The sequence below is a fragment of the Squalius cephalus genome (genome assembly GCF_949319135.1).
Source record: "Squalius cephalus genome assembly, chromosome: 2".
Classification (NCBI taxonomy): Eukaryota; Metazoa; Chordata; class Actinopteri; order Cypriniformes; family Leuciscidae; genus Squalius; species Squalius cephalus.
Window position 1 is genome coordinate 23198274 of NC_137123.1, and position 144179 is coordinate 23342452.

The 144179-nt window shown below is 38.4% G+C and overlaps 6 protein-coding genes and 1 long non-coding RNA gene across 7 annotated transcripts; 4 read left to right on the top strand and 3 right to left on the bottom strand.

Moving 5' to 3' along the window:
* Nucleotides 1–7864: 7864 nt before the first annotated feature.
* Nucleotides 7865–18908, bottom strand: adisspa (adipose secreted signaling protein a). The gene is made up of 6 exons (XM_079864894.1): nt 18832–18908; nt 14001–14112; nt 13533–13666; nt 12270–12420; nt 9493–9618; nt 7865–8239 (listed from the first exon to the last, which is right to left on the bottom strand). Exons 2-6 carry the CDS (start codon nt 14059–14061, stop codon nt 8169–8171), a joined length of 543 nt encoding a protein of 180 aa, XP_079721020.1. The 5' UTR covers nt 14062–14112; nt 18832–18908; the 3' UTR covers nt 7865–8168.
* A 2193-nt stretch (nt 18909–21101) lies between these two features.
* Nucleotides 21102–28269, bottom strand: btr01 (bloodthirsty-related gene family, member 1). The gene is made up of 8 exons (XM_079859684.1): nt 28198–28269; nt 26816–27443; nt 26622–26717; nt 25306–25539; nt 24980–25127; nt 24671–24715; nt 21859–21885; nt 21102–21738 (listed from the first exon to the last, which is right to left on the bottom strand). The coding sequence occupies exons 2-8, from the start codon at nt 27434–27436 to the stop codon at nt 21173–21175; spliced, it is 1737 nt and encodes a 578-aa protein (XP_079715810.1). The 5' UTR covers nt 27437–27443; nt 28198–28269; the 3' UTR covers nt 21102–21172.
* Nucleotides 28270–33302: 5033 nt separating this feature from the next.
* Nucleotides 33303–36980, top strand: LOC307154654. Its single transcript, XR_013820410.1, has 4 exons — nt 33303–33380; nt 33482–33599; nt 34712–34778; nt 36898–36980. It is a non-coding gene; the product is annotated as an uncharacterized lncRNA (long non-coding RNA).
* A 3582-nt stretch (nt 36981–40562) lies between these two features.
* Nucleotides 40563–45075, top strand: rps6 (ribosomal protein S6). The gene is made up of 6 exons (XM_079853155.1): nt 40563–40641; nt 41130–41261; nt 42980–43190; nt 43674–43820; nt 44568–44725; nt 44938–45075. The coding sequence occupies exons 1-6, from the start codon at nt 40636–40638 to the stop codon at nt 45031–45033; spliced, it is 750 nt and encodes a 249-aa protein (XP_079709281.1). The 5' UTR covers nt 40563–40635; the 3' UTR covers nt 45034–45075.
* Nucleotides 45076–46738: 1663 nt separating this feature from the next.
* Nucleotides 46739–58882, top strand: smu1b (SMU1 DNA replication regulator and spliceosomal factor b). The gene is made up of 13 exons (XM_079856138.1): nt 46739–46919; nt 47405–47615; nt 48237–48389; nt 49237–49347; nt 49448–49525; nt 50558–50686; nt 51351–51470; nt 53652–53768; nt 54422–54549; nt 56054–56180; nt 56285–56452; nt 56885–57037; nt 57751–58882. Exons 1-13 carry the CDS (start codon nt 46894–46896, stop codon nt 57847–57849), a joined length of 1620 nt encoding a protein of 539 aa, XP_079712264.1. The 5' UTR covers nt 46739–46893; the 3' UTR covers nt 57850–58882.
* An 88-nt stretch (nt 58883–58970) lies between these two features.
* Nucleotides 58971–68578, bottom strand: dnaja1 (DnaJ heat shock protein family (Hsp40) member A1). Its single transcript, XM_079864693.1, has 9 exons — nt 68449–68578; nt 67914–68068; nt 65376–65556; nt 64117–64221; nt 63482–63709; nt 62522–62636; nt 62105–62220; nt 61477–61577; nt 58971–60213 (listed from the first exon to the last, which is right to left on the bottom strand). The coding sequence occupies exons 2-9, from the start codon at nt 68043–68045 to the stop codon at nt 59989–59991; spliced, it is 1203 nt and encodes a 400-aa protein (XP_079720819.1). The 5' UTR covers nt 68046–68068; nt 68449–68578; the 3' UTR covers nt 58971–59988.
* Nucleotides 68579–71156: 2578 nt separating this feature from the next.
* dtx4b (deltex 4, E3 ubiquitin ligase b) lies at nt 71157–97731 on the top strand. Its single transcript, XM_079864691.1, has 9 exons — nt 71157–71535; nt 71763–71977; nt 81454–82498; nt 90361–90422; nt 90524–90685; nt 90948–91009; nt 94117–94437; nt 94576–94665; nt 95981–97731. Coding segments are annotated over exons 1-9 (2187 nt in total). The 5' UTR covers nt 71157–71533; the 3' UTR covers nt 96209–97731.
* The last annotated feature ends 46448 nt before the right edge of the window (nt 97732–144179 follow it).

Here is a 144179-nt window from a genome sequence, read left to right on the forward strand (position 1 = left end):
CACACGAGGTGACCTTCTAATCCCATTCAGGAAAAGCACATTTGGTCAATTATCATTTCCTGTTACAGCAATACAAAACTGGAATTCATTGCCCTCTATAATCAAAGATATACATACGTATTTCACCTTTACTAAACACCTTAAAAACTGGCTGTCCGACAATTATAACTGCACACATTAATCTGACAGATGTGATGTGTATTTGATGTGACATGGTCATGCTGCTGCCACTATATCTCTCCTGCCTGCCTCAGTGTTAGGTCCTGCATGTGTTTCAATGTGGCCTCTGTGTGATTATTTTGTATGTCGATTTGTATTGTTTTAATGCATGAATTGTTTTTATGCCTTTGCAATTTGTGCTTGTTTGTTTGTGCTTGCCTCAATTGTGTGCCACACGTTTGTATGTCTTACTCCCTCTTGCTTAGCCCTGCTGTAAATATAATTGTAATGTATTTTATTTGATGTATGCCTACTAACAACTGGCCGGGGACTACAGCTGGAAATTAGCCATAGAGGCTAAAGCTGCTATTTTTATCAAAAGGGACTGTTCACATCATACTAAACTAAACTAAACTATGCTTTATGATTAATTTAAAAAAAATCCTTCACAGTTAATTGGTAGAATTTTTTCAGATATTTTAATTTCAGTCAATATTTTGTTTCTTGGTGCAGAACACTTAAGACTTAGACTCACACTGGGCAGCAACACATCTCATCTGATGTATTTAACATAAATAATAGATCACGCTGCATGTCACGAAAACAGATCTGACATTTAGAGAAAAACAACACTTTACAACAGGATACATTTGTTTATACATGTATTAAACTAAATTAGATTATGAATATGATATAGTTATTTGCACTGTAAAAAAACCCAAATTGAAATAAGCGTAAATGGTTTGTGGGGTTGGTTCAGCAAAAATTCACAAAAAAAGTTTAATTCATGCAGTCAACCTAATCCAAGATTTTTTTATATACACTTAAAAATGAGTTTTTGCGCACAATGCTTTGCAAGTTCATCTGGAAAAAAACAAAACAATCTGCCAACTTATTAATTTGAGTTAAGTCATTCTCATTTATAAACTGCCCTCCCATGTAATAAAATCACATATACATCTTGGAACTGATCTGAGATCAGAGAAATGTGTAAAATCATGAGTAAGCTGTGATATAGATCAGCATGTGCTGTATGTCTTCTTTTACCATGACCAACCCATCAGTTCTTGTTAATAACTCAACTTGAAATATGCTTTCTAAATGTTATTATTTCCTTCAGAAAAAAATTCCAGTGTTCTCTTTGCCAACCATTGACCGTAGCTGCAAAATATGCAAAACCTGTTTTTGAAGACTCTAAAAAGACTAACTGAAGGAGTATGGAAAGAATGTTGTTTTTGTCTGTTTTACAGTCTACATAGTAATTTAAAAATAATAAAATATCAACACAACCCATAATAATATCAGATCAGATAGAGCAGTTGTGAATTTTGCCCTGATGTGCAAATAGCTATAATAATTTGCTTATATTAGCTATATAGAATAAATGCATTTGTGTTTTGAATGAGAGCATGGTTAAATCGCAAGGATATTTAATGTTTGTGGAAACCTTCAACCAAAGTAACAGAAGTGATGATGTTTAGACAGAATCCATTGTGAAAGCAAGCAAGTGCATTTTATAAGGTATTTTTGTTATGTGGAAAGAACATTCTTGTTAAGAGAGTATATCATTCATAGTTCCATTTAAAATAAAGACTATAGCCATGTGAAAACAGTCTGTTGAACTTCTGCTGTTTTCTAATGTGCAGGTCTGCAATTTCAGTCAGGACCACTTCGCTTTTTTTTTTTTTTTTTGCCTTTGGCTATATTAATTTTATGGCCCTTGACTTGTTTCCTGCGATATTACATAGTCAATGTCATCTTAAATAAAACAAGGCGAACAAATATATGGTGAAAACAGAAGTTGTGTGGGAAGTGGCATAAGTGCCATGAAAATTACTTTTTTTAATGCATAGGGGCAGCAAAAATGTACTAAACAGTTATGACTACTGCAGAATACAATACTTGGAAGTTGATTCTGACTTACAGAATCAGAAATACACAAAATCATTTTTCATCTAAACATAACTTTAATGTTGCATTTATCTGGCTCTGTTCGATGTATATACAGCCATGCTCAGAATTTTAGGTACCCTTGGTAAATATGATCAAAGAAGGCAGTGAAAATAAATCTGCATTGTTTATCCTTTTGATCTTTCATTACAAATTTTCACAAAAATGAACTAACTAATCTCTGCAATTCTCCATCTGTGATACTTGAAGAGTCTTTGGCCTCATGCATTAGGAAGTCAATAGACACATGTCCTCTTCCAGGCTGATTTCTTAACCTCTTTTGTTGGAACTTCTCAATTTTTGCCCTGATGGTGGAAATGCTTTACCTATTTTCTTGACAGCCACTTTCTATTTTGTGAAGGTCAACAATCTTTTGCTGCACATCAGAACTACATTCTTTGGTGTTACTCATTCTGATGAATGATTAAAGGAATTTGGCCTTTGTGTTTCCTCATATTTATACTCATGTGAAACAAGAAGTCTATGTATAGGTAGAGCAAGACATAGGTATAGAAATTTCTATACATAGGTATAGAAATTCTCATAAGAATTTCTGGGTTGCCAATAATTGTGGCCAACATGCATTGGAGAAAAACATTTATTTCATAATGTGAGTTTCCCCCAATTGTTTTATTTCAATGAAAGGTTAGAATTTTGGGAATTTTTTAAATAAAGATCAATCAAATGGATAAACAATGCAGATTTATTTTCACAGACGCCTTTGCTCATATTTAACAAGGATGCCAATATTAGTGGAGGACACTGTATGGTACTAGTGTTCACGTGTGTCACCTTTATTTTGTGCTTTATACAATACAGATTGATTCAAAGCAGCTTCACAATAATAAACAGGAAAATAAAAGACTAAATGGCAGAAATTTCATCAAATAATATGAGACCAATTCAAATTCTGCTGTAAAGCAGCTTTAAAAGACAATATAGTCATTATTCAGAACTAATTAGTCCAAACTGATTATTAAACACAAATGCCAATATTATAGTCCCTTTTTGAAGTCTTTATATATTACAAAGAAAGTAATAATATAATAATAATACAAAGTTCAAAAGAACATTTATCTGAAATAGAAAGCGTTTGTAAAATTATAAATGTCTTTACTCTCACTATTGATGAATTTAATGCATCCTTGCTAAATAAAAGTATTAATTTCTTTAATTTCTTAAAAAAAAAAAAAAAAAAAAAATATATATATATATATAAATTACTGATCCCAAACTTTTGAACAATAGTGTATAATATTACAAAAGCTTTCTATTTCAGATCAATGCTGTTCTTTTGAACTTTCTATTCATCAAAGAATCCTGAAAACATATACATAACTGTTTTCAACATTGATAATAATAATAATAGTAATAATAAATGTTTCTTGAGCATCAAATCATCATATTAGAATGATTTCTGAAGGATCATGTGACACTGAAGACTAGAGTAATGATGCTGAAAATTCAGCTTTGATCACAGGAATAAATTACATTTTAAAATATATTCAAATAGAAAACAATTATTTTAAATTGTAAAAATATTTCACAATTTCGCTGTATTTTGGATTTAATAAATGCAGCCTTGGTGAGCAGAAGAGACAACTTTTAAAAACATTTAAAAATGTTTTTTTCTGGCTTGTGTTCAACAATAGCACTAAAATAGCTTTAGCCCCACCAGTGCAGATTGTGTTTTTTTCTGCATTTGTGAGCGCTTTGCTGTATTTTACGGCTGCAAATACGGCTAATGTACCTGTATAACAACAGATTATCATGCCTGAAGCCTGAATGTCTATGGCATGGGCTTCCTTTATTCTTGAGAGAACTGTCCAAGATTCAATAAATAAACCAAGATATGAGGTTAACGCCGACATGACATTTCAATGTCATTCCATGACATTCAACGCTGGAGTCAATATCTCAAACCTAAAAGCATTAATTGTGTGACTAGGATGTTCATGGATTTTTATGTAATGTTTTTTTTTTTGTCAGATTCACACCCTCTGTATGACATTGTGCAACTGAACCACTCTTCACTTGTCTTGCTCAAGTCTTAGACAAATCAGAATACTTGCCAAAAGATAAAAAATGACATTGACAGATAAAGTTTAACTGAAAACTGGTCTGATTGGTTTGTCTGTAGAGTCTATAGATATCAAAATGTAAACATAAGGTAATATAGTTTAGCTGAATGCAATTTATTAGGAAACATTATGGAAATATTTTCTTGTACTGTTACTAATGTTGTTGTTTTTCCTGACAAATGCATTAAATGAATATATAGACATGTGCACTTTTAAAATGCCAAAACTTTTTCATTTTAATTCCTTTTCATTTTCTTTGTGTGCGTGTACCTTCTTAACCACATTTTGGAGTACGAGGAGGGTCATTATGAAGTTGATGGTGCTGAAATGTGAGTTTTATTTTTTTATCTGATGATCTGTTTTGTAGCTGATACGGACACTGGTTGGCAAAGAGAACACTGGAATTTGTTTCTGAAGAAAATAATATTTAGAAAGCATATTTCAAGTCAAGTTATTTAACAAGAACTGATGGGTTGGTCATGGTAAATGAGGATCCTTCAAATCTGATGATTTGGTTGAAAATGGTGCTGTGACAGTTACCAATACGTGTATGATGATTCAGTGGATGTTTGATCATTTTAAGTTTGTTTCTATAGATTTGACTTTAGTGGCTTTAAACCACTAATGCTTTTCATTTGGTCTGACTACACCTGTTAAAACAACAGCTTGGTGTTTCCTTACCAGCCATGTTTATCTAACATGTTCAGCTATGTAATATTCATGCGTCAGACATACCAGTGAGCATGCAGTGTGAGCATGAACAGCATCAGCACAGCCAATGAGAATGATCCTCTTTGTTGAATTTCACATACATTGTCACTAATTGAACTTGTTAAACTGAAGGCCACGCACTCTTTCCAGTCAAGAAGTTCTCAAAATTCCCCTTAAAAAAATTTAAAAAAAGAACCTGAACAGGTTTAAGGAACTCTTAAGTAGAAAGACAGGCTGATCAGAAAAGACTTGTTGCAAACAATAGTTTATATAGTATTATAGCCTATTACGGTGACAATAAACATCTTCAAGGAAATATTATGCATAATAAGGAAGTATACAGTACTTTACATACACTTGACATTTTGTTTGGAAGAATGATAGTACAAACACACAAAGGTTTGAATAGCATTAGCTATTCCATTTAAGCCTGAGAAAAGGTCCAACATTTGTTTGCTGATGCCACTTGTTTTGATATTTTTTATTGAATGCAATGACATTTTTATATGCACAGTATGCTTTTTGGTCACTGTATTCCCGATATATTGAAGTAGTGAATACATTTAAAGTTGATCATATTAAACATCTAAAGTAGAGATTTAGTAAGGATGTAATACTTATGTGCATTCAAATTCATAAGTCAGACTAAGATTCAAGCAGATATGTTTTGTAAAAAAATCCTTTGTGAGTTTTCTAACATGCTGCCCTGGAGCTCTCTGACGTGAACCACCATATTTACAGAATGGGAATGTTGTAGTGACGCAGGACTTTAAAAATATGTACTTTTATATATGATTTTTTCTATTTACAGTGCTCAAATACCTCTACTGGCAAATAGTGCAAGAGGAAGCTGAGAATACATGACTGTTAAACTAGACTTAACCTTAGTCACCAAGATAGCTCCTAACAACTGTACATTTACAATTTGAAGACCTCAAACTAAATTCAGCTGCTTAATAAAGAGACTAAAGAGAAATAATTTTTTAAAGAATACTCCAATAAAAAATGTTGGAAAAAGTCTGTAGCTCAAAAAATTTGGCTGGACTTTCTGAGAGATTAATAAAATACCTGCATGAAAAATCGCAAACTGTCACAAACTTAAAGCTGTTTGGAAAAAAGGAGGCATATTTAGTACTGAAATAATACTCAAAAGCCAGAGTAGTGAAACTAATAATTTATGATGTTGAGAGATTTTCATCATTAATAGGTCTTTGTATTTGTATGTCCTCCATTCAGTTGCTGTTCTAAGCCTTTTTTTCTTTTTTTTTTCTCTTGCATTAGTGTCTCTTCTAGTGCGCACTTCCTTATACCTGTAGTCAAAAACATTCTGAACGTGATTCTAGGCAAGTGTAAAGTTTAGGAATTTTCTTTTATTTGGTTTGGCAAGATATATAAGTCGTGAATGGCGTTTATTGGTCAATTAAAACCATTTTCAGTGATTTCCACATATGTATATACAGAACACGCACCATAATACGAACACCTTCTATTAGTATTCCTTAAACTGTTTTTTTTCCTGCTGTGTGAACACAGGGAGCAACACCATCTAGTGTTTCTAGAAGGTGCTACTTCCCTGACCCAAGCCAAGGTTATGTGAGATAATATTTTTGCTTGTTATTGCCCTCAACAAAAAAATATAGCAATCACTATCAAAAGGTTTTGGAAGCTTATTGGTCAAATTCAAATACCAGATCTCTCAAATACAAAAGATGAGTAGAATGAGCAATATTATATCTCGATTTGCTGTTTGAAAGTTTTGCCTTGCTTCACATTTGCATTTGTCAACTTCATAGTCAAATTTGCAGCTTCACCAAAGACAATGTCACTAATACTCATAAATACATGATGACTTTTGTGTGTCTTGGTCCCAAGAGCATCTGTGTCTGTATGAGTTGCAAATCATTTTGCAGTAAGAGATTTCTATAGAATTTAAAGAGGATCTATATGCTTTTTTTACATTGTCAACTTTCTTTAGTGTGTAATGTTGCAGTTTGGGCATTAAAAAAGCACAAAGTCACTCCAAAGGGAGTTATTCTCTATATCAGTAAGCACTGTTTCTGAACTTCCTCAAATGCCTCGATTGTAGTCTTGAGTTTTCTTCTGGGAACGTACACGTCACAATATCCCTCATTTAAAGAATTCTCACCCAAGACATATGCAATAAAAAAGGGGGTGAGGCCTGGTTGAGTTGGGTTAGTAGTTGTTGACATTTCCGAAACACTCTCGAAGCGGCTGACTAATCAAACACACTGATCGAGCCGACCAATCAGAGCATATTGCGCTTTTCGGAAGGATGGGATGCATAGAGACAGGAACTAAACAGAGCGATAATGACAATCTGCAACAATGTAAAATATGTGAAAAATAATGCATTTTTCGAACATTCAAGCATGAAAACCTATTTTAGCAGACTCCAAAAACAAAATCAAGACTTTATAAAAAGGCATAATATATCCTCTTTAAAATTACCTTCCTTGCAGGGAGTCCAGTGTCTTAGCATATTTCCTATATATATAACAAGAAGATCAAAACAATAACTTTTTCTAGAATAAAAATAAATAAATAAATATATATATATATATATATATATATATATATATATATATATATATATATATATATATATATATATATATATATATATATATATATATATAATCATGTATATATAGTGCATATGCACATGATTATACATAGATTATTTTCTTCAGACAACCCTATGATGTGGTTCAGTTAGCACTTGGCAAAATAAATAGAGTAAGTTGAGTGCTCTTGAAACACACTTTAAATTCAATACATTATCAAGCTGAACCAAACAAAAAAAGATTGTTTCAGTTTGTGGCTAATGTAAAATTCTGGAGTGAATGTTAGTGAATATCTATACAAACAGCAGAGAAAAGCTGAACTAAGTTGAACTTCTGACTTATTTTATCATTGGCCAGATGCATTGGTATTGCTTTTTTAATTGATTTAGCTTTTTAATTCAATTCTGTTGTAATAATAACCCATGACCTTTACAATTCTGTTAGTTAAACAATTAAACTAAAGTTAAATATGTGATTCCATTAGCTGACGTGACAAGTAGCCTCTAGAACAGAGGCTCTATTTTTGCATTAGTGCACAAACAAATCAGTTGAAACTGATCCTACAGGATAGGGGTGAGATGGTTTGTTCACATTCTGAGGCACATTCACATGTGCATTCATTTCGGTTTATTCTTATCATTTGCACAAAGCAAACTGGTTTAGTCACATATTCTTCGTGTCATTATTTTGTGTGTTTTTCTTCACCAACACACCGCACTCCATCAAGTAACATTGGTGTTCCGTGGTGGCGCTCTGTGAAAGACAATAGGTGGTTTATTATTTTAGTGGAGGGACATTTTTCCATTTACAAATGAATTCTCACAATGTTTCTTAATAATCAAATTGAGCCATTTGGGCTTTTTTAATAAAAATCTAATTCAGAATCCATTCTACAAAATATTACCAAAAATAGTAATATTACCAATTCTGGTATTGTTTCCCAAGCAGACTAGAAAGTTTAGAGTTTTGGCTTACATTTGTGGCAAGTGATGTGAATAATATTTTGGTAACACTTTATAATAAGGTTACATTTGTTAGCATAAGCTAACGATAATAGTTTAAATAAAATAACAATGAATAATACTTTTATTAAAATACATGTATTAATCTTATTTATGAATATATTGCTCATTGTTAGGTCATGTTAATTAAACTTCTTTTTCGGATATTACCTTTTATGTAGTGTAATTTAGCTGTTTGTGAATGTAAAAAGTCTACAGAGTTTCAAAGATCACAAAGGATTCATCAGTAATTCCAGTCTTGCTTCCTGCAACCTATAAAGGTTTGTAACAAATTTGCATAATGCCTGCCAATGGTCTTCATTGGCTGCCCACGAACACTGTAGTTGAAGCCGAGGCCTGGTAGAGTTTGGTTTGTATTGTCGACATGCCGGGAAATCCACTTTGCATGCACTTCCAAAGGATGAGGATGCCATCTTTACTGTTCGTCTCACTGTGTGTGTATCAAGCGCTGAGGAAGCTTCCAGAGCTGAAATTCAGATATGGCAATGGATGTTTCGTTTTTCCGACATGCACTGTAAGCAGTAGACCAATCACAACAGACTGGGCCATCTGACCAATCAGCGCAGAGTAGACTCTTAGAAAGGAGGGGTTTAGAGAGACCAGATTCTTGATCCAACCATTTCAGACACTGTGAGAATAGGGTGATGCTGCAATGTATATTATCAGAAAATTAAAGTGTGTTCTTTTTATTAATCTTGGATGCATGTAAACCAATTGTAGAAACTTTAAAATAGCATAATAGGGAAACTTTAATGCATTAACTAATGGTTACAAATGAAACCTTATTGTAAAGTGTTACCAGCAGTATTGTCATTTCATATCATTTTTTTTTTTAATTTTTATTATAATTTCTCTTCCCCCAGCTTATTATTCAGAGACAGCTACTGGTCCAAAAACTACACACTTGACTCCACCTCATGAAGGCTCTGTTATGAACGACTAGAGATCTGTCAGCAGTTGGTGTGTGTAGAGAGTGTATCTCACCCATAACTCTGGCCTGTAATCTAACTCGAATGCTGCTGTCCCTTCTGCTCCTGTTGACCAGGGTGAGTTCCTCCTGCACCACTCCCTCCTGCTGAGCGCTGTACTCGCAAACCACCCGCACTCCCCCTTAAAAGAGCAGAGAAAGACGAAGCAGAGAAGCCAATGGGTGGAATGGATACAGATAGAGAGGGGTACAAAGACATCACAAAATAACAGGGACAATAAAAAAGACAGGTGAAAGTAAAAGTATCAGTGACCAGCATAAGATTGAGGATCGAAATCAATTAAGAGAAATAATCATCTAACTGAGTGCAAAGTGCTTGCATCTTCTTTTAGAATGTAAATTGTATTCTCGGATATGGCAAACTTTCCAAGATTTCCCTAGAGATTCAACTGTGGGAAAAATGAAACCACTATAAACGCACTAAGTGTGTTTCAGCTAATGGAGAGAATGATGACGGATTGAAATAGGAGTGTGGCTATTGATCGTAACATGACGTCTAGCATTTGGCTTGATGTTTTATTACCTGTCAGGGATACAAACAATCTTTTACCCACATTAACTGCTCTGATAGTGCTACTTACACTACTGGTCAAAAGTTTGAAATAATTAAGTATATATATATATATATATATATATATATATATATAGTACTGTGCAAAAGGCTTAGGCACATTAGCATTTTCACCCAAAAAATAGTTTTAAGTCAGTTATTTATATCCTTTGCTGTACTGTGTCAATATCAGCTTACATTTCCAAACAGTTCTTTTGCCATTAATTGTAATAATCCAGTGAAATTTTTGAATGCACAAGGAGTCTGAAAATACATGAAGTAATTGAAAAAACAGAGACAGGCTAAATCTGTAGCAACGTCTCCAAGATGCTTGAAGAAACCTACCTGCAAAGCTACAGTACTGTGAAAAGTTTTCGGCATTGTGTAAAAATGCTGTAAAGTGAGGATGCTTTCAAAAATAATGTCATAAATAGATTTGAATTATCAATTAACTCCTATTAAATAAATCAAATCAATATTTGGTGTGACCCTTTGCTTTTAAAACAGCTTTTTGTCCAGGTACACTTGCGCATAGTTTTTAAGGTAGCTTTGCTGGCAGGTTTCTTCAAGTCTTGGAGACGTTGCCACAGTTCTTCTGGATTTAGTCTGTCTCAGTTTCTTCTGTATCTTCATGTAATCCCAGACAGACTCGATGATGGTGAGATCATACCGGCTGTCGTCAGGCTCATACAGCAAACACTACAGCAAAATATACAAATAACTGGCTTAAAACCATTTGTGTGTTAGTGTCTTGTGTGTGAAATACTAACGTGCCTAAGACTTTTGCACAGTAGGCCTACTATATATTTATACACCTACATGTATGGCACATAGAAGGCCTTGGGACTGAGAAAACATACTGGGGTGCAGGGTTTACCTCTTAAGAAAAGTATGGACCATTTTTTATATTTTGCTCAAAGTAATAAACTACTAAAAACAAACAATGTATACATCTAATAATCAAAACTCTCCTCATAAGCACAAAACGTTAACAAGTTTTTTGTCATCCCTTGCCAAATTACAACATTGTTTATTATGAAATGCTCTTAATAAATTAAATTAATATGTTGATTAATAATGATAAATGTAAGGAAAAAAACTGCACAGCACCAGATAGTAATTGACGGCAATCGCAAGAAAATGGATAAGTAGGCTACATAATCAAATTCACAAATATTACACTATTTAAACATTATTAAAAATACATAGGCTACCGAGTTCCTAAAACAATCTTTGTCAAGGAATACACTTGTTTGTTCACAGTTTGAACGTTCTTGTTTCCATTTGTTTAATTTCTTGTTTCCATTTGTTTAATTTCAAGATCTGAGGTGAATTATCAATTGTTGCTTTTACAGCTACAAAGGTGGGAGGCTGGGAGCACTAAATGATATTCAAAGTCACACTGCATGCTTTTAACATGAAATAAAGCACATAAACAGTACCTGAGATTATCATTGCCACACTTTGTGTTTGTTGTTCCAGCCGCGACATCAGAAAAATAGAAACTGTTTCTAAAATAGAATTGTCGTGTGTCCCTGTCACGGCTGGTAAAAACTCTGATTAACATGGAAAAGATAGCCTACCTTTTATTGCGCGTCGCGGTGTCGTGTCGCGTGTAGTTAGGACACAGTGTTAATGTGGCGCTTTACATCTTTAGCGAGAGAGAGAAGAAACACGCACAAAGCGGAAAGGGCTTGAATGAAGCGCGTTTGGCTCTAGACACAAATATTATAGGATGTAATTTTTGTAATAAGTGCCGAACGATCCTAAGCGCTTGTGGTGTGAATCGCTCCATTGTTTTGACGCGCTGCTCATTTTAATCTGTAGAAATGGTAAAATGGTGCAATTATGGTCCGCCGTTTGAAAATCGCTGCCATAAATAATAATTTAATTTTGATTTCATTGTGAATGGTTAAGAATCTGGACTGTTTGAACAAAGGTTGCTTGTTCAATCCCAAGCAAGACTGAGGCAGTTTCAAAATCACAAGTATTGTTCGTTAATATCGTGCCCCTGAGCAAGGCACTTAGCCCAGGTTGCTCCAGTGGGACTCTGTCTGTAATAAGGCTACTGTAAGTAGCTTCAGTAGAAAAGCCTCTGTTTAACTGCTCTCCTCTTAATAAGGTTAATGTGAATATATGAACAGACAAGAGTGGTAAGCAGCCTTTGATAAGTGATATAGAGTATAGTAAAAGCTGGTTTAAAACCACCACAAAAACACATACCCTCAGGGCGTGGAGTGATGTGTGTTGCACGTAGCCGTGGTTTTGCCGTAGCACGAAGCGCGGGGGAAAGGGTGACATCTTTGCCCAGTGTTGGGACTTGGGGCAAAGAAAAGACGATTTCATATTTGTGATGGCTCCTTAAAAATCCCACCTGAATAAAGAGTTGAGCAGTCAGCGATCTCAGCATGCAACACATCTTATACTGGCAATGCTATTTTTTTAGATTATAAAATGTTACAGAAATATACAGGTGCTGGTCATAAAATTAGAATATCATCAAAAAGTTTATTTATTTCAAGAATTCAACTTAACAGGTGAAACTAATATATTATATAGACTCATTACATGCAAAGTGAGATATTTCAAGCCTTTATTTGTTATAATTTTGATGATTATGGCTTACAGCTTATGAAACCCAAATAATCAAAATCCCAGAAAATTAGAATATTACATGAAATCACACAGTAATTACACAGTAATCCCATGGTCATTGAACCAGGTTTTGGTTATTTTGGCAGTGTGGGCAGGTGCAAATCCTGCTGGAGAATGAAGTCAGCATCTCCATAAAGCTTGTCTGCTGAAGGAAGCATGAAGTGCTCTGAAAATGTCCTGGTAGACGGTTGCGTTGAGTGGACAGCACAGTGGACCAACACCAGCCGATGACATGGCTCCCCAAACTAACACAGACTGTGGAAACTTCACACTGGACTTCAAGCATCTTGGATTGTGTGCCTCTCCATTCTTCCTCCAGACTCTGGGACCTTGGTTTCCAAATGAGATGCAAAATTTGCTCTCATCAGAAAAGATGACTTTGGTCCACTGTGCTTTATTAAATCCAGAGTCAACGCAGCCGTACCAGGACATTTCCAGAGCACTTCATGCTGACTTCATTTTCCAGCAGGATTTGCACCTGCCCACACTGCCAAAAGAACCAAAACCTGGTTCAATGACCATGGTATTACTCTGTAATTACTGTGTGATTTCATGTAATATTCTAATTTTCTGGGATTTTAATTTTGTGGGTTTCATAAGCTGTAAGCCATAATCATCAAAATTATAACAAATAAAGGCTTGAAATATCTCACTTTGCATGTAATGAGTCTATATAATATATTAGTTTCACCTGTTAAGTTGAATTCTTGAAATAAATTAACTTTTTGATGATATTCTAATTATATGACCAGCACCTGTATATCTTTTTTCTTTGCTTGTTTATTTTTTTTAAAGGTTTTTATAACTCAAAACTGGATAAAATGCTTTCACCTTAACGAGATATGCACCATCAGGCTCTGGTAGAGCAACAATGAGTTTATCCTGAAGCTTTTCATCACAGCTATTGTTAATGGAAGCGTCTTCGTCATCATCAGGGAAATGTACTCCACCTTTTGAAGTGGAGCCTGGTCAAGAGAAAGCAAGGGTTGAGTTAAGATCACAGAGATGGATACTGGACCAGAAGATACATGCTGAGATGATTAATACAGGCTGCACCCGGTATGGGGGAGCTGTTAGAACAAACACACTCTGAACGTGTTAGAGACGATGAGAAAGTAGAATCTATAAATATATTAAGCACATTTAGGTGAAGTCCTAATGTCCATGCATGTCTATTATTTAGACACACACACACACACACACACACACACACACACACACACACACACACACACACACACACACACACACACACACACACACACACACACACACACACACACACACACACACACTGACTTTTCCTTCCTGTTGCCATGTCGACATAAGGCCAGGGAAATCCAGAGATGATTATTGGCATCAATGTGATTTCATCTCCAAATAACAGACACTGACTCACAGAGAACGAACCCTGCAGAGGAACAGAAGATGCATGTGAATCTATGATCAGATTGTCCAACAGTATAATGTCTTATACTGGCCTGTATGTATGTATGTATGGTATGTGTGTGTGTGTGTGTGTGTGTGTGTGTGTATTTGTGTATATATTTACACCATGGTCTGTCTAAATACTCAATTCAGATTGGCTGGAAGGTGTGCAAAAAAAAACTGTTTAATGCACATATGGCAGTCAAGTCAGTTGAATCACCTTTCTATATTAATGTGCTGCTGTCATTAACTGCATTTCCATTACCTGAAACTGCGACTTGAAAATACGTCCAATGAAAACACATCAATTTAGCAAAAACTGCCAAATAGTGCAAAAAAAATAAAATAAATAACGCTCGCATGAGGTGGTTTTCAGGCAATTTTGCAAAAATGCAATGGTAACAGTATTTTCGCATTTATAGTTCATCTAGGTCACCGTACGTCGATCATTCTTTAAAGATGACGTTTGGATAGAAGACGAGAGTTCTTTATTAAACTCATAAAACCCTAGTGAAAAAAAGTATATTTTATTGTATTTGAAATATATTCCCTTTTTCAATAGTACATTGCAAATATACTAACAAAAATGGTACTATCTTTAAATATATCAAAGGTATATTAGCATCATGCTTTTACCTATTTTCACATTACAACTTTTAACACACTTTAAAATAATTCTAAAAATATATTTTAGAAAAATATACTTGAAGTGAAAATTCTGTTTATTTTTTAAAAGTGTATTTATTTGCACTTTATTAAAAATATATTTTAGGTATACATGTGCTTCCGGAGACCCGAATTCGAGTCCTGGCTCGTGGACCTTTCCTGATGCTGTCTCTCCTCTCTCACTTCCTATCTAGCTGTCCTATCCTAATTACAGGTGAAAATGCCAAAAATAATTCTTTAAAAAATAAAACAATATATATATATATATAAATACACTTTACAACAATGTATATTGATTGTATGTTTCGAAGACACTCGTAATGAATTTGTAATGTACTTGTAACACAAATAAAGTACACTTTAATTTCACTATCAAGCATGCAACTAGTCCCTACACAGGCGTATACTTGAAGTTGTTCCAATTTAGTACACAAAAGTAAATCCACTTAAAGTTATGCTTTACTACAATTTAATTACAACTAAAATATACTTAGTACAAAATTAGTTGTTTCAAAATAGCACACTTCAAGTTAACTAATCATTAACACACTTACCCCCGGTTTCACAGACAAGGTTTAAGCCTAGTCTCAGACTAAAATGCATGTTTGAGTAGTTTCAACCGAAAGCAACTCGCACTGATATATATTAAAATATGTCAATGCCATTGCTTTGTCTCAAGATGCACACCAGTAATGTTTTTTTTCAAAGGCAAGTTTATAAAAGCTACTTAAATGCCCTAATTGAACTAAGGCCTAATCCTGGCTTAATATAAACCCTGTCTGTGAAACCGGGCCTTAACATACTAATATTTAGTCTGGCTGCAAGCATACTTAGCATATTTTCTTTTTCACCAGGGCACAGTAGACAAACGATACTGGATTACAACAAAGAAATGCCACAATTTATCAAGTCCTTGTGCATTAAACGATTTGAATGCACTTCGTGTCGGGCGGTTCTTTGGCTCCATCTTGTTTTTTAAAATCATTCAATGCAGCAAGCCATGGATTATCCCTTACATATATGTGCGTGTATACAGTGTGTGTGTGTGTGTGTGTGTGTGTGTGTGTGTGTGTGTGTGTGTATGTGTGTATACAGTGCTCAGCAGATTAGATTATTTACAAATGGTAGTCATTACTGATTCGAACATTTTTTGTTAGTAACTTAATCCATTACATTACACATTTAAGGTAATATAATCTGACTGTCACAATCCCCTGCCTTTTGTTTTGTATGGACTTTTATGTAGAATAATTATTCACTGTTCTCATCATCTCTGTACTCCCTTCTTGTGTTTGGTTTCTGCTACTCCTTGTTTTCGTGTTAGTTTCTATAGTTACCATCATTAGTTACACCTGTCTTTAATTATCACTGATTTCTCTGTGTATTTAAGCGTGTGCTTTTCAGTTGTGTTTTGCTAGTCGTTGTTGGATCATATTTGTGTTATGGGTTGGATGTTCCTGGATGTTCCTGGTTTCTCGTGTAGACTATTTTCATCAATTTCTGGTTTGGATTATCTGTGTTTTATCCTTTTGTTATTAAAGTCGTGCATGTATTTGGATTCTCTCTCCTCCTCGTGTCTCCACAACCCATTACACTGACTATTTTTAGATTACTTTTGACCTAACTCGTTTATTGTATTTTAATTATATTCCATTCTTTATCAACAACATGAAGTATTACATATTACATTATATATTTGTGAGTTTAATGAAAAGCTATTAATTAAATCATATTTTCTTTTAAATAATTAAAAAAAATTCCAAACAATCAAAATAAAACCCTTACTAAAAAGATTTTAAAAAATGTTTTATTTGTTTACCTGCATGTCATGTGACCATTAATGAAATCAGAGAACCATGAACTTTACTTATTATTATTATTATTATTATTATTATTGTTGACTTGAATTGATTTTAATGATAAAAAGCAGCAGTAGGGAGAATCAAAGGATAATGAATCATTTAATGACATTGTGAGAATGAGAATAACATGTAATCAATAAAAAAGTAACTGTGGTCTGATTACGAGTATTTTAAAACTTAATATAATCTAATTACAAATACTTAATTTTTGGAATCTGATTATGTAATCCAGATTACATGTAATCAGTTACTAGTATATAATTAATTCATATTGATTTTATATTATTTATATATTTTATTCTGGTGGAATGATCTCCCCACCTTCATCCGGAATGCAGAATCCCTGACAACATTAAAAAGACAACTGAAAACTCATCTCTTCCGTGAGGACTTAACCTAAAAAAATAAATAAAAAAATCTTTCCTTTTCCTTTAATCCTCCCTTGTTATTCTCATGTTTGGCACAATTTTGACATTCTAGGAAACAAAGTGGTTATATAATATAATAATAATTGGCAGGCCTGATAACAGGCCTCATGAAAGATTACTCGGATGATTCGCCTTATTAACCTCGGTTTACTGAGAACTAATGATGATGATAAAGCATCACAGTTGTGGGGGACCTCCATCCTGTGGTTTTCAACCCAGTGGGACTTTGCTGAAAAGTCAATGAAATGCAAATCAAGATAGCTCGTGGGATGCACAATTAATAATTTAGAAGTTGGGAAAATCACCAACATGCATTTTATAATGTAATAACATAATTTATGTTGCATCTTATGGAGGGAGAATTTTTAAAATACACATAGGCTATTTCAAATGCTGCTGTATTTGCCCCCAAGTCAGTTTTAGACTTGACATCAATCGGCATTGGTGCATGTTTTTCTTTACTTCTGATGTTTCATGTGAAAGCTGTTTTCTTTTAATTATTTTCAACTATGTCAACTAAAATCTCATATTCTTATCCATATAATAGACATGACTAGACACATTCCCAACAAACTGCAGCATGAAAAAGGTAGACTAAAACGTAGCCTATATTATTATAGCCTAGCATTATTATTACTACACACTTTTATTATTATTTAAGTAGGCTAACAACTGCATGATATAGCTGGTCACATGATCTCAGCATGGCAACGCCCATAAATAAAATAAAAGATATTTCACAAAACTGCTGTTCGTAAGTGTAAAACTTTTAATAGTGTGTGCTCCCTAACTAAATGTTTTGGCAAATTTATAGAATCAATCCTAATTGCCATTTTAAAAGCTGTCGTAATCACATCGTTGCACACTGTAATCTTTGTGCCATAAATAATGTACTTGGGTGTAGAACTCTGTGTACAAACCTGCAGAGAGGTAAAGCTGTCCCTGATTGTTTCCCTGTAGATCATGCACGCAGATGGGATTCAAAACCCATCCTGATTATAGTGACCCAACAGCAATTTATCATGAAAATCTTTGGCTTAATCGGGGGATATTACACCAGTTCAGTCAAGGTTATTTCAGAGAATGACACTCACATTCAAACTAAAAGAGGCTTATGATACCGCTCTCATCCCGACTGACTTATTCCCAGCCATTCTTCCAAACCACCCCTGCAAAATCACGTCAAATATGACGGTAAGAAAAAAGCTGCTTATGCAACAATAATCATTTTGAAATCGGTGAGATGGGCGATGCAAATTATTGAGATGTCGATTTTTAATATGGGGCGTCCCCGAGGAACCTGGCTTTAGAGGATAAACTAAACCTTCGAAGGCAGCGCCCAACGACAAGCCATTTCTCGTTCATAATTTATTAAAGTGCAGCATGTTATGTTCTGTGTAAAAATGGGAAAACACTGAGCCAGTGCCAGTGTCCCGTATGGCACCACTGACAGTAAAAACAACAACTCGACATTAAAATAATAACTGGTTTAGCGAAAATGCGTGTTTTGTCTATTAATCATATCTTATGTTAGCCTATAGACTTGAACAGAATTATAAATAAACCTGGGGAAACGTCTTCTCAAGATATTACAAGGCAGTTTATTACAGAAGTAGGTCCCACTTAAAAAAACAACTGAAATTCTGCAATGGGGCTTTAAACTGTGTTCGCGTGCACATAGATTATATACACATGGTTGAATATCTAAACAATACTGACCGGAAATACACTGGAAATCAAACTTACCTATCTTGAATGTACAGTAGGAGCAGGTTTGTGGCGTTGCGTGACGCGCTGTGCCATCAGTCCCCTCGAACAAGTGCAGCAGGTCTGACGCTGCGCGCGCTCACAGGAAAGGAGCTGCAGCCATTGGTTACTGATGGTTACTCAATGTCTATCTCTCGTTTTTTCTTCCTCTCTCATTTCGAAATTTGCTGTCAAGAATAGCGGAGCAAACATGGATTGAAGTCCAAGCCTAGAGCCCCTGACTATCAGTCCTGACACCCTGCACTCCAAATGCACAATTTTACAATTATTAAAAAAAAGTGTTTGGATGCCTGACAATAATAGAATGAGACACAATCAATGGTCACCCATAATCAAAGATGCAATAGGCCTATATGAAAAAAAATATGCTGTTGCTGCTTTAATGTTCACACAAAATTGTCGTAAGACATTCGTTCATCTTCGGAACACAAATGAAGATCTTAAGGAAATCTGATGCCCTGTTTATAGCTGGTGTATTAAGATGCGTTTTAGTCGATCGGATCACAAGGCAGACACATTCCTGTTTACATATGGTGTTTTTTTTTGTCCACTTTCAACCACTTCTGTCCTGATTTCGTTTGAGAGCAGGGTCTATGGGCGGGTAAATGTATGGGCTTTAACAGATCTTTCGATCTAATGGACGAAATGAGCTTGCGCAATTTACACATGAATACAACTGTAGATTGCGGAAAAGAGGAGCAACTTTTGTTTCTGCTCTGACAGCCGCAAGGCCATGGCGAACGAGGTAAGTGTGTGTTAGAAATCTAGAATGGTGAGAGAACATTGTGCTTGGTACATTTTTTTTAATCTTCAAACCAAACTTGGGTCTTCAGCCATCAAAGTTTAAATCCCATCTGGCTAGCGCGCTTCCCATGATGTTTATGCATTAGGTCAGTAGGCGGAGAGACAGCGATCTTTTGTGGCTGTTCAAACACACTCGACCACATGAGGCTACGGAAACAAGCCGGTCTAATGTGATTTCGAATACCTCTGGAAGTGGTCGAAAGTGGACAAGCTCAAAACCAAAACATATCTTAATAGACTAGGTGTAAACACTAAACAGGGCCTGAGAGTTTTCTGTCTCTCCATTATACAACTAACACAACTAGTTGTACACAACTACACAACTAACACTTTCAAGCCCCAGATTGGTAGTAAAGACATCATAAAATTAATCCATGTGACTTCAGTCACAATTTAATGAAGTGACGCAAGTGCTTTGTTTGCAAAAAAAACAAACAATTTGCAAAATATTAATCCCCAACTGGCATTCACCAGAGCACCACGACACATGCGTGTTGTGTTGACTGGAGAGCAGACATTGTTGCGTGAACGTGTTTTGTAGATTAATATTTTGTAAATAAAATGGTAAATGATGTTGTTTTTTTGCGCAAACAAAGCACTCGTGTCACTTTTTTTTCAAGGTTTACCCACTGGGTTGATATGGATTACTTTAATGATGTCTTTACTACCTTTCTGGGGCTTATAAATGGTAGTTGCGTAGCATAGCTGTCAATGGAGGGACAGAAAGCTCTCAGATTTCATTAAAAATATCTTGATTTGTGTTTCAAAGATGAACGAACGGGTTTGGAACAACATGTGGGTCAGTAAGTAATGACAAAATTTTGGGGTGAACTAACCCCATCAAGATATCAAGATACAGGCTAAGCCAACAGAGAAGTTGCTTTTAAATAAAACATGACGTTGTTTTTTTTACAAAAAAGAATAGTGAATCGTTGATGAAAGGCAGAATGATTGTTTATTATTATTATTATTATTATTATTAGAAATTATTGTGTAACATAAAGCCCCTGCCTTGCATACAGTACTGTACATAAAGGCAACCCAAAAATACAAGAGAGATGCAGCAGTCACCTATACTGTATACAGATTCACATTTATTTTTGTTTTATTATAACGTACAAAACACATATTTGAACATTATACATTTTTATGCTTGGTTAAATACAAACTAAAAGAGAGGTTATTTTGCAATCATAACTCCATATAACATCACCAACCAATGTTATATTAAGTGTCAAATAAAATTTCAATTTTAAACCTTGGCAATCGTACTAGGTACATAAGATGAACTGTTTAATGGTTTGTAAAAAAATAATAATAATATAATATATATATATATATATATATATATATATATATATATATATATATATATAAAGCAATTAAGCCATATGATCACATGGATTGAAAATTAAAACCATAATATTTTTTATAATTAGGATTGGAATTATATAACTAAAGTAAATAAGTAAATAACCTGTGAGATATATTTCTTTGTTTCTATCCCACTATTCTTTCATTTTTCAGTCAGCCAGCTTGGGTCAGCTGGATAGGCAGGCCATATGATAAGGGGTGCCTCATTTTTGCCAGATTTGTTGGTGCATGGGCTGAAGAAAGGATATAAAGTCTCTGTAAAGGAGTCTGTGAGGGCAAATATCAGTGACTTTGTCTCTGCATTATAAAAGGACAATTGACCTTTCTCATAGTCCACAAACACGCCGACACTCTGCGGTTGTGGGTTTATGTTTATAGGCGTTGGTGGTTCTGTGCGAAAGACATATTCATTCTTGTCACGTAGACTTAGGAACCAAAATCCATTAGCTGGGTTTGCGGCTATTTTTCCTTTCCTGTTAATAGAGCGGCTGGCAATGCCCAAATCCCAGTCCGTCTTCTCACCCACCAAGACCTCCCAGTATTGGCAGCCAGAGCTGATACCTTGACGGCCAAGTACACACACCACACGGTCAAACCGTTCGAGTGTGTCTGGCACCATCTGGTAGCGGTCACTGCAGCGCACCTGTTTACCATCCTCAGAGATGATCAGACGTGGATGGGCTGTGTCTCGATCTAAGGTCACGTCCACTGAGCAGAGAAACAGAAGAGTTGAAAACACAGTGATTGCAGGAATACAAATGAAAGTGGGGACATAAATATTTAGAGTATCTTATGGTGTGCAGACAGAGAATAAAAATGATCTCATACTTGCATATTCCGGCATTCTCCACACTTCTAGTTAGAGAAAAGCAGAAGAAAAATATTAATTTTAAAATAAAACAATTCAGAATTAAGAGGCTTTGTACAAGACTTACTACAGAGCCACCCTAATACACAACTAAAGTTTGGAATAATAAGAATTTTGAAAAGTTTTGAAAGAAGTCTTTTATATTCACCAAGGCTTCATTTATTTGATGTTATTTATTACAATTTAAAATAACTGTTTCTATTTGAATATATTTTAAAATGTAATTAATTCCTGAGATGCAAAGCTGAATTTTCAGCATCATTACTCCAGTCTTCAGTGTCACATGATCCTTCAGAAATCATTCTAATATGATGATTTGCTGCTTAAGAAAAATGTATTATTATTATCAATGTGCTGCTTAAAGTCTAACTGAAATCAAAATTGACCCTATTTACTTTGTTAGCGCATATTACTAGTTGTGTGGTGAAAAATTAATCCGTGCAAGTTAATACACAGAAAAAAACAGTTTGCCGTCGTAATCTTTAATCAAAGTCTGAAAAGTTACTTCCGGTCTGGAATGGCGTTCCTTCTCTGATGATGTAGGTTTGACGGCTTGGGTTGGGAAACGCTTAACCACTCCCCTCAAACCGCTAGTCTGCTATGAGTGAGAGATGGAGAGGAGGAGCACTAGAGTAAAATCCTGCCCTCTGTTCAATATTCCTTTTCACTGGGAAATACGTCACAACAATGGAGAAAAGTCGTTTGCAACTTCCGGTTCACGCGGACTTGAATATTTTCAAAAGAAACTACCATTAAAAAAAGTATTTTAAATATATATGTAGTTCTTTTGAACGTTCAATTTTATCAAAGAATCCTGGAAAAAATGTCACGCTTTCCACAAAAATATTAAGCAGCAATAACTATCTTCAACATTGATTATACTAACAAGTAAGTAAGATTTCCTCTGATTCTGTCAAAAGCAAAAGCAGTGTTTTATGTGAAGGTATGATAAGTTAAAGGATTAGTTCACACCAGAATTAAAAATTCCTGATAATTTACTCACCCCCATGTCATCCAAGATGTTCATGTCTTTCTTTCTTCAGTCCAAAAGAAATTAAGGTTTTTGAGGAAAACATTGCAGGATTTTTCTCCATATAGTGGACTTCAACGGGGACCAATGGGCTGAAGGTCCAATTTACAGCTTAAAAGGGCTCTACACGAACCCAGCCAAGGAATAAGGGTCTTATCTAGCGAAACGATTGGTCATTTTCTAAAATAAATAAATAATGATATGCTTTTTAACCACAAATGCTCGTCTTGCACTAACTGTGATTCGCCACACATTACGTAATCACATTGGAAAGGTCACGCGACTCACGCGTGACGTAGGTGGAAGTACCGACCCAGTGGTTACAAACAGTGGGCCAATGTTTCAGAAAACATTGAAGCTTCCCCGGGCGCCGCCATTGATTAGCAGACCCTCACCTGCTGTTAGCGTTCCATTGACTCCCATTCATTTTGCCGTCACTTTGACAGCGAATAACTTTACATCTGAGGCGTTTAAAGACTCCATTTGTCCATTATTTATTTCTAAAGAAACACGAAAATGTATAAAAGGCTCCATTACCTTGTATCTTACGTTATGGCCCCGTAGAAGCAGTTTTTGTAAAAAATAGGCTAACGATTGCGTCATAACCACGCGACTCTCTGTCGCACAGTAGATAAATTACAGTATGGACAGGAGGAGAAGCTCGCGGGCAATCGGGGGGACGTGGAGGCAAAATTACAAAATAATTAATCAGAATACTTAGCAAAAGTTTCTCCTGCTCCTAGCTCATGGACACCTCCTACTCACATTCTCCGTCTCTGCAAGTTTCGCAAGGGAATGATTCAGATTTCTCTTGGCACAGCTACTAGAAGACAGACGGGTTGCTCACGTCGTCAAGCTTAGTTTGAGTCTGCGCAGTATACGCTCAGCCATCAGGAAGTGAGTGCTTCTAATTGACTTCACTTTTCTCAGTTGAATCCAATGGGGTCGCTGTGTCCATTTCTTATACTGTCTATGTTTACAAAGCGAACATGCGAAGGCCAAGTCAAATGCAAGTACACACTTTTAAACACTGGGTCGGTACTTCCTCCTACGTCACACGTAACCTTTCCAACTTGATTACGTAATGCGTGAAATCATGGACCCGCATCGCATAGCTAGTGCAAGACGAGCATTTGTGGTTCAAAAGTATATTAATTTAATATAAATGTAAACTTTTCCCTTATTCCTCGGCTGGGATCATGTAGAGCCCTTTAAAGCTGCACTGAAACTGATATTTGGACCTTCAACTCGTTGGTCCCCATTGAAGTCCACTATATGGAGAAAAATCCTGCAATGTTTTCCTCAAAAACCTTAATTTCTTTTCGACGAAGAAAGAAAGACATCTTGAAAAATATCCAAGAAAGATATCTTGGTTGACATGGGCGTGAGTAAATTATCAGAAAATTTTAATTCTGGAGTGAACTAATCCTTTAAAACCTTCAAAATTTTATGATACTCTTGGGGAGGATGTACTACATTTACACATACATTTATTCCTTTTGCAGAGACTTTTATCTACAAATAATTTGTCATAAGATCCAACAATATTCGAAGTACATAATGTTTTTAAGTTTAAAGTATAAACTAGATTAGTTGTAGATATTAACCCTGGCTTTGAAAAATGGACTATAATGTAGAAAATTTAGTTCTCAGTATTGACATTACAACTTTTTTATGATTTTGCTGAAATTGGAGTGGATGAGGAAAAACTATCAAAAAAGTGAAGAAAAAACAAAACGTACTTTGTTGATATATTTCCGGTGAGTTTTCCATGGAAGTGTGCAAACCTGAAAGTACAACAATACATACCATGAACATGACTGAAACCAGTGATATGTGCATGCAAAGAAAAAAAATGCTCTTAATATTTCACTGGTTTTAAACAAATAATGTTTGGTGAGGGGAAGCATCTGAAGATCTATTGAATCAAAGAAGATGTCCTCATTTTATTCACATGAACCATATGCAAAGTGAAATACGTGAGTGTGCATACAGTATGATGTATTTGATGTACATGTTAAAGAGCATTTCAGGAAGGAACTTTCTCTTACACATCGCTGACAGTCTCCTGAGCCTTTCCTGAGCCTCCTCCACCATCCGAGTGACATTCCTCAGCACTGCCCCTGCAGTGGGGTCAGGGGTCAAGGCCACTTCTTCCCAGCTCTTTGTCACAGGTAAACTACTATAGGCTGGATATGTCTGAGAAGAAACAGCAATAAATAAAATACTGGTTACATATTGGGATATAAAATACAAAACGAACAACACAATTGACTTGACGTGTTCAATTATTTAAGCTTTAAATAAAAGGTGAATATACAGGACAATTTCTTGACTTTCATTAACTAAACCATTAACATCTGGATTTAAATGAGACCTTGAAGAAGGTAAGAGGATCTTGGGATTGGGTTAGCTGGTTGAGGTTGCTGCATCTTTGTTTAAGTTCTGAGATCTCCGTCTGCAGCTCACGTATGAAGGCCTGAGAGCGAAGTTCGGCAGCCCGCTGTCCCATCTCCACCACCTCCAGAAGTTCAGCCTGGGACTTCTCGACAGCTTTCATCAACTCAGCAAACATACTCACTGTTCCTACTTTCTCTTGATTTGCATTCACCTTATAGGCAAGTAAATGAGATGAGAAAATAATGTAGCAGAAAACCAGATAAGAATGTAAAGAAAGACAATTATGAGAGTAAAGAAATGCTGAAGTATAAATAAAATATTTAAAGGCATAGTTCACCCAAACATGAAAAATTCTATCATCATTTACTCACCCTCTTATCCTTTAAACCCATTTGACTTTCTTCTGTGGAACAAAAATTTGATATTTTGAAGAATATTCACATACATGTTTTTCACACAGCAACAGTTAATGGTGACCATGACAGTTAAGCTCCAGTGACGAAAAAAAAAAAAAAAGGATTTTGGTCTTTTGAACAATACAGATTGGTTTGTGCAAAAAAGTCATTAAAAACAAACAGTGAATAAACAACTTAATTTTTGGTCTGTTCCTATCACAAAGCTTGCGTGGCTTCAGAAGGCTATCACATTTACTTTTGTTCAGCACATTTTCGTGGGTGAAAATCAGTCAATAAATAACTTTTAAAATGGCACCACCCCAGTGACAACTTTTGTACCATGAGTGTAGGGCTTAAAATCACCATGAAATCAAAAAGAATGATTTTTTAATGGAAAATGTAAGTGTTTATTATAAATGATTTATCTGTGCATATCATTACTCTATTTTAAAATCCATGTGCCCTCATAATCTTTAATCAAAACTTGACATCTCTTCTCTGATGATGTATTTACTGGTCCGAGGGCAGGACAACCTGTCACTCACATGACATCACAGGAATAGTAAATTCCAACCATGCAACGAACCAATCAATTCAAGATGGAAAAAATCAAGTCCCGTCCTACATTTTTTCTTGTTTGAGAAGCCGTTTCACCTGGATATACATCACAATAGGAAAGATATGACAATAGCAACTTCCGTTTCATCCTGACTTTAACAGAGCTCATCACAACAAAGTCATGTGAACATTCTTCAAAAATTCTCCTTTTGTATCCTATTACATAGGATAAAAACAGCATATGTGTTTGAAACAACATGAAGGTGAGTGAATAATGACACAATTTTCATTTTTGGGTGAACTATTCCTTTAAAACACTATATGACAAAGATGCACACACTTGAATTTCTGCAAGTGATGTTTGGATCTTCTCTATCTTCTTCTCTCTGACTGAGATCAATCCTTGTAGCTCCACCTCCAAGATACGCAGCTGGGACTGAGGAGAGATACAAAATGATCAAATGGACACATACACTTATAAACATTGACACTGAGGCTGAGCCCTATACCTCAATATTAAATTCTCACACTAACCTTCTTAATATTCATCTCTCTCTTGGCCTCCATCACAGAATGCCCGTTATGTTCCCTCTCTGCGCATATAATGCATACACATGTCTGATCAGTCTTGCAGAACAGCTCCAAACCATAGCCATGTCTGGGACACTGTGGCCCATTGGAACCTGCTCCACTAAAGTTTCTTTTAGGTGTCTTGGCCGGAGGGAGAGAATGAGCATCAGGGGATGCCAAAAGCTCTCTGGATGACGTTCTTTGGAAGCGGCTCTTCATCTCTGGCAGTAGCCCACTGGGTAGCTCTACCAGTCTGAGCTGCCCTCCAGGCTTCGCTGCAGAGAATGGGTTGGTGGGTAAATCTGCAGGTGCACTTCTGGGCGTGCTCATCGTGGTCTCCGCCATCCGCTTAAACTGCTCTGTGATCTCCCTGAGCGTGTGATTGATGTGGAGCTCAGGGCGCTTGCGGAAGCTTTCCTTGCACAAGGGACAGAAACAGCTTTTTCCCTGGCCCTCCCAGTAGGAAGTGATACATGATGAGCAGAAGCTGTGGCCGCAGGGTGTGGACACAGGATTGGTGAAGACGTCTAGGCAAATGGAACAGGTAAACTGCTCCTCTGACAGGAATTCACCAGGAAATGACATCGTATATCTGAAAGCATACAGACTGATTGAAAAACACAAAAACATGCAGATACACTCAAACACGTACACCAATAACTACAATAAAGATGTTTGTTTTACAAGTTTATCATTTATACATAGAAAAATCCCGATCCTTCAGAAACCATATGAATTCTCAAAACTTGAATGGATTCCTTTAAAGTGAATGTTTACCTGTCAAAAACAATGTTTTTTAAAACAATTTTCAGTTATTATAAACTATTGCTAACTGAAATGTTGGAATGAAGTCAGACTAGCTACACACATACAACAAAGCTGATAGGAGCAGCCAACTTACCATTACATAATGTACAAACGATCGAATAAAACATACTGTCACAAAACCCAAGACCAAGAAAATACTCTGATGTGCTCTTAGAACACCATCGCATATGAGTTTATCTTAAATACAAATTAGCAGCCAATTACATGCTTCATGAAACTTCCTATGCTCTATAACACTGTAGGGCTGCTTCTGACAAATGTACCTCATTAAGAGCATGTAAACAAAAATAATAATAAAAAAAAATAAAAATTAATAATATAAATCTGCTGTGTTTACAAAGTAATTGAAATCACATGATGTCAGTCAATTGCATGTCGTCTTTTAGACATTCAGACAGGAAGGATATATAAGGTAGAACCCAACCTTACGAAAACTTTACATACAGACACAGATGAGTGTATGAAAATATAATCTAAAAGACAAATTCACAGACGTAGATACTCCTTAAAAAACGAACCTCTTGTCTGTCCGTGTCTTTTCCTGAATGTTTTTGGTTTTTTGCCTCGGTTCTCTTCCGCTCCGTAAGTGCTCCTTCAGTTATGGAGTGGAGACCTCCTGGAAACAGGTGTGTCCGCATACCAACAGGCAAACACACAGTTAAGTTATTCAACACACGCACCTGGCTGCCGATCCGACCAGTCAGACAAGTGCAGATTTTTAGTTTTAGAGATTTTAAGACTCTGATTTTCATCTACGTTTTAAACATTTCTAACATTAGGACTGACAAATGCTGTCTCATGAGAACGGGGTGACAGCACTCAGAATAGGCAAACTGTATGAGTTCATTGTGTGATTTTACTAAAGATAAAAAAAAAGAAGTTAATGTTAGTTATGAGTCAAAATCTGCTAACTGTACAAATGTACAGATTTATCATTTTTCGTTGGAAAATTAAACAACATTTTATCCAAGTTTGATAATTGCTTTAATCTTATAAACAACTGAGAAGTGATCAAACTACATTTAATAAAAATCACCTGTCAGGTTTATAAGATATTCTAAAGACATTAGCTCAAAGGGGAAATATTAATAATAATCCATAATTACTAATTATGATTAATTATTAATATTTGGGTCAGTAAATTAGATTAACTTTGAGGTAAGCCAATTAATATTACAATCAATTAATCAGTTCCAACGAACACTTTGATTATTCATTTATTCTAAGAAAAGGGTATATTTCATGGTCACTGAAAAATAATTATTCCTTAGCATGTACAGCAATTAGAGCATATTGTAACAAGTTCAAGATCGTAAAAGGGACTTTGTATGCAAACAGAGGATCAGAAATCAAATTCATAATTGTGCACAAGTTTTATTAACTAAATCACAAACATAACTAACACTAAACAAACATACATAAATTCATACATACATACATACATGCAAAGGGGTGAGTGATGTGGAACCGGAAACAGGAAATAGAACTATGGAGCAAGATCTATTTCAGTATGAAAAGAACCATCAGCTGATCATTTTCAGAACACCTCATTAAATTGATATACTGTACTTGCATGGTCAATTCTTGAAGTGGCTGAAGATTGAATTCGTCATTGGGTCCTTGAGTGTCAAAAGTCATGGTGCAAGTTGCAATCGTTTTTTCTCCGTTGGATGAAGAAGATAGGATGAACTGGTATTGTCGCTGTTCTCATGGCTGGAGTGCAGATTGTGGCCTACACGTTCTGGGCCGGCAGGACACAAAGAGCACATGGTGAAAGTTGCGAGGGACTTCGTCCGTGTTGAATGACGTCACTGAACTCCTGAGGTTGTCCTTGATGCTGGAGTGAGCACATGTCCTGGATGCTTCGAAGCCTCCTGCCCTGGGCCTGTTGAGGCCATGCTGGAACACACAGCATCCTTAAGGCAAGAGTTGTCCGTTTCCTTCTTGGTTGGATTTAAGAAAGGCAGGCTGACTCGGCCGGGAAGCTGCAGTTTAGGTCCGAGGGCAAGAGCTTAGAGGGCCAGATCTTGTGGTCAGTGACTTTTAAAGCTTGACAAAGGACAGCCCTATGCGGGCTGGTTCGCCCAATGAGAAGGGTAGAATTTCTGGCGGGAGTTTCCTCTGTCACCAGGATTTACAAGCCTTTGTCTTAAGCGTGCTCACTCGGACTGGCATGCTGGATTGGTGTTTAATGACACTACTAAGGAAGATTCTTAGTAATACTAATGTGTTGCACAGCTATTGGCATATCATGTACACAATCATTTCGATCTTCAAAGTACCAATTTATCGAGACCAAACATGGTATAAGTGGGGTACACTGATTGTTGGTCCTGTAATAACTACATAGTATCAAAGAGATCATTGTATCAACAGAATTATTACAAGACACAAGACACAACAGTAAATCATTCTCAAAATGTTCTGGAATGCATGTTAATTTAATGTTAGTCAATTCATCACTAAATGAATGCAGGAGAGTCTGTTTTGCAGAGTGTTTCTGTCTTCCCATTGTCTCTCTCTTCCACATGCGGTCACATTCTTTTGGGTCGTAAAACTCTTTGTGTTTCCTGTAACAAGACACCGTCCTGCCAGTGTGTTAGCTTTATTTGGGGATGTTAAGTTTTGGTGAAAGTTTCACAGTGAGTTTGCTGGATTATTCATTAAATAAATGAATTGTGTGTGTCCGATTGGTCCAGACGCTACAATATATTATATCAGCATGTGAGTCAAATTGGAGAGAAGCTGCTCACTGCAGAGCAAATGGGTTGAGCTTACATGTAATTTGGGCCTAATGGGTGGAGCTAGAATATCCAACCACACCCTAGCCCTACCCACAACTCTACCCCTCTACACCATTGGAGCTCCAGAGAGGAGGAGCTGTACTAATCCCACCCCACTGGAGCTCTAGAGAGGAGGAGCTGGACTAATACCACCCCATTGGAGCTCCAGAGAGGAGGAGCTGGACTAATCCCCAGTCCATTGAAGCTCTAGAGAGGAGAAGCTGGACTAATCCCACCCCACTGGAGCTCTAGAGAGGAGGAGCTGGACTAATACCACCCCATTGGAGCTCCAGAGAGGAGGAGCTGGACTAATCCCCAGTCCATTGGAGCTCTAGAGAGGAGAAGCTGGACTAATCCCCACTCCATTGGAGCTCTAGAGAGGAGGAGCTGGACTAATCCCACCCCACTGGAGCTCTAGAGAGGAGGAGCTGGACTAATCCCCACTCCATTGGAGCTCTAGAGAGGAGGAGCTGGACTAATCCCACCCCACTGGAGCTCTAGAGAGGAGGAGCTGGACTAATCCCACCCCATATGAGCTCCAGAGAGGAGGAGCTGGACTAATCCCACCCCACTGGAGCTCTAGAGAGGAGGAGCTGGACTAATCCTACCCCACTGGAGCTCCAGAGAGGAGGAGCTGGACTAATCCCACCCCACTGGAGCTCTAGAGAGGAGGAGCTGGACTAATCCCACCCCATATGAGCTCCAGAGAGGAGGAGCTGGACTAATCCCACCCCACTGGAGCTCTAGAGAGGAGGAGCTGGACTAATCCCACCCCATATGAGCTCCAGAGAGGAGGAGCTGGACTAATCCCACCCCACTGGAGCTCTAGAGAGGAGGAGCTGGACTAATCCTACCCCACTGGAGCTCCAGAGAGGAGGAGCTGGACTAATCCCACCCCACTGGAGCTCTAGAGAGGAGGAGCTGGACTAATCCTACCCCACTGGAGCTCCAGAGAGGAGGAGATGGACTAATCCCCACTCCATTGGAGCTCTAGAGAGGAGGAGCTGGACTAATCCCACCCCACTGGAGCTCTAGAGAGGAGGAGCTGGACTAATCCCCACTCCATTGGAGCTCTAGAGAGGAGGAGCTGGACTAATCCCACCCCACAAAAAATGGATGACTACAGGGACTCATCTCAAGATCCCTCTTTTAACAGTTCATCTATTGCCAAAATTATGAAAAAAAAAAAGATACGACAAGAATAGAAAATTATTGAAAATATTCAAATCAGTAATATCAGAATCAGAATGAGTAGTGTGCATAAAAAATGTGTGTCAAAACCAACACACTGAACGATGTTCACTAACATGGAATAGTTTTTCAATTGGATTGACACACATTCTCTTTAGCATGCAGTGTGAAGTATTTCACTCATCATTCTGATTAAATTTCAGCGAGTGAAGAACAAATTTATACTCGTGTGCGTTATGTATTATGCATGTTATCGTCTCTGACAGACAGCATGTTGAAGCCGCTCTGACCGCCATTTTCTCGCTGTTCTTGGAAAGCGGTGACACATTCAAAACATCCGATGGTGTGGGTTTTCCTGGGAATACGTTTACTCACTGGACCAATGCTTCTTGTAAATACTACCATGTATTTTGCACGTTATTTTTGATAGACATCGATGTTGTGATATTCAAATGATGTGGATTTGAAAACAGATGGATTGTAAGGTAATAATTATTTATTTCCTAGCCGCCAAGTATTCAGTGAAGTGATTGATGCCCATGAGTGTGTTATGTCGATGTTTTTAGTTCTAATATTCCAACCGACCACCAGCCTAAGTTTTTGACGGACGTGATAACATGCATAAAGGGTGAACTCTGTTTGATTTTTGGGTAATTATAAAATGTGCTAGAGACATTCAAAATGCTTTTTGTGTAGATCATTATACTTTTTTTACAGATTAATTTTATACTGTATAATTTTACAGAATGAGGTTTTCGTGGCATAAATTTCATGTTACTCCGAGACTGACATGTTTGGCTTGACAAAAAGTTGTTTCGTAGGCCTATAACAAAAATCCTTTATTTAAACCGCATTGAAATTGCAGATCCTGTTGTAAATACTGAAAAATCACTTTTTAAAACTGTTGTTCCATTACCCCTTAGGAATTGTAATCAAATCATTAAAGTCACCATAAAATCAAAATGGACAATTCTTCTTTTTATATTGCAGTATTACAAATGATTTATTCGTGCACATCATTTTTTTTTTTTTTTTATTCATGTGCCCTTGTAACTCCCTTTATCACTTGAGGTGACATCTCAACCATGTCAATTCAACACACCATGTCAATTCAATTAGAAATGTTTTTCAATCACCTGTCTACTTCTGACACATAATAATGTGGATAGGTGAGCATGTCATTGTTCTGTTATTTAAAATTAGCTTTTGATCTCTTTGGTGAAGCTGTGAAGGAATAATTGAGAGCTTCCATGGCTTTGTCACCGCCTTTTACACTTTCAACCTGGACACAGATCAGCACTTCTGAAGTAAAGCTAACAAGAACATTAGGAACATAATGCAAGATAGGCTATATCATAGTAAAATTGCATACTGAAAAAAGGAAAGAAGGAAGCAGAATTAAAACAGAGAGGGGGATTCTTGATGCTAAAATAATAAATACTATTTTTAAATGTGATTATAACCACATAAGCTACACTGTTAGCAATTGATGTAATTTTTACAATAAATTTTACAACAACATATTGTATTCATGTTTTTATTGTAAATGCAAATGCATGATGGGAAATTTATGGACAGTCCTGTAATTTTATTGTAACTACACTGTAGAAGCATTATTTTACAGCCACCGCATAGCATTGTGGGATCGTTGCTGTTTGAATTTTGAAATTGCGCGCGGCCAACGGCACCAGAGAATCAAACATTTTTGGAAGAAGAACACATCTCAGGTATGAAACGTTAACATGAAATCTATTTTATAAGTATATGGATATATTAATACCGTTGATATGAGTGAGTGCTGCTGATTGTTTCGTTTGGTATATTTCAGTGACATTAGCTTCAGTGACGTTCGCCCCGAGTCGACTAAAAACAACCTGAACTGACCGCGGTGAAGTGGCGTCTTCTTTCTCAATCCATACGGAAAAGGAACCACATGCAGGTGTAAGGTACGAGATATTCACAATTTTTTGTTTGGTATATTTCTCAGTGACATTGGCTAGAGTAAAGTTAGATCCCTATAACGTTAGCTCAACTCGCCCCGACTCGACTCGCTCACTCCCGGTATAAATTGAACTGACCCCGCTGAAGTGGCGGCGTCTTCAATCCATAAGGGAAAAGGTAGGCTAAGTTACCACATCACATCAGGTACAAGACACTAGATATTCACAATGGAAAAACAAACATGCATGGTGAGTAGAATCGAGTCGAGCTGAGCTTGTAAATTAACTGTTAACGTGAATGGAAAACCACCACAATGACGATAGCTCAAATAATGTTAGCACAGACTGTAAAAATAAGTATTAAAGTTAGCCCCTAAGCCTCCTTAGCTCAGATTATTATTGCATTGATTACACGTGCTACCGGGCAGGCTGTTGTAACGTTAGCTAAGTAACGTTATTAGGACTTCTGTTTTGCTGTTTTGTAATCGGGGGTCTTGAAGTCGTGGTGGTTTACACACTTAGCATAAACGTAACGTTAGCTTGTAGATTTTACGGTCGCTGAATACTTACAGAATTAAATGAAGATACCAGCATTGTCATTTAATTAAAGCCCATATTTCAAATAACGTTTGCTTGTGTTTACAAACGTTAAATTGTTATTTGAAATATGGGCTTCAATTAAATGACAATGCTGGTATCTTCATTTAATTCTGTAACTTAAGTTAGCTATAGCTGTGATAAAAGCTGAATATAGCATCTGTTCAGATGTTATAACTTTACTTTGTGCTTGGCCAACCAGGGTGAAAGAGCAGTCATGTAATCTGTCTTTATATAAAATAAACTGCGCGTGCGCAACTTAAACCTCCAACCAGCATCGTCATTAAATATTTTTTCGGAGCCTGGGTTCTGTTGAAAGGCTTTCACTGCTCTCTTTGTCTTCAGAGAAGGCAGCAAATTATCAGTAGTATTAAAATCAAGTTAACCATTTTGTTTTTCTCAAATTATATGTGGCTGCCTGGCAGACTGTATGGAATATTAAAATAATAATAGATTTGTAATTGGTATTTGTTGTGTAATTGGTAATACATTTGGTAATGTTTACATTTTGTATTCTCTAGCCCTCTGCCACAGCTGCTGATATCCAGAGAGAGACCCTACCCAGCACACCTTGCTTAATTGTACAAGGTATATTCTTCCCTTATTTTGTTAAAAGAGTAGTTCACTTTTAAATTAAAATTACCCCATGATTTACTTGCCTTCAAACCATTCTTTCTGACAAATACAATCTGAGTTATACAAAAACAAAACCTGACACTTCCAAGCTTTACATTGGCAGTGGATCAGTTTGAAGCTCAAAAAAGTGCATCTATCCATCATAAAAGTGCTCCACACGGCTCTGAGGGGTTAAAATAGGCCTCCTGAAGTGAAGAGTTTGTGTAAGAAAAATATCCATATTTAACACGTTACAAAGTAAAATTCTAGCTTACGGCCAAACAGCCATACGCAGTCTACTTGCATTCAAAGTGCAACTTGCGCAACTCATGACGTCAGAAGTAGCGTAGTGTGTCATGGCGTAGTGTAAATATCAGCAGTACGTTGTATTACTCGCATAAGTTGCGCTTTAGAGTAAAATCTGTATGTTATTGTTCTTTTGGCCGGAAGCTAGTTATTTTACTTCATGTACGAAAAATATTAATATTTAAAACTTTACAAACTCATTGCTTTGCTTCAGAAGGCCTTTATTATTAACCCTTCAGAGCTGTGTGAATCACTTTTATGATGGATAGATGCACTTTCCTGAGCTTCAAACTGATGTTGCAATCCACTGCCATTATAAAGCTCTGAAGCATCAGGGTGTTTATTAATATAACTCCGATTGTAAATATATTGTGAATTTTAACCGTTTCAGCCAGGTCAGGATTTCTTTTTCAAATGGTTAAAATGTGCATTTAAAAGTTGGATGGAGACCCAGCTATTACTGTTAAGTGTCTGTTCTACCTAGAGTTGGTATTCCCATACAGGACATTTATGTGTAAACAGAAGAGTCTGACGGACAGCAGTTTAACATTACGACTTTCATTAATTAATTAAATAAAACACTTTGAAGTGTGGTTAAGGTATTTAGCAGATGCTTTTGTCCAAAGCGTCATTCGACAGTGCATACATGCTTGCAATGACGTTATATATTTACAAAAAAACAATGTAAAAGCCAATGTAATTCTAAATTTTAAAGGGTTAGTTCACCCAAAAATGAAAATGATGTCATTAATGACTCACCCTCATGTCGTTCCAAGCCCGTAAGACCTCCGTTCATCTTCGGAACACAGTTTAAGATATTTTAGATTTAGTCCGAGAGCTTTCTGTCCCTCCATTGAAAATGTATGTACGGTATACTGTCCATGTCCAGAAAGCTAATAAAGACATCATCAAAGTAGTCCATGTGACATCAGTGGGTTAGTTAGAATGTTTTGAAGCATCGAAAGTACATTTTGGTCCAAAAATAACAAAAACTACGACTTTATTCAGCATTGTATTCTCTTCTGGGTCTGTTGTCAATCCGGGTTCACGACTCCGCAGTGACGCTGCTGACGTAAGACGCTGCTGACGTGTTATCTGGTGCGCCCGAGCTTCGTTTACAGTCTGAGGGAGACGCACGCTGTATTCAAGCTATTTTATATTGTTCCTCTGTGTCGAAATCCTTAGACATGTTTGCGAAGATTGTTTTGTTTACAGCGTGCGTCTCCCTCAGACTGTAAACGAAGCTCGGGCGCACCAGATAACACGTCAGCAGCGTCTTACGTCAGCAGCGTCACTGGGGAGTCGTGAACCCGGATTGTCTTGACAACAGACCCAGAAGAGAATACAATGCTGAATAAAGTCGTAGTTTTTGTTATTTTTGGACCAAAATGTATTTTCGATGCTTCAAAACATTCTAACTAACCCACTGATGCCACATGGACTACTTTGATGATGTCTTTATTAGCTTTCTGGACATGGACAGTATACCGTACATACATTTTCAATGGAGGGACAGAAAGCTCTCGGACTAAATCTAAAATATCTTAAACTGTGTTCTGAAGATGAACGGAGGTCTTAAGGGCTTGGAACGACATGAGGGTGAGTCATTAATGACATCATTTTTTTGGGGTGAACTAATAACAAGTTAAGTTGTTAATATTAAATAAATACATCAAAATAATTTTTGTTTATGAGCAAGTAGCAATACTTTTGTTTTTTACACAGTATTTGTCATTATTTAACAGATATGAAAACTTAAAACTTTTTTTCCTCTCTCGGTTTTCAGAACTTTTTGTGGAATCAACTCCCAGACGGGCTGCAAAGCAGAGAAGAGATACGGGCTCAACGCACCTGTTTACACCCTCCTAAGAAAACAGTTTTTAATAAAAGATTAAAAAGATATCATTGTTGTGTTTTTAATTGCCTAATACGGATAATTACAGGCAGCATTGTATTGTAATATTTACAAATAACAGGATACAGTATATTGAATTACAATATTAAATTGTAATTCTGTCCTGTGAAATTACAGGAAATTCCTGGCAACTGAGTTGCAGTAAATATACAGTAAATTGAAATAAATTACAGCATTTTACTGTAATAATGCTACTATAATCACAGTACAACTGCTGTATAAATACAGTACTTTATTGTAAAAGTAAACAGTAATAATCCTGTATATTACTTGCTGTAAATTTACTGCAATTAGTTGCCAGGAATTTCCTGTAAAATTACAATAAATTTTTAACAGTGTACACTTTTTATTTTTTATAACCTGTGATACGTGTCTTCAGGATTCTTTGATGAATAAAAAGGGGAAAAAAAAAGAACAGCATTTATTTAAAATAGAAATCTTTTGTAACAATATCCTGTTCAAATGGTTTGGGGAATGTTTTTGAAATGTTTTTTTTTTTTAAAGAAATTAATAGGCCTACTTTTATTCAGCAAGGATGTGTTACATTGACAAAAAGTGATAGTAAAGATTTATATTTTTAGAAAAGATTTATATTTTGAATGAATGCTGTTCTTTTTAACTTTTTATTCATCAATGAATCCTGAAAAACGTACCACAGGATCCAAAAAAAAAAAAAAAAAAAAAGTCTTGCATCAATCTGTTTCCAACACTGATAATAACCAAGTATACTTTTTTTTCCCCCACTGTCTATGAAATCAGCATTTTATATTGATTTCTGAAGTATCATGTGAGACTGAAGACTGCATGGCGTAATGATGCTGATAATCAAGCTTTGCGTTACATAAATAATTTATATTTAAATATAGGCTAATTTAATTTATATTTTATGTCACTGTTTGTGCTTATTAATGCTTTGTTAAAATTGTTTGCAAACATGCATGTCAGTAGTCTGCTTTAAAATAAGAAAGAAAGAAAGAAAAAGAAAGAAAGAAAGAAAGAATCACCATGTCTACCTTGTACCTCAGATGTTGTGTCTTTGATGTCTGTGAAGGTGTCATACCATTTGGTTTCACACCTGATAAAGCAAACGCCGCTCGCTCTGACCTTAATGTTCTGCGACCCTCTGTATTGAGAACATGCGTTCCGCTCACTTAATTCTTCTTTTTACCTTACAGATGCAGGTATTCGGAATTTTCTTTCAGACACATTTGGCTAAAAAGTTTGTCTCACATCGCACAAGTGCATCTCGTGAAACTTCATTTGGCGATCCAAAGGGGGGCAGCAGGATTGAGCATTTGAGAAGGGTGGTGAGGTTGGGAAATGTAACTCAAGAAAATACAAACCAACCTTCGAGTATAAGCTTGCAGGACAGTACTATGATCTCCAAACCAGCTGTGAATTTAGCTCACAGCTCATCCTCTACAAACGCGAAAGGATTCTGGAACCAGTTCATGTTTCGTGGAAAATCAGACTTCAGATACGTCCTGCCAATTAGGAACATCGAGGTCCGTCAAGAAAAGTGTCGTGCGCTGAGTTTCTCTCAGGTAACGTTACGGGTTAGTTTACGGATTTTTATGATGCATACATAATGTGTGATTTTGTAGATTTACATGTTTTAAGCAATTTGCAAAACGATGTTTTCTATTTCACAGAGGATCTTCCATGAAAAATGTGAAACGTTGGAGCTCCAAAACAACGTCTGTTTCGGAAAATGCGACACGTCGCCCTCTAGTGGTGAAGACGGAGTTTCCTTTCACTGCGCTGTCTGCTCACCGGTCATCGTCGCTCACAAGACTGTGAAACTGCAATGCGTTGACAACACAGAGATTATAAAAGTTGTAAAAATAATTGAGGACTGTCAATGCAAAACAAACCAAGGACAACATTCACATCACAACGGTCCTGTTCTGGTTGATCCAAGCGTTCATCAATAGACCTGTCATCAAAAAAGATGAACTAGCCTACAATTAACGATAACTGTTGCTATGTAGGCCTATCTCTTGGTTTTAATGGTCATAGAAGTAGTCATATAAGGTATACGATGTGTTTCTAGAAATACACGCCAAGTTTTTGTACCCAGTAGCCTACTGAGGCTTCAAAACAGGCCTATTATCCTTAAAAAATAAATAAATAAATAAATAATATATATATATATATATATATATATATATATATATATATATATATATATATATATATATATATATATATATATAATTTTTTTTTTTTTTTTTGTTGAAACTCTTAAACCCTTTATAGCCTATTATTTTGCACTGGACACAGGTGAATACAGGGAGAAAACAAGAACGGCTACTTTCACAAGTGGAACAAACACATGTAAAAGCTAATAAAAAGAAAACGAACTGTTTGTAGTGTGGTCTTATCTCTTTCCATGCTGTTGAATAGTAGGCTAAATTTTGATGTACACAAACATTGATCGGTTCTGTCATAGGCTATTTAAACACTGGAAATTCAGAAAATATAATAATTTTATTAATTTATGGCAAACGAATGAAACTTGACTGAACTTTAAAGAACATGCGTTTATAAAAGGACTATAAGATGTAATGCATGACTTTTATGTAAATCATGAAAATTAGCATCAATAATACCAATTTACCCATAATTTACAGGTTTTAACATCTTTTATGAAATATGTTTGGGTCAATGAAATGACGTGCAAATTTTTGTGTCCTTGTGCATTTCCTATGAAAATAATTTGATACATTCATGACATTTATCACTTCTATAAAACATATTTAGTTTGAATTCATTTTTAGTACATTTAAATAATAGCCTACATATTAATTTTTTATTTTTTTTAATCTCAAACCCCTAAAATGTCAGGTGGTGCAACTGTACGAACATATGGACAGACTACGAAAACTATTTAAAATTAAATATAAAACATAAAAAACAAACAAACTATGGCATCATTTTAGGTTTGAAACCTTTCATATAAACACATTAGATATCAATAGTTTTAAAGTTGTTGAGATAATTGAAAAAACTTTTGTCCAGCAATTTGTATATTCTCAAATGTCTGGGTGGCACAACTGCAAACATGGCTCTTTTATTAAGAATTGACAAGGTAATTACAGTAAACATGATAATGCATCATCCAGACCATGAGGACCCCCAACTTGTGGCAGAATGAAAAGGTTTAGATCTCTCAAATATACTGGTAAAAACTGCTAAATTCAAGTAGGTTGGTACAATAGCCTTTCAACTACAGTATCGCCTGACACGAAAACAGTCAAAAAATGTATTTAAACATTTTGAAATGTTATTTAAAAACTGAAACTTGTTTAAACACATTGTTCATGACTCAAATATGCATTACATCAGTTTTGAAAATACTATAAACAACACTTTTTTTTTTTTAGCTTTCTTTGTCAATGACCCGTTTATAGTTTTATCGTGTAGTGTAGGCCTATATCTTTCACTAGATGTGTACATGTAGTCTACTATTTTGCTCTCAAACAAGTTTGCGCCTTCTGTTTCAAAACACAATATACTCTCGCGATAACCTGGAAGTCTATGTGAGACTACGAGTCGGATATCCGGTCTCTTTTCCGTGGTGGACTCCAAGCGAGAAAGTCCTCCATAATGAAGGTAGGAGGACTGAAATTGCAATTTTATAAGTTTTGTTATTCACAGTGTGGTCAAAATATCGATTGGGTTGCATTATACCATCTCAAAACTATCCGATGTACTTTTCTGAATCGAGTTGGGCTCAAACAATATGAAGGATGGACGTTGATTTCGTTAGATTTGGAGGACGGCCGTGGAAGTGCGGCAACATGGCAGCGACCAGGATAGACATTCAATGAATAAATGAGGAAGCTTTAAAGTTGCGGGTAATTAGCCAGCGTTGTCGCCAATGTTGTAATTAAATTCAACGTTAGGACCCTTGTATTGAGTGTCAAACTAACGCTCGCTGTTCGGTAGCATAGCATTAGCGGCTAGCTAGCAGAGACGTGTCAGATGAAGACCTCATCATTTTGGCCAATTTGTACAAGACAATGTAATTATCCCTGGTTTGTATTTAACAACTATAGCCTCGGAACACAGTGTAATTCTCTCTTTACTTTTCCATCTAGCTCAATATCTCGTTCCCCGCCACTGGCTGTCAGAAGCTGATAGAAGTTGATGATGAGCGCAAACTGAGGATCTTCTATGAGAAGCGCATGGCCACAGAGGTGGTCGCAGACTCTCTGGGTGATGAGTGGAAGGTAAGCTATCAGAACCTGTTTCATCACATCGTTTATGTTGTGTATTTCCAGCATTTGAATGCTTCACGTGTTGATGGTTGACACTACAGGCCGGTGAAGTCTCAATTAGCTGCTAAAGGGTTAACGTTAGTTCAACCTCATGTCTTTCCAAACCCATAAGAATTTCTTTGCATATCGGTACTTAAATTAAGATATTTTAAATGAATTCTGAGAGATTTCTGAACCTCTGTTGAAAACATGCACCCCAAATTGACAGTTTATTCATGCTCGAGCTTCCTTTTACCATAATCAAGTGCTCTGTATGTTCAATGATCGAAGTTTTTATATACATTTATGAATAAAAGCCTAATTTAAATCTGGTGATCATATGATCAAGTGAAAATGTCTGTTCAACACTTGGACTCGTTTTGCAATCTCCTTATGAGTGTTTTAAATAGTTCGTTTTTTGGGGTAATTATTTCTTTAAATGAGGGACAGAAAGCTCTCAGATTTCAATACAAAAATCTTCAATTGTGTTCTGAAGATGAATGACAGTCTTATGGGTTTGGAATGAAATGAGGGTGAGTAATTAATGACAGAATTTTTGGGTGAACTAACCCTTTAAGACTGGAATACACTGTGTAATGAACAGATTTTAAAACCCTATGGTCTGGTTTTACAGACAGGGCTCAGATTAAGCCAGGAGTAGGCCTTATTATCAGGACTTTTAAGTAGCCTTTTTAATAGGGATGCACAATATATCGGATGATTTATATTTTTGTGGCACCTGCAGACCCTTTTGGTTGGTCAGTAGCTGAAAAGGGGGGACAGTTTGGTGCCAACAGCAACAGTGGAGCTGCTAAACGGATAACAACCTGATCATATTAATTGTCTTGTTGTACTGCAAAGCTCCGTCAAACTTCATGCAGTGCACTATTTAGTGAATCTGGAAAGGTTCTCTGCATATGTGCGGACACGTTTGCCTGTTTAAATGCATTCAAGTCTCTAAATTCATTCAAATTAGATGAAGATTCTGTGCACAAATTACATGATTTTTCTGTGAAGTGTTAACTTGGACTGCCCAAAATCTGCAGACTGGCTCTGATTTTTGGCAGCTACCATCGACTCGTCCAGACTGCAAATCTGGGAAAAAGTTGTGTATTCCAGCCTTAATCTGCTCAAAATATCAAACATGTTAAATGTCCTCAGATTAAATGGAATCATAGTCTGAAGCTAAAACAAAGTATGTGCCCATCATACACGTCACAATTTTCTGTGAGATTAGTCAACTCTGATTTCCCAAAATCTGCAGACTAGCTATGACTTCCGGAGTACAAACCGGGAAAAAGTCGTGTAGTGTGTAAATTAAATGAAAATGTTAATTTACTCACCTCCAAGTTGTTCCAAACCTGTATGAATTTTTTTCTTCTGCTGAACACAAAAGATATTTGAAGAATGTGGTTAACCAAGCAGTTGATGGACCCCATTGCCCATCAACTGTTTGGTTTCCGATCATCTTTTGTGTTCAGCAGAAGAAATTCATACAGGTTTGTAATAATTTGAGGGAAAGTAAATAATTTATTTTTGGATGAACTATTCCTTTTAGTGGACTTTATGGTTGGTTTATCCTGAATGTGTAGGCTGTATAAAACTAACTGGTGTTAAACTGCTGCACACATGACTTCAAAATCTTCAAATTGGTGTTAACATTGGCACAACCATGTTCATTTGTGTTGTAGGGCTATGTTGTGCGCATCAGCGGAGGCAATGACAAACAGGGCTTCCCCATGAAGCAGGGTGTGCTGACCCATGGTCGTGTGCGTCTCCTCCTCAGCAAGGGTCACTCCTGCTACCGCCCTCGCCGTACTGGTGAGCGTAAACGCAAGTCTGTCCGGGGCTGCATCGTCGATGCCAACCTTAGTGTTCTGAACTTGGTCATTGTCAGGAAGGGTGAGTACAGCTAAAATTAAGCTATAGTTTAAATATGGGATGTTATTCAGATTGTACACAGCTGTGGATCTTAAGAGCCATTATATCAATAGTGTAATTTTACTCATTATTCAAAAAATAATTCAATCTTAATGAGAAAATGTTATGCATGATTTAATTTTGTGGCACTAGCAGACCCTTTTTGCCTGTTCAGTAGCTTATAAGGGGGGACAGTTTGGTGCCAACAGTAACAGTGGAGCTGCTAAACGGATAACAACCCGATCATGTTTTTAGTGGCTGGTTGTACTGCAAAGCTCTGTCAAAATTATTGCAATGAATACAATAGGAAACTATATATAAAAAAAAAATATATATATATATGTATATATATATATTGATGGCCATATTTAACAAGCTTTGTCCTCAATGCATAGCTCATTTGTAAATGGGAGCAGGAATTTAGTATGCATGTCCATAGCATCTAATCGGTAGTTTTTCCTTCAGGTGAGAAGGACATTCCTGGGCTGACTGATAGCACTGTCCCTCGCCGTCTGGGACCCAAGAGAGCTAGCAGAATCCGCAAGCTCTTTAACCTGTCCAAAGAGGATGATGTCAGGCAGTATGTGGTCAGGAGACCCCTCACTAAAGAAGGTACAACTAATGCTTCGTATTTTTCGTCATGTATTGAGTGAACATTTCATCATGAAGTGATCATTTCAGCATATCTTGATCATTAGGTCACAATAGTTATGTTATTGGTTGCCTAAAGACCCATTTTATTATTTTTAAAAAACAAAATATGGATGGTTTGAATTTGCGGCACTAGCAGACCCTTTTTGCCTTTTCAGTAGCTTATAAGGGGGGACAGTGTGGTGCCAACAGTAACAGTGGAGCTGCTAAACGGATAACAACCTGATCATATTAGTGGCTGGTTGTACTGCAAAGCTCTGTCAAACTTCATGCAGTGCACTGTTTAGTGAATCTGGAAAGGTTCTCTGTGTGCGGACTGATTTTCCTGTTTAAATGCATTAAAAGGTCTCCAAGTTCATTTAAGTTGTTTTCACTGGGACATTTAGTCAGTTTACTCATGAAGTTGTGTGCCCTTTTTATTCATAAATGACATAAGCTGGAGGGAAAAGTTCTTGAGTGACGGATGTTTGGAAGTACATGTTTTTTTTTTTTTAACATGTTGTACTTGAATACATGCTTTCCACCCAGATCTTTAATGTGGTGGTGGTGGTGATCTGCTGTTTGTACTGTCAAATGACTTCTTGCCATAATTTTAATGTCACTTCTGTTAGCTTAGCCTGACTGCATCTAGTTTATTACTGGAACCAATGCCCCCAGAAGGATTTAAAATGTCCAGAGACTCATGGATGATCATGCTCTTTCTGATAGGCAAGAAACCCAGGACTAAGGCCCCTAAGATTCAGCGCCTGGTTACGCCCCGTGTGCTGCAGCACAAGCGCAGACGCATTGCTCTCAAGAAGCAGCGCACACTGAAGAACAAGGAGGAGGCCGCAGATTACACCAAACTGCTGGCCAAGAGGAATAAGGTACATACATTAATTTTTAGCTAAAAGTTTAATTGATGGTACTTTCCTACAATTTAACCTATGTGCATGCATGAATGAATTAATGTATTTGTACAAAAAAGAAATGCATGGATTGAATCTTGAATGCTGAAGTGCTGTAAAAGTGTTAAGCACAAACAGTGTGAATGAAAGGTATGTTGTGTAAAGCTGAATATGTTCTTTTTTTTTTGTAGGAGGCTAAAGAGAAACGTCAAGAACAGATTGCTAAGAGACGTCGTCTCTCCTCACTGAGAGCCTCCACATCCAAGTCAGAGTCAAGCCAGAAGTGAGACATGTGCCTCACAAATAAAGCATCATTTTGTTGAACTTTCTATTTGTTGTCTTGTTTCTTCATTGCCCCTTAAAGTGTTATGTTTCTGAGTTGAATTTTATGATTGGGCTATTTTATCTTGACTGTACACTTATCAAGACTATACATTTATTTTGCAACACTAACTTGTAAGAAATGCAATCAAGGTGACATTTGTGTAGTATCAACACATTTTTAACTACGGTAATTTTATATTAAGCGTATTTCTCAAAGTTCAGATCTAACCTAGAGGACCAAAATAAATGGGGGGGAAAAGAAAGCTGCTTTTTTCAAACTCAAACATTAAGTAGGATCTTATATGTGAATGAAATATGTGAGGTCATTCCAATACTGGTGGTTTCATGAATGTAATGAATGTTTTATGATCATCTCAATTCATGTTTTTGTTTTAATGCTCTTGAAGAATTGATCTTTAAGCCATTATGCTTATGCCGTTCATGGTATCCCATCTTAAGTATGTTCGTTATAAATAATTTGTTACTTTTATATAGCGCTTTTCTTGGCACTTTACATATGGAAGGGGGAATCTCCTCAACCACCACCACTGTGCAGCATCCACCTGGATGATGCGACGGCAGTCATATTGTACCAGAACGCCCACCACACACCAGCTTACTGGTGGAGAGGAGACGAGAGTGATGAAGCCAGTTAGTATATGGGGATGATTAGGAGGCCATAATGATGGATGCGGGCCAGTGGGTAAATTTGGCTTTGATGCAGCACTTCAGTGTAGAACCTTTTATCGGGGCAATAACAGTGGAAATATGATAGTTAGCCCTAGTCTCGCCTATGTCCACGAGCTAAACTAAATGTTAAATATCTTATACCTTTTTGTTACTGTGTCCGACAGAGCTAATGTATGCTCAGTGGGGGGCAGCAAAATCATACTAACGTTGGCTCTAGAGACATGTCAAGCCATTTAAAATGTAATATTGTACATTAACAGTAGTCAAAATCACAGTAGTGACCAATAGCTATTTTTATTTTACCACTGAATGCTGTGGGTGACTAGTTCGGAGACCGATTTGTCATTTCTCACTAGTATGTATTACATTTTACTTTACTTGTTTTAGTTGAAAGCGAGTGGTTATCTAAACCACAGTTCCCTGGTGAATGCAATGGCAAGCTAAATAATGAAGTATCACTAATTGAATAGATGATAGCCAGCCACACAATTAGTTTGTATCAAGTAGTATCAAATGAATAGTTAGTGAAATTGAAAAAGGTTGTCACTATTTAATTATTAGTGATTGAAAAACATGTTGGCTACTAGTAATAAATATTAATTACGCTTGCCATAACAGACCCAATACTGGTTTGCGACACCTGTGATGTGTTCTGTATTCTAAATAGATTCGTGTGTATTCCATTGCCAGATTGGACAATGGCAATTACTCGAGTGCTAAACCAATGCTTTATATGTCATACAAGATGATTAATACACTTGTTCATTAGTTCCTTATAAATGATGATTGATTCACGATACTCATTGTGCTGCTTATAATACATTAGCTGTATGGCTTTGGTGCACCATCTGCCCGCACGATCTCTCGTCACCTGATGGCAGCTTTGCGGGTCCCCCCCCCCCATTAATTCCTCCACACGCGTCATTAATCCGCCCTCTCAAAAATCCGCAACAATTTGTGAGAGGTTTCTGTGACTTCAGACGCGTGAGCAATAAATACAACAGCACGTGTAATGGGCGGTCACGGCCACACGGTGTTCACGTGGCTGAGGACCAACACAACATAGCGCAGCGCTCGAGAAGAATACTGGCACATTCTATCCAGACAGCGGCTTCATCGACAACCTCGCGACCATGGACCTCGAAGTGGAATCCGCAGAGTAAGTTAACCTTTATTCACTTCTAATCGAATGAATGGGATTCCAACACTTACGGTCTTTAATGATCTCTTGATTCCAGAAACAAAAACAGTAGAAATGAAAAACTTAACGAAGCGTCTGATTTTTATTGTTCTAACACAAAATAGATGATATCGGCCATAAATTGCATTTTCGATATTATTATTATTATCATTATTATTTTACTATGTAGACCTAATGGGTGTTAATTTCGTAGCGATACAATGTTTCTCCAGTCATCAGCCGCTGCGCTAGACAAAAGTTTCGAGGAGAATTTATTAATTATAATCGCAACCAGTCAACATCAGCGTGCTATAACTGTTTTTCTTACTTCACAACAGCTATAGCCTACACGTAATGTCGATTAAACGCTGCATTTTCACATATAAATTAGAGATAGACCGTTTATTTGGGAAAGTTCGGTTACAAATGTGACACCTCGTATATTAACGTCACCTTTTTTGCAGCGTGATTCGCTTGATCATGCAATATCTGAAGGAAAATAATTTGCACCGCACTCTGGAGACGCTTCAAGAGGAGACGACCGTCTCGCTCCACACGGTCGACAGCATCGACAGCTTCATCTCCGATATCAACAACGGCCACTGGGATATAGTGTTGCTCGCAATCCAGTATCTGAAACTTCCTGACAAGCTGCTCATTGACCTGTACGAGCAGGTAAGTCACTTTACACTTTTAAGGAAACCCTGTTGCCAACTCAGAAATGGCAAACTTAACAAACAATTAATGTTCGTTTAGAAAAATGGCAAACGCAGCATGTAAATAGAAATATGCAATTTACATGGCACTAAATATTGTTCAAAAAAGTGCAGAAAAAAGACGCCTACTCTACATTTAGTTGGAAACGTTTGCTTGCTTGAAGGGATAGTCCAAAAAATTAAAATTCTGTTATCATCATTTACTCACTTTTAAGTTGTTCCAAACCTGTATGAGTTTCTTTCTTCTGCTGAATACAAAGGAAGATATTTTAAAGAATGTTGGTAATCAAAAAGTTGACGGTAGCCATTGACTTCCATAGTAGGGTAAAAAATGGAAGGCAATGGCTACCATCAATTTTCTGGTGACCAACATTCTTCAAAATATCTTCTTTTGTGTTCAACAGTAGAGAGAAACTCATACAGGTTTGGAATAACTTGAGGGTGAGTAAGTGATGACAATTTTCATTTTTAAAGTTAGAAGTTTGTCTATAGCTGATACATTGGTGTCAGGTGTCTGGTTGCCATTCATATCTATTTTAACTGGGCAAGGACTGGATAGGTTCTGTTGTTGTATGTGTAGATTGTGCTGGAGTTGATCGAGTTGGGCGAGCTGGGAGCAGCCCAGTGCTTACTGAAGCAAACTGATCCTATGATCATGCTTAAGCACACTCAACCTGAGCGCTACTCGCACATGGAGAACCTTCTCACCGAGCCATACTTCGACTCACAAAAGGTAAGTGTTTAAGGCTGTTTTTGCAAATTGTTTCATTTAGTAATTGGATTAATGGTTCTGATGAGATTTTAGATATTATAAAGGACTCAAAAATTTATATCAGTGATTTGCACTTTAGTCCAGGTTATACCAAACTTTTTTGTCATTCGAACCCCTTAGATGTAAAATATACCACCTGAGATTTCTTAGTTAATTCAACATTACATTTGCATGTTAAAATATTTAATATTTTTGTAGTAAGTATTGTAAAATTATTTATATAATAGGGTTGCTAGTATATATATATATATATATATATATATATATATATATATATATATATTGTTGTTTTGACATAAAAATGAAAATAAATTTAATACATTACTGTTGTAAATTACAGTAAATATATTTTTATCTGATAATAATTATATACAATACCGCTCAAAAGTTTGGAAGCATTTCTATTTTTAATGTTTTTGAAAGAAGTCTCTTATGCTCATCAAGCCTGCATTTATTTGATCAAAAATACAGAAAAAAACTGCATCATTGTGAAATATTATTACAATTTAAAGTAATAGTTTTCTATTTGAATATATACTTTAATTCTGTGATGCAAAGCTGCATTTTCAGCATCATTACTGTCTTCAGTGTCACATGATCCTTCAGAAATCATTCTTATGTTTTTGCAAAGTTAAAGTTTGCAACATCAAGCAGTATAAGGCTGTTTTTACAGCTAAAATAGCTGAAAATGGATGCCACCAGAAGCCTCACACATTCAAGTTAGAAATGGATACATTCTAGCCACTCTTACATTAAAAATAAGGTGGGTTAAATGATGATTCACTCTTTTTTTTTGTCTCGCCTACAGGCATATCCAGTGGGCAGCAGTAAAGAGAAGCGCAGACTGGCTATCGCTCAAGCTTTTGCAGGAGAGGTCTGTTTGGTACCACCTTCTCGTCTCATGGGTCTTCTGGGCCAGGTTTGCTTCCTTTTTATGTATGTTTTACCTAACCTGTTGCGTTCTATTTATCTGTTGCACCTGTTGTATTGCGTGTATCACATATATTTTGTTTTTATAGGGCCGTATATGTGAGGGGGCTCTATACAGGTTACAGGAGACCAAAGCACTAAGGCAGTTTGGCTCATTAGCAATGTTGGTAAGAAGAAAAAAAAAAACCCTCTAGTTTTCATGTGATAAGCATATTTACAAGTCAAGTCACCTTTATTTATATAGCACTTTATATATGTAGATAGTTTCAAAACAGCTTCCCAGCTAAAAGGGAACATTATCAGAACTTGAACTAACGTTCCGGCAAGGTTCTCTGAAAAGTTATGAACAAACGTTCTTCCAGTAATGTTAATAAAACATTTGATCAAAGTTATCTGGTCTTAAATCATGTTAACATAAAAAACATTATTTATACATCACTCATGGAACGTTTTAATGAAAATTCAAAAGTCATGTTCCCATAATGTTTGCAAAATGATATAATGAAATTTTCCACTAACGTTCGCATAACCAAGAAAAAAATATGTTAACATTTAATAAAAAAAAATAAAAAAAATAAAATAAAAAAAAACATTCAGAGAACATTCAGGAATTACGTTTTGATAACTTAATGGGAACCATAGCAAAATGTTCTTAGAATATATTTTTGTTAGCTTGGTTCTCAGTAATGAACAGTAAAATAACAGAATCAATGATGTGAACGTCTTCAGAAATGAGACAAATTCAAAATCTGCTGTAAAGCTGATCTAAAAAAGTCAATAGTGTCATTATTCAGATTAAGTCAGTTTAGTGTTGATTCACGTTAGTTCTAAAACTATGTAAAGTTCATCAGTTAATTCAGCTTTAAGCAGATATACTGAAGACAGTAGTGTCATTATTCAGCACGAGTCAGTTCAGTGTTGATTCAGTTCAGTTCAATAACAATTTCAGCTATAAAGCAGCTCTACAGAAGTTAATAGTGTCATCGTCCAGCTCAGTTCAGTTCAAGTTTTGTTCTTATCCAGTAGTTTCAGTGCAGTCGAATCGCTAATATTATGGTGTATAATATATGTATACTCGCACTGTTCAAAAATTGTGTATATTCTATACCATTTCTGTTATTGGAGCTGTATTACCTGTTTTCTTTTTCAACTTCATGACTGGTCTTTTTCTCTGTTTCCTTCACTTTGTCTTTTCTAAGTCTCTGAAGTGGCAGCAGCACCAGGGTCTCTTACCTCCAGGTATGTCATTGGAACTGTTCCGGGGCAAAGGCGCATTGAAGGACATGGAGGAAGAGCGCTTCCCTACTCAGCTCAGTCGCCTCATAAAGGTGTGATCAGTGTTGTATCATTATGTAATTTCTTTCTAGCATCATAGCCAAGAGAGGTTGTGGTGTACAAAATTTTAGCTGGATAGGCAGAAATATCAATTTCATTATGTAAAGCTAATAATAAGAATGTGGTAAAAGCCTATATTAAATAATGTGGAAAAAGACTATGACTGTTTGAAAGAATGTTTTAATTTAAGATAAAAATAAGTAATGGATGTTATGCATATCTCCATTATAAGGCATCTTATCAAAATATCTTGCTACAGGGCTCAGCATATGCACAATTAATTGCTTTTGTGACCTGAGGCTTTTATCTGTATCCTGCACTCTCTGTGTTCTACCTTGACTAATATTAACACACAAGTTTTGGGGGGTTGATAGTCTCTCGAGGCATCGTCTAGGTCAGGGTTTTTTAAATTTGGGGTCTAATGAACCCCAGGGGGTCGCAAAAAGGAGTGCTGAGATGACCGCAGAAAATTATTCAAATATTACAAAATGCATTTTTTAGGGCAGTCAAGTTAATGTTTACTTAATATGTTAATGTAAACTTAAATCTGGAACAATATTTATAGTAAAGAGTGCTTCTTAAAAATACAAAGATATATTCTTTTATTTTAATGTTTTCCATTTTCTGCTTGTGCATGTGTGTACATGTGTGATACAGTTTGGGCGAAAATCCCATGTAGAGTGTGCTCGATTCTCTCCTGATGGACAGTATTTGATAACTGGATCTGTTGATGGTTTCATTGAAGTCTGGAACTTCACCACTGGTAAAATTCGGAAGGTGAGTATATACTGGCCATCAAATAAGTTATATTCCCCATGAATTAAGAAAAATGTATTTTATATATATTTAACTGCACTGACACTATTGAATGAGAACAACATTTAAACAGGTTAATGACTATGGTCTTCTCAAGAGGTGTTTATAAGTGAATTGAACATATTTGATGAACTTTGCAACATTTACATAGTTATTGAACTGAACTGAATCAATATTGAACTAAATTGAGCTGAATAATGACACAATTGTCAGCTTTACAGCTGAAACTGATGCATTTTACAACATTGAAGGGATAGTTCACCCAAAAATGAAAATGAAAACTCAGCCTCAAGTTGTTCCAAACCTGTATGGTAACTTAACAGTTGATGGACCTGCCATTTGGGGTCCATCAACTGTATGATTAACTTCAAAATATCATCTTTTGTGTTCAGCAGAATAAAGAAATTCATAAAGGTTCTAAACATGGGATGAAATCATTGAGTTGTATATTGAAATGACAAGGCATTGGCAAGGGTAGCTCTTGGCAGGGATGAACAGCTGCACAGCAGTTTTCAATATATTCAGCTTCAGATGATGGGCATTCATCCATGGAGAAATGCTTGCCAGACAAATGATTTGTGAGGGCATTGTAACTGGTCGTCAGAGGATGGGGAGAGAGAAATGAATTGGTTATCATAATAAGAATAATAGAAGCTGTGTTAACTTTGTCAACTTATGTTAACTTTACTAAATTATTTGTTACAAATGGACAGTAAAATGCTTTAAGTTCTGTAACAAAACTTCAAGTTGACTTTCATTTGACTTTTAATGAATGACTTCATTTAGTCACTGTACCATACTTGATTTTGTAGAGTGTAGCAGAGAGGGTCGTCCTTCCAGCAGGTTCATCCAAGGTTCTCTGACAAATATGCAGTATGTTCACTTGATTGTTTTGTAAACTAATAGTAATTATGCACTCTTAAAAGCAAAGATTCTTTATTGGCATCGATGCCCTCTTCAACTGCTCAAAAGGTTCTTTACCTAGATTATAGAAGATCCATTTTAGGTTCCCCTAAGAACCTTTCTGTAAACAGTTCTTAAAAAGAACCATTTCTTTTTTTTTCATAGAGTGGAGTACATTTTACAGTCGTGGCCTAATGGTTAGAGAGTCAGACTGGTTACCTGAAGGTTGCAGGTTTGATTCTCAATACCGTAAGGAAATGACTGAGCAAGGCACATAACCCCCAATCGCTCCCCAGGCGCCACAGCAAAATGGCTGCCCACTGCTCCAGGTGTGTGTGTCCACAGTTTGCAGTGTGTGTGTGTGTTCACTACTCACTACTCTTAATGTGGACTCCTTGGATGGGGTAAATGCAGAGGAAATGTTTTTAGTATATTGGCCTTCATGATCTAAAGAACCTTTTTCCACTTTAAAGAACTTTTTGTGCAATAAAAAGCTTCCATAGATGTTAAAGGTTCGTCATGGAACCATCACTGCCAATGAAGAACCTTTGTTTTTAAGATTGGAAAAAATTTTTCTTTTAAGAACTTTTCACTAAAAGGTTCTATGGGGAACCAAAAATGGTTCTTTTATGGCATCGCTGTGAAAACCCTATTTTGGAACTTTTATTTTTAAGAATGTATATTAACAAAAAATAAACTTTCAGTCTATATTCATCTCTATATTCTCAGAGCCTGATCTTCTCAACCACACAGCTCAAGAACATCATCTCCTTGATGCATGGTAGAGGCATCTCACGTGTGCTGTCCTAGACCTGTTTTGTGGGAGCAAAAAACAAGTTCTCACATTAAGTGTGGCTTAATTTTAATATTGGGACAGCCTTGGTTTTGACTAAAACCTCAGAGGTATAGAATATGGGTCACCCCAACACTCTATGACGTCTATTAGGTTGAGTTGAAGCAGTTGGGGCCGAAAATAAATCCTGCCCCGTTCTTAGACATGGACTTCCACCACTATCTGAGTATACAGTATGAGACTCCAAATAATGTGGTTTTCCGGCTGTTTGAAACCGTGTGTTGTGATGGTGGTTCTTCTTTCTAGTAGACATAAAGTATCCATACTACCTCAAGAAACCCATCATGTGGGTGTATTTTCCATTAGACTGTGGTTAAAACCTCAATGTAGTTTATACGTTTATGTGTGATGGTTTGCCTGTCTGTATTTGTTTTTTGTGTGAGTAGGATCTGAAGTACCAAGCTCAGGATAATTTCATGATGATGGATGAGGCTGTGCTGTGCTTGGCAGTAAGTCATGACTCCGACATGATCGCCTCTGGAGCTCAGGATGGAATGATACAGGTATGGACCTTGCTCATCACCGATCAACATTTTCACTTGTATTCTATTGTGTTTCAGAATCTCTAGTATCTAGTATTAGGCAATGAGTAGAGAAGTGAAAGATAGTCAACCTACATGCTTGGTTTACTTTCACAAAATGTCGTTATCATTTTGAGTCATAAATTTAAAGTAACTCTAGAAAAGAGTTCTTTTAAATTGTAGTAATATATCACAATATTACTGTTTTACTGTATTTTAGATCAACCAAATGCAGTCTTGGTGAGCATAAGAGACTTACCGATTTTACCAATCCCAAAATTTGAATGGAAGTGAATCTTGAGGCTTTTCAAGATTATTGTAAGAGATCTCAATCCCAGGGTGCAGTAGGTCTGAAGGCCTTTTAATCACACTGCATCTGATTATAATTCTGGCTGCAGTCCTTTAGTAACATGCTGAAAAAGTAGAGTAGCCGATCTTTCATTATTATTTCATCACTGTTTGGATGTGATTTTAAATCAGTATTTCATGGAGCACAGAGCTAAAAAGTTTGATGTAGCACCTTCATGAATGACGATGTTCCCAATTTGACCTCATTGCACACCGTTAGTTCAATGGAATTTACTTATCTCCATTCAGTCCGTTATGTGATAAGATGTATCATTTTGTTATTCCAGGTTTGGAGAATTCTGAATGGAACATGTCTGAATAGATTAGAACAAGCCCACTGCAAAGCAGTCACCTGTGTCTGCTTCAACAAGGACAGCAGTCAACTGTTAAGCGGCTCCTTTGACCAGATCATCAGGTTTAACATGCTATTATATGTCTGAATTTCAAAAAGCCTTGCTTTGCAAAATCTGACTTTTTGCATTGTTTCACTCATCTTATTATTTCATAATTGGTGTAATAATTGTTGCAATAACAAGGAAGAGTAGGCTACCATAGTCAAATGTTTTGCCGTGGATACTTTGTAGACCGAGAAGGTGGGGGGAGGAGGAGAAAATTTGAATTCGTGGTCTGGGTGTTAAACATCATTAGGAATATTCCGTCACATGCTCAGACTCTCGCAGAACAGACTGCAGTACCTTCTACGGCTGGGTGTCAGCTCTACGCTCTCATGGTGCGTGTGGGTGGAAAGAACCATGATTGGCCACGTGCGTGAGAGAGGGAGCATGCACAGATAATGTGTTTCTGTTCCTTGCTCAGCCCAAACAGCGGCTGACAGAGGCAGACTTTTTGTCATTCCAGCTCCTTAGCTGGAAAGGGAACGGGAGGGGGGTGAAATGGCAAGCTGCTCTGCTATTGGCCCCTTATTGATAAATACTAGCCCCTCCCCCTTTGCAATGGATTGGATTTATGCTGTCGGTAGTGTGTGAGGGAAACACGTGAATGCCTGGCGTTAAAGATGATTTAAATCATTGGTAAAGATGTTTATGTCATTTTTGGTTCAGTTATTGTACGTGTTTGGAAATCTTTATAGGAAAGTATAGGGACATTTTAAGGGGTTGGTAAGTGCACATGACAAACGACTGTTTAGTAAAGAGGTATTTCAATAAACATGCTGAATTTTGTTTTGTTCTTTATCGTTGACGGTAAGAGATAGGGTGGAAGAAATTTAAATGAATCATGGTCTAGGTGTTTCGAGTCATCAGGAAAATTCCATCATATGCCTGGAGCGAATGTCTCTCCCTCTCTTTCTCTCTCTCTCTCTCTCTCAGTCCTGACTGCAGTATTCTGCGGCTGGGCGTCAGTGCTAGACTCTCTCATGGCGCATGTGGGTGGAATTTCATGTGCACGAGAGGAGAGAATTTTTCAGTAAAGATAATAAAATCACGTTGTAAGCTGCAGGCAAAGGTTGTGTCGTTTTGCTGCCTTCTTATATGACCTTGATGTATGCTTTTAAAATGAAATTATCTTTGATCTTGAAAAGCCTCTTTGATGAAAATGATTAATTGCCGACATCACAACTTTTTGTTTTGTTAGTCCTTTGCTTAAGCTGCACTTTGTAAAAGAAATTGGCAGACAAAAGTTGTTTTTCTGTCTTCTATGATGACCTTGAGGTATGATTTTAAAAAATCTCTCTGATTATAACGATTGATTCATGACATCATAAAGGGTTTAGTTGTATTTTGCTTTTTTGTTTTGTGTGAAATAAATCTCTTTGATAATGACTGATTCATAATTCATAATTTTGCTTTTTTGTGTGTGTTTGTTTTGGGTGTCACTCCTTTGCTCAAGCTTTTTTTAAAGAGATAAGTTGAATTTGTGTATTGTGGTTTCATTTCTAACTCCTGGATTTGTTTAATCAGGCTTCATGGTTTGAAATCAGGAAAGACACTGAAGGAGTTTAGAGGCCATACGTCTCATGTAAATGATGTCATCTTCTCGCACGATGGCCAGCATGTCATTAGCGCGTCGGCAGATGGCATGGTCAAGGTAGGTGTTCATACTGTGTCGAACCACAACTATATACGTTTTCGATTTATACATTTATATTAATTTGTGTGGATTTCCATGCTTAGCTATCTTTTTTTGTTCAGGTCTGGAACATGAAGACAATGGATTGCAGCCACACAATAAAAACCCCTGAAATTCCTGAGGGTACAGACATCACTGTTAACAATGTTGTGCTTGTCCCAAAGACTCCTGAGCACTTTGTGGTGTGTAATAGGACCAACACGGTGGTTGTTACAAACATTCATGGCCAGGTGAGAACAAAATTTGACCTGCATATGATACATATGCGTATGATCACAGATTAAAAGAAAGGTTCTCTGCATGCTAAATATTCCAAGGTTATTTTGATAATAATCACACTGGAGTAAAAAATTATAGTAACTGGTTTCTATTTTACAGCAGTATTAAGACAGCACAAATGTATACCATGTTGAGCAGAAGTTAAGTAGAAAACTTCTATTGCTGAATGTGAGGTTTGCTAAAAATAGATAAGCACTTAATATTTAAACTGTCTGATGGCGTATAAGACGTACCCTTATTCAGCCGCGTCACCCACCCTTTTCTTGATGTGCTTGATGACGCACTCTTGCACGCTTTTTGGTACTCTCTGAAGCGTGCCTTTACCTTTTTCGTCTGGGTTGCACTCACTGACTCGGTTGCCCCCCCTCCCCTTTCTTTCCCAGGTGATGAGGAGTTTCTGTTCAGGCGTGAGAAGGGGGGGAGACTTTGTTTGCTGCACGTTGTCTCCACGTGGAGAGTGGATTTATTGCGTGGGAGAGGACTATGTGCTGTACTGCTTCAGCACTATCACTGGCAAGCTAGAGAGAACCCTCACGGTACCGTCCGCCCTCACAGCACATGCTGCATATCCACGAGATCTGTTTCAGTTTGGGGAATTGTGATATATGAGAAATTAAAATTTTCTTTGATTTGGTTTTGTTTTTGGGTGTTGCTCCTTTGCCCAAGCTTTACTTTTTAAACAAGAAAATTCTGGATTGTGTTTTTTCCCCCCATTTGTAGTTTATCTCCTGGATTTCTTTGATAGTTTTTGATAAGTCTCTTTGATGATAATGTTTATTTTAGGAAAGTCTCTTTGAGGATTTTATTTGTTTTGTTTTTTAAAACATCAATCATTATTTCTTTGATGATTGATTTATGATGTCATAACATGTTTTGTTTTTATGTTTTTGTTGTATTTTGCTTTTATGCTTTGTTTCCCAGACAGCAACATATAGTGTCTGCCCAGATCCGGCCCACATCTGGTACGCGTGCAATCCACATGTGCCAGATGTGGCCGGGATCTAGGCCAACACTATGGTGCTGTCTGGGTTTGTTTTTGGGTGCCAGTCCTTTTTCTCAAACTTTTTAAAGAAAAAAGGTTGTTTTTCTAATGCCTGGCTTCATGGTTAGAAATCAATAAAGATGCTGAACTTATAATTAAAACATTTGATTAATGCTGTAACTCTAATTAGGACCAGTTGGAGTTATCAGTAAATCTGAATCGGATATAAAAATTAAACAAGTTCTTCCTTGTACATCCTCTACACAGGTACATGAAAAAGATGTGATTGGCATAACTCACCACCCCCATCAGAATCTCATCGCCACATACAGCGAGGATGGCCTACTCAAACTCTGGAAGCCCTGAGTCTCGTCCTTCATAATATGGACTCTGTATACACGTCTTGTGTTTCTATATTCTGGATTTGTGGTATCCCCGCACACACATCTCTGCCTTTTAATCTGCAATGAAATTGTGTTCCATTCAAGGAATTCAAAGATTCATCTTTCCACATCATGCATTGAGAGAGGCTTTCCACAGTATCATGAGATGCAGGACCTCTTCAACACCTGAAACGAACTACATCTAACTTAGTCTAAGTCTCTAGTGTTAAACATGAAAAACTGCACGAATGTACTGGTCTTTTACTATTATTAAGGGCTTTGTATTATTGTCTGTGATAATATCTGCATGCGAAATTTAGCCCGAACAAAATTAATGTGGTAAATGTACTGGATTTCTTGACAGACTATTCTTGAAGTTTGACATCTTTAATGTGAATTTATGTGTTATCTTTGATCATTTTGGCCAAAGACAGATAATCCGTATGTACTTGCTCATAATGTGACATTGCACTAGTCTTGGACTCATTGAGGACATTCTCACATATTTGTACTTGTGTACATTTAGAATTCTGATATGGTTAGAATTCATATGGTACAATATTTTGTTGATTATAATGGTTTAGTGTGTTTTAACACTCAACCAAGCACATCTACTTGTACTGCATGCAGGTGAACATATTATGCAGTTATACTGTAATATTATGTGAGAGTAATCAGTGTGGTTTATATTCTGATACTTAGGGCCCGAGCACCAGTGGTGTGAGGACCCCTGTGGAATCGCTCCTTTTATTACAGATTATTTTTTATCAAGGATATTCACTTTTGTTTGGATATTGGTATAACACTGCTTTACAGTGTAAGTCTCGGAGTATCTTACAGTGCTGGTAAATAATGTGCTGATATTGCTGCAGTTTAATTAAAATTCAAGCATGAATAATTCATGACAATCTTTTCAAAAAGATTTGTCATTAAGATGCATCATTAACTAGTTAGATGTGGATTGCTTGATATTTGCAACAGATCTCCAATAAAGATGTGGTGACATCTTGATATGCAAAATGTTCATCATGATTTTTTTGGAAGGTGGATCTTCAGGAGCATAATTCAATCCCCCACCCCAAAAAATACAAGTGACAAAATGAATAACATTGTGACATTTTTATAAATAGAACTACAAATGGCAAAGTTATTGGTCGTAATTAAAATGACACATTTTACAATTATTCTTCAGTCAATACAGATAATAAAATAATCAAAGACGTATCTGCCGGCAAACGTAAAAATAACATAAGGGATAAAAGTGCATTTGCAATATCCAAAACTGTCCTTGAAATGTAGGCAGAATTAACAGACAATTAAGCTTTCCAGGTGCTCTTAAGACTGAATCATGTTTTCTGCAGAGGTCGGCCGGCAGCAAAAACACCTTCAAAACCAAATTGGCATATTTAGTATTTTGTTGTGCCATTCAGTTAATGCATTTTTTGTTTGTTTGTTTATATAAGCTTCTAAACAGGATTTGAATTAACAAATGCAACATGACTTATTGTCATAAAAATCCTTGGTGGTTATTAAGTTATGATAAAAAGGTAAGTGTAGTAATGATTTCAAATGTATTTTTAACTTGTATATTAGACCCCTCTTATTAGTTCAAAATGTTCTAGAAAAACATTTAGCAATAAACTGGCACATAGCAAATGTCCAACAACACCAAGGTCAAATGGTCTACATGTAACCCGCAATTGGCAATAAACAAAACACAACAAAGCTTGTAATGTTTTCCCAAAATGATGACGAAAATTTGATTTTCATGATAAATACATTTTAGAGATGGAATTACTGGGATTATGGCACAGCCAGCTTCGAATCCGGATGCCCCTTCCATTTCCGTAATTGCTACACACATTTCCATAGACTCTCCTCTCAGTTAAACCTATATGGTACTCGTCTCACTACTCATTTTACACATCCCCTAAATTTATTTTACAAATTATTAGCACAAAATTTTGGATAAGGAGATGACAAAAGAGATCGGCACTAAGAGGTCTTATTTTAGGCACAGAACTAGATGAGAGGTAATGGACTTTTCCTCTTGGTCCTTTTTTTTGTGTGTGTGTTCCAGCAGAGGTGGCATTTGTTGTGGAAGGGAAGGGAACGGGAATCTCTATGAGGTTTGGCATTGCACTCCTCCAGAAGGGTGAAAGTCTTCCTCTTCTATATAGTGGTAATGACTGCGTTCATGGGTCAGATCACAGTCTTCAAGGTCAGCATAAATATAGAGGTCATCATCCATTGCATCAGGCTCAATATTTGCCTGTTTTTCAGGTAGGTACCTTTCTAACTCCTTCAGTTTGTTTAATGGGAGGAAATTCTCTTCAGGGAAGACAACCTTAAGAAGAAAAGTAGTGCAATTAGCTAATGAACAAATCAAACAAAAGTAATTGAAATAGCTCAACACAAATATTCCAAATTCAACTGAAAATGCCACTTTTAATGACTTCTGCAGTCTCAAAATTATTCAACCCCTTCATGGCAAGCATCTTTAGTACTTAGTAGAACACCCTTTTGCTGTTATGACCCGCTGCAAACGAGATGTATAACCAGACACCAGCCTCTGGCAGCGTTTCTGAGGAATCTTAGCTTATTCCTCATGAGCAATGGCCTCCAGTTCGGTAATATTCTTGGGTTTGCGTTCTGCAACCGCCTTCTTCAAATCCCACCAGAGATTTTCTATGGGGTTTCTAAAGTTTCTTTACCCCCACATTTCAAACATAATTTTAACCAAACAGGCATTATTACCGATTAGGCTCGAAATGAATGAATGAGGCATTTATATAGCGCTTTCATATATACTACTGTTCACCCAAAGCGCTTTACAATCATATCTGGGGATTTTTCCAATCTAGTTATCAATGTTTATGTGTGTGTCTGCAAGTATGTCTGATACATACTGTGTGTGTATATATATATACATATATCATTTTTATTTATTTATTTATTACACTGCTCTGTGGAATACTTGATTCTGATTGGTCAATCCCACCATCCAGTGGTATGTTATTCCCAGATAACAACCTCTCAAACAGATAACGCAGGCTCATCCGGGTTACTTAAGTCAGCAGCACTATACATTGCTAGGAAAGTTTTTTCTTCGTGGAATTTTTTGCATTTGGTGAGCTAATAAATTATTAAAACTCAGTCGAATCAATATTTTGTGTACAGTTATTTAATTATGCCTCGCTCTCTGTTGTTTCAAACAAACGCAGCTGCTGCCATTTTGTGACTATTGTTTTGTACACTGTTGGATTATAAGATATGAACAGGTACGATTTTAAAACAGTTTAATCAGAAATCAATATCTCTTATCTCCATAATTATCATATCTCCATGGCGAAATGCTGTGTAATAAATGGTATGACTGTATACAGCATCTCTTAAATCTCCGTCTAGTTTGAACTTGCCGCGCTAGCCACTGCTCTCTCTGTGGAAGTGTCTAATTATTTACTTATGTGGCAAGTAGCCGTGTAATAAGCGGGATAATGTACATCCAGCCGGTTGTTTTCTCAAAATAACTCCCTTTGATATATATCAGGTTTTTTACTGTGCAGGAAGTTTTAGCAAATTGTGAACATATTCAATAATAGGTACTCACGTTGAAAAGAATGATGAGCTTCCCTTTCTCAAATGGCCGACGGTACAGAGGCATCCCCTCATTCAGAACACATTTCTTATCTCCAGGTCTAATCAGCTCTCCTATTAATGCAACAAAGAATGACAATACATTTGCTTTACACATCTACAGTTTATATAACAGTTATATCTGCTCTGCTATTAAGATTAATTAAACAACTAGCCAAGCTTCCAGTTGGTAGTTTTTACTTTCCAAATGGCTCAGGAGTGAATTGGGAAAAATATCAGAACCAGTTAATCCAAAACAAGGTAGACCAGCTTGAGCACTGCACAAGTTGGATGTCTGGTAATATACAAGGTCAACAAGACACTAAGGATGCCTATTAGAAACCCTGGAGAAGGCAATAGCAAAAGTGACCATATGGTACACCATCTGCCAAGGTGGCATACTATCAGCCCTGGCATCCTCCCCGAGCCAGAGCATCACTAAGAGTGTATATGGTTACAAGTTTGAGACAGAAACTTCCATCAGCCACCATCATGCTACAGTATATGCCATCACTCACTGATCCACCAGCACTGACTCACAATAGTGCTGATGTTATGGAAACCTGAATGTAATGCTGGAATATGCATGCAGGATGGTTTACCTGGATGGGATGTGATGAGTAGAGTTCTGTTATCCATTGTCTTAATGGGTTTTTGAAAACCGCATAATGACTCTACTAACTGCACCTCCATGTTCATGATGAGGTCCTCTCCTTGTCTGAGAAATGTTAAGTATATAAATTTTTATGCTTAACACATAATATCTACATGTTCACTCCCTCATTTACCTTCTCTAAATGACCAAGTACTGTAAAAGGCTGCATCATATATAAAACAGAGAAAGCATGACACCAATATTGAAAAAAATAAATGAGACAGTACTGCCCTCTACAGGACACTACAATCAATGGCATGCCTCTGAAAATAATCAGTACTAACATTAAACTTTAATATGACCAGCATTATTTGCCATAAAATAAAAAACAAAACCGATTACATAAGACACAGAGTGATTTTACCTGGTGAAAACCAAGTGGGCTTTCTGATCTAAAACAATGATGATGTCTCCAGGTTCAAGGCCAGGCTCCTGGTCCCCCTCTCCATGGAACACTATTTTCTGTCCATCTTTCATACCTGCAATAACACACAATTAAGCATAAAAAAAAGCAACCAGCTGCAGAAAACAAGTGTTTTGGAGTGAACTGTGCTTTTCTTATTGCGTCCTATTATTTTATAGTGCAGTCAATCGATAACATTTTCTTAATTAATCGCGATTCGCAAACCCAGCATTCAAATTTTAAATATATTTTTATATTGTAATACTTTCACAATGAATCTCCAAAATAATGTAGAAACAATATAAAGACAGTATATCTTAAATATTTGTCTAATTACATCTTTTACTAAGCACTATGAATGAAGGACAGTATCACTGATGTCTCTATTACACAAATTCTATTTTTCCAATTTTAGCCATTCGACATTACAGTAAAATTAAAAGCTATCAATTGTATTATTTAATAGGCTTTAAAAATACAACCTTATTTTAAGTGGACTTCACTTCACATAAACCCATTGTTATAAATGTCCCATTTAGCGGTGCCCTTTACAATATCAGGGCTCAACACAAAGGTTTTTTTTCTACTGGTCCAGGTGGGCTGGTTCAGATTCAAACACTGCACAGTCTTCACGGCATAAATTATAAATTGAATATAGATTAATCCTTATTAAAGCTAAAAAAGTGATTCAGTCAAGAGCAGTCATTGATTTTCTCTTTGTGTTTGATTAACATTAATGACAGAAATCACAGCAGCAGGTTTATTAGGCTGCTGTCACTTTAAGACCTGACGCACATGATGCGGATCTGACGCACATCCTATTTTCTCACAACTCTATACATTAATTTAACTCTTTAACTCATTTGAGATTGTGCTTACGAGGATACTTAACGTGTTAATTTTGACAGCCCTAATTATTACCTTTATCAATGTGCACCTCCAGAATCTTCTTCTGTCGTAGTATCTTACGACCAGCACATGTTTTGCAGCGGTCGCGGTGTCCAAGTCGCTGTCCTTGCCCCTGGCAGCCGGTGCAGACTGTTGATATCTGCTGTACCATGCCAGGTGCTAAGTGATGAAGTCTGACCTGGACACCCACCCCACGGCACAATGGACACACTTCTATCACTCCTTTACGCCCTCCACGACCTGTAGTAAAACATCCAGTAAAAAACTATCCCAAAAAAAAAAATCCAACTATTAAAATACTACCAGAAAAAACAAGACTGCATAATTGTAATACAATGCTTATAAACACACTACCATTCAAAAGTTTGAAGTCAGATAATTAAAAATAATATAAAAGAATACTTTTATTTAGAAATTATGCATTAAATTGCTCAAGTGACAGTAAACACTTTTGCATTGTTAAAAAAATTCTATATCTAATGATGCTGCTCTCTCGAACTTTCCATTCATTAAAAAGATGAAAAAAGTATTACAGTTTCCACAAAAATATTAAGCAGCACAACCATTTTCAACTGTATTTATGATATTGAAAACATCATGTGACACTAAAGACTGGAATAATAACATTATAATAAACTCATTATTACCTTCACACTTGTCACAGATTACGTTCTTCTGGACAGCAAGTTTCCTGGTGGCTCCATTATAAAGGTCCTCCAAAGATACTGTCAACTGATGCACCACATTCTTTCCTGTGTCAGGAACAACAAAAGATCTTTAAGAGTCTTTGGCTGGCTAATTTGTAGATTTCTCCAAGTGCAAAGCATTTATGTGAGCCAATTCGAACATTTGATCTCATCTAAAGTGTAGACAAAATTTTAACTTGTGAACAAATTTAATTTAAACCTGGGTATTATATAATTTTTAAATTGTAAACAAATGTAAATGTAAACAAAAACATAAAGAAGAGAACAAGATAAGAAATATTTATTCGGTACTATTTTAGGTTACTAATAACTTGGGTTGGAAATTGAAAATCGATTCCAATTCTGGAATACTTGTTATAAAATCAAAATTTTGATTCCACTTATCGATTCCTGTGTATGCATGTTAATGTGATTTTAAACCATTCAAGCCAAAGACACGAAAGAGAACTCAATTCGGCATGCGAATACTGAATTGAGACTTCATCGCGTCTTCTTGTGCTTGACCAGAGAAATGCACACGAAATGATGTAAAAATATCCTCGTAAACACAGTCAGTTATGTCTTTAGTGAACGTTAACAGTTGAGAAAGAAAAAGCATATGTAACAGTTTCAGTATATTGGATCCGTGCATTATGTCTTAAAGTGACAGCAGCCTAATGTTCCTGCTGCTGTCTGTGCTATAACTGCTAAAAAGAAAATCACTGATTGTGATTGAATAACTTTTGTAACTTTAATACGGATTAATCTATAATTTATTTATAAAAAAAAATCTATGCAGTGTTATTTTACATTTGATTTCAATTACTGAACTTTGTTCAGTTGTATTTATTTGTGCTATTGCTAATTTGCTTATTTGTTCTTATTGTATTACAGACTGTAAACTTGTCTCTAAGAATGTTTAAAATGTATATTGGTCTAGTTTAATAGTTAGATGTTCTTTAGGCTGCTGATTTTTGTTCAAGGTATTCAGCTGCAACAGAATGTTTTGCAAAAAGACACAGAATAAATATGTTTGATATCTAAATGTTTGATTTTATTTACCATATTGGAATCAAAACTGGGAATTGATAAGAATTGGAATCGATAAGCATAATCGGATTTGGATTCGCTAACATTTAAAAGATACCCAAGGAATAACATGGATGATCAGGTTTCGCAAAAATTGTGGAGTCTGTAGCCTAGAGAGAAACATGACTTACCTCTCCTCTCCCTGTGCATGTGTCCCCCTCCTCCAAAGAACAAGTCAAAAATGTCCATGGGGGAGCCAAAACTTGGACCTCCACTTCCTCCCTCCTTAATGGCCTTCTCACCTCCTCTGTCATACACTTCTCTCTTCTTGGCATCTGACAAAACCTCATATGCTTGAGAGATCTGTTTAAACTGAAAGCAGAGAATAGTGAAACATTTGTAATCACCCCCCCATATCAGTTTACATTTCCAAACATTCTTTTTGCCATTAATTGTAATAATCCAGTGAGATTTGTGTAGGCACAAGGAGTCTGACAACAGCCGGTATGATCTGATCTCACCATCATCGAGTCCGTCTGTGATTACATGAAGAAACAGAAGAAACTGAGACAGACTAAATCCAGAAGAACTGCGGGAACATCTCCGAGATGCTTGAAGAAACCTTCCTGCAAAGCTACCTGAAAAACTATGCGCAAGTGTACCTGGACAAAAGCCGTTTTAAACGCAAAGGGTCGTTACACCATATATTGATTTGAATGAGTTAATAGAAGTTAAATCATAAATAAATTCAATTTGTGATTTTATTTTTGAAAGCATTCTCACTTTACAGCATTTTAACACAAGTGCCAGTACTTTTCACAGTACTGTAGCTTTGCAGGAAGGTTTCTTCAAGCATCTCGGAGACGTTCCCGCAGTTCTTCTGGATTTAGTCTGTCTCAGTTTCTTCTGTTTCTTCATGTAATCACAGACGGACTCGATGATGGTGAGATCAGATCATACCGGCTGTTGTCAGACTCCTTGTGCATACACAAATCTCACTGGATTATTACAATTAATGGCAAAAAGAATGTTTGAAAATGTAAACTGATATTTCCTACTGACACACTACAGCAAAAGAGATATAAATAACTGACTTAAAACCATTTTTTGGGTGTGTGTGTGTGTGTGTGTGTGTGTGTGGGGGGGGGGGGTATTAACATGCCTAAGACTTTTGCACAGTACTGTATATATAATTCTTAATTATAAAATCACACATAGGCTACATAAGGGAACTGACAAAATATTTTCCAAGTAGATATATATTATAGATTATATATTAGGGATGTCCCGATCCGATCACATGATCGGAAATCGGGCCCGATCACGTGTTTTCAGACTCGATCGGAATCGGACGTTACCTCCCGATCAGGACTCGGATATATATATTTTCATTATTTTTTAACACATCAATATTTATGCGGTGGCACAGAGTTACGCCGGTTTCACACTGAACGCGTTAGTAAGCAGCGCAGGAGCAGGACACGTGCGTTTTGCTTTCACACTGGCAGCGTTTGTCACGCGCGGCTGAACCGCGGGTTGTGTAGGCTACAGACAGAGTACCATAATGGATAAGTTGGCATTGCTTTTTTTCGTTTTCAAATACATTTAAGAGAAAAGACTTGTCAAGAAGCTTATTTTATTAATAATTTCATTTATATAACTTTTGTTTCATCTTTGATTTTATTGTTATGGCAACAAGTTTGTTTTTGGACATTTGTTTTCTTTTTAAATTGCTGTTGGTCATTTGATTGACTGTTTAAAACACAATAGATATCATCAATGCACTTTTTGGATAAAACTGCGGTGTATTTTGGCCATGATCAATGTATTGTCACTTTAATTCAGCAAAAGCGGCGCAGCAAAAATAGACTCGGCGCCGAAACGATCGCGGCACTGCTGCTCTGCTCTACTACGCACTGCCGCGCCGCCTCTGCGCGCGGTGTGAATGCTCTAAAGCCTGGTTTAATCTGTTAACATGGGCGGCGAAAAAAAATACGCGCTGCACGCTCTGCTAACAGTGCAGTGTGAAACCGGCTTAAGAGTTAGGAGTGTAGTTCCTAAAAGCACATTACTGGCTTTGCAAACACTTTTATTTTTTATTTGTTTACATGCCTGCCCGGTATTTTAAGTTGAGGTGCTATTTGTTTATATATTAGACTTTTTTTATATTTACTGTTGCACTAAAGTCCAAAAGTGAAGAATTTATGTATTACTTGATTGTTCAAGCTACCTCACAGAAGTGCTCTGTTTGTTAACAGATTTTTTATTTAATTCACCTTATTTTAACATTCAACAACTAAGGAACATCCTGGATCTGTTTTTTCGCTCTTCTTTATTCTTTTTTTATGTATTAAGTATCGGATCGGGACTCGGTATCGGCAGATACTCAAAATCAAATGACTCGGACTCGGACTCGAGGGCAAAAAAACCTGATCGGGACATCCCTATTATATATATATATATATATATATATATATATATATATATATATATATATATATATATATATCAATCATAATTACAGACAGAGCATTATTTATTTGGGCACATGAAGCGCTTAAATTTAAAATAAAATGATAAAATGTGGCCTTGTATGGTACACATTTGTGTAGTTTATTTGGGTCACTTTATATGACAGCAACACAGAAGAATCTGCAAAGCTATCTTCTCAAGAAACTAATATGGAATAATGTAGACAGTGATGATACAAAAAAGAGTAACAAACTTACCCTTTCTCCCTCTGTTGGGTTTTTATCTGGGTGATATTTCAGTGCCAGTTTACGATAGGCCTTCTTCAGCTCTTCAGAGCTAGCATTAGGCTTTACACCCAGCATATCATAAAAACCCGTCTCTTTCACCATAGTTGCCCTCAAAACAGGTTAATCTGGTCAGAAGAAACATAAAAAAAAAACACTTAAGAAAATTACACTTGAAACTGTTCAACAATTCATTCATGACTATTATTAGTGTTAATCTAAACCTTGCCCATATGTTCAGTCTCGTAATATCAACAGTAAGTTACTGGAAAGCAATTAAACTCGATTAAAATAACCATAACATTCACAAAGAATTAACTTGACCAAGCGCTTTAAAACAATTGATTTCTATTTATTAAAATAATGTCATTGCATGAGTCACGTGATTTTCGTCTTTGCTTGTTTTTCTACAAAATCCTGGCTTTTAGTAACATAAACCTCGTGGCATGACATTTAATTTCGGATGATTTTGAAAATTCTATCGACACAGCAAAGGTCTATCTTGTACCGTGAAATATGGTGAAATCCCTTCTCGCCTTATGCCTCCGTGGACTAAACAAGAGACTTCCAGAATCTTCCAGCAGCGCTCTACATCTTCTTCTTGTGGAGCGTTATTGAACTTTGATTGCAGTGCGACCTATTTCTGCCACCTACTGTACATAGTGACGTATGACAGGCAGTGACGAGCAGCTGTTTCATCATCAGCATGGGGCAGTCGACGACAGCATGTCATTTCTGGAGACAATCGTGACACAGCCACGTCATCCGTATTTTAATTAGCTCTCCCTAGGCGATGATACTGCTTTAAAGTGGATTCGCTTTTATGTGTTTTATTTGTAATGCATTAGCGTTTAGTTCACAAACTAAGTTCTATAATCTCGATCGACGTTAACATGCTTTATCAGTATTCATATGCTATGATTCCATATTTCAGTTACTCATTTGCTCAGCTGTTTGTGGTTTAAAAATGAAAAATATAACTCTCAGTGACTCCCATTGTTTTAGTTATTTTCCTTACATTACCATAACCTTTTTCCTGGCGTCAAATCGTTGATTTGTGTAAATGTTTCCTAGAGTCAAATCATGGACTTGTGTGTCTCATGAATGCATGTGTTTTTTCTTCACATTAAACAATCAAAATCAGCTGCTAGATTCAAAACTTTGTAAAAGGTGAGCCGCCCGAACAGGGACTTGAACCCTGGACCCTCAGATTAAAAGTCTGATGCTCTACCGACTGAGCTATCCGGGCTTCGACGGGATCGTAAGACATAGCGATTTCTATTTCCTCGACTACACGAATATTTAGTTGTTCTAACCACGTTATGAATTTGAGGAAATTACCAAGTAATTTATATTACGAACGCTAATTTTCCGGATTTTTTTTATATTTTTAATTAAAACATGGAACATTTTTAACGGTCGCGACAAGTCGAGCGGTAGCTGCCCCTGCCACGGAAAGATTTCACTCCTACTGTTGGAATGTTTGAACAACTGCTTTTCCCCCCCTTTTTTCAAAAGATTGATTTTCAATGTAGAACTATATGTTGTATCTAATGTAATTATGAGTATTTATATTTCAAAATTCCAAACGATTTTATCTAATTTCGCTCGACAGGCTCCATAGCTCAGGGGTTAGAGCACTGGTCTTGTAAACCAGGGGTCGCGAGTTCAAATCTCGCTGGGGCCTCACTTCCGTTTTGTGCTGCTGGTCCCATTTAGAGATTTTAAAATATAAAACAAGCAAGCTTTCGTGAACATTACACACCGAATTCATATGAATTAATTTGCTATTGTTTTTGTATTAAGGATACCGCCAGTGATTCTGGAATATTTACTTCAGACAAGGTCTGTATAGCCTAGCATTGTGTTATTGTTTTATATTTTATAATTTTAGAAGCTTTCTTTGATGACTATTGCGCAAAATGACAACTAGCCTAGTGCTCTGCTATGAACGATAGATGGCACTAAAATGTAAATCAAAAAAAAAAAATTTAAAAAAAATTGTAAATCTACAAGGAACTTCGGGTCTTGAACCAAAGTGTCACAAAGCATCATTGCATTGCCCGATTTGTTTTATGCTAATTTATTTTTCCAAAGCAAATGTTAGATGCAAAGTATTTCATTCAGAATTGAATATTTTCCTCAACAAATACATATTTTAATATTTATATTAGGCCTAATATAGATTGTAATATTATCAAATTTGTCTGCTCCATGGCACATATTTTTTTGCATGGGAACTTGATTCAATTGTTGTATTTATTTTCAGGATTTAAAACATGAATTGGGCAATAAAATATTCTAGATAGAAATACAAAAAACAGCAGTAGCTTCGCTGACACGGAATAAAAACATTAGATAATTGCGACTTTTTATCTCACAATTATCTCACAGTTAACATCTCGCAATTGCGGTTTAGGCTATTATATCAGAATTGTGAGATATAAAGTCCAATTCTGAAGAAAAACGTGGCGCTACTGTGAATTAGGTCTATTCTGACTTTATAACTCAAAAGTCAGAATTGTGAGATAAAAACACGCAATTATGTTTTTACTTTTTTATTCAGTGATGGAAACAAGCTTCCATAGATTTAACATGACTTTTAGTTACGTATAAAAAAAGGTTTTAATATTTTATCATGTTTAGAAGTAAAGCACAGTTTTTCAGCAGATTGCAACGTTGACAGTTTATTTAGGCAAACAGGCTAAATAAAGTCATTTCTCTTTTATGCAGTTGTATGATTGTTGTTTGTTCCGTTCCGTTGCAACACAAAATCGCTGCTTACTCGCCAGCAAAGTACATGCAATGACATGACCAACCAAACAGGTTTCGTCCTCTGTGGTGCGCGTTAAAGTTTGATGTCTAATTTGTGAATGAATCGTTCCTTTGAGTCATATCATTTTAATGAATCAATTGAACCACTTCACAAAACAAGTCTTACACGAATCGAACTGAATCGGTCCGAGCGCTTAACTGAACCGTGACTGTTTTCTGATTTTGGGCGGAATGATAAACATCACACTATCATACTATACAAAGATATGAAATATGATTAAGAGCAATATGGCAGCCTACTATTATTCTATTCGAAATTCAGCCCTTCTCTAACGGACTCGTGTATTTTAGAGCATGTATCATCACGTTGAGATGACGCTCATTTTTTAAGCGGTTCAATAAAATGAGCTGTTCGAAAGAACCGATTCGTGGATATGAGTCGGACTTTCCAGCACCAATTCAGGCAGCATTACTCACAGCATTACTAAACTGTGATGATGGGGAGGTGTTGTGTGTCACTTTATCAACTCAGTGCGCGGAACACAAAACCACGAGCTTTTCACCAGAAATCATTTACTTAAAGTCTACATGATCTTCGATAAATTGCACATCGTGCCGCGAGAAAGAAACTAGTAAGAAGGATAAGCGCAAACTGAGCGACGGTCAACGCCGTATGTGTGGAAGAAGAAAGAAGAATATTGGTCCGTTTACTATTTGTTGACACTCGTGAGGAGTTGTTGAGATCGCTTGCGACCAACCATGGAAGAAGTGATACGGAGATTTATTTCCTGATACTGCGATAAGCGTTTTCTACATAAATGTGAGTGCACCTGAGAGTTTATGCTTAGCATATATACCGAGAACCAGAATATTCAAGCTCAAAACAAATCCTCGTGTGTCTTATCGACGTTATACAGACCAGGCATTACAACTTTGCCGTGCTTTACATTGCTTTACATTAGCATTAGCAAATCTGTCCTCCTGCTTTTACAAAACCGGTTGTTGAAATAAAGAGATGCGTACTTCGTTTTTCTGTTCTACTTGAAGGGACACGATGTTACAAGCCTCCGCCGTGGTCGTCTGGGAATGGCTCAGCGAGCACGGGCGCTGGCGGCCGTACAGCCCGACCGTGTCTCACCACATAGAGGAGGTGATAAGAAGCGATCCCCGCGGCGGAAGCGTCGTCCTAGGCCGAGCCGACAGCCGCCTGTCGCCCTACATCATCGATCTACACTCCATGCATCAGTTCAGACAGGACACCGGTAAGATGAAAACCAGCTGCGCATCATTATACCTGTGGCAAGCCATGCTAACATTCATTCTTTACAACGAACTAGTTTCTATTTTATGTTACTATTTTATGAATTGATCTATTATATTACTTGTGACTAGTATCTTGTATTGAAATGCCTTCATCAAGCATTCATTGTATACCAGTAGAACTTATTTTGCTGCTAGTCACGATCCCAGCATTGACAACTAAAATACTAGTCTTATTAGTAACATTCAATTTTATTATCAATACATTTAACATTATCAGCAAGATTTTTAATTGAACTGTAACACTTTACAATATAAGGTTTAATTTGTTAACATCAGTTAATGTATTAACTAACATGAACTAACCATGAGCAATACATTTGTTACTGTATTTGTTAGTCTTTGTTAACGTTTGTTAATAAACATACAGCTTTTCATTGTTTGTTGATGTTACTTCCCAGTGCATTAACTAATGTTAACAAATACAACTTTTTGATATCAATAATTTATTATACTGAAATGAACATGAACAAAGATTAATAAATGCTGTAGAAGAAGAAGAAAAATATTTGTTCATGTAAACTAATGTAGTTAACTAACGTTAACTAATGCAACCTTATTGTAAAGTGTTGTCAGAAATGTTACTAGTACCATTTGGGAATGGATATTAGCATCTCATAAACTGGTACTAGTAAAACTGGAATAGATGCTAGTAACTTGAAATTACTAGTAACCAAACCATAAGTGCTAGTACCTAATGAACAAAACTGAAATGGAATCCAGTGACAATTAGAATACATACTAGTCAAAACTGAACCACAGATTCCCATGTACATTTAGAAATGTGTTATAAGTAACAATGGGTTAGTTAGTTGACACTATTGTGATTATGAGTAGTAGCAAAGGAATGAGTGCTAGTATCTCTTGGTGAAACTAAAGAAGATTCTAGTCATGATTGGGTTACTTGCTAGCAATTAAAGGGGTGGTTGATTATGATTTCACTTTTCTAACTTTAGTTAGTGTGTAATGTTGCTGTTTGAGCATAAACAACATCTGCAAAGTTACAACGCTCAAAGTTCAAAGCAAAGGGAGATATTTGCTTTTAAAGAAATCACTTTTTAAGGACTACAACAAACAGCTGGTAGAGACTACACGAGCTTCCTCCCGGGTTAGTGACATCACTAACCCTAAAATTTACATAAACCCCTCCCCCGGAACAGGATTTATAGATTATCATGACAGAATATGCTAATCAATGAAGATAACTACACATAAGCTACATAAATTCATCAACTAACCATTCAGAAATGCCCTGTTGCTTCTACATGTTGTCACTTCTTCTTGAGTCTCTCCATTATTGTCTGACTCCGGTTTGAAAATAAACATTGACATTTCCAGTGCATGTCTGTGTGAGGTAAAAGGACACAAGCTGTTGAAGCTCTGCCCCCTGTGCCGGGAGCAGCAGCTCATTTGCATTTAAAGGGACAGACACAAAAACGATGCGTTTTTGCTCACCCTCAAAAAGTGACAATTTTAACATGCTATATAAAAATATCTGTGGGGTATTTTGTGCTAAGTCTTCACATACACACTCTGGAGACATCAGAGACTTATTTTACATCTTCTGAAAAGGGCATTATACCACCCCTTTAAAAAAAGTACTAGTAACAGATAATTGTAAGTTGTTTTATGGAATAATTGTTAAAACGTCTTGACACAGTTAAGTGCCTCTCAGGTATGGTTCAAGCAATGATATATTGATAAAAAAGTTTGTGGCAAATATTTCATTTTAACATGATGTAATATGACGTCAAAGCACATCTGTGCTTATCTCTTTCAGTCTGCATTCAGTGATTTTGACGAAATGTTGCTCACACCTAGCCTGGCTAACGTCAGACCACTTTCTCTTTTACCCCTTTTCCACCAACAAGAACCGGGTGCTGGTTCAGAGCCAGAGCCAAAGCTGGTTCAGAGTTGGTTCGACTGACGAGCTTACTAAGAACCGGTTTGCCTTTCCACCGGCTAGAGAGCCACAACAGAGCCAGATCTTACGTCACTGTATACGTCTCATGTTGCCCAGCAACCGCTAGTGCGGTAGCGCCAAACACAAACACGCCAGGCTTGTTCGAGATGCATCGGCTTCTCGCAGATCGATCGCCGCATGACATCAAAGCACTGCGATAGCGATCTAAAAGCACAAGGAGTCATATGCTCTCCAAACACTCCCGCAGCTCCGATCGGTCCTCGCCGCTCCGATGCATCTCGAACAAGCCATCAACAATAACGGACGTTGCAATACTATGGATGCTCATGGGTTTGCAAAAATACATCGGAATCCAACGCGTTCGTGCAGCTCGCCGTAACTTACATAGACGGATATTATAATCGAGCTGCTATTAGCTCGACTAGCTGCTATTTAAAAATGGCGGTCACAAGTTTATATTCGTCTTGTTGGTCACGGTAACCCCGCCCCCAGCCCCTGACGCAAGCGGTTCTTTCTTGGCTCCGTTCTAGACCCTGCAATGATTTGGTGCTACTTAAGAACCAGTTTTACTGGTTCGGAGCTGGTGCTTTGGCGGTGGAAAAACAAAGAACCGATTTGAAACTAGGCTCTGGCTCCGAACCAGCACCAGCTCTGCCTTGGTGGAAAAGGGGTATTTGAGACGTGGTCTGGGAACCACATGTGCATTTTCTCGTATTTGAGGCGTGGTTTACGAATGCCCAGAGCCGTTTATTGGGCGCTACGAATGTCTATCAAATGCGCCTGTACGTAGCTCATAGCCAATCGTTTCAATTATACCAGATGACGTATATGAAGAGCGACAGATATTCAACAAAGAAGACGACGATGGGTCAGAGATTTATGTGTACACCAGAGTCCTGCACGGGTCCGATTTTGTAAATCCGCACCCGCCTGTACCCGCACTGCTTAAAACCGCACCCAACCCGTTTTCCGTCAACAGCACTAATTAAAATCTGCACCCGACCCGCTTAAAATAGTACCGACACCCGACCCGCACCCGAAATAAAATCGGTTTAGACTATCAAATTATAGACACACTTACAAAAATGTTTATTGCCAGGTCATACAGAAGTTATTACACGACAATTAACACAAGGACAACTTCAGCCGAAGCTGTCAAAAGGCCGGTACATGAAGAACATGGCTAACGTTACCACAAAACTGAGTAGCCTTATCACATTTTACCAATCGAACAGACGCGGCTACAAGACTATCTGCCACGCAATTTCGTCTAGCCTACATCTGACCATTTTGGGTTCAAACACGCCCTGCACACCACACATACTTAACAGTGTTAAATATGAAAAATACCGTTCGATAGAACTGCTTTCTTACCACAGTTATCTGCGTGCTTCCTCGGGGATGAAGTTCCACATTTGCGGCTATCCAACACGAAAATGTTTGCAGCAAAGCCTTTCACAATATTTTCTTCAGATAACTCCAAATTTCTCCCACACACTGGACTTTATTTTTGATGACGTATTGTCGACAACTTTACAATCTCCACTAGCTATTCTTTTCTTCAACTCCTCAGCATCTATCTCTCGACGACTGCAAGCAGATCGCGCGCGCGGTTATGAAGAATTTAAAAAAAATTAAAGTAGCCTAGGTAACGTTATAGATCCTGGGAGGGCGTGGCGCGTGGGCACAAATAAACTGATGTTGATTTTAAATTATTTTATCAACTTGAAATACAGGCATATTTTTGTAGATGTGTTCCTAAAAATATGCATATATTTTTACGTCTGTCATGTTGGATCCATAGATATAAACAAACTGCTTCGGTGTGTCGCATAGATGTCGTCATCGTCTTGCTGCTCCCTCCCCGTTCTGTGATTGGTTCCCTAACTGAGGCGAAAATCTGGTCCATGGTATCCAGACTGCCTAGCAGCGTGAATAAAATCGCGCTGCGCACAAGGCAGCATGGGGAAACCCAGGCTAGCTCACACCTATTTTTTTAACACGCATCTACTTATATGTATGCACTCATTTGAGTTTAAACCACATTGAACCATGTCTACTTTCCACTCAGGAAGCTGTTGTTTTGGACAGATATACATTGGTGGCAAAAAGTATTTAAATATATATGCCACACTTAAAATGTCTGCGCATTAAATAGCAAAATATGAGACCAAGTGACATTTTTAGCATAAACATGCAATATATGTTGTACAATTTAAAATAGAAAAGTCCATTTATTTATCAAAATTAAGATAAAAGATTGCAATACATCTTCAATGAAATTCATACATTTTCCAATGTGTCCAAACACTTTTTTGAGGCCACTGTATGACTGGACAACATAAAGGGAGGGAGTGAGATAAAAGAGGTACAAAAAAACAGACATAACACTACCCTTGTTTTCTTTTTCCACAAGCACATTATCATGGTCTGTTAGTCCGGCCTTGCAAAATCACACAATTTTAGTCAGACTGAGGCCTTGGTATGTAAGAGGACACAGATTAAAGTTACTCAAAGTGATTGCAAATTCTTGCAGCAAAACTGCCTATTAATCCCCATGGACAAAGGGCATTTGTGTTGGTCTAGTTCATAAGAGAAAAAAAAAACACATAATTGCACCAGCCTACAGTGAATAATGTTTTAGAGATACACACCCAGGCAGCTCCCCAAAATGATTTTTTTACTAACACCCAAATCATTTTTGAAACTCATTTTTTTTTCTCAGGTAATGTTTTGCAACCAAACATCCATGACATGAGGTTAGTGACATTCGCAACCCTCATCGCTCTGGCAAGACTTGCCCTAAAAAACCTGCAAACTAACTTGCTCAGTCACACTTACACATTGTGGAGTGAAGTTCCATAAAGCTCTACCTAGGGAAATGAGCACACTTCCAAGTGAAAGAACGAAACTATAAAGATAGATTGCGGAGAGATGGGGAGCGGTTGCTATTGTGCAACAGGCTAGGATGTATTTTCATAAACTCTGGGCCCAGGGGTGCTGTCAGTTACTCTGTTTTCCATTGCAGACTGGAGATTAGTTTAACACACGCACACACACACACACACACACACACACACACGCATCGGGCAGGATTGTGTTTTTCTTCCAATCTTTTCATCCAATGACTCTCACATGGTTAGGCTAAAGAGTTGAGGGAATGTTATAATTTCTTTCAAGCTGACCATTTTGTGAATCATTTCTGTTGGTGTCACTCCCTCCTTCCCATAAACACACACCTACAGTACCAGTCAAAAGTTTGGAATAATTAAGATGTTTTTGAAAAAAGTCTCTTCTGCTCACCAAGGCTGCATTTATTTGATCAAAAACAAAGTAAAAAACAACAATATTGTGTACAATTATTACAATTTAAAATGGCTGTTTTCTATTTTAATATATTTTAAAATGTAATTTATACCTGTGATGGCAAATCTGAATTTTCAGCATCATTACTCCAGTCTTTAGTGTCACATGATCCTTCATTTGCTGCTCAAGAAACATTTCTTACTATTATATATATGTTGAAAACATGTTTGTTGCTGATGCTTTGAATAGAAAGTTCAAACGAATAGCATTTATTTAAAAATAATAAGAATAATTTTGTAACATTATACATGTTACTGTCACTTTTAAGGTGTCCTTTATAAATAAAAGTATATATATTTTTTAATCTCACTTAACCCAAACCTTTGAATGGTAGTGTTAGTGTATCATGGTTTCCACAAAAACATTAAGCAACAAAAACTGTTTTCAACATTGATAATTAAAAGAAATGTTTCTTAAACACCAAAACAGCATATTAGAATGATTTCTGAAGGATCGCGTGATCATATAAACTGAAGACTGGAGTAACGATGCTGAAAATTCAGCTTTGCCATCACAGGAAAAAATTACATTTTAGAGTACTGTATATTAAAATAGAAAACGGTTCTTTAAAATGGTAATAATATCACAGATAAATCAGTAAAAAAAAAATTCATCAAATAAATGCAGCCTTGGTTAAGCTTGAGAGACTCCTTTAAAAAATATTTTCTAGGTAGTGTAGTTGTTGAGCTTACTTTCTGCTTGTGTACTTTAAGCACTGATTTTCATTTCTGAAACCTTAAAAATCATTTGGTCCCATCTTTATCTTCACTTTATCTACAACAGTTTTAAGTACCAAGCTTCATTTTCAGATAGCTTCCTTCTCATTTATGTCACGGTCAAATGTTTGATGATTGGTTAAAATCTTTACATTTCCACCACTGACTGACTGACTTTTCTAAATGACAGAAATCTAGAAATATGAAAATATAAAAGAGAGTGTTTAAGAAAGAGCTAAATTGTCCCCCAAAATTGCTATCCATCGGTGATCATATTTAATCAAATACTACAGAGGCGGTATAATCCACTACATAAGACACGTCAGTGTTTCCCCTGGGATTTTTTTCAGGGTGGGTGGTACTACTAGTGTACTCGCAGATCAGGTGTGTTACGGAAACGTGGTGTCATTTTTTTGTAATCAAAAAGCATGTCTAATTAATTAAAATCATGAAACGTATACAATTATTAAACTTATACAACATTTAAAAAACAAATTCTATGAATTTTTTTTCCCCACACAAATTCAGTGTTGTATTTTTTCTGGTAATCAAAACAATGGTAGGAGAAACACTGCACGTGTCAGATGGAATCATTTTTGCATTTAGAATTCATTGCATTTATTGTATTTTATAAATTGTAAAAAAAAAATAAAAAAAATAGAAAAGAAAGGGGAATAAAGTTGTTAGTTTGAAAGAGGGAAGGGAAATGAAAATTGGGGCTATGATGGAAGCACAGAGCCAGCAACAATGGAACAGATGGACGGTCTCTGTACACCTGCTGTATAGGGCTTTGTGCCGCTGCAAAGGTCCTGGGATCCTTAACCCAATGTCACAGTTTATGATCTGCTGAAACACAGCCTTTTACTCCCACTCACATACTAGCACAAGCTTGCAAACTTAAGTGCAGGCTGTATGATTGGCATGTGAAAGTGGACATGGCCATCTGTTGCTCTGGCCGTAATGTTGAGAGGAGGCACAGTATTATAGTTTTATCTGGACTATCAACTATATTGAACTGAAACTGTAGTTTTAAACTAACAATTTTGGTACATCACAATCAATACTGACAGATCCTGATGGAATCATTGACTTAATGACGTATATAATGAGGTTTTCTTTTGTAATAGTCTACTAGAGTACATGTTGAACTTTAAAAATGTTTATTTTTTTATTTTTTTTATATATATTTTTTTTTTCCAAGTGTGGCTAAAAAAATCTAGCATTTGTCTATGTAGAAGAATATGACAATTGTCCAATGTAAGTTTATAATGAAGTGCGGATTGCCTTGTTGGGCGACTAATGGGAGTGTCACATAATGTTGCTTGCAGTGCAGGCGGGGTTGAGAAACTTAAATTAGATTAATAGGTAGAATAATCCGATTTAGTAAAAAAAAATGATCCCAATTAATCCCAAGTAATTATTGTTATTTTTATTTCTTTTTTTTCTTCAAAAGTGTAATGCAAAAAATCGGCACATGCAAATACACTACCGTTCAAATGTTTGGGGTCAAAGATGTTTTTATTTTAAAAGAAATTATTATTTTTATTCAGCAATGATGTATTAAATTGATCAAAGGGGCAGCAAATCAGCATAATACAATGATTTCTGGATCATGTGACACTGAAGACTGGAGTAATGATGCTGAAAATCACAGGAATAAAAAAACTCAAGATCCTGATCTGATCCTAACCGATTCAAACGTTCCCTAAAAGTTTGCTCCAAATGGTAAACACTTTCGAACTACCATTTGTCTGTGGCGATTACGCAATAAGTAGGCATGCTCTGGGGCTCTGCTTTGACAAGAAAACTTCAGGCCATCAAGGTCAGACGTCTGCACGTAAAAACATGAACTCTAGAGAGCTGAAGAATCATGTGACACTGAAGACTAGAGAAATGGCTGCTAAAAAATCAGCTTTGCCATTACAGGAATACATTACATTTTACATTTTTTTTTTTTTTATATATATATTCTAATTTCTTATCATATTATTATGTTCATTGGCCCCTGAACACATCACACTGTCTAAAAGCAAGATTCATAATATTCAAAAAGAGATACATAATATCAGTGGACCTGCCTTCAGACATATATGGTACTCGCATGCAGTTAAATACCACACAATCCCACAATACATGTGTTTATCATTAGCTTGACTGTATAATTCAGTGAAATGACTTCTCACAAGCAGCACAAGAAAAAAAGCATTGGCAAATAGTTATCTATTCTTCTGTTAACAAAAGACATTGTTTCATTCATGTACAATAGAGCCGAGAGGGCATGACTGTGATTGAGGCACAGAACTGGTAAAGTGAGTTCAAACGCAATAAAGGATGATCAAAGCATACTGATGTCTTGCTTTACTCCACCTCATTTCTGGAACATGCTTTATAAAGTTCCATAATGTCTACAGAATCATGCATCACATTAAGTGTTTTGTACCATTTGAAGGTCTAGTAGGTGTATATGGATGTTAAAAAGAGAATATGTCCTTTCACGAGTTTTATGGCTTCTAGAACTCTGCGAATTCCCAGTTCTCCTCTTGTGCTAAAGTTTATGCCTCAGTGGGTCTTTTGTGCTCACTGCTCAGTGGCTTTTGCTTTATGCTCAAATCTATCTATTCACATGGGTTTTTGCTTTCTGTTTGTGTGTCCCAGCACTACGTCATGAATTCCTAAATGCATTTTGTGCATTAGCTAAATGGATATTGCATGTGTTGTCCCAGTTACTGCTTTAAATTTGATGGAAGAATTATTACTCTAAACACTCAAGATCCTGATCTGATCAGTCTTACTGGAGAGAATGTAAACTTATTTCTGCTCCGATGAATGGGTTTAAATTCAAAGGATGCGCAAAGCACAACAATAGGCATTCAGTCAGTATAATGGAGGATTGAATGCTTACATTGGAGACACTGGACATCTAACCGAAAGTGACACTGCTGCTTTTTTTTTCATGTTTTATGCTGTAAAGCTGCTTGCTTTAAAGCAACCTGTTGTATAAAGTTCTATATAAATAAACATGATGTGACTTGACTGGAGTGCCAAATTACAAAGCTGGTGCAAAAAACATCCAATTCTCTATGATCAGATGTTTTCTTAACTGTTTAGTTGTGCATTTTGTTATTGAGAGAAAAAGCATGCAGTACATGTTTACATATTATATATATCTAAATACCGCTCACAGCAGGCGGGGTCAGGATTCTCGTTTACTGTTTACTGCTGCTCAGGTATTTCAAACTTCTTTTTTCCCCAAAGCGATGAACAAAAAAGAATTTGCTCTGAGTATATTGGTGCCTTTAGATGCGTAACATGTTGACTGGCTGCCTCTCTTGTAAGAAAACACTTTATTTAACTGGTTTATTATATCTCTTTTATTATATTTGATCTATAACCATTTTGTTTACCTCCTCAGGTACGTTAAGACCAGTGCGACGGAGTTTCTATGACCCCACCTCAGCGCCAGGCCAAGGTTGGATATGGGAGTGGGAAAATGATGCAGGTTCCTGGACAGCCTTTGACATGGAGGTGAGCATTGCCTTGCAAGCGGCACGGGACCGACAGCAACCCTGGCTGGACCTGACATCGTTGGGCTTTTGCTACTTTGTGGACTTCCAGACCATGACCCAGATTAACAGGCAAACGCAGCGGCAGAGGCGCATCCAGAGACGCTCAGACATGGTTTACCCACTAGTTACTGGGCCACTGCCTAAAAATTCACTGGCTTGGGGTACTGGCTCAGGGACTGGAGGCATGGCTAGAAGGGTTACATCAGGTGGAGGGTCAACCGGGGCTCTTCTTGGGGTAGGTGTTTCTGGTTCTACCTTGAGTAGAAAAGGAAGTGCAGTTTACCCAAGCGGGACACTTTCGGTATCATCTCTTGCTCCTCTCGGACAGCCCTGTGCCTGCCAGCAGTGCATGCTGGTGTTGAGTGTAAAGGCAAATGGCACTGCCTCACAGACACTAGGACGTGCAACAAAGCCAAACAGTCCGAAAGCCAGCTTTGGGACACTTCCATCCTCCTCTGTTTTAAACTCGTATTCTCATACACTACCACATGGAACCTCTTTAAAATCCATGCCCTCGGAAGAAGCCAAGAATTCTGCTGTTTTTGATCAGTCGTTGTCCCTTCTCACATCGGCCACTGCCAATCTCTCAATCTCCTCTAGCCGCCCAACGCCTTCATCTTTGCCCCCAATTCTGCCATCACAGAATCAGCAGCCTTCATCCGCCCCTAGCTTATCATCTTCAGCAACGTTTGTGCCAACTGCCATACTTGTTAACACGTCAACAAGTCCCACACCATCCACAGTTTTCACATCATCTTCAACAACGTTGGCCTCTCAGCGCTCCGCTGCCTGTGCTGCCCCTATACCACCTCGTGCCAGTCTGGCAGGGCTTAGTCGACCTGCTTTGCAGAGAATTGCCATGGCACAGTCACGGGCACTTATTGCCTCTGGGTAAGAAAAGGCATTTTACATGTTTTATCAGTTTCATATACAATACCATTACAGTACCATCAGTAAGAATTATTGGAAGAAATTAATACTTAAGCAAGGATACATTTTAAATTGATGGTTTCTACAAAAATGTTAAGCAGCACAACTGTTTCAAAGAAATGTTACATATTATTAAGCATATTATAATGATTTCTGAAGGATCATGTAACACTGAAGACTGGAGTAATGATGCTGAAAATTCAGCTTTGCATCACAGGAATAAAATACATTTTAAATGTATGCAAACAGTTATTTTAAATTAATAATAAAAAAAAGTTCTATCAAAAACAAAAACACAACATCTTCCCAACCCCAAACCTTTTCCCAATAGGGTATTTTTACGAAATTATAACGTCTTATAATATTAATATACTAATATTATATTTAGATTTATTACATGGACACACTTTTATTGCTGTAGATGACAAAATATAAAAGCAACAATATTCAATTATATTTTATTATATTATTATTAAAACAATTAATTCATAATTGAACACTTTATTGATGTCATTGTGTTCCACTGACAACCAGAACTGACAGCTTGAAAGCGGCCAAAGAAAAACCTGTGGTTACTCTTTCGATACCGGTCCCAAATCGATACTTTTAAAACGGTACCGGTGCCTGAACCGATACTTTTTGAAAAAAGAGCTTCAAAACGATGGTGAATGACATTAAAAAAAATGATTTTTTATTGAAAAAAATAAATAAATAAATGAAAAATTCTTAAAATTGAATATATTAATTTTTTTAAATATATAAATGTTAGTCCAAATACAAACCATAAATATTAACTTAATACATTCACAATAAAACCTTAAGCCACCTGTATGCTACAAACCAGCTTTAAATTTAAGCAATCCTTTTCAAATTGTTTGCCTTTTCTGGCAAAATACGACACCTACCTGACTTATTGCATGTCCTGCACAAGGTGAGCGTTATTTTTGAACGCATCACCTTAAATTCCGTGATGCGAAACCCATCGTGGAAGAACGCCGTTTACAACTGGATTTCAAAAGTATGTGAAGTTCGCCGCTAAACTTGCACAACGTTCTTGAATGAATAATTTTTAGATGTATACGCCGGTCTGTTATTGTAAGGACGTCGACTTCGCATTTTCACATGACGCGGAACAAAACCAACTATGATTGGTTGCGTTACATGTCAGTCAGTCTTTGGCTGATATTTTTTATTCTTAAATACATAAGTGAATGTGTTTTGTCATGTAAGAAACCTTTATAATGATCATTCATGTTAGTTGATCTATAACGCACAATGGGCGCCATGTTAGTAGGCTATAAGCACCGCAGTTCAGAGAATTGTATCTAATCTGTCAACACGTCAGTTCACCCACTTCTCCCGAAATACTTTAAAGTGGCTGGTGAAGTGTGAGAAGAATAGAATAAATGTTATAGTTACCTACACAACGTGTATCTTAACACGTCATCAATTTATAATTGAAAGGATTGTTGTTGGCGCTTCCATAGCCAGTGTGTATTTTACAAACTATAAATGTTGTTTTGCTAATAATTTATGTGTTTTTGAATGTCTGAAACCTAAAATAAACCTTACGTGGTTGAAAACCCAGAATAGTTGTGATAGGCTAACAGTAATTCAACGTCTGTCTCTGCAGCGCCAGCCGAGCCAACGCGCGAACGCAGATTTGAATTTAGAAGTTGATGATCACGCGTTCTGAACGTTCTAATCACACTGGTGTGAACGATCGGGTTAACTAGCGATCACATGCGGTGATGATGCTTGCGTCCGTTTCGGAGAACCAGTACAAATATTTTAACCGACAGCTGAGGCATTTTAGTGGCACCGAAATCTGCGTTTTGATTCGGTCCGGTTACATACCAGTTACTTAGGCACCGGCTCCATATCGGTGCCCAACCCTAGTTAGGAAAACTTTGTGAACTTTAAGAAACAGACTTAATCGACTAAAATCACCAGTGTATTAGGCCTATATAATTTAGGTGTCAGCCTCACTCATGTATGAGTGTGTTCATGTTTCCCCCCCTCCTCTGTGTAGGAGCGTGTTTCTCACGTTTCTCACACTGCTAAATCATCCATGTCTGCTCTGTTTGATGACCATCTGGGGACAGAATGGTCTTATTCGTTCCATCCCCACCCCCTTTATATCTATAGCTGTTTCTGTGGCTTTTTCCTCAGCTCTCAGTGGTGATTTCGTGTTCACGCTGGGTTTCTGCAGCAACCTTTGTTGACATGACATGGGCTGGTCTGCATTAGCAACACAATGCTGTCTCACTAAAGCGTTTGACATAGTAGAGTGTGTGTGCATGTCTATGTTAGGAAGGAGTTGGGGTAACGAGCAAAAGGTTTTGACATTGAATGTAGTAACAATGGTGTCCCAGTGTTTCCTGAATCATTAGATGTGACTTTTGGTGATGAAGGTTTGGAGTGGATTGAAGTGCTGGACGCCTTTGAGAATAAACTATGTGTAGATGCAGCCAGAGGTAGAATTGGAGTATTTTTTACTCTTTTTCATCTTATTTTGAATACAAATTGTACCTAGGCTAGATTGTAAAGCAATTACAAAAGAAACTATCATCCTACACAGGTGTAGTGACATAGATGTACACGTGCTAATGCAGGAGAATATTGTGAGTCTGGTGCTCTTTCTAATGGAATGTTCTGCCTCAGACGTGAAGCCATCTGGAGTCATAGAGCAGCAGTTGTTGAGCATGTGTGAGAGAGAAAACAAAGAGACAAGTCTGTTGTAGAGGCAAGATCAAGGGTCAGTGGAGGTCAAAAGCTTCCCCATTGGCCCTATCCAAACAGCCATCTACCTTCCCATGTCTGACACTTCTGTTTTTCAATAGAAAACAAAACAGGAATATAAATAAAATTTACTGCTGCAGTGTTGATGATTGGCTAAAATGCATTAGTAACCTGTCATCTCATCATTTTAAGCAAACACTCTACAAGTCCTTCTTTTACCGCTTAACCACTTCAGCATATTTGGTTCAGTTTTCACTTTCGTGTGAAAAACATCATATGTTGCAAATAGTGTGCCTTAAACAGAACTTCCATTCAAGAGAAAAAATGTGGCAGTAGTGGTGTTTTTTTTTTTGTGTGTATTATTGTGGTGTTGTTGATTACAGATTCACCTGTCCCTAAATGTCACACAGCAACTCTTTTTATTTGTTTCTATGTCAACTGACGTATCTTTTGCTGGCATCAGAACGTATTGTTATTTGAGTTTCGGAAGGAAGGGAGCATGACAATGAGGATATGTAACCGTAAACGGGGGCATTGCTATTTAGGTCAGCTATGTACCTGTTACACTTGAAATCAAGCTATTCAAATATAATTCTAAATCACACATTTTGCATTTTTATGCACAAACAAACAGGAAGAATCTAGAAGAGTGGGGTTTTCAACCAGGGGGCCTCAACAAACTTCCATGAGGGACTCCAGATGACTTAAAATTATTTAAAATAAGACAAAACAAGCATTAAAATTGGCTTTAAAAAACCCTAACAATCAAGATCTTTCTTAGTATTTGGTTGTTTTTATAATGGATATATACACTACCGTTCAAAAGTCTGGGGTCAGTAAGATTTTTTATGTTTTTAAAAGAAGTATCTTCTGCTCACCAAGGCTGCATTTATTTGATTAAAAATACAAACAAAAACAGTAATATTGTGAAATATTATTCCAATTTAAAACAGCTGTTTTCTATGTGAATATACAGTAAAGTGTAATTTATTCCTGTGATCAAAGCTGAATTTTCAGCATCATTACTCCAGTCTTCAGTGTCACATGATCCTTCAGAAATCATTCTAATATGATGATTTGATGCTCAAGAAACATTCATTATTATTATCAATGTTGAAAACAGTTATTTACATTTTATTTCATAATACTATGATGAATAGAAAGTTCAAAAGAACAGCATTTATCTGAAATCTAAAGCTTTTGTAACATTAAACACTATCGTTCAAAAGTTTGGGGTCAGTAAGAATTTTAATTTTATTTTTGGGGGAAATAAATAAAATAAATCAATACTTTTATTCATCAAGGATGAGTTAAACTGATCAAAAGTTACAGTAAAGACATTTATAATGTTAGAAAATATTCTATTTTAAATAAATGCTGTTCTTTTGAACTTTCTATTCATCAAAGAATTTTGAAAATTTTTTTACACAACTGTTTTCAACATTGATAATAATAATGAATGTTTCTTGAGCATCAAATCATCATATTAGAATGATTTCTGAAGGATCATGTGACACTGAAGACTGGAGTAATGATGCTGAAAATTCAGCTTTGATCACAGGAATAAATTACAGTTTAAAATATATTAAAATAGAAAACAGTCATTTTAAATTCTCATAATATTTCACAATATTACAGTTTTTTTTTTTTTTAGCATTTTTTATCAAATAAATGCAGCCTTGGTGAGCAGAAGATACTTCTTTTAAAAACATTAAAAAATCTTACTGACCCCAAACTTTTGAACGGTAGTGTACATCTGTTTAGTTCTGCAGATTTTCTACCGCTTTTCTTTTACATGGATGCCTTGTTCATCTTAGCCTGGCAACTCACCATAGACACGGCTCAATCCGAGGGGCGGGATAAACGGTTGTCTTTCATATTCCCTCTGCATGCAATAGGACAGCGCTTCAACCAACCAGAGCGTTTTCCCAACAGCGGAGCTAGTTGATAGATTAAACTTTTGAATCTGGCCGGCAAAACTACGAACACATCTTCCTTTTTTAAGAATGACTTAAGTGCCGTTCTTTGTTCTTTTCTCAAAGAAAAGCTTAACTCCAATTCCTCCAGAGTCGCGGCCAAAGCTGATTCGAAAGACCGCTGTTCGTCATCAGCCATTCTTTGTTTTCAAGTAGCAGGGAATTCACACGGAACCGTCACAACTCTGTCGTCATTATGTTAAGCCCGCCCACCGACTCTATATACGATGTGATTGGCCTGACCAGAGTTTGGGTTTTCCAGCTCGAAAGTCAACGGAGAGTTGCTAGACTACCCTGGAAGCAAAATAAATTTTGCTGCCGCTAGGGTGCGTCTAGATTTCTAGGCTATGTTCATCTTGAAGTAAAAGTGAAATCCTGTTCCTTCATACTGAACCTTTGACTGTTAATCTCAAAATGTTTTATGTTTTCTGACTACAAACATTAGAGACGTGCCTGTGTGCATTTGTAAATGTATTGTGAGTCTGTCGAAATATCTGGAAATATCTGGAAAATAAAGTGTTATGCTGCGTTCACACTACCGGTGACTTTGTCACTGCATGTTACCAGTGGCTGGTGGTGAGGTCGTTAGTGGGTATTCCCACTACTGGTTGCCTGCCTAGAAAAAATTGTGAATGACACTCACAGATGTTACTCTATGTTGTAACCATTCAGCAGAGGCGGACAGAGTACACAGCTTCATTACTTGAGTAAAAGTACAGATACCCCTTGCTAAATTTTACTCAAGTACAAGTAAAAGTACTACAGTCAGATGTCTACTTAAGTAAAAGTACTAAAGTACTTGTTTTTAAAAGTACTTGAGTATCAAGAGTACAAGAGTACATTTTCTAAATATTGCATTACTACTGCCACAGTGCTTACATTGGTAAACACAGCAAACACTTGAAGCGAAAACTATCATTAACTTGTTCCGAAAATTGAAATAGTCTGGCGAGGTGGGGCCACGGCTTGGCACATTCCCGGGATGCAATATTTTTTTTCCCAGGATGCAATATTTTTTTTCCCAGGATGGTAGTGGAAGACTCATGAATATTCATTAGGGAAGTCATCCCTGATTGGTCTGATGACCTACCCCTAAACCTACCCGTCACTGGGGGTCTTATGACCTCCATAACCCCGCCCCTAAACCTACCCGTCACTGGGGTTAAGACCAATCAGGGATGACTTCCCTAATGAATATTCATGAGTCTTCCCCTACCATCCTGGGAAAAAAAATATCGCTCCCAGGATGGACCTGCTGCGTCTTCATCCATTGTTTCGTCCATGGTTTCTTCTCTTATCTAAATCTGACCATGGAGTTGACTTTGGCGGAAAGCTGAAGGTGATTGCTGATAGGCTGTCCCAATCAGTGGCGCCTGCACAATCCAATCACATTTGAGAGGGTTTCCGAGATGTTTCTTTTTTCCTTTTTTTTTTTTTTTTTTTTTAGAAGAAGTAATGGGTACTCACAGTTATGGATAGAAATGTAGTGGAGTAAAGAGTACAATATTTGCCTCTCAAATGTACTTGAGTAAAGTCATGAGTACTCCCCAAAAATGATACTCGAGTAAAGTTCAGATCCCTCAAAATTGTACTTAAGTACTGTACTCAAGTAAATGTACTCAGTTACTGTCCGGCTCTGCCATTCAGTATTCTTGCCGCTACAAACAAACATTTTGGCAGGAAAAAACACCACAGACATATCATAAATTATAGAAAAGTTGCTGACTTCTCCATCTTGCTTCTGACTTCACTCCTATTGGTTGTCGCTCCCGAATTCGCTCTTCATTTGCATAAAGTTAAACATATCTCAACTTTGTCGTGTCGCTGGACATGCCTACATCCTGTCGCCAAGGGTTGCTGTCGCTCGTGTCGCCGGAAATCGACCGGGCCTCTATTAAAATGAATGGGATCGTGTCGCTGGTAGCGAGAATGCAGCTTTAGACTTATTATCAGTTAGGAAGATCAATACAGACAGACAGACAGACAGACAGACAGACCCAGTAACAGCTGTGACAGGAACAAACACACTTTGCTACATTCATTCACATTTTTAATCAATTTACGTACAGACACAGCAACACCCCCCCCCCCCCCCCCCCACCCCACCGGCTAACATACCTTCCAGTAAAAGGAGATAAGAAAATGAGCGTGGGAAAACACTACAGACAAGACCATTGAGGCTGTGAAAAGGGAAGTAAAATGGCTGTATATTAGAGTTGCTTTCTTTTTTCCCCATTTTTCACACTGATTTGACCAAAAATATGCTTATATAAGAGTAAAATAGTAATTTGATACTTAGCCGAAAGTGTCAAAAAGTACATTCAGCTAGATATCATATAACTGTTGATGTTGGAAGAAGAACAATGGTTTATGTGCATGCTAGTCGTTAAACAAGAACTTCACGTTGAACTTTTGAAATTTAATAGGTTGCAAGAAAATACTTGGTAATGAAGAAACTGTGATATCATATTTTTACACAACATTTCATAATCATCTTACAGAAGAAATTAACACTGAATTAGAGCTGTCAATTGTCACTACACGATTATCGTGTCTAAAAGAATTCATGATAACAATATTATCGCAATATCTACTGATATGTTGATGATTTATCTTAAACTGTTTATTTATTTTTTACTGGTGTTGTATATTATCAAATGTGTAGTATTAACATGATATAAATCTAAAATTTTCTGAAACGTCACTATATTGCGACACCTCTACTATGAATAAAATCTTCAAGTTCAAGAGGGGAAAATACTGCAGTTTTGAAGTTTGTAGGTTTAGCATGTCCATTGCTTTTATGAAACAAACTGTTGTCTCTTAAAGTCAGCATGAAATTGAATTTGTGATGTGTATATGAGTGAAATAGCTTCTCATATGAAAAAATTTATTGATTTTTGGATTGATTTTGGATTGTTGGAACGTTGTCTAATGCTCTGATCTCATGTGAGTGATGTTAAATAATTAGTCTGGTAAATTACTTAATCTGTTGGTTTGACTCTTTGGTAAGAGTTGAATTTTGGAGATACAGGAGAACATTCTGTAAGGCAGCAGTCAGTGTGTCCACTGGCCTTATAGAGCTTCTTTTTTTTTTTCTCCTAGGGTACCGACAGTACCAGTGAAGAATCTTAATGGCTCCAGCCCTGTCCATCCGGCATTAGCTGGTAGGAAAACAAGACACATTCTTAATACACTATCAGTAGGCCTAATTGTTTAAATTATAAACTGACAATACATTTCACATGTGTATTATGATGCATTGCAGGTATTACTGGTATTCTGATGAGTGCAGCAGGACTACCTGTATGTTTGACCCGTCCACCAAAACTGGTTCTGCATCCTCCACCTGTCAGCAAGAGTGACATCAGACCAATTCCTGGCATCGGGAACTGTTGCCGCAAGACCACCAAGAAACAAGCCCGCAAAGGTGAGAATACATGTACTTACTGACATATTCACAGAGAAATACATTGTACTGCAGTGCTGCATAAGTTTGTTTCTGAAATTTGATATTGAGGAAGCAAGGACCAAAATCCCTAAGGAAGTTTTCCTGCACCTTGTCTTGCTTGGAATGACAGATTTAGACTTGAGGCAACTACTGAAATGCAATGGCCACCGACAGCTGTTCCCATCGATTGTCACTCTGCAGATTTATACACACAACAAATGAAATGTGATTTGTTTTCCAGGTAAAACACCCGAGGAAGTGGTAAAGAGGTACTTACAGAAGGTCAGGAATTCACCAGAAGAAGTAAGACATCCTTATTATTTTATTTCCTTAATCTCTACGTGATCTAAACCTCTTCTGTTAACCCAGACCTAGGAGATATCTGAGCTGCTAGCAAAGGGTGCATACAGGGCAAATAGTGCTGTATATGTGTGGTTTTACAGGTCCTATGGGAAACATAAAGAGACTGGAAAAGTGTCTTTTTCAAAGCCGAATCAGTTTATTTCAGAATGAATTTTACCTTAAAAAATTCTCTCAAATCGTAACTCTGCACACACACACACGTTGTGTTTTCGTGTTTTATGGGGACTTTCCATTGACAGAATGATTTTTATACTGTATAAACTATATATTCTATCCTCTTACACTAACCCTACCCCTAAAAATACCCATCACAGATTTAGGCGTTTTACATTTTAAAGCTGATTTACATTTGATTTTAAAGCTGTAGGGACCAAAAATGTCCATCATTGCCATCTTTGTGGGGACTTTTTCTCCCCATAATGTAGGGTTTACCAGGCCACACACTCACACACACAAATAATATTCAACTAACCATGTAATTGTGACTAGTTAGAACTGTTGCAATAAGTGTTTTTTTCTTTAAATTAAGGATTTTGTGCAAAATAATTCTACAGTATTTTGGTGTAAATTCATTAGTCATACTTTAATAAAAATGTATAAAACAGAATTGTTCTAAATTTAACAAAACCTCACAGGTGTAATCATTCTAAATATCAACAGATAACAAATGAATAATTCTAATAAAAATATCTATAAAAAATATATCCTGCTTTACCCAGATACTTACATTACACTCACGTTAAGCATCATGTACTATATAGCAAAACTCAACTTCTCGATTGTTATGTAAACTATATTATCACCCTGCCATATATTGAAAAGTTGGATGTATAGTACATCCTACTTTATCTGCATACTCGCGTAAACAAATATATACTATATTGTTATGTTCCACCCAGTCTAGGACAGGGGTAGCAACATTAAAGTTAAAAATAACTAAAGCATTAACATAAAAACAAAAGTTTGGATCCAAAAGTGTCACACCAAAAACAAAAGAAATATGGTACAACAAGGTTTATTGGAGTAACACAAGTGTAGGAAGTGTAAAATAACTTCAGATTTGGGAAAAGCCAAAAAAAACAGAATACCTCTAACTATAGGGACCCAATCTACACTAACCTTAAGGAAAGAAAAGGAAATAAATAGTTCCCTGACTCCCTCTCTACTTTAAACAGGAGAAAACCATAGTATTACAAAAATATAAATGGAACCCACTACCTAGAACTTCCAAGTTTGGTCTATATACAATATTTACAAAAGAAACATCAGATCAACAGTTTAACAACAACTGGGTTCAGCAAATAAAAGGTGTCTAAATCAACGTAACACTGTTTATACAAGCTTTTAACAGCCAAAAGAAATAAAATGGGTAAGTTTTGTAAAAAAATCACAACAGGTTAGCAACTGACAGGATAAGTAAAATAAGCTTTGTAATAATTCACAACAGAACAGCAGCAGTAATGTACATCAACAACAAACAAATCAAACCAGCAGAAAACAAGCCTTGCTTCAGTGGAGATCAGTGAGGCTTATACACTCTCCATCCTCACCTGGCTTTACCTGCACAGAAGGAGGAGGCAGAAAAACGACCACTACTGCCACCTAGTGGCCTGACACACATGATGTTCAAAAATATAAAATAAAACAAATTACACCGTAGGACGTAAGAATATTGCAAATCTTAGCATGGTTGTTTCACAGCTCTATAAATAAAGTTGCTTATATATTTCATCTAACTTTTTCTTCATGCATGTAGTACTCGCGTGAAGTGATATAGTGTATACTATATAGCAAATCTCAACTGCTTGATTGATTGTCATTGCAAAATGTGATTTTTATTATTGCCCAGCTCTTACATAAAGTTGAATATACAAGTATGTTCAGCTTTATCCGCTAAATGGCAAGTATATTTAGTCGCATAATGTAAACTTGACCATGACGCACAGCTCTAATCTGCTAAATGTGACTATAATGTATGAAGATCTTAAGATATTACAAACATTAACATGTATATGCATTGTGAAAAGCATAAATAAATTTGACTTGACTTAGCTATCTAAATTCGGTTGCTTGTCATGTCAACCTTTAACAAAACTATGCGAGTTAAAAAAAACCTGACCCAGACTACATTAGATATAGGTTTATATGCTACCAGGATAAAAAAAAAGTTACAATGTCTTTTGTGTGGTAATTTATTGGTTGCCAAAATCTTGAAACCATTGAAATTCAAGAGACATTTAGAAACCAAACACTCCAACTAATAAAAAGACCACACTTTGGACATATGACTGGCTGGATATAAAATTTAGCATCTTATTGGCTAAAGGAGGATGTAAAAAAAAACATTTATGTAAACTAATAAAATCCATTTCTTAACCTTTTATATCTACATGTTGGCTTGTAACTATCTCGCTTTTTTATTTCATAGACTATAAGTTACATAAAAGGGGAATTCACTGTGTTCAAATTAAGTACGAGTCTCAATAAGGGAGTGAAAACAAATAGTATATATTGAAAATGAATGATACCAAGAACAATAGACATACTGATGAAACCCAAAACAACATTTCACATAACCAAGCTCAATACTGTAAACAAACAAATAAACATATCAAACTCAAACCCAAAACACAAATAAACAAAACAGGCGAAATGAGGTATGGAAGGTGTAACTGCAGTGTGAGAAAAGAAATACAGTCTGTAATGCAAATCTTCTGTAATGAAAGTAATATATCTCAAAGTAATATATCTATATGTAATATATCTCATCACAACTCTTGTTTCTCTTCTAAAGCCCCATTACAGAGTCCTCTGTGAGCTTCTCTGCAAACATCCTTAACCCAATGTGTTTCCACCTCTTTTTCACCCTCATCAAACCCCAAACCATAACCATGCTTCCATCTCTCTCCCTATATGCTATCACAAACTTTAAACCATTTCCTCCTTTTGTTGCCCTCTTGAGGCCAGGATGAACACTTTCATCCTTGTAACAGGGTAACTGTTACAGGCTAATGGCGTTCTATATCAGCATTGTGTATTTCTTTCAGGATTGCACTATCTGTATGGAGACTCTGTTGGGACCCTCTGGGTATAAAGGTCCAGGTGTAGCGAGTGTTTCACGTGCTGAGTCCGTTGGACGACTGGCGCAATGTGGGCATCTTTATCACCTACAATGCCTAGTGGCCATGTACAACAATGGCAACAAAGATGGCAGCCTGCAGTGTCCCACATGCAAGACAATATATGGAGTTAAGACAGGAAACCAGCCACCCGGTAAGATGGAGTACCATGTCATCCCGCACTCACTTCCAGGATACCCAGACTGCAAAACCATTCGCATCATCTACAACATACCTCCCGGGATACAGGTATAACTACATCATATATATATATATATATATATATATATATATATATATATAATGCATCTTTGTTGCATTTACACTTGGCCTGCATGCCATCATTATCATTTCTGATAAAATATCTTCTCTCTTGTCTCTATCAAGGGTCCTGAGCATCCAAATCCAAGGAAGCCTTTCACTGCAAGAGGATTTCCCCGTCATTGTTATCTCCCAGACAATGAAAAAGGACGCAAGGTAAGTCCTCCTACCATACAGAGCATAAGAAAAAAACTTCACTTTCTATACTACCGTTCAAAAGTTTGGGGTTGGTACAATTTCTTTCCATATTTTAACTTTTATTTGTTCAAAACACAGTAAAAACAGTAATATTGTGACACATTATTACAATTTCAAATAACAGGTTTCTATTTGAATATATTTTAAACTAATTTATTCCTGTGATGGCAAAGCTAAATTTTCAGCATCATTACTCCAGTCTTCAGTGTCTCATGATCCTTCAGAAATCATTCTAATATGATGATTTTCTGCTCAAGAAACATTTTTTGCTATTATCAATGTTGAAAACAGCTGTGCTGCTTAATATTTTTGTGGAAATCATGATACATTTTTTCAGGATTCTTTGTTAAATAAGTTCAAAAGTTCAAAAAGAAGATGGGACAGTGTTTTACGACAGTGTTGTCAAATATCTATTCCGAAGCTGTAGGGGGAGCTCTATAGAGAAACCCGCGAGAAAACAGTGAAGAAATTGCCAAAACCGCATAGCGCTGCTTTAACCCTCCTAATGCATTCGGGTCCGTTTTGACCCGGACAAGATACATCAACATTTCTGTTTTTAGTACAAAAATGAAACTGGATATGCATTAAGACTTTCAAAATACACATCATTTATTTTATTTGTTTGTTTATTTATTTCAGATTTTTATTATTATTATTTTTAATGTAAGATATAACCATTTAAACTAAATTGTTACACCTTTTGCTGGTCTGTTTTGACCTTAAAGTGAACTGTGGCTTTACACAAGAAATGATGACAAATTAAATTAATGTCTGTTTGTAGATCAAACGTTAATAGACCAAATGGTCTAAATTTGATAAAGGAAATACAGTAGGTTTGGAAAAAGGAGAGGTACGCATTTTACTCTGCTGCCACCTATTGATGAACCACTGCAGCATGATATAGAGATTAAGACTGTTTATCATCTTTTTTTGTTTATGCAAGTAAAATGAATATATTTTGTTTGAAAACATTTCAGGGTAATATTGATGTTGTTTTGTTAGAAAAATAATTAGTAGTTTTGAGCAGTCATGAGTTGTAAGTTAAAAGGAATTTAATTAAATCCATTGAAGTCAATGGAGTTAATACTGGTAATTCTCACATGTTGTTATACATTTCATATAATGATATACTCAAATCAAATTTCTCATAAATATTGTAAAATGCTGTTAAAACAAATGCACCAAAAAGGACCTTAGAACACATTAAGATTCAATGTAGGTCTAATTGTTATTTAAGGTTTCAAATGATATCAATATGTTGTCCGGTTCTTAGGTGTTGAGGCTTTTGTTGGTGGCGTGGGACCGACGGCTGATCTTCTCCGTGGGAACGTCCAGCACCACCGGAGAATCAGACACTGTCATCTGGAATGAGGTCCATCACAAGACAGAATTTGGCTCCAATCTTACTGGACATGGCTTTCCAGATTCTGGCTATCTTGCCAATGTACTAGAGGAGCTTAAAGCCCAGGGCATCACTGAAGATGAGGAACAGCAGCTGTGAGAAGATATGCTCGATGGTAGTGAAAGAAAAAGGATGGTACTAGATGTGCATTTGAAATAGGGAGCACAGAAATATGTGATTTAATATGAAAATAACTAATGTGACCAATTGGTACAGATAACTCTGTGAATTAGCATAGAGGTACAAGTCGGTGTGTATTCTATAATCTCAATACGAAGTACTTGGGCATGAAGTAACACAACTAAGATGATATTTGGTTAAAGGTGAAAGACAGGTTTGAAGGAAAAAGGAAAGAAAGGAAAGCGTGACAAGCAGAAATGGGAAGTGGAGGGGAATTGTGATGTAGAAAAATGAGGGAATAGAAAGACTATGAAAATGCTGGTTAATGAAGCAACAGAGATGTTTTATTTGCTTAAGTTATGTTGCAGTGTGAGTTTGTGTAAGTTGTGTAAAACAGTCAACTCTTGTACCTCTACTAACTGGAAGCTGTTTACTAGAACTGAGAAGTACAGTTTGCATATGAATGTTTGTATTATCATGCATCATTCCCTGTGTTCAAAATGTATTGAGAACTTATACTATTTTTGTACAGATGATGGTGTGTGCATAAGATTCAGATTTTTGTTAAGTCAAAATAGAGCAGAAATTTAAATGTCAAATTGATTTCAAAATGAGTTTAATGGAAACATTGAATTGATTTATGCTAGTTTAAATGAAGCACGAGAACCCTAACTAATTGTTCTTCAGATAATGTAAAAGTACTTGATATGCTCATTAAGAAAAAAGATGTCTGCAATGCGTATTATAGTTATATATTATAAAATATCACCTTTTCACGGTACAGAAAACCAATTTGGTTGCAACCTTTCATGAGGTTTAAGCTAAGAAGTGCTGCTTAACTACGAATATACGAAAAAATAAATATGTTCAGCTTTAATAAAGAAGAATAAGAAAATGAATAAATATTGAGCTGGATACAGTGAAATGACAAGCACTTCATAGATCCCTAGGGGTCAGTTTAGTAATCGTTCGCCAAAATGAATTTTATTTTGAATAAATATGATTTAGCTCTTTTTTTAACTGTTCTAGCTCTTTTTTTAACTGTTCTTTCCTGACATGTACCCTGTTTTTAGGCCAGTCTGTATGTTAGGTCCATTATTGACCTGTTTTATAATGATCCACTTCTAATAACCTAAAGAACATGCCATTGTTTGGCATGTGTGTATCTGTGCACGTGGATTCTTGCGTGTGTGAGCCCATGCATCATTTGTATGCTTGCATTTGTGCGTGATTAAATAGAAGAGTGTATGCTATGCATCCACCACCCAGAGGTACGGTGTGTTACTCATCTGTTTAATTTTCTTCATGTATTTCTCTTTTACATTGATGTTTTCTTCTATTTTCATAGTTTACAATATTTTAGGAATGTTTCATATTGAGAATTTTTATACTTAAAGGTGAGCCTCAACTGTTTTTGGTTTCTGTTTTCCTTCCTACACAATAAATGCCATTTTTGATCATATGAATTGTAGAGATTTCTCAAGTTGTGAAAAAAGACCCAGCAACCTAATATATATATAAATATATATATTAAAAGAGAAGACGTTTTGACATGGAGAATCAAACATCAAAACACCTGCACATGAAAAATCATATACACTGCCTGGCCAAAACAAGTTGCTGTTTGGATTTAAATATGCAAATTCTTAAGAGTCTAAGATCATTATCGCAGTGATTATTATGTTTCTATATTGTTATATGCTTGTCAACAGTTCTAACTGTAATTGATGGAGTGTGTAGCTTTTCATTTCTGAAACAACCATGTTGGAAACGCATCATGGCCATATTTCAGGCTGACAATGTCAAGATTCATCAGGCTCAAATTGTGAAAGAATGATTGGGACGGAGCATGAAGAATCATTTTCTTACATGAACTGTCACCTCTGAGTCCAGACTTTCAATGATTCATTGAAAGTCTTTGGGTTGTGCTGGAGGAGACTTTACAGAGCGCTTGACCCTTGCATTGTCAATACAAGATCTTGACCAAAAATGTATGCACCTCTTGATGGAAATAAATGTTGTAATGTTATTTCCATAAAGAGGTGTTTACATTTTTGGTCAAGATCTTGTGTACACGCACGCACACACACACACACACACACACACACACACACACATATATAACATTTATATATATATATTAGGGTGGCCCTTATTGGGGGGTAAAACATTTTTTATTGGAAATGTTAACCTCTCACCCCCTCATTTGTTTCTCCACAAGAAGTAGGCTACGTAATGTATGCAAAATACCATCCAGATCATTTGTCATTTAAGTTATGTTCAATGCATCTTTTTATCAACAATTCTAAACAATATCAAATTAGGGTTCTTTGGCTTATAGCAATAGCATGACCCCTTTTGGTGCTAAATAGAACCCTTTTTATAAGGTTCCATAAAGAACCATGCTTTTCAAGTATTATAGGGTCTTAATGGTGTTATAAATAACCTTTTAAATAGCTTATTTTCATTAATATTAGTATCTTTATATTTTAATATTATTCTTATATATTATTTATTAAAAAAATTGTATTTTATTTTTTATTGACATGGAAAATTGTAGCAAAAAATGACAGTGCTCTAACAACAGTTGTTAGCTGAATACATTAATACCGGTACATAACAATTGGCGCTGAACATGATATAGATGTAATGAAGACCAAGTTCCAGTGAAATATCTTCAAGGGTAACTAAACCCTAAAACAAACTTTTTTTTAGTTAATGATCTGTAAGACTGGGGCTTTATTAATGCTGTTAATTGATTCAAGTATTTTTTTTTTTTGACATTTGGGTTTAAAGTGTTTTAATTCTACAATATATGATCTAAAAACGTCTGAGTGCTGCCCTCTTCAGATTGAACAGTGGCTACTGCAGTTGAATTTTCCTATTGGCAGTTGTGGTACCCTGTGACGTCAGAGGGTACCAGCTAACCACGCCCTTGCCTACAGAGAGACGCGTCTCAGATGCACGTTAAACTGTGATTAAATTATATAAAGAAAGCAATCAAAGAATGCTCCCTTTCCAATTGCCCAATCTGTCAATCAAACAGCAGGAGTTTATCTGGACACTTGCCAAAACTCGTTGAAATCAATCATCACAAAATCATGACGCTGTTACAATATACAGTACAACGAAGCTTTTACTGTATTTACATCGTGTTTGCATTATTATTTGGTGAAAGCCATGTGTAATTTCATTCTCAATCAACAGACTGTCTGTCATCTGCTCAATGCTCATCACTGCAACCTTTCATGTGATGGGAATAGATCATTATGATCAATACTTTTTTCACGATTCCTTAATCTCGATAGCTGTTATAGTAAAAACGTAGTAAAAGTTTTAGAGAGAGTTCCACATGTAATACTAGCTATTTCATATGCAAACATGTCAGCCAATCACAGCAGTGGGCGTTTACACTGAAGTCTCACAGCAGATTAGCATACCCCTTCAAACAGAGCGTTCAAATCAGAGGCTAAAATCAGGCTTGGAAAAATGCCTTTTATTTATAAATTATGACAATTTTTGATGTTAAAATCATACTAACATTATAAGGGCACCCCAGGAAACATTATAAAATAATAAAATAATCAAGTCTATGACCCCTTTAAAGAACGCGTTAGTAATATGCGCGCAAGGTCCTTTCACACTGAACGAGATTTTGACGCACGAATAATGGTTTTATTTTTTGATCAGCTGTTTGTGTAATGAGTGCTTCCGACTTTTTTTTTCCGCTTCAATGTCGATTTTTTTTTACTTTTGCGGCGACAGAAAAAGCTTCAGCCAAACACATACAAGGAAACAAAGGGGACGTCACAGCACAGCAATCATCTTCTGATTGCTTGTGTGTCGACGAATCCCGTTTTGTTAACTAACAAAAACTATAAGGACAATGATTTGAAAGTTCGGTTCCCTGAAGTTTGTGGTTTGTCTCGTCAGATGCGGTGCCACTGTTTGAATGAGCAAATTGTCCCACAGACATCCTAAAGTAAGTTTTAGCTCCTGTACAAGATTAGCATACTCCCCTTCAGACTCCGTTCTTTAAGATCTGAGCTCCAGAAAATCAGTAGGCCTAAAAATGAGGTGGTTTTCTCAGTTACAAATTAGAAAAACAAAAAAGCGGGAATAAAAACCCTAAACTTTAACACGAAAGAACCATTACAGCATGTAAAGGGTTCTTTAGGAAGATACTGCTTTAAATAGAACCGTTTCTATGCGATATTAAGGCGGAATTTCAATTTCGTTGAGCATACCCTACACGTAGTGCAATCTCAGCTAAATTTAGTCTGTTTACATTTCCCATGAAGGAGAGTTGATTGGGAGGGTGAGAGCAGAAGATTTAAAAAATCCAAAAATAAGGGCCACCCTAATATATATACTGTACATACATTTAGCATTTGATTCCATTTTTCTTTATATATAAAGAAAAATGGAATCAAATGCTTCTGCCTTCATTGTATCTCCATTCAGCTGTATTTTTCTTCATTAAATACCGTGGGTCATCGTGATCGTTAATCTATAATTTTATGCATAAAGAAGATGTGCAAAATATCAGAAAGACCAAACATTCTGTGCTTTCAGAAAGTATTGAAGTATTGAACAGAAAGTTCATTTCTTTTCACATTTAGTTAAATTTCAGCTTTCTGTTAAAATTGTTTACTTTTTCATATTACTTTTTAAAAATACATTTAAGTTGTTGCAGCCTTAAATGAATGAATGAGGCATTTATAGCACTTTCATATGTACTATTGTACACCTAAAAGCGCTTTACAATCATATCAGGGGATCTCTCTTCAACCACTAACCTTGTGCTTTAGTGGTGGTTAACCCATAGACAGTATAAGAAGTTTAACAAGGCACGGTTTACAAATCTGAGAGCGCGGATTAGAAAATCGTGGGTACGGTTTATTAATCCGTGGGTACGATTTGTTAAACCGAGGGAACAGTTTGAGATTTCGTGAGTACGGTTTATAAACTGAGCGGACGGATTGCAAAACCGTCGCCACGGATTGTTTTGTTTTTCTCTCACACAGGTGACTTCCCGGGCTCCGTAGTACAATGAAGATGATTCATGCTTATTGTCAGTAAATGTCACTTTGCAAATGCATTGTCGATAAAAGAATAATACAAATATGCTTATATAATATGAACCATAGCAATGGAGGTGCCATATCCAACCCCTGGAGTTCAGGTAAAGCTTGTTTATCTAGTCCTTTCAAGTGAGTACTTACTTGTGCCAGTGAAATTTGTAGTCCCACCTTCCACCCTGCAATTTTAAAGCTTTTAATAGTAGATTAGTCCCCAGGGCTCGAGATGAGTCTATTGTATAGCTCTATACAATACAGATTGTTTAAAAGCAGCTTTAAGGTAATAAACGGGGAAAATTATGATCAATGATGTTAAATGTTTAACTCTGCTGTAAAGCATCTCTAAAAAAGACAATAGTATCACTATTCAGATGAAGTCAATTCAGTGTTGATTCAGTTCAGTTCAGTCCAAACATTAATCCAGATTCTTCACCTGTTTTCACACACATTCCAATTTTCTCAAAAAATGCCCTAATTTCGCAAGTTTAACCATGTTCTCGTTCAGAAGACAAGTATGTACATTTAAAATATTCTGGCTGACCCCCCAGCGTGAGTTTTTCAAGGCGACCGTTATTTAGAACGTGTCACTTTATGGTTTCCATGGTGACGCGTCATTGCTTGTCACGTGACACACCGCAGCAACAACAGAGCTGAATGAATGATGATCTGCTTTTATGTCGTTTTTCCTTTTTTTATTCAAAATATTCACAAATTTGTTAGATATGGCATGAAATATCTGATATTCCGAGGGTTTTCACGACGCGTCATCAATCCGGAAGTCGGCCATTTTGGAGGCACTGAACGTAAACAGTGCCATTGAACTGAACGGACTCGCAAATTTGGCTGATTATTGCTTCTGAAAAATGGTCAAGTTTTGGTCTGTACTCATCGGTCGCACCGAGAAAAAACATTTCTAGTTCTATAGACTGCCGAAAGTTAAAGAGAAGAGTGCAAAAAACTGATGAAAGATGGCGTTTGTGGTTGAGAGAGGCACAGCATCAGCCACATGTGTAAATGAAGCGTTAACTATGGCTAAAATTTTGACGTAAAATAGTTAACTATGGGTACATACACACTGTCAATCCGATCTTTGTATCCGATTGGAATATGATCTAAAATGATGTCCACACTGTATGCAACTGTTCAGGTCCGATTTGTGTGTCCACGCAGCTCTTTGACAACACGGCAATGATGTTGCGTTGATGGAGGGGTTTGCATTTGCAATATAAATGTTTTCTTATTTAAATTTTACAATATGGAGATGTGTAGCCGCCGCGCTGGACTACTGCGTCTCGAGCTGCAGAACTGTAGGAGGCTGGCCTGGTACTGTATGCACAACTCTTTTTCCGCGCCGGTTTCAAAATACTTTTCAAAAATAATAATTTTCTGCTCGTCCGGCACTTGCAACAACACAACCTTGTTTCGGCAACGACTTTCAGCATGTTCCCTATAACAACGTCTGATGTTTACATTTTACGTGGCGTGAGAAAGTCACATAAACCACGCGAAAGAGCGTTCAGACTGGTGGATTTCCTGATATGTGATTTGGATATTAAACCACATAGGGATGTAGCTTGAAACGGATTTCATGTGCTTTTTTTTTGGACTGACAATCTGAACGTAGCCAATGTCGGGATACGAAATAGAAGTAAGGACTAGTTAGAGAAGCTAGCTCGTTTAGATCTTTACCACATATTACCTTAAGTTTGTCAAAATGTTGAGCTCTTTCCTGCTTTAAGTCCTTCTCTATATGATTTCGCAGCTTCCATGTGTTGTTCCCGTGGTTTAGACATCAGAAATTAGTGTAACAATGTGTTCAGTAGTACATAAACAGTGCAATCCATGCCGTTGTTTACATCCGAGTACCTCCAATATGGCCGCGCATCCGGGTAACTGACCAAATCGTGACGCAGGTGAAAACCCTCTATTATATATTTTTAAGTGGTATGTTTATTGTTTTCAATAATGTGAAAATTAATTCTAGAATTAACTTGAATGTGCAGCAATTTGTACAAATAGAGAGTATGTAGGCCTACTATATTTGTTGTAGCCATTAAATAAGAGCATTTAGTTTCATATTTGTTCAAATATTATAATGTAATTTTTTCCATCTATGTTGATTATGAAAAGTGAACACCATGATTATCTTCATCTTTGCAGCAGACACTGACAGAAAACACTAGTTTATTAATAAAAATCAATGCACGCGTGCCACTGGATTTACAAATGCACATCTTGCTTATTGCACGCACACTCGGCACACATATAATGTCGAAATAACGAGATATTGTGTTGAAATAACATTATTAATAATAAATCTTTAATAATATTTGATTGAATGCCGAATGTTGTGCTTGTTCAATTTAATAAAATTAATACTTTAATTGTGATCATTAAAATAATTGAATATTAAATATTAAGTGGCCAATTTTTGCTCATTTATTAAAAGTATTTATATATATAATATATATAGCACCCCCTCAGCACACGTTAAAAAATTATCTGGCGCCGCCCCTGGTTATAACGGCCCACGTATTAAAAATGATTGGGTCTAAATTGGGCTCGGGCTCATAATTACAGTTAATGTGTCGGGCCGGGCTCGGACACAACGGGCTCAGGTAGGGTCGGGCTTGATTTTTTGGGCCCGATCTAAGCTCTACTCCTCATTATCCAAGCAAATTGTTTGGGCTTGTTGAGCTCTCTGTTAGCGGTATCTTCAGGCTAACGTAAACCGGAAGTTCGTTACCGGCTTGTTCTACGTTGCCATAGCGATCACGGGAAAGGTCAGAGTTCGGGAAAGTCGTGGATACGTTTCTGTGTGTATAAAACGTAAATAAACGTACGTATGGTAGAACTACACTTTACGTAAAAATACACACGTATTCTCATGAGATCACGTTGACTAGTGATGTGGCCCATTATTTTAAAGGGTTAGTTCGCCCATTTAAGACATGAAGTTGTATGCAATCCTTACCAGCACTATAGTGCATACACACTGACCCACTCTGTGGTCACCTCCCTGGTCAGAGTTCTGGCCGCTGGAAGTTATTCAAGAAAGTATTCCCGGTTAGTTTCCGGGGCCTCAAAACTGTGCGTTTTTACGTGAAAAAATTATATGCGTTTCAAAGCTTGATTAATTTACATCACAAAAAACACGCCAGACAAAATTCATACCTCAGTTTTTAATCGGCACTATTTTCTTTCCATTTCTATCAATCCGCGCTGCTGTCAACGTGCGTAACCTGAGACGTTCTCTTCCGAGGGAACTCGTGCTGCGTCCAATGATGAAGCTTTGGGGAACGAACTATACTGACAAATCCCTGTCCTGGTATGAAGCTGTTCCAGCACAACTTAGGACAAAAGAACTTGAGACCCCAGAGTGACTGGAAGGTCCAGGCTATAAAACCTTATAAATGTGTGCGGGAAGAACCACCCCACCGCATCACAAACTTCCTGGAGGGAGGCCCCCGACAGTAACACTATGAAAGATGTAATACTCCACGTGGAATGTGCTTTGACTAGAAGAGGTGAAGGTAAAAAGCACGCCTCATAAGCCATAGAAATCGCATCCACAATCCACCTGCTGATTGTCCGTTGGTGGCCGGGCAGCTCTCCTTAGGGGGCCCGAAGCACACCAGCAGCTGATCAGATTTCCTCCATTAAGAAGTCTTATGCATAAAGAGCAAAGAGCAAAGTAAATGTAGCTTCTCTTGCTCTGCCGCCACGTGAGGAGGAGGAGGAAAGGCCTGAAGGATGAGCGGGCCACATTAGTGTGTACCTTAAGTACATAACGGTACAGTAACTTTCACCCAACCCGGAGCAAACTCTAAGCAGGAGGAGACAACCGACAGGGCCTGCAGATCTTCTACTCTTTTAAGTGATGTAATCGTCAAAAGAAACACCATCTTTAAAGCGATGCATTTATCAGATGCAGAGTCCAAGGGCTCAAAGGGCAACCCTCAAAGGGCCCAAGGACAACCCTTCCAATGTCACAGCTAGATCCCAAGCTGGGAGTCTAACCTGATTATCTAATTTTAAGGGCCTCATTATCAAAGTATCACAAAGGAAACGGGCTACCAAATGGTGCTTCCCCAGAGATCCACCACTTATCACTGTGTGGAAGGCTGCTTTACCCAAAATGCTTAGCAGTAAACATGCATATTGCAATGACAATTGCACGCCTGAAATGAAGAAGTAAAAATTTAGATATCAAAATGAATCAGCTGCTTGCTTGGTGCATACCCGCAGTCCAGATCCAGTTTCTTTGAGTGACGACTGTGAGCTAGAGATGAGAGATGGAGAAACTAGTGACTAGTGTACTAGTACACTAGTACACTAGTGTAGTTTGGCAGGGGAAGCATACACCCTACAGCAATAGCTCCGATTAGTGGCAACAAAACTTATAAAACAAGCATGTTGTATAAATCACAGAACTATTGCTAAAACTAGTGTAGTTTGGCAGGGGAAGCATACACCCAACAGCAATAGCTCAGACTAGCAGCAACAAACTGATACAACTAGCATGTTTGTATAACCATAGGACTAGTATTAAAACTAGTGTAGTCCGGTCGGGGAAGCATACACCCAGATGCAGTGCGCAGCTAAACTATGAATACAGTGCTCCCGTCCTACAGATTCCATCGGCTGTGGAGGTGAAGATGACGACTCCCATGATTCCACACTCCTTCACAGGACCATGAAGCTACGATGTTGTTAGTGTTGAATACCAGACCTCTGCGGTGATTGTACTGTGTTTTTGCACAAGCATGTTACCGATATATCTCGATAGCTTTAGCCACAAGCATGTGGTAACTTTAACACAGCATGTTGCAATAATTTTTATTTCATTTTTCCAATGCAACCAGATAATCAAAAAACAACGCTTGATTACTACAGCATGTTGATGAGGACAGTATGTGCAAAAATACTAGAAGCCGAAGTAACAAGGATACAGTACTGATAGCAATGTTGCTGAAATGACAGCATATTGCTGATACCTGATAAGCTTAGCACAGCATGTGACAATGACACCACGTTTAAGCCTAAAACACAGCCATGTTCCAAATAACGACTGGGCTAAATAACCTTAAAATTAAAAGTAAAACCACCATGTTTCCAATAGCAACTAACAGCTTTTAAAGTAAGCAGTTTTAGCACCGGGAATCTCCCAGTAGTCCCGATGGCCAGTACATGCCTGAGCCCAAGCCACACGTATAGCATTAACAACAAGCATGTTGCCAATACCCTGATAGCTTTTAGCAATGAGCATTAAAAAGCAACTTAGCTTCGTGAAGACTTTCAGAGATGAATGGAGAGTGAATCACATGGAGTCCTGTGTCAATAATGCAGCGATGCGAGCAGCAATGCAGACTGAGGTCACTTCCAAATCAGGCAGCTTATAAACAATGCGGCAAATCTCATGTTCAAGCTCACAAATTTGAATTAATCTGAGGTGAAATCCTTGTGGGGAATGAATTCCTCTCGCTAAATTCCCGATTCCTTGTGAGATGATGTGGTTTGCCTGCCGAATTTCGCATTTAATTAGCTCCTGAGAAATGCGATAGCTGCTGATAATACTGAAGGAGCTTATATATGTATACAGTGATATGCGTCGTATTCATGTAGACGTGGATCAGCTGAGAGTCACCTGATGCGAGCTTGACTAACGTTACCTGCCAGAACTGATGCTACACTTTATATTTGTCCTTCTCCTTGATGACCGAGAGGTTCAGCCACCGGTGTCTCTCTGTGGCCACCATAGCTGCCATGCCATGGAGTGGCCGATGGCACAGGCCATCTCCTTTGTGGCACGGAGAGATAGATCAGTGGCCTGACGCAGCTCTTTAATAGCGTCTGGCCCCACACCTTCGCCCTCATATAAGTCCCTGAGCGGGTAGGCCTGGTATGCTTGTAAGATAGGCATAGTAGCCTATGTAATAGGGATGTGCATCTCCATAACTGAGGCCGATGCGAAACACATCTCGATGCATAACCAACGATATGATACATTAAAGATACATATTAAGCAGTTACTGATGCAATACCGATGCAGTGCGATCCGATTTCGATTCGATTCAACAAGGCGATTCAATGGAATACGATGGAATGAAAAAAAAAATATAAAAGTTATTTACAACTTACTCTGCTCAGTTATTAGTCCGGTGGCGTAGTGAAAATACTGTTACCGAGGTGATAAAAGCACCAAATTTTGCATGGTGTTTCCTTAGGGTCTATAGTGTAATTTTGGCCTAGGAGCCCTCGGAAATAAATGTTGTAACATGTCATATTAGAAGTATATCATTATCAATGAAATATGCTTAAAAACACAGAGATTTTCAAGTTCCTGCACAAGATAAAGTATTCAAATGAATCCCAAAGTTAACATTTTGATATGTTTGTTTATGTTTATGAACTTTTACATAACTAAAGCTTCAATACATGTTAAAGTATTAGCAATATGGTCTTTATTGGCCCTGTAATTGATAATTATGAGTCGTTACAGTTGCATTTGCAAAGAGGTGAGCAGTCTAAACTTGCTTTGCCACATTTGCATGTGGAACAATCCCCCTAACAGCAACATTTGATAAGTGCAAGCTTTGATCTCTGCAAGCTGTGGGGATTTCTGGAAGTGTCATCCAAACTGGTTCCCAAGACCCTGTTTCCTTGGTCCATCCATAGTCCCTTGGAGAAGGAATACCTTGCTGTGAGAGTGTGCTGGTCGCCCAGATTCCAGTCTGATAAACTGCCCGTCTGATGTGCTGCAGTAGAGTATCTTGGGTGGGTGGCAGTTTCTCCATTGTCCTACTCCCATAGCAGAAGAGTTCTTTCCTCTTCTGGACAATGGAGCTTGAAGGACTGGACTTGTCATACAAGATGACAGTCAGTCTCTCAAGCTTTTGGAACTGCCATGAGGCAGCAACTAATTTTTGGAATGGATTTCTGGCAAGGGAAGCAAATACGTACTCGGTTACTAACGTAACCTCTGTTCTCTCTAGAAGAGGGAACGAGTACTGCGTAATACCTTACGCTAGGTGAAAACCTCTTTTCCGCGAGATATTGAAGCCAAAAAATTATCCTTAATTTTGTAATAATGTAAAACGCGTTGCGGCAGCATGCAGACATAGGCGAGACAGCTCGCGCGCCTATTGGCTGCCCTGCGGCAACTGCAGCAGCCTATCGAAAGAGGCCCCTCGTGATGTCAGATCCAATGAGTGCGCTTCGCGCCCACTGCGTCACGTCCTGCCGAAACGGGCGTGGCTTGGGCCTATAAATATAGCTCGACAGGCTGTGAAATCTGGTTTTTCATCGCCGAAGCGAACCAGAGCGTGTGCATGCACGGCAAAGATACGCAGTACTCGTTCCCTCTTCTAGAGAGAACCGAGGTTACGTTAGTAACCGAGTACGTTCTCTTACGAGAGGTCTCTCGTACTGCGTAATATCTTACGCTAGGGGAACACAGTGTAAAACGCTGTGCGTGCTGAGATCCAACACCAAAGTCCCAAGGGCAAGTGCCCGGGGCTCATATAGTGCATGATCATCAGGGACTCGCAGAGAGTCCAGGAAAGAGGGGCTGGAACAGCATCATTCCTGTACTAAGTAGCGTCCTGTAAGGAGCAATTATATAGTGTTCCACACAATCAGGGCGAAAACTCGGCCTGGTCTGATGAATATTACAGGTCTTACACACTGCCCATGAAGTTATTTAATCGATCAGCGAGCGGTGCTCGAGCATTTTCAGTATTCTGAGCCGATAGCATCGGGCAGATAGTACTGATTTTAGACCGAAAGCAACTTAGCCTGGGTTAGGGTTAGGGTTAGGGGCGAGAGCCAGAAGAAACGCTGTCTTGAAAGACAAGTGTTTGATATCTATTGATCGGATTGGCTCGAATGGGGCACCTTTCATGACTTCCAAGACCGTAGAAAGGTCCCACATGGGAACTGAGGGAGGTCTGGGAGGATTCAGCCTCTTAGCTCCTCTAAGGAAGTGAATGACCAGATCGTTCCTTCCCAGTGACTGGCCAAGCGTCGGTTTAGTGAACGCTGCTATGGCCGCCACATAGACCTTGAGCGTGGATGGGGTTCTGCCCTTATCCAGTAGCTCCTGCAGGAAGGAGAGAACCTCCGTCACCCCACAGTCTGAGGGTGAAAAGCCACGAGCTGTGCAACAGCTAGTGAACACAGACCAATTTGAGGAGTAGAGCCGTCTAGTAGACGGGGCTCTAGCCTGCGTGATCGTGTTTAACACTTCTACCGGGAGGTTAACGGGTACCCGTTGATGGCCCACGCATGTAGGGACCAAAGCTCTGGGTGAGGATGCCAGATTGAGCCCTTGGCCTGAGAGAGGAGGTCCTTCCTTGTCGGTATTGGCCATGGAGCAGTGCTCGTCAGCTGCATCAGAACCGGGAACCAAACTTGGTTCGTCCAGAACGGAGCCACAAGTAGCACTGAGCATCCGTTTTCCCTGATTCGCTCTAATACCTGAGGTAGGAGCGAGACGGGGGGAAAGGCATTGAGCGGGCAGCGGGGCCAGACATGGGCCAGCGCATCCCTGCTCTTGGAGAAAAACTCATTTCCTGAGACGCGAACAGGTCTACCTTCGCTCTGCCGAATGTCTTCCACAGCAGTTGGACTGTCTGTGGGTGTAGAGACCATTCTGCTGTCTTAACATTGTTCCTGGACAGTCTGTCTGGTCCCACGTTCAGGTGGCCTGGCACGTGCGCTGCTCTCAGCGAGCGCAGATTGTGCTGAGCCCAGACCAGGAGGCGCTCCGCCAACCTGTGGAGGTTCCGTGACCTAATACCTCCCTGGCGATTTATATAGGCTACCACCAACGTGTTGTCCGAACGGACCAGAACGTGGTGTCCTTTTATCTGGGGACAAAAACGCCTCAGCGCGTTGTCGACTGCCATCATTTCCAAGCAGTAGACACCACCTTCACACTCGAGGAAATCCCCAGGCTTACACCTGACCGGTACCAATCGGTCACACTCCAAGTTTTCAGAGCCGTGATGCATTTCTGATCGACCTTGAGGCGGAATAGACCGGAAGTCCATGCTCGGCGCGGTACTCGCGCTTTTAGCCAGAACTGCAGTGGGCGCATGCGAAGCAGGCCCAACTGGAGTACAGATGACGCTGAGGCCATGAGACCCAGCATTCTCTGAAACTGTCTGAGCGGGACTATAGTGCCGCAGCGGAATGATTCCGTCATGCGCTGAATGTCCAGTCTGCGCTGTGGCAATAGCTGTGCTGTCATTGACAGCGAGTTCAGTTCTGTGCCCAGAAAGGATATTCTCTCTTCTAAGATGAACTCTGTTTTAGCTACAGATTCATCTGCACAGTTATGGCTGTCAAGAGTGACTAGATCTTTAAAATCATACAAGAAAGGGTTGCCCATTCTTTTAATAGTTTCAGACAGGTTGGCTACATGTCTTTGAAATGTCTTCTGTGTGGAAAGACACTGTTCATGATGCTGTAAGTTCTTAGGATTATCTAGGCCTATGTCATTTTCAGGAAGAAAGTCCTCTTCAAATTCTTTCAGCAATCTTACCAACTCTGGTCCAGAGATCATCCATCATCTGAAAGCATTTGGGTTTTCTGTGAGACCAACTGCACCACTGCAACCTTTCACAATCTTATTCTCTTGTTCATGAGCTTGGTCGAAAGGTATTGCAGAGAACTTGTTGTATGTCTTTGAGAGAATCCAGTGTGAATGCTTTTCAAACTCATCCTTGATGGTGCTGGGCAAAGACTTCATGTCCCTGATGTGGACAGACACCCATATTGCATAGTTTGCATGGTCCAAGGCAAAAAATAGAGGGATAAGTTCTTCTAAAACTTCTACATATAGAAGGAAGTTCTTCTCTCTGTGAGCTCTGACAAAAATGAGAATGAGGGTTTCATATCTTAGTATTAGATCCCAATACATGAAAGTTGGACTCTTCTTCAGCATGTCATTTCTCCAAGTGATAAAGGTATCTTCATATTTGGGGCCAGCAATAAGCCTAAAAGCTTCCTGCTGTAGATTGTGAAGTGACAGTATACTTGGTCTCCATGACTCGCACCATGCCTAGTTAGGTGTGCTGCTTTCAGAAATGAATCAGCCTTTCCAGAAGATGCTACTTCTGCTTCAGTGAGTGCTGTCGTCCAACCAGAGCACTCTAAGAGGTTGCCAAGTGTATTCCAAGTGTATTCCTTAGTTGGATATTAAGCATAAACGAACGAACAAATTCTGACCTGCAACACGTCTACAATAGGCAACCAAAATAACTGAAAGTACATCTAGATATGAACTGTCACACACAAATAGGATTTAATGTGATGTGATGCAGCCTAACATAAAACTAATGACCAAACTATGAACTCAGTAGATAGCTATATGAATGACCTAGTTTAACTGAATATACATAATATACGCCTATATTATACAGGGCTTTTTGAGGTTTTTTTTTAGGTATAAGGTGTCTTGGCACTCTGTTTTACACTTATAATTTGGAAGATCTACTGGCCTGAGCACAAATTAACAACAGGAAGCTTATTCAGTGATCTTAAAAGGCCATTACCCTGAAAGTTTTACTTGAGAGGGAAAAAAAACAAAAAAAACGTTTTTCATGAATATTGTTTTTTAAGTGATTTGACACTAAATTTCAATATTTCAGCTGGGCTCCTAGGCTGAAATCATTTAGGAGGTCCTAAAGAAGCTTCATGTAAAATTTGGTGCTTTTATCACCTCGGTAACGGTATCATTTAATATGTGCACTACCCAACTGGACTATATACAGTTAGGCTACTTAAATAAGCTCAAGTCAACCTGCCATACCAAAGGGAAATGCCAAAGGACCGCATACTATAAGGATCCATTCTGAATTATTAAACACACTAAAATACAAATGAAACATAAAACATTCTGAATGTGTGGAAACTCAGCAATCTGAAGGCGGGTCGATGTTATCAGTGAACTGTTCCTCTGTCAGAACAAGCAATTTGTGTCTATGTTTGGAGCATCTGATGTTCATGTGTACATAAACACCACACTGATTCTCACAAACTTCTCTAAAACATGCTTCTTCGGCAAGCATCCGTTATAAAACACCCACAGAACATTAATTATGACAACTACGCAAATATATTGAACTGTGTTCATGCAGAAATACAATGTTATAGCGATCAGTGAACCGAGAGCACACATATGTTTTTTTTGCGCATCAGTGATAACGGGCTCGTGCATGTCTAATGTACGTGATGAGGTGGTGATGAGAGAACACGCTTGAGAAACAGTTTAGAGAGGAGAAATAAATCTACATATAGAATATTGGTCACAAATTATTGGTCACTTTTTAAGCAATAAAAGTATAGCTCATCTACTAATAATTATATATAAATAAATTGTTTTTTACCAATGCAAATATGTTAGAAAAGATGCATCATGATACAAGTTGGATCCAATCGCATCATTATGTAAACAAGCACCCGCCTGACCTGCCGCCATATATGCCTTGCCCACCAGCAAGGATGTTGTACGGCATGGCTTGGTGGGCAGCATCGGGGCTTTGAGGGATGACACAGGGGAGAGATATGCAGCCAAAGTCTCTTTAACCTTGGGCATCGTCCCATAGCCATTCTCTTTGAGCCTCACCATCGAAGAGTAATGATGGACCGTGGGACTTCTTAGACAAGGGGAGAATTGTTTCTTCCAGGATCTCGACACCTTGGTAAGAATGGTAAACCCGGACATGGAGGCTGTAGCTGTGACTGCAGGAAGTGCTCATCCAGTTTACTTTTACTCTGCGCGTCCTGCTTCTCGGCCACCCTAATGAGCTGACTGTTCATGCTCCTCTCCCAAACAGCTAATACAAAGATCGCACGTGTCCCCATCCATGATGTTACATGGGCAGAGATGCACACACACAATCTGAACTGCTTAGGTAGGTAGGTAGGTTAAAGTTTTTCTCGATTGCTTAAACACATTTCTTGAAACTATGCCTCGTATTCTCAAAACAGTAAACACAAATCCATAACGTCTTACCCAATTCCCCAAACATACTATTTTCAGGTCAAAATGAAGCTCTACACTCAAAACCATTTACTCTTGTAAATCTAATATTTGAAATATTTCATCAATTTGAAATATTTGTCTGTGTCCTAGAAAAATAGAAGTACTGATTACTGTAACTGTAACACATCTTACAACACATCACTGTAACTGTAACACACTTAAAACTTGTTTAAGTTTTTAAAGAAAGAGTGATTTATTCGACAAATTGGTTTAGGTTATGATAATATGGTACAGAGAATGGGGTTTAGTATTTTAGCAATTCAGAAAAACTAAAGTTCATTGTTGTATTTTACTGTATTTGCACCCTTCCATCTGTACAAATTGGTGTAGTTACGAGATTGTGCTTTTAGTTGTGAGAAAATTGTGCATTCTTTCATGTGTTTGCAATTAAGAAAAACTGTAATAACTGTGTGAAGATCATTGTGAAATGAGTTCAGTTCAGCTGTAAGCAGCTCTATAGAAGACAACAGTGTCATTATTCACTATGATTTAGATCTATAGATGTTAGATGATTTAGAATAGATGTTAATTCTATTCAGATCAGCAACAGTGTTGCAAAACACATCAATTATGGAACCAAGTCGAATTAGCAAAAGCAGCTCTGCAGATGTCATCCAGCTTAATTCAATTACAGTTTCCTTCTCAACAAGCTACATATGTTTACTTTACTAAACCATTTATTCTGACTACTGTCAAGGATTAGATGAACATGAAATACAATCAATATTCAATTAATCTGTGTAGCTACTGCACCTCTTCACCACTGTTAGACTACATTCTTACCACAATCTTCTGAAACCAATCAATGCATTTAATAGAGTCAATAGAATGGAAACGGCATAAAATATGGTAACAGAGAAAGATATGAGTGTTAAATAAATACAATGTAACCATTTAAATGAGAATAGCCATCATGTGAATCTGAGGTCAAGAATGTTGAACAATTTAATGAGTAGGCTATGACTCATGATAGAGATGATTATCTGAAAACAGGCTGAATGAAAAGGATTACCAAATAAAGAAGTTTTGTTTCAGGGCAGCAAATTCACTGTTCAGGAACAAAACTAATTATCTGATTGAAATTAATCATAAATTGACCAAGCAAATTAGGGTATTGGGAGCAGAGGAGCATGTCAAGCAGCTTAAGTAATTTCATTAACATGAAATCATCTATGAAACAAGCTAGATCTTCATAATAAGCAAATTGATCTAAATTTGAGCCAATTTATTCATTGCATGGTGTACAAATTACAGAACTTTACTTTTACAACTGGAATGTTCATACATAATTCATCATCAGATAATTAACTATGTAAATGGTCACACTTTACAATAAGGTTTCATTTGTTAACATTAGTTAATGTATTCACTGCATGAACTAGCAATGCATACATTTGTTTTAGTATTTATTAATCTTTATTAATGTTAGTTAATTAGCGCTTTTCTAAGCGGGTAAAAAGGATAACTATAATGTATGGCGTAATAGCACTTGAAGTTGGAAGCACTTTAACTCGGCGCAGTAAAAAGTCACTCTCTCACTTCTGTCATTAGAACCAACCAGAGCCATAGAGAGAAAGAGTTGCAAGAACTTGCGACACTCCCATAGACCTCCGTTGTAAAAAATGGCGGCGCTTTTAACCGCCTACTTCCGGGATTTGAAGATCGGAATAGTTCCAAACACTGTCATTTGGGCGTTGGACACCATTCACTTACATTGCTGCGCGTCGAGTTGTTCCAGAGTTAAGTTGCTGAAATATCGACCTCTTTTGAATTGTCAACTGTCTATATTGTATCAGAGGCCCTTTGCGATGCTTATACTGGTCTTCATTTGTATATGCACAGCGTAATTATTTATATTTTATGTTGGTTGTTTCAACCAATTTTCAAGCACTGCCTGCTTGCTAGTGCGACTTCGTCAGCTGTGACAGTAAGAGTTCGGTAATGAATCGCTACCACCTTTATAGCAACTTTTATTTAATTAAATTTTTTGGGATATACTAACTTTTCATTATGTTTTATTGTCTTGAGTGAAGCGGCTTGTGAGAACAATGCTGGACCTCTATGATTGTTATGGGATCACCAGTCCTGTCTGTTTCATGGATCACCTGCCCCTGGTTTTTGTTTTTCTTGTTCACACACACTCACACAAGCACACATTTTTGTTGTCTGTCATTGTTTAATAAAAAATATTTAAGCGAACTCTGAACGGACCGCCACGGCAGACCTCTTTGCGTGATCACGAAGGTAGGCTAATGGCTGAATCAAAATTTATAAGAAAAATCACGGGAATCAATAGCCTAATACAGCCCAGTTGTGCTAAAATAAATATCATGAGACGTCCATCATCAGATGAATGATATGGAAAAGTTAAGTTAGAGCCGCTAAAGCCAGTGCTACTACCCATGCGAACATGAACACTAAGCTTTTCCCTCCAAAAATATAGCCTAAAACTTATCTCCAAATGCAAAACTGACATTAACAAAATGCAATAATGCAATAATAGCTGAAAAAGTACTTGGGTGTGTGTTTTATTTTATATTTACCATTCAATAATGCAATCGCTGCTGTCTGTTCCATAGAAGAACATGACAGCCAGCGTATGTTTTGGAACTATTGGGCCTTACATGAACCACGTGACAGCCATAGCGGCGACATCAAAGAGTGTTGCAACTCTTTCTCTCTATGGCTCTGGAACCAACGTGACTTTTTACTGCGCTGCGTCGAAGTGCTTCCAACTTCAAGTGCTATTCCGCCATACATTATAGTTATCCTTTTTACCCGCTTAGAAAAGCGCCACGTTTTATTTTGTGTCACCATACTTGGTCGTGTAACTACTCATGTAACTGTATTTAAATAGGGAAAACGTGGAGGTGTTTGGTCGCTTCTAACTTCATCTCTGTTTGGTGAATGAACTGAGTGAATGAATGAACTGAGCTATCAAAGTGACGCCGCGCGTCAGAGCGATTGAGTGCACGCACTGAGACGAGAGAGGTATGTATCAACTCGTCTTAGTTAAGGGAATAACATAGTTTAATATGAAAAAAACGGTGAAGTATCCCTTTAAGAATAACCCACCATGTTTTAAAGATATTCATCTTTTCAAAAAACTATTTTCAAAACAGCCATAAAATGTATTCACATCAATGAGGTTTGACAAAGAACAGCTATGTTATTAATTTTCACTGAATATGCTATACCACAATGGGTGTGCCAAGTCAACTAGATGAGGTGTGTCTAATGATTTATGCACTTACGCAATTATGTTCTTGACATTAAATGAACAATATGAGCAATTTCAAAGCAAGATGACACTTGATACATTTCAGAGCAGCTACAGTTATGAAAGAATACTTATTTATGGGCTAAGACAAAAGATCGTTTACAAAAAAATTTTTCCATGGCAACCATTGTTTAAGCCCAAATACTGTCACTACACCTCCATCAAACTGCATGCAAAGTTTTCAGAATCAGTCATTTCGTGATTTGATTTATATTTATATGAATGTATCTACAGAACATAAACATGTAGTGACAATGGTGTTTTGGTGGAAGTTTCTGTTATGGTAAAAGCCCATGCAAGATAGGAATTCTTCACATTGAATATTTTTTGAAGCGTACATCACCTACACCCCATTCCCCCTGAAAGCAAATGCAACATTAGGCATTTACCTGTTGAACTGGTTCTTACACCTTACATTTTGTATTATTACTAATGCAACTATTCCACAGGCTATTCCACAGTTTTGGTGCTGTCACTGCAAACGCTCAGTCACTTCTAAGTCTGGTCCTTGCAAATACTATAGAAATACTAATAGTAAGGTTCATCATTGCAATGGACATTACAGGGTGGGTCATGTGAACACAGTAGATTTTACTTGAATTGCTGATTGATTGTTGGAAATGTGGTGTATTTTGTATTATTCTGTTGGGGCATGCCAGTCTAATATAACAAATGTAGTTCTCTTACGAGAGGTCTCTCGTACTGCGTAAGATATCTTACGCTAGGGGAAAATAGGTGAGGCAGCTCACGCGCCTATTGGCTGCTCTGCGGCAACTGCAGCAGCCTATCGAGCGAGGCCTGGCGTGACGCCAGACCCAATGAGGGTGCTTCGCGCCCGCTGCGTCACATCCCGCTGAAACGGGCGCGGTCTAGGCCTATAAATACCACTCGCAGGCAGCTATTATCTGATTTTTCATCCTTCAAGCGAAGCACACGCATTGCTGGAGCTGGAGAGAAGCCGCGCCGTCTGAGAGAGAGCACCTTCAGCGGGACGAGTCACTGAAGTCGCTGGCCGCGCCGCCTTCCTTGCCTTCCTGCTGCGCTTTCCGGCGCTTATATCCTTTTTACTCTCTGTACTGTGTGTGTGTGTGTCGCCGCCGCGACACACATCCTAAAAGAGTAGCATCTTTTTTAAGATGCCTTCCTGCGGCTCGTGCAGAGCCACACTCAGCGACGGGGACCGCCACGTGATCTGCGTTTCCTGCCTGGGTGAGGAACATGCAGCTCTTGCGCTCACTGACGGCGGCTGCCCTCACTGCGAGCTATTGCCCATGGCGACTCTGAGGACTCGCCTGGCTTTCTTCGCCGAGACTGCTCCCCCGCCCGCCGCGGTGTCGCGCCATAAAAAACGCATGCCCAGCGGGTCCCGGAACCTTCCCCCAGCCGCCAAAGCTCGCCGGTTCGCCTGCCTGCTTCACCGGCTTCGTCAGCCTCTCTTCCTGACGGACAGTGGCCGCTGTCTGCCGCCGCTTCCGTCGACATCGCTGACGAGGAAGCCCTGCTGGGAGAGGATGATTCCTGCTCTATCCTGGCGTCAGGCAGTGAGGATTGGGCAAGCTCTGAGGATCTCACGCCCCCTGCCAGCACATCGTCAGGCAAGAGAGTGTCCATCGAGACAGAGCTCATGCGAGTACTCGCACAGCCTCGAGTGGTCTTCGCCCGAGCAGCCCGCTCACAATCGGCTGGATGGCTTTTTTCTGCCTGGGGAGCGCGCTTCGCCTGCGTCCAAACCAGCGCCCTTTCTTCCTGAGCTACATGAAGAAGTCGTTAAGTCCTGGAACGCCCCCTATTCAGCTAGAGTGCGTCCATCTGTTTCTTTGGCATTCTCTGCAGTTGACGATGCCAAGAACAGGGGATACCATTCGCTGCCGCCGGTCGAAGAGGCGATAGCGGCCCACTTATGCCCGCCCTCCGCTGGACGGCGCGCTAAGCTGGCCCTACCCTCAAAAGCTTGCCGCACGACGTCAAGCCTGCTCCGCCGCGCTTTCTCCGCCGCCGGGCAAGCTGCGTCGGCGCTGCACACCATGGCCACGTTGCAGATCTTCCAGGCCGATCTCCTCCGAAAGCTGGATGAGAAAGGACCTGACGCGATCTGCGTGCCGGACTTAAGAAGCGCCACGGACCTCGCTCTCCGTGCCACTAAGTCTGCAGCACAGGCCATTGGACGGAGTATGGCCTCTCTCATTGTAACTGAGAGGCACCTGTGGCTAACGCTCTCAGAGATGGCCGAGTCCGAGCGCACCGCGTTCCTCGACGCCCCGCTTTCTCCCGCTGGCCTCTTCGGATCCTCCATGAAGGATTTTGCGGAGAGATTCGCCGAGGTACAGAAAGCGTCACAGGCTATGAAGCACTTCCTCCCGAAGCGCTCCAGCTCTGCAGCAGGCCGTGCGAAACCGTCTGCACAGAGCTCACAGCCCCAGCCACCGCCCACTGCCACCACTTCGCAGCGCCGCCAGGCCCGAAGCGCGAGACCGCGCTCTCGCTCATCCGGCCGCCGCCCCGCCATGCGTGGCCCGCGGCCTAGGATTGTGGTAAAGCCCGAGGCCCCGAAGTCGTCCTAGCATGCCTAGGAAAACGACGGTGTTCGAGTCCCGCCGCGGCCGGACTTCCACCAAAGCTATTCGCTCGTCCAGTTCCAGCAAATGTGACTGGTCCAGTGTTTTCTGCAGCCAACAAGCCGGTTCTGTCGCCCGCTTGCCTGCACACAAATGCCGTTTTCACGGCTACCCAGATAAATCCCCAAGAGAGTGTATTTTCTGGTGTCCCGGCCACGGCCGATGGTGTTTTATGTGTAGAAAGAATGCCCACTGCCCAGTGCCCATCTCTACACACAAGCACAGCCCGTCACACAGGGCTCGCGCACATAAAATCGACTCAGATCGATTGCGCATCAAACGTGGTAAATGTGCCCACTACCCAGTGCCCACAAACACTACGTTATGCATGTCTCACGGTTTCTGTAAAAACGAAACCAACGTGCATTCGCTTCACTCAAGCGAACAATGCTTTCGGTGTGGTAAATGTGCCCGCTATTCCGCGCCCACATCCACACACAGACATGACAGTTCCTACGGGACTCGCCCAGCCCTCCCCCTCTCGGTTGACCGCCGCAGAGGAGTCGAGCGCGGGCAATCTGCCCGCTGTTATCAGTGCGCCCCCTGCCTCAAATGTCATGAGCGTGACGCTTGTGTTACAGCACACCGAAGCCTCTCCATCGCTGAGCGAACGGAGCAAACACTACGTTATGCATGTCTCACGGTTTCTGTAAAAACGAAACCAACGTGCATTCGCTTCACTCAAGCAAACAATGCTTTCGGTGTGGTAAATGTGCCCGCTATCCCGCGCCCACATCCACACACAGACATGACAGTTCCTACGGGACTCGCCCAGCCCTCCCCCTCTCGGTAGCACAGCTCAATGATCGACAGTGTAAAACAACAGCACAAAGATGTGTTTTGGGCAAACTGTGTAAGACCCACATTTCCCCATCAGTTCAGGCCGTACCCTGCCCTGTCTGTATGATGTAATTCGCGTCTAAGCGACGCTGCTATACGTGGAAGAGTGCGGCTTCGCCCCTCCCTCTTCCCGGACTCCCTGTGAGTTCCCTGGGTTATTGTGCACTATATGAACCCCGGGCTTTCGCCCTTGGGTCTTTGGTGTCAGATCCCAGCACGCACGGCGTCTTGCATTGGGTCCCCTAGCGTAAGATATCTTACGCAGTACGAGAGACCTCTCGTAAGAGAACGTACTCGGTTACTAACGTAACCTCGGTTCTCTCTAGTAGAGGGAACGAGTACTGCATATCTTGCCGTGCATGCACACGCTCTGGTTGCTTCGGTGATGAAAAACCAGATAATAGCTGCCTGCGAGCAGTATTTATAGGCCTAGACCACGCCCGTTTCAGCGGGATGTGACGCAGCAGGCGCGAAGCACCCTCATTGGGTCTGACGTCACGTGGTTTTTTGTTTTAATGTGATTTTCTGTATTGAGTTTTAATCCTATATAATGTTATTAATTGTATGTACAGCACATTGGTCAACAGCTGTTGTTTTAATAGTGCTTTATAAATAAAGTGACACCGACATTGACATTTGTTAAAGATGTGTCATATTCCAATTAATTATCTGATTGAAATTAATCATAAATTGACCAAGCAAATTAGGATTGGGAGCAGAGGAGCATGTCAAGCAGCTTAAGTAATTTAATTAACATGAAATCATCTATGAAACAAGTTAGATCTTCATAATAAGCAAATTGATCTAAATTTGAGCCAATTTATTCATTGCATGGTGTACAAATTACAGAACTTTACTTTTACAACTGGAACGTTCATACATAATTCATCATCAGATAATTAACTATGTAAATGGTCACACTTTACAATAAGGTTTCATTTGTTAACATTAGTTAATGTATTTACTGCATGAACTAACAATGCATACATTTGTTTGAGTATTTATTAATCTTTATTAATGTTAGTTAATAAAAATCCAGCAGTTAATTGTTTGTTCATGTTAGTTCACAGTGCATTAACTAATGATAACAAATACAATTTTTGATTTTAATAATGTATTAGTAAATGTTAAAATTAAGATTAATAAATTGCTGTAGTATTAAGTATTGTTAGTATTTTTAGTTCATGTTAACTAAAGTAGTTAATAATGTTAACTAATTAAACCTTATTGTAAAGTGTTACCATGTTACTTGGTTACTAACGTAACCTCAGTTCTTTCTAGAGAGGGAAAGAGTATTGCGTAAGTTGCTTACAATACGGGAAAAACTTTTTTTCTCAAGATATTGAAGCCAAAAAATTATCCTTAATTTTGTATTTATTGTCAACGCGTTGCAGCAGCTAGCAGACCTAGAGCGGGCTAACTAGCATGCTCATTGGCTGCTCCGCTGCAACTGCAGCAGCCTACCACTGAGCCCTGAGCTTCGCGCCCCCACGCGTCATAGTCCGCCAGAATGGCCGTGGCTTTAGCGTATAAAAGCGGGCTCGGGAGCTGCTTACCTGGTTTTCATCGACTGAAGCGAGACCAGCTCGAGGCGCGAGCACGGCAGGTTACACAATACTCGTTCCCTCTCTAGAGAGGTTCTCTCGTATTGCGTAAGTTGCTTACGCTACGGGAACCCCTTGTCAACGCCGTGCGCGCCAAGCATCCACCACATATAGTCCCAGGGGCACACCTGGGGAACACAGATTAGTGGGAATAAGACGGCCAACTTGAGTGGGTCAGAACATGTACATAAGCACACAGTATCATGTGGCAGGGAATACAGTGCGGCACCGCCGGTCCATATTGAAAAGGGAAAATCTACCCTTATAGTGCAGCTCAACCAGGGGAGATAGGATTAATGTGAGAGTAGCCTGCGCGCGAATGAATCTGAGCAGAACATACTCGTAACTTAGACTGACAAAAGTCTAGCCTGCAGGGCAGGAACTTCTAGGTTATAAAACCTAACAAATGTAGAGGGGGAGGCCCAGCCTGCCGCCATACAAATGTCGTGAATAGAAATCCCGCTGGACCAAGCCCACGAAGAGGCCATGCCTCTAGTGGAATGACCCCTGACGCCCAAGGGGCACTGCAGGTCCTTAGATGCATATACTGCCGCGATAGCGTCCACAATCCACCTGGACAGAGTCTGTTTCGAGGTGGCGAGGCCCTTGGCGTGCCCACCGAACGAAACGAAGAGCTGCTCCGAGCGCCTGAAGGTGGCGGAGCACGTGATGTAAACCCTTAACGCCCTAACAAGACAAAGGAGGTTAACATCGACTTCACTACCGGATCCCGGTAGGGCCGATAATGTAATAACCTGCACTCTGAAGGGAGTGCTAAGCACTTTGGGGACATAACCATGTCTCGGCTTGAGGATGACTTTAGAGTCATTAGGTCCAAACTCGAGACACGCGGCGTTAACAGATAACGCGTCTAAGTCACCCACACGCTTGACTGATGACAGGGCTGTCAGAAAAGCGGTTTTGAGCGAAAGGTATTTCAGATCCACGGTCTGTAAAGGTTCAAAGGGATGTGCTTTCATGGCCTCCAGGACCATAGAAAGATCCCAAATAGGAACCGACGGGGGTCGCGGGGGATTCATCCTCCTAGCTCCTCTAAGGAAGCGGATGACGAACTCGTTCCTTCCTATTGACTGGCCGCGGCTGCGACTGCAGGGGCCATTCTCCCGGAGGAACATTGTTCCTGGACAGTCTGTCTGGACCGTCGTTCAGGCAACCACGCACATGCGCGGCTCTCAGCGAGAGCAGGGAGGGCTGAGCCCAAACGAGGAGGCGTTCCGCCAGAGCATTGAGATTTCTGGATCTGATGCCGCCTTGGCGGTTCACGTAGGCCACCACTGACATGTTGTCCGTGCGGACCAGTACATGGTGGCCCCGCAGGCAAGGGAGGAAGTGCCTCAGGGCCTTCTCGACCGCTATCATCTCCAGACAGTTTATGTGAAGGCCCTTTTCCTGGTCTGACCACTGGCCAAAGACCGGTCTGCCCTCGAAGAGGGCGCCCCAACCTAGGTTGGAGGCGTCTGTCGAGATAACCTTACGGTACGAGATAGTTCCCATTGTCAGTCCCGACTGGTACCATTCGGGCACTATCCAAGGCTCCAGAGCTGAAACGCAGCTCTGAGTCACTCTGATACGCAGACCGCCAGAAGCCCAAGCTCGGTGTGGTACCTGTGCATTCAGCCAGCGTTGTAGCGGGTGCATACATAGCAAGCCCAGCTGAAGTACTGCTGTAGCTGAGGCCATGCAGCCTAACATTCTCTGAAAAGTTTTCAGGGGAACAAGGCTGCCCGTCCGGAATGAAGTGGCCAGGAATCGAACACGGCGCACGCGCTGTGTCGACAGGCGGGCCGTCATAGACACGGAGTCCAGTTCTATCCCCAGAAAAGAAGCTGTCTGACTGGGCAGTAATGAGCTCTTTTGTCCAATTGACCGTGAGACCCAATTTTTCCAGATGGCTGAGAAGCAACGTTCTGTGAGATATTAATTCTATCTCCGACTGTGCTAGAATCAACCAATTGTCCAAATAGTTCAATATTCCTGACTTCTGAGGGGAGCGAGAGCCGCGTGGACAGGCCAAACGGGAGGACGGTGTATTGATATACCTGACCGTCAAAGGCGAATCTCAAGAATGGCCTGTGACGGGGTATTATCTGAATCTGAAAGTATGCGTCTTTCAGATCGAGAGAGATAAACCAGTCCCTCAGGCAAACTTGCGCGAGGATTTGTCTGGTCGTGAGCATTTTGAACGGTCGCTTCATGAGAGCTTTGTTCAAATGTCTCAGATCTAAGATAGGTCTGAGAGCCCCATCCTTCTTTGGAACGAGGAAATACCGGCTGTAGAAGCCTGACTCGCTCTGGGAAGGCGGTACTGGTTCTATGGCCCCTTTGCATAGCAGCTTTGCTATTTCTGCGCAAAGTAGGTGTGCTACTTCTTGATTCACTTGTGTCTCGGTCCGTGCTAGGAAGCGCGGCGGACGGCGAGCGAATTGCAGCGAATAGCCCTGCTTTACTGTATTCAGCACCCATTCTGACACTCCCGAAATAGCTTCCCAGGCTTTTGCATGCATAGCTAGGGGTAGAATGGCCTCTCGGTTCCGGTCGCCACACGGTGTGGGCTCGCGAACCTGAGTCTGAGGTATCGGCACGGTGAGCGTGCTCTCGATGCTTGAACACAGCGGCGTGCTGAAAGCGGCGGCTGGCCGGTTTACATGTAACGTCCCGGTAACTTTGAGCGGGGAACATTTCATGGGGAAAAGCCCGGGGCGCGCGAGTAGCGCGGGGCATGTTGTGTTTATCAGTAAGCGTGGGCGCTCGCGGGCGGACACAGGACTTACAAAATAGCCGGTGTGTGTCGGCTTTATAGGTTTTGTCCCCTGGGATAAAAGTGTAGCGGACAGCGAGTAGGTGTGGGCACTGTTTTTTGGGCACATTTCCTACATTTAACACTCGAGCGGCATGTGCCAGCTCTACGATAGTGGGCTCTGCATGAGTGAATGACACAGGGGGAACCGTGCTTGTGTGTAGGGGTGAACACTGGGAAGCGGGCACATTTTCTATACTCAAGACACCATCGGCATGAGCCGGATAACCAGAAATTGTACTGTTTATGAGATTTCTCTGGGTCGCCGTAAAAACAGCATTTGGGTGCAGGTGAGCGGATTGTACAACGCACTCGTTGACTGCAAAATACACATCTGCAGTCGCCTTTTCTAATGGAACTGACAGAGCGAAAAGCTTTGAAGGCGGTCCAGCCGCAGCGGGACTCAACCTTCTTCTCCTCCTTGAAGCTGCTAGGAGGACTTTGCGGGCTCAGGTGTCAGCGCAATCTTAGGCCGGGGTCCCCGCGGGGGAGGCGGCCTGTGGCGACTTGACGAGCGCGATCTCTGGCGAGCGCGATCTCTGGCGAGCGCCTTGGCGTCGTTGCGAAGGCGGAGGCTGGGAGGACTGCTGGGTAGAGCTCCGGGCAGGAGGCTGCTTTTGAGAGCGGCCTGCGGTGGAGCTCGAGCGACGAGGCAGAAAGAGCTTCATGGCCTGTGTGGTCTTCTGCACTTCAGAAAACCGGTCGACAATCCCACCAACAGCTGGGCCAAAGAGGCCAGACGGGGAGAGCGGGGCATTAAGAAACACGGCCCGCTCAGCCTCCCTCATGTCAGCGAGCGTCAACCAGAGATGCCTCTCCGTGATGGTGAGCGAGGCCATGCTCCTCCCAATAGCCTGGGCCATGGATTTAGTAGCACGAAGGGAAAGGTCCGTTGCGCTTCTTAAATCCATAATGATGGACTGGTCCCCGCCTTTCTCATCCCACTCACGGAGGAGATCGGCTTGCAGAATCCGCAGAACTGCCATCGAGTGCAGGGCAGAAGCAGCCTGTCCAGCGGCGGTGAAAGCGCGGCCGACGAGAGCTGACGTGGCCCGGCAAGCTTTAGACGGGAGGGCAGCCTTTGCAAGCCATACCGCAGAGGGCGGACAAAGGTGAGCTGCTACCGCCTATTACACTGGGGGAATTGACTTGTATCCCTTCTCACTGGCGCCGTTCACTTGGGAGAGCGTCGAGGAGACGGGGGAGTGAAGTCTCGCGGAGAATGGTGCGTTCCACGATTTCGTGAGCTCATTGTGGAGCTCTGGCAGGTAAGGTGCTGACCTGGAGGCGGGCGCATGGCGGCGGCCAGGTAAAAAACACCCATCGAGCCTGTTGGGCGCGGGCTCCTCAGGCGGGGACCACTCGAGGCCGAGTTGGCTTACGGCCTTGGTGAGGAGGCGAATGAGTTCGGCGTCTACGCTTGCCTGAGTCCCACTGGACTCCTGGAGCGAAGGGGCGGGGTCTGGGTTAGAACCAGACCAATCCTCGCTTCCTGAAGCCAGGAGGGAACAGCTGTCATCAAGGGCGTCTCCGTCCGCTTCCTCTCCCGAAGCGCCAACAGTGAAGGCGGCGGCCGGCATCTGTGCGCTTGTAAGGGAGAGCGGAGAAGGAGATCGCGAGGCTCGAGGGGAAGGTTCTGGCGAGCGCTCGCAGGCCATGGCAGGCTCCGGTAGCCTCTGGGAGCGACGCTTCTTACTGCGTGGTCCGGCGGGGGCAGGTGGAGGTGCAGTCTCGTCGTCTAACATGGCAAGTCGAGCCCGCAGGGTCGACATTGACATGTCGTCGCAGTGGACGCAGCCGCCCGAAGACAGGGCGAGGGCTGCGTGGTCTCGGCCCAGGCAGAGAGCGCAGATCACATGGCGGTTTCCGTTGCTGAGCGGGCTCTGCAAGAGCCACAGGAAATGCAAGGCATTTTTACAAAAACGCCTCGTGCTCTTTCAGAGAGAAAGTGTGTGACGCAGCGGCGAACACACACAGCAGAAAAAGGATATGACGCCGGATAGCGTAGCAGACACGGATGGCTGAAGGCGGTGAGAATCGTCCGGCTACCTCAGGCGCTGTCCTAGGCTTGTTCTGTCGCTTGTTTCAACGGCGGTGGCTTTTCTCTGAGATCCAGCGATGCGGAGGCTGAAGAGATGAAAATCAGGTAAGCAGCTCCCGAGCCCGTCTTTTATACGCTAAAGCCACGCCCATTCTGGTGGTACATTGGCGTGATGTCACACAGGGCTCAGTGGTAGGCTGCTGCAGATGCCATGGAGCAGCCAATGAGTGTGCTAGTTAGCCCGATCTAGGTCTGCTAGTTGCTGCAACGTGTTGACAATAAATACAAAATTAAGGATAATTTTTTGGCTTCAATATCTCGAGAAAAAGAGTTTTTCCCGTAGCGTAAGCAACTTACGCAATACGAGAGAACCTCGCGTAAGAGAACAATAATTTGTCATATTTTCTGGACAACTTGCTGCACTCTCGCTTACTCGCATTCAAGCTTTGCTCCAATGCTGTAATTATTGATGAGTCATTTACAGTAAGTTGTCATGAAATATGCCAAGCATAAGCTACACCTCTTTAACGGCAATCTGCTTTTAGATATCAGAACAATTATTTAAGAATAACCCACCATGTTTTAAAGATATTCATCTTTTCAAAAAACTATTTTCAAAACAGCCATAAAATGTATTCACATCAATGAGGTTTGACAAAGAACAGCTATGTTATTAATTTTCACTGAATATGCTATACCACAATTGCGTAAGTGCAAATCATTAGACACACCTCATCTAGTTGACTTGGCACACCCATTATGTTCTTGACATTAAATGAACAATATGAGCAATTTCAAAGCAAGATGACACTTGATAAATTTCAGAGCAGCTACAGTTATGAAAGAATACTTATTTAGGGGCCAAGACAAAAGATTGTTTACAAAAAAATGTTTCCATGGCAACCATTGTTTAAGCCCAAATACTGTCACTACACCTCCATCAAACTGCATGCAAAGTTTTCAGAATCAGTCATTTCGTGATTTGATTTATATTTATATGAATGTATCTACAGAACATAAACATGTAGTGACAATGGTGTTTTGGTGGAAGTTTCTGTTATGGTAAAAGCCCATGCAAGATAGGAATTCTTCACATTGAATATTTTTTGAAGCGTACATCACCTACACCCCATTCCCCCTGAAAGCAAATGCAACATTAGGCATTTACCGGTTGAACTGGTTCTTACACCTTACATTTTGTATTATTACTAATGCAACTATTCCACAGGCTATTCCACAGTTTTGGTGCTGTCACTGCAAACGCTCAGTCACCTCTAAGATTTAGTCTGGTCCTTGCAAATACTATAGAAATACTAATAGTAAGGTTCATCATTGCAATGGACATTAAGAAGTACAGGGAGGGTCATGTGAACACAGTAGATTTTACTAGAATTGCTGATTGATTGTTGGAAATGTGGTGTATTTTGTATTATTCTGTTGGCATGCCAGCCTAATAAATAACAAATGTGGATTTACACTTTTGCAGTGTAAATTTGGCATATAGCTTTTAATCAAGGATGTGATTTTCTGTATTGAGTTTTAATCCTATATAATGTTTTTACTGTATGTACAGCACATTGGTCAACAGCTGTTGTTTTAAAGGGTTAGTTCACCCAAAAATGAAAATTCTGTCAGTAATTACTCACCCTCATGTTGTTCCAACCGCGTAAGACCTTCGTTCATCTTCGGAACACAAATTAAGATATGTTTGATTAAATCTGAGAGCTGATCACTCCTCCATAGGCTGCTAGGTGACCGAAACTTGCTGGCCCAGAAAAGTTATTAAAGAGATCGTTAATATAGTCCAAGTGACTACAGTGGCTTAATCTTAATCTTAATCTTAATCTTAATCTTATCAAGCGACGAGAATACTTTTTGTGCGCAAAAACAAACAAAAATAACGACTTTATTCCACTATTCATTTCCTTCTCTCTGGGCCTCGTAGTGTTTTTGCGCTGCGCGTCTGTGTTATACGTCATCACGCATCACACACATGACCAGCTTCGGCCAATTGTGAGCCTACGTGGTGACGTGTAACACAGACGCGCTACGCAAAAACACTACGTGAACTAACTAGAGGCCCGAAGAGAAGGAAATTAAATTTTTGTTTGTTTTTGCGCACAAAAAGTATTCTCGTCGTTTGATATACTTAAGATTAAGCCACTGTAGTCACTTGGACTATATTAACGATCTCTTTAATAACTTTTCTGGGCCAGCAAGTTTCGGTCACCTAGCAGCCTATGGAGGAGTGAGACAGCGCTCAGATTTAATAAAAAATATCTTAATTTATGTTCCGAAGATGAACGAAGGTCTTACGCGGTTGGAACAACATGAGGGTGAGTAATTACTGACAGAGTTTTCATTTTTGGGTGAACTAACCCTTTAATAGTGCTTTATAAATAAAGTGACACTGACATTGACATTAATTAAAAGATGTGTCATATTGTGGGCTTAAACCATTGTTTAAAATTTATAGGATACTCTTTTGACTTTGACAAAATCATTATCGGAATAGTCGCAGAATGTGTTGACCTTTTTTAAAGATTATATACAGTCAGGTCCATAAATATTGGGACATCGACACAATTCTAATCTTTTTGGCTCTATACACCACCACAATGGATTTGAAATGAAACTGAAGGATCCAAATTTAAGAATATGTTTAAGATCTGCTGATCTTACTTCCTTACATAACATCACATGAAAAACTAAGGTGAATTACACTGTATTGGGCATTCAAGGTGAACATGATGGCATCAATTTACTGATCAGAAGTCAGCTTTAAGTCAGCTGTCTATACATTGTAATAGTCAGGGGTTTTGTTAGTCTTTGATCTTCCAACTAAGAGTTGAACTGTGTGTGAATGTTACTAGTCTTAGTTCTCGTGACCATTTGTGTTTATACCATTTGGGGAGCTCAGTTGGGGGTAATTGCCTCTATTGTCTTTAGCAGTAGTCATCCCTAAAGGCTGTGTGTAAGTTCAGCACCTTTAGGGACAGCCCACTGAAATGCCTATAAAGAAACCATGTAAAGTTACATTAGTCAGACAATGTTGGAAGTTTCTACAGCAACGTACAGCGGAGTTCTCAATAAAGAATTACTTCTGTTGAACGCGATCCCAACTGTCTCCTGGTTAGCTTTGAAGAAAGAAAAACTTTACAACAAAACGAACAAGATATGCATTAACTGCAGACTTTCAGCTTTAATTTGAGTGTATTTACATCCAAATCAGGTGAACGGTATAGGAAATACAACAGTTTGTATATGTGCCTCCCACTTTTTAAGGGACCAAAAGTAATGGGACAGATTAACAATCATAAATCAAACTTTCACTTTTTAATACTTGGTTGCAAATCCTTTGCAGTCAATTACAGCCTGAAGTCTGGAACGCATAGACATCACCAGACGCTGGGTTTCATCCCTGGTGATGCTCTGCCAGGCCTCTACTGCAACTGTCTTCAGTTCCTGCTTGTTCTTGGGGCATTTTCCCTTCAGTTTTGTCTTCAGCAAGTGAAATGCATGCTCAATCGGATTCAGGTCAGGTGATTGACTTGGCCATTGCATAACATTCCACTTCTTCCCCTTAAAAAACTCTTTGGTTGCTTTCGCAGTATGCTTTGGGTCATTGTCCATCTGCACTGTGAAGCGCCGTCCAATGAGTTCTGAAGCATTTGGCTGAATATGAGCAGATACTATTGCCCAAAACACTTCAGAATTCATCCTCCTGCTTTTGTCAGCAGTCACATCATCAATAAATACAAGAGAACCAGTTCCATTGGCAGCCATACATGCCCACGCCATGACACTACCACTGATGAGGTGGTATGCTTTGGATCATGAGCAGTTCCTTTCCTTCTCCATACTCTTGTCTTCCCATAACTCTGGTACAAGTTGATCTTTGTCTCATCTGTCCATAGGATGTTGTTCCAGAACTGTGAAGGCTTTTTTAGATGTTGCTTGGCAAACTTTAATCTGGCCTTCCTGTTTTTTGAGGCTCACCAATGGTTTACATCTTGTGGTAAACTCTCTGTATTCACTCTGGTGAAGTCTTCTCTTGATTGTTGACTTTGACACACATACACCTACATCCTGGAGAGTTCTTGAGAGGCCAACTGTTGTGAAGGGTGTTTTCTTCACCAGGGAAAGAATTCTTCGGTCATCCACCACAGTTGTTTTCCGTGCTCTTCCGGGTCTTTTGGTGTTGCTGAGCTCAACGGTGCGTTCTTTCTTTTTAAGAATGTTCCAAACAGTTGATTTGGCCACACCTAATGTTTTTGCTATCTCTCTGATGGGTTTGTTTTGTTTTTTCAGCCTAATGATGGCTTGCTTCACTGATAGTGACAGCTCTTTGGATCTCATATTGAGAGTTGACAGCAACAGATTCCAAATGCAAATAGCACACCTGAAATGAACTCTGGACCTTTTATCTGCTCCTTGTAAATGGGATAATGAGGGAATAACACACACCTGGCCATGGAACAGCTGAGCAGCCAATTGTCCCATTACTTTTGGTCCCTTAAAAAGTGGGAGGCACATATACAAACTGTTATAATTCCTACACCGTTCACCTGATTTGGATGTAAATACCCTCAAATTAAAGCTGAAAGTATGCAGTTAAAGCACATCTTGTTAGTTTTATTTCAAATCCATTGTGGTGGTGTATAGAGCCAAAAAGATTAGAATTCTGTCGATGTCCCAATATTTATGGACCTGACTGTATGATCAATCAACCCAGTCAAACAAGATTAGGAGTGTTATTTTATTATTGGTTGAGTAATGAGAATGGTATGAAATATGGCCAGTCCCTTGGCGTAATATATGGTATTTTTTAAAGAAAAAGGACCTGAAAAATACCTGTTAATGCGATCAATCACTTGTTGTGGGATAATTATTTGAAGTACACATGAAGTTTACTTTTCCACAAAAAAGCTTTTGCAATTTGAATATTTAATCTTTATAAAAATAGGGAATGCTGATATCAGCTGACAAGAAAATAATGGATTTTTAAAGGGTTAGTTCACCCAGAAATGAAAGAGTCGACAGTAGCCTTTGACTTCAATAACATATTTCCATACTATGAAGTCAACTGTTTGGTTACCCATATTCTTCAAAATATCTTCTTCTGTATTCAGTAAAAGAAATAAATTCATACAGGTTCTGAACAACTTGAGGGTGAGCAAATGGTTTTTAGGTGAACTCTCCCTTTAACACTTGATAATTTAAACAATAAAACAGTTTAAAGTGATCTTTCTTACCCACTCCTACAGGCTAGAATCACAATGAGTGAGATGGTTACTTTTTTAGTCTATGAGTCTATGTTGTGCAATAAATAACCTGAATTACCCTCACTACTCATGACATGCTGCCTTTTCTCACTTATTCTCCACTCCCAACCTTGATCCCCTCCTTTGTTATTTTAGACCCATAGTATTCAAGTAACAAGAGAAACCTGCTTCACAACTTCACATTTATGATTCAGAGCAACCAGTCTTACAAATATTGCTGTTATCCCTTATTATGATTTAAACGGGAAAATTGATCAAGCTTATTTCTGGCAAACAAGTTCTTAACTTGGTATAGTTTTAAAGCAATTAACATTAAAAACACCTCACTAAATGTGTTGAAATTAATGTACCTGAAATTTGGGTTAGGAATCGTAACAACCTAGCAAAAGAGTCTGGATAAGAACCTCTATGCATCCATACATTCCTGTAAGAAATCTGAAGAATGTCAGATTCCTCCAGCATTCCAATCATAAAGGAAAAGCTTTGAGGCATTTGAAATGCAAACTGAATACATAGGATGAATATACAATAGTTAAATACTTAGTTAATGCAGATTCATGTCAGCAGGCAATTAATTAAGTTTTTGTACAAATCATATGCAAATTCATACGAAGTCTCAGCTTTATAAAATAGTTATGTTTTCCCATAAAATTGGGTTGAAAATTTCAGCAAGTCATAGCACTATTTTAAAGGCCCACTGAAGTGCCTTAAAACGTGCAGTATTATTTAATGTCTTGATGTTATTTCCACTGAAACAGAAAAACAGAGCATGATTCATATCGAGCCTCCCATTATTTAAAGTAGCCAATAGCGTTGTGTTTATATCCCAGTCTAATAGATTCCCCATTAGATTTAATGTGAATATGTTACTAAAGTAAAACAGTCAACAATTATGCTGAGGCTGTGTAGTTTGAAAAGTACCATGGCACTGGTGTTATCTCTTCTACTCCCTTCAAAAAAAAAAAAAAAAAAAAAAAAAAGAAGTTTATTCAAGTGTGCTATTAGTATACTTCTTTTAAACTAAAATAAGAATATACTTTTAGTCTACTTTTTATGTAATTCTCAGAAATATACTTACAGTGCTATGCATAAGTTTAGACACCCATGCTAAAGATGACTAAATAAAGGAATAAAAAAATCATCTTTTGGAAATTGAACTTAATGCCTTAATTAAAAAAAATAGGAAAAATCCAACCTTTAAGGACACCAATTTTCTTTGTGAATGAATAATGTATCGTAAATAAATAAATAAATGTTCTTCCTTAAAATACAGGGTGCATAAGTTAAATGTTAAACTTATGTACATGTTAAATTCCCATAGAGGCAGGCAGATTTTTATTTTTAAAGGCCAGTTACTTCATGGATCCAGGATACTATGCATCCTGATAAAGTTCCCTTGGCCTTTGGAATTAAAATAGCCCCACATCATCACATAGCCTTCACCATACCTAGAGATTGGCATGGAGTACTTTCCATAAGATCATCTCTCAATGCAAATCAAACCAGCTATTAGGCTAACTGAAATAAAACCATGCCAATCAAGGCTATGTGATGATGTGGGGCTATTTTAATTCCAAAGGCCAAGGGAACTTTATCAAATTTAACAAAATTTTACGAACATGGCCCCCGTCCATCAGCCCCTTAATACAGTGAAGTCGTCCTGTTCCCTTAACAGAGAAACAGCCCCAGAGCATAATGTTTCCACCTCCTTGCTTGACTGTAGGGATGGTGTTCTTGGCACTTATTCATTGCCAAGTGCAAGGGCTCGAAGGGTGCCAAGGACAACCCTTCCAATGTAATGGCTAGATCCCAAGTCGGGACTCTAACCTGAGCCACGAGCCTCATTCTCAGGGTACCACGAAGGAAACAAGTTACCAGATGGTGCTTCCCCAAAGACTCCCCCCGTTGCTGTTATAAATAAGACGCCACTCCTTAAGTGAAAGTGTTAAGCGTGCTGATGTGAATGTTAATAAATAATAGTAATAATAATATTAATAATAAATGGTGTTGTGTGATTTTGCTATTCATTATAAGACAATGGTACCTCTGGTAACTGCACATTTGATGATTATATAATTGTCACATTCTCTGCTCTGTACAAACCCTGTAATCATGATATGGTATTTCAAAGTAGAAAGGTATTCAAGCTTAAAGTTGGTCATTACTCAATCCTTTGTGTCTGCATACGTCATTAAAGGTGGTGTGGCTTTCGAAGCATTTCTACCTAAACTTCTCAAAAGAAAACTTGAATGACACTATTCAAAAATGACACTATTGTCTTTTTAGAGCTGCTGAATTTACATGTGTTTGTGTCATTGATCATTATTTTCCTGCTTATCACTGTAAAGCTGCTTTAAATTGTATAAAGTGCTTAATTACACGTTTCCATGAATTCAACGGGTTTTTTTTTAAAATATATATTTACCGAGATCGTAAATCGTGAACAATCGGAATTCATAAGTAACTTAATTCTACTTTAAATACTAGATCAAATGATATGCTACTCTATTAAATTAGATACGATTAAAAGAGAAAAAAGAAAGAAATAGGCCTAAACATAGCTGCTACTCACTGCATAAGAGTGAGGCGCTACTTTCTGCGGATGGAAAAAGAGAATATCAGTTAGGGTTAGGCTAAGCTAATCAACTTTTAGACATTAACGTAGACAAATGTTGCCTTTTAAATCTGTCTCTTGGTCGCTGATTTAAACACATGCGACATAACAGCCCCGTAGAACATCAGTCTATAAAGACTCTTTAATGAAGCTCTAATTTATTTAATTTTGCGCACAATAGCAGATTTATTCTAAGCTCATGCACTTAAATGTAGTAATGGAAAATCTGTTATAACCGACTCACTTTTGACTAAAACATTGTGCTATATATACCCTCGCTTGTTGACAGGGAGTAGCAGGGAACACCACTGGTCGTGCACGCTTCAGTGATCAGTCACAAATCACCACACCTTACAAACTAATACCATTCTAATACCATCACCTACATTTTTCTTGCCAGTCTGTTAATTTTAAGATTGAAGGACAAATCGCAGAGAGCTCTGCAAGAAGAATTACAGCGTTTTGGTGCGCATGGTTATGAATTTGAACAGCGAGAAAGGGTAGGTTGTAAATTGTAATATGAAATCTACACTGCAATCTTTAACGAGATTTTTTGTTTGTTTGTTTGTTTGTTCGTTGTTCTTAATCTTGTGTTGGATTAAAACGAAGTCATTTCTCTGGACCAGGCATTTCTTTGTCTGGTCCAGCGCATTTAACAGTTTAATTTATATAGGCTTATGTAATGTGTCATTGTAATGGGTGATGTTCGAGACATTAAAATAGTACATTTGCAAGAAAAAATGTTAATAACATCAAACAAATAAAAACAAACAAACAAACAAACAAACAGGCTAATTTAAAGTTTTTGTCTTTATTCTCTGAATCTTGTTATTCTGCCATTAAGTGAAATGCAAAATGCAAAATAACAACTTCAGTCATTTTAAATTTCATATTTATATAAATGTATTGAGCGAATTGAGTCCTCATTTTTTGAGCAGGTTTTTTTTTTTTCTTGCTCCGTGTCTTTATATTTTAATCTGATAAAAATGAAAGTTATTTAAAATCTTCCAGATTCATAAATTGTGCAGTTTTGAAGCTCAGCTCACTATAGCCAACTGGTAGATGGGGATAGCCTACAGAAGACAAGGACATCAGTTTACATTTTGTGCATGAATTTATTGAATAATACAATTTAATTTAACCCCTTATACAATATGTAGCCTATTTTTCAAAATATGTTTTACTCTACAATTACTATAAAATCAAAGCCACATATCTAACCAAGTTGTGTTCCAAATTTGTTCTTATGAGATTGTTTAAATGCTGTGCCAAAAATAATCAGCGGGTGTCACCCACACTCCATTGATTTTTGTTCGTTTGTTGTTGAAGCATTCTCCTAACAAATTAAAACAAATTTTGTCCAAATATAACTTAGGCTATATCACAAAATAGTCGCCAAATATGAAATCTTGAGACTCAGACCTTTCTGGCCATTTGTGTTTTGTCAAGATTAGAAAAGGTTTTGATTATAAAGTAGTTAAAAATAAATTTTGTAATAGGATACCTGACACCGCCCTCTAGAATGGGCGGTGAACTAAACTAAAAACTACCATTTCCTTGGTAAGGCAACTCATAACCAGGTGAACACAGTAGGCTATTATATCACCTAATATATTCACACTATTAAATCAACAAACATGTTATTTTCCATATGAGCAAAAAAGAAAAAAGAAAAAAAAGAAAAAAAGAAAAGAAAAGAAAAGAAAAAAAGAGCAAATACATGACAAATTGCCATATGGCTTACCTGCTAATACGATGAGGACACTGAACAAATGCTAGTGACTTACATTAAGTATTTTTTTTTTATAATTAAAATAAACAAATAACTTCTAAGAAATTATTCAGGTAACAGAACAGTTGAGATTGACCACCTCCGTCATAGTTACAATTTCATCAAATATATAGAAATTAACCCTTTCATGCATGAATTATGATAACCTCAGTCAGGATTTTTTTCCTATGTGTTTTTATTGCTCTTAGGGCATGAAAAACAAGAATTGATTTTTATTTTATTTTTTTACAAATTTTTCAAAGAGATCTTCAGATGTCCACTTGAGTGGACAGCATGCGGTTAGTTTAAACTGAAGATATACTTTATTAAATATAAGACAATAATCAAACAGATAAAGTATGTGAATTTAACAAACTAATCAATGCAAGTATATCAAATCATGTGAAAACTATAAAATATATACAAAAAATATAAATGCAAAATATTGCAAAGGCTTCATACAACTTCATACAAGTTGCACTTCGCGTATCTATGATATCAGAACATGAGGACGTGATTCCATCAGAATTTTCTACAGTCTGTCAAAGTACAACTGTGGAAACCACTCAGATGTTCCCTCCAGTGTACCAGAGTATGGATATTTACCCTTATTAGCTGATAATTCTGATTATGTTCAAGATGGACATGCACATTTCTATCATAGCCCTCCTCTGAGAAAACCTATAGCGATACGTTTTTTCAATCTCATCTGAAATGATCAGTGTTGGGGGTAACGCATTACAAGTAACATGCATAACACATTCAGATTACTTTTTGATCTAACAAATAATTAACTACAAGTAATGTGCATTACCTAATCAGATTACTTTTTGATGTAACGAGTAAAGAAACGCATTACAAGTAACATGCATTACGTAATCAGATTACTTTTTGATGTTATGAGTAAAGAAACGCATTACAATAACGCACATTACATAATCAGATTACTTTTTGATGTTATGAGGGAGGAAAAGCATTACAAGTAACATGCATTATGTAATCAGATTACTTTTTGATGTTATGAGTAAAGAAACGCATTAAAAGTAACATGCATTACGTAATCAGATTACTTTTTGATGTTATGAGTAAAAAAACGCTTTACAATAACATGCATTATGAAATCAGATTACTTTTTGATCTAACAAGTAAAGTAATGCATTACAAGTGTCATACTTTATGTAATCACATGACTTTTTTCGATGTCAATGAAAATTACATTCTAATAATACAAATACATTTATTTACAGTAGAAAAAGTCACTGCAGATTAAGTTTTTAAATTTTAAATTTCAAAAACAGTATTCACATTATAATTATGAATTGTAGCTGAAATATAGCAGTTGATGCATGACATCCACTACAGTGGACATGTGATTAATCAGAGTTTTCTCTCAATCTAAAATCAAAACTTGGAAAATTTTACTGTGATATGACTCATTAGATATTGCTTGATGCTGCAATATTTTTTTTACCTACAAGAGTCTCCCAGGATAGAAGGAATCGGTGGATATTCTGGAGCAACTTGGCATGTCTGACTGACCCTTGGCCATCTTGGTTTGGAGGGGGAAAAAATCGAAACACAAAGGCTTGCCACTTGGTTGCAATTTATAGGATGATGCACCAGGGTCCAATGAAGAGGCTGATGTGCAACTTTGCCATAAAAACCCATGCAAATTCAAGAAAATGCTTTTTTAATATCTGTCCACTGTAGTGACCACTATGCGTGAAAGAGTTAAAATGAAAGGACTTACTTTTGGTCTTCTCGTGGCCTGCATAAGATCCAGATGATGCAACCTCCTGTGTGCGCGCTCAGCTCATTAATATCGAACAGTGATTAAACTGACTTGGTTTTATTGCACACTGTCCAGCCAATCAGAATCGAGTATTCAGACAGACCATAAAATAGTGTAATGTACAGACAGTAGGGGTGTGATGAGACACTATCTCACAAGACCAGACATGAGAACGAGACAGACAAGATTTTTGCAGATTTTTAGAGGGGGCTATCTTTGAGGGTAACATGACTGAGTGAAAACCTGGGGACATGACTAAAATATGGAGTCACACAACAATACAAAAAATAAAATAAAAAAAGATTTCTGAAAGATTTTAATGATCATATTTCATGATAAAGTGGGACGGTGTCATTAGGTTGTTCATGAAGTTCTCCCTTGCCTTCTGAATAATAAACACTGCCATGGTGAGCTGCTCAAGGTCACCCTCACAAGTCATCTGTCTGGCTATCCTAAAGTAGTGTACATAAAACAAACAAACAAGTTTCATTGCCTTTTGCTATCGATCGTAACTACAAAATACACAAATATAACTTTTTCTGAAAAATAAATAAAAATATGCAGACATTCAAATCACAAGGCACTCCTTGATGAGGTCTTCAGGATTTTCTCTCAGGAAAATAAATAGGGCCTTCAGGACACACTCTTCTCAGGTGAATATTTTCAGTCTGTGATAAAGCAGTTGTGATTATTTTTCTTATTTTAAAAAATCCAATCTGTAATAGGTAATCCGATTTTGCAAATATGTTATAGCAAAGGACAGGAAAAAAATTAAATGTACAAAACTAAAATAATTTGTATTAATGACTGGCCAGATTTGCAATCAAGAAATGCATCTGAACTAATCAATGGTTTCATATATAATTTAGTCTGAAAATAAAACATGCATCAACAAATCATAAATTATCTTTATACCCATAATTAATCATTCTTGATTAAAGTGACAGATCACCCAAAAATTTAAATTTGCTGGTAATTTACACACCTTCAGGCCATCCGAGATATAAGTGTCTTAAAAAAGTAGAATCTGTGATTGCAAATGACAGTATCCACACCACCAATGCGTGATTGACAACGCACATTCTCCTCAAAACATTGGATTCATCCGTGCTGTGCCATGCCGAGGCACAACGCACGTAAAGTTGATAATTCTGCGAATAACTGCAATTGCAGATTTCGAACAGAGATGGCGACAAAGAGGAAAAAACTGCAGACTGCAGCTTTAAATAATATTATCTGTTAACAATTATAGCAGTTTTTATAGAAATTACTTACCATGAATTGCAAAGTGTCCACAGTCGTCAAACAACATTAAAAAAGCTTTTGGTCCTAAGGAGAAGAAAAACAATTACAGTACTTATATGTGGCCGAAAATGTTTTTTTTAATATTAATATTTTTCCCTGGACGAAGAAAAACACCTATAGGCAAATGTAGCTAGCGTTAAGCACAGTGTCTTTACTTACAGACTTTCATCATCATTTTGGGGGAACAAATAGATGAATAAATCAGAGCTAACATGTCAAAGACAAATAAAAGAACAGACACATACTTTAAAAACTAAACTCAATATTATAATGCGTGAATTCACACAGCCGTTTTGTCCCGCTCCCCGCGCACTTCCCGCCCACAGCATTTCAAATATCTTGCGCTGCATACACGGTAAAGGATTTATTTTATTTACATTTCTAGAAAATAAACGAGTAAATGCAACATCTTGTATAAATATATTCAGTAATGTAGCTTGGCTAACCTGTAACGTTATAGCCTATCACAAACGGTTGCGCAAATTAAAATTTTTGATTAATTACAGCTCAAGTACATAGGCTAGGCTACTCTTAGTATTCATGTTCACAAACAACATTAATTAACTCTAAAACACAAATTCAAACGTTGCATTATCGAGTATATTAATTAAAACTAATTTCCAAGTTCAACCTACCTTTCATCCAAGTCCGGCGGGGAGAATATGACGTTTGAGCGGGGAGCCAGAAAGTTCAAGACACTCGTGTTGTGACGTCAGAGAAATGTCTGACACGGGGTCCTCAAGTTCCCCCAGTGGGGAAAAATGAAGATGACAAAAAATCAACATTGATTCAATGTTAGTCTTTTTCAACACTGAAAAGCATTGAAATATCAACATTGATCCAATATTATTTAGCATTGAATTTTCAACCTCAACCAAAATGATGATTCTGATGGAATTTCAATATTGAATCAATGTCACCTTGCTATCTGGGCTTCATATATCATACCTTCTACATTTAAAATACATTTACAATGAACAAGGACTGCTATACAAAGAGTAGCGTTAAAAACATATCTTATCTAATGCAGAAGAAGCCGCCTCTTTTTCCGAGTTGCGTAGATGTCCACTATCTTCTCCTCTGATAACTTTGCAGTCAAATCGTTCTCTATGTGCAGTAGGGAAAGATCCGAGAATCCGTCCTGAGCCATTGCAGATCGGAGCCAGTTTCTTATTCTTCTCATAACTGAGAAACTTCTTTCTGACGTAGCAGAGCCAACAGGCAGTGTGAGTGCAAGCTGCAGCAGATGGTAAAAGTTTGGATATCTATCCTTCCGTACTTCATCTTGAAGTTTTTTAAGGGTGATCGGCGATGCAATTGCACATTTCACAAGATCCATTTCAGCTGTCACAAGCTGAGGGTGAATCTAAAGGCTCGTATACATGCTTAGTAAAGTACCGATGACGTTCTTGTCACAATTGAATACAGCATCACATGCCACACTCAGGGCCATTGCTTCAGTTGAAAATTGCCTGTTCAATTCAGCCAGCATATTGTCTAAAACAGGGAGATACAAATGCCATTTAAATGTCTGTGATTCTGATTCCCATTGCGTCTCATTTTCATCACGCTGTCCAAGTGTGGTTGGTACTACGTAGCCTACTGCGAAAGCCCGGGAGGTTGTCGCGAAGTTCTTTTTCGTTTTCCTGCAGTTTGGGGGCACTCTCTGCTAGGGGTGTAACGGTACGTGTATTCGTACCGAACCGTTTCGGTACAGGGCTTTCGGTTCGGTGCACGTGTGTACCGAATGACTGAATGCAATATTTTGTGTGCGGAACATAGGTACATTTTCGTGTTTCCACACGAACATATTAAGTGGCGGAAGTCTCCGCGTTCAGCGCAAATCCCGCCCTGCAGCTGATTCTAATGTTTTTTCCTATTAGACATTCTCTGGTTTTACCCGTGTTTTACCCGTCGTCACTGTAACAATGAAATAGACTGCATGGCGGAAAAAAGCTTTTCCGCTTCGTGTGCGCCGCCGCACTCTCCGTTCCGTGGCGTGCGCGCTGTGTGTGTGTGTGTGTGTGTGTCGACGACCCGCTGCGCTCTCTGCTCAATGTTCGAGTCCGTGTTTGCGCTGCGCGTTCTGCTCTGTCGTTAACGGCCCAAACACTCCAATCATGTACCGATCACGCACTGGAAAAGCAAAGTCCGCTCAAATAAGGTGAAATTTCTCAGTAGTAACTTAGATTTCTGTTTGCTGAGCTGGTATAGTCATGCTGGCAACAATGGTAAAATGACCTGCTCTGATCACATGCTCTGGTAATAATAGCTTTGTACTATAGCTTTGGACTATATTTTATTTTTGATAATTATTAAAAAAGTGGGAAAAAAAATCTTAAATTGATTATGTTGATTGATTATTGAAAAATAATAATACATTAATATATTTGTTTAATATTATTTTAATATAGGGCTATTTTCTGTTCCTGCACTGTAATCATAGTTATTTATTTATATTTTTCATTATATTTTATTATGTGATATTGGTTTGAGACTGAGAGTATTTTATTTAGTGGAGAACTTTGCAGCAGTATTTTATTTCTTATTCTTTTTTAATTTTGTATCTATTTTATTATATTTTATTAAAAAGTGTTTAAAAAAGTGTAAACAAATTGTTAAAAAATTTTTTATAGTAATAAACAACCTGCAGTTTAATGTTTGCATTTCTTTCCCTTACTGTACCGAAAATAAACCGAACCGTGACTTTAAAACCGAGGTACGTACCGAACCGTGATTTTTGTGTACCGTTACACCCCTACTCTCTGCACAAAAACCAGCGACATCGTCACAAAACATTTTCACCTGCTTCCACATTGCCTCCCATGAACTCTCCTCTCTGCATCGCTGCAGATGTGTTCTCAGACTATTGACTGCTGAGGCCGCATCAGCCATGGTTGTACTTGCACCTTGCAGATGCTTGTGTGTTACATGTACAACTCTGAGAACTTTCTGGAGAACAATTAAGGACGTAATGAAGCGGAGACTTGTCATGTGGTTATACAACCCACTTGCATCAACAGACAACTTTCTCCCTCTTCTTCCATCTCTTTCAAACAGCGAGTGATGGCAGCATATTGTGATTTGACAGCATAAACACACATATATTTGCAAGCCCATTGTGTTTCACTTTGCTGTACTAGCTCCTTTGGTTTAAGAGCCAGTGTCTTCTGCATCATAAGAATCCTTCAATGGTTCCTTGGCTCTGCAAACAAGGAGTACAGTTTGTCAATGACATTTAGACACATTTCAATGTCTCTGTTCACTGTACATGATTCAACGAGTACGAGATTTAGCTTATGTGCCATGCAATGCACACAGGACAATACCACGATAGGCCACAAGACCACTAAAGGCCACACAGAAACAAGGTCGCACAGAGACAACGGCCACTAGGCCACACAGAACCAATGCCGCTAAGGGCCACAAGGCCATGATGAGCCACACACAGGACCAGGCAACAATATGCGACGAGGCCTAGAAGACCCACACAGAGACAAGGCAACGATAGGCCACAAGGCCACTAATTCCACACAGAGACAAACCACTCAGAGACAAAGCCACTAGGCCACACAGAACATCTTTGTCTGACTCCAGTTTGAACATAAAAGCTAAAAAAAATTAAATTTGTCTGTGAGAGGTAATCGAATCTGCAAACGAGCTGTTGAAACTCCACCCTCTGTGCCGGGAACAGCAGCCCATCTGCATCCAAAGGGACAGACAAAAACGTCTCGGTTACGGATGTAACCCTCGTTCCCTGAGTAGGGAACGGAGACGTTACGTCGGATGACGACGAATGGGGTTTCGCTTAGAAATCCTATCATCTTCGAGTATATAAAACGAGCCAATGGCAAAGAAATGCCATGGGTCTGCGGAATTTGCATAGCGTAACTCCGCCCCACGCAGGGGGTATATAAGGAAGTGCGCGAGCAACATGCAGATATGTCTTCGCTGAGGAGCCGAGACTGAACTCAGGCGTTCCAGTGGTACAGCGGAAGTGGCAGGGAGACGTAACGTCTCCGTTCCCTACTCAGGGAACGAGGGTTACATCCGTAACCGAGACGTTCCCTTTCGTTGTCACTCCGAGTTACGTCGGATGACGACGAATGGGGTTCCCAGTGTAATCACGCCACCTCTCGACTGTCTTCCAGTGCCCTGCGTAAGTCTGAGCTCCCTGTCGTGAGACTGGCACGGACGAAGGAGTCCTACTTAACACAGGAATACCAAGGTACACTGGGAAGCATATCCAGTGGAAATATGCAATCATGCCCAACCCGAAGGGGGGGACTTAGAATACACATATGACCCCGAAGGGCTGCATACGGAGTAACACTGAGGTGTCCAGCCGCAGGTGGAATATTTCAACCCCAGGGGTGGCAAGGTGGCTTGCCAAGGGAAAGACACATGCTCAAAGAGGCTTACAGTGGAATACACATGTGGGGGTCGCCCAGAGGGGGAACCATGCACATGGAGGCACCTAGCCAAGCGCGAAGCTGCTCAGTTGCAAAACTCTGGCGTTGACGTCGTCAGTGCTGGAGGAGACTCAGGGCTTATTAGGCTCACCTGAGGAGAATATCGCACGTATCCCGTCCGTGGAGAGGAATGGCGAGCAAGCGAAGACACCTGAGCAGGATCTCTTACCGGCTAGTTGAAGCGAGTACATGAGAAGAAACTGGCTCCACTCGGAGATTATAGAATCTCGCGAATGTGTTAGGTGTCGCCCAGCCTGCAGCTCTGCAGATGTCTGTTAGCGAGGCACCATGCGCTAGAGCCCAAGAGGATGCCACACTCCCAGTGGAGTGGGCCGTCACGCCAAGGGGGCACGGTCGACCTTGCTGCTGGTATGCCAAAG

Coding starts and splice junctions, on each gene's coding strand:
- adisspa (XM_079864894.1), bottom strand. CDS start 14,061: ATGCCAATAATCATCTCTGGATTTCCCTGGCCTTATGTCGACATGGCA. Junction 12,421..13,532: donor ATGGTGCATATCTCGTTAAG/GTGAAAGCATTT, acceptor CTCTTTATTCAG/GTGGGATTTTTAAGGAGCCA. Junction 8,240..9,492: donor ATTACAGGCCAGAGTTATGG/GTGAGATACACT, acceptor TGTCTTTCACAG/AGCGCCACCACGGAACACCA.
- btr01 (XM_079859684.1), bottom strand. CDS start 27,436: ATGTCATTTCCTGGTGAATTCCTGTCAGAGGAGCAGTTTACCTGTTCC. Junction 21,886..24,670: donor ACCGGAAATATATCAACAAA/GTACGTTTTGTT, acceptor TTCTCTAACTAG/AAGTGTGGAGAATGCCGGAA. Junction 21,739..21,858: donor GAGAATGCCGGAATATGCAA/GTATGAGATCAT, acceptor TTCTCTGCTCAG/TGGACGTGACCTTAGATCGA.
- rps6 (XM_079853155.1), top strand. Junction 43,191..43,673: donor CTTGGTCATTGTCAGGAAGG/GTGAGTACAGCT, acceptor TTTTTCCTTCAG/GTGAGAAGGACATTCCTGGG. Junction 44,726..44,937: donor TGCTGGCCAAGAGGAATAAG/GTACATACATTA, acceptor TTTTTTTTGTAG/GAGGCTAAAGAGAAACGTCA.
- smu1b (XM_079856138.1), top strand. CDS start 46,894: ATGGACCTCGAAGTGGAATCCGCAGA. Junction 47,616..48,236: donor TCATTGACCTGTACGAGCAG/GTAAGTCACTTT, acceptor TTGTATGTGTAG/ATTGTGCTGGAGTTGATCGA. Junction 57,038..57,750: donor AGCTAGAGAGAACCCTCACG/GTACCGTCCGCC, acceptor TCCTCTACACAG/GTACATGAAAAAGATGTGAT.
- dnaja1 (XM_079864693.1), bottom strand. CDS start 68,045: ATGGTGAAAGAGACGGGTTTTTATGATATGCTGGGTGTAAAGCCTAAT. Junction 62,221..62,521: donor GCCCACTTGGTTTTCACCAG/GTAAAATCACTC, acceptor AACATTTCTCAG/ACAAGGAGAGGACCTCATCA. Junction 60,214..61,476: donor AGCTCATCATTCTTTTCAAC/GTGAGTACCTAT, acceptor TTTCTTCTTAAG/GTTGTCTTCCCTGAAGAGAA.
- dtx4b (XM_079864691.1), top strand. Junction 90,686..90,947: donor CAAGAAACAAGCCCGCAAAG/GTGAGAATACAT, acceptor TTTGTTTTCCAG/GTAAAACACCCGAGGAAGTG. Junction 91,010..94,116: donor TCAGGAATTCACCAGAAGAA/GTAAGACATCCT, acceptor TATTTCTTTCAG/GATTGCACTATCTGTATGGA.